Source organism: Taudactylus pleione, unplaced genomic scaffold (genome assembly GCF_031769625.1).
Source record: "Taudactylus pleione unplaced genomic scaffold, aTauple2 ptg000004l, whole genome shotgun sequence".
Classification (NCBI taxonomy): domain Eukaryota; kingdom Metazoa; phylum Chordata; class Amphibia; order Anura; family Myobatrachidae; genus Taudactylus; species Taudactylus pleione.
In genome coordinates this window covers 2,666,768-2,810,946 of record NW_028284407.1, presented here as the reverse complement: position 1 = coordinate 2,810,946, position 144,179 = coordinate 2,666,768, and the positions used below count along the sequence as shown (strand labels likewise).

The following is a 144,179-nucleotide window of genomic DNA, read 5'->3' as shown; positions in this document are numbered from 1 at the left end:
CGCTCCTTATAACACATCAGGATGTTAACCCAGTTTTGCAGGACTCATTCAACAGTTGACGGGCAGGAGGGGAATTCTGAGATTAAGGTTTAGGCTTCCAGTGACCAATTTGATCTAGCTAGTGTGATGTTACGTGCATTGTACACCTTGTCAACACAAGCAACAAATGAATTCCTGCTGGGATGCCAGTGCTAGCAGAAGTAATATAATAACTTGTGTCTCTCTGAAGCGCCTTTCAATTCCAAAGTACATTATATTTCTGCTTTAGAGGAATTCACTCGGCTATCTCTGAGCTGCAACACTGCAAGAACTCCTTGTAGAAATTGGAGAACTCAATCTCCGGGTAACTACACTGCCACTCACAGACGCTCATCAGATGGGAAATGTAGAGTTTGGGTAAAATTGAACCATAATTGCCAACTGTCCCTAATTTCTGGAGCCAGTTGCAGATTTTAAAGGTTTTATTCATGGAAATTACAATATTCTTCAATATTACTAAATATTTATATTGTGTGCAATTCTCATGCATGATATCCTAGGCCAAAAATGAACATTGATTAAAATAAGAGCACACCTTTATATTAATATAATTATCTAAATTGTTCACTTAAATACTTGCTTCTAGTAGGTGCCCTTGTCTCTGCAGCTTGACTATATATATATATATATATATATATATATATATATATATATATATATATATATATATACAGCCAATAAGATAAATCTGAGCTATATACTATCGTAAACATGTGAGAGACAGCCACTAAGATGCCCTTTTTCAGATACGGATTGTTGCGATCTGTGTATGCATCGCAGTGCCCATGCGTGAATTAGACTACGCAGACCCATCGCAGAGTCATTGACAGGAAGTGCGAGGCTGCGATGGTACTCGATGTTACCGATGGTTTCACAGTCTTGCTAAGTGTTACGGATATGTGTAAGGTAAGGTGGGCGTCTCTATGTAGTGCTGCGATTGTATAGCGATCGCAATGGATTAGCATATAGCAGTCACACTGTGCATAATTCCAGCCGCGATCCGTAATGAATCAGGCCCTTAGTACTAGGGAAGCAAATACTGGGATCCTGATCCAGAAAGTCTGGTATTTTAAAACCCAGGATTGAAGCAGCAATCTCTGGATTAAATGGCAACTGCCAGCACCGGACCCTCTGCCTCCGCAGCCATACCGGACTGCTGGCTATGGCAGAGCTGGGCTCTTCCAGTGACCTGGGCCGTGACCTAAGCAGCAGCGTAATGTTATACCGTAGGTCATACAGCTGCACTGCCCCCTGTAGTACTCTTCATTTTATACTCCATAGTAGTGCCTTCCTAGTTAATTATATGACCCATAGTAGTGCCCTAGTTAATGTTGTGCCCCATCGAAGTGACCTAGTTAATGTGCCCTATTTAATGTTATATCCTAGTTAATGTTGTGTTCCATAGTAGTGTCCAAGTTCATTTAATACCTCATAGTAGTGCCGCTCTAAGTTAATTTTTTTCCCCCTTTTTAGTGCCGCCCTAGTTATTTTTATGCTGCATACTAGTGCCCTAGTTCATTTTATGTTTATATCATGCAACAAAACCGTGCCCCCAGTCCAGATTATGGCACATGACGGTGCCCCCAGCACATTATAACATTCACTACACACCACTCCCTAATAATGGAAAGTCACCCCATTAGGCAGCCTTATCATACATATTTGTCAATGGTGGCACGTCAAGTGCTCTATCCCTAGTGGCAGCTTCTGAATCTTAAGGTGGCCATACACGGTGAGATTCAAAACTTGGTCAGATCAGTTGTACGATTTCCCTTGAACATTCTTCCCTTTAGATACAGGACGATTGGAATGTAAAATGCAACTATTTCACATAAGACCATACAATATGATCAATCACATCACATAATGTGTGTCAGTTCCTACACGATAAGTTGAGATCTCTCTGCAAAACCATCTGATCTGCGATCCAACTAGACGACGGTGGGGACGCACATCGTGGTCGCAGAAGACTCAAAATACAACTATTTTCAAATGATTGCTCTGCCCAAATTGTGTGAAAAATCGTCCCGTGTATGGCTAGCATTACATGGTAGCCCCACAACTGAAGGATCTTCAGTAAAGCTGGCCATACACTATACAATTATCTGTCAGATATCTGTCCAATCTGGCTGGTTGGAATGAAAACCTGGTAATGTATGGGAGCCAATGACAGTCGATCATATGGTTTTAAACACTGAAAAAAGGACAAAAAAAATTGTTCAAATTGGTTAAATTTATGTGTTTTAACCACTTTGTCTGAACGACTATTTTTGGCTATTTTCCAATGTTTGTGAGCAAATGGACGATTGTCATTGGCTCCCATACATTACCAGGTTTTCATTCCAACCAGCCAGATTGGACAGATATCTGACAGAAAATTGTATAGTGGATGCCCAGCTTTAGTATAAAGACAGGGAAGGAGGAGACGTGGAGCAGCCAGCTCCTAGCTGAGGGGGAGATCTTTTTAAATTCAGCATACTGTTCCTTTCTAAAGGTGCGTACACACGGTACGTTATCTATAAATTATATGAATGTTAACGATATATAGTTAATTTTTATGCAGTAAGCGACCAACGATGCACCTGCATGAACGACAACGATATCTATGATCGTCCGTACATGCAGGCCAACTTCCGCGATATTGTCAACTTTGCCTGGTCAGAGATGTAACAGGATGACTTCACTGTAAGAGATCTTTCAAGTCGTTGGTGGTACAGATCGTACTGTGTGTATGCAGCTTCAGACAGTCCTAATCTTGGAGCTCAACCCCAGCCCACCAGCTCACTCAGGGCCGTAGCATGGAGAGAGCACCTGCAGCAGAGGATATAACCTACCTAATTGTGTGACACGGTGATCACCCTGCAGCTGTCAGGTCGCGGTCCTGTGGGCATCTTCTAATGATGTTGTATGTCACAATAAGCTGAGGGGGCGGAGTTGTTAGGGGAGGGGCAGCCGCTCTGGACTACATCATTGAAGCAGTACCTGCCAGTCCAGTGACCGCTTTCCTGCCAACAAGAACAACACACAGGAATGGACACTGGCTCACCGAGGTCTTGGGAGGGAGCGATACAGAGCAATACAAAATGAGGGTGGAGAGCGGGTACAGTGCAATACAAAATGAGGGTGGAGAGCGGGTACAGTGCAATACAAAATGAGGGTGGAGAGCGGGTACAGTGCAATACAAAATGAGGGTGGGGGGACAATACCACATAATACAAAATAGGGGATGGATAGAGAGTTCCACACAATACAAAATGGGGGTGGAGGAGCAGATACCACATTATACAAAATAATGCATGTTTTGGGGAAGAGAATACTACATTATTACAAAATGGAGGAGAGTAGAGCATAATACATAATAAGGTGGAGAGAATACTACATTATTACAAAATGGTTGAGCGTAGAACATAATACGGTGGAGCGAATGCTACACAATACAAAACAAGGGAGAGTGGCAGAAAGAATGATATATAATACAAAAGTGCTGGAGAAAACGCTACATAATACAAAACAAGGGGAAGGGGCAATGGGGCAGTGAGAGTATCACAGAATACGAAAGGGGGGGGCACTGCATAATATAAAAAGGGCGGGAGAGAGAATAGTAGTGGGAGAGATGACATAAAATGGGCATTTGGAAGAGTCAAGAGGCATAAAAGGTTCATGTGGAGAAGTGATGGCATACTAGTGGCATGTGGAGGGATCTTGTGGCATAAAAAGGGCACGTGTAGGAGTTTGGTGGCATAAAATGGTTATTAAAAAAAATCTTTGTTATTGCTGCATCTGTAATAATTATACTGATTAGAGCAAGCTTTGGAAAGTGGTTCACAAGTCAGGGTCATAACTAGGGGTGTGTGACCGATGCTGGCCGGAGCGTCCTCTGGGTGCTCTGAGCAGTCTATGCACCGGCCGCATGTAAGTGCAGTCGCTTAGAACATCTGGGCAGTGCCGGTCCCGTCCCCTTGGCGAGATGACATGACGTCATTCAATCAGGAGGCAGGGGCAGCACAGGGTACTCAGAAGCCTTGTTATGGCACCGTCAAAAGTTGTGGTGGAACTACAAAACCCAGCATACACTGCCAGGCTTTTAGTTCCAGAGCAGCTCGATTACAAAAAAAATAAAAAATGCACAAGCGGACCCAAGTAAACAAGCAAATTACCATAAAATTCCCTGGTAATTGGGTGTTTACTATGGTACTTTTCTGTAAGGGCCCTCACAGGTTGCTTCAGAAATAACATGTATTATACTCTCATACAAATACAACAAAAGAGGACATGCTCACACAAATCGGACACAACAACATCCAATTGGAAGTTTTGTTGCCACTGAGCTTAGTAAAGGGTTAATTTGATTCTCCGCTGGATAGCAATTATATGCAAATTACAGGGTCAGAGGAGACATGAAACAGGCCTGTCTCTTCCAAGTGACTGACTTCTAGAACTGCTAACATAGAAAAAAAAGAATAAAACGGAGGGAATGGTGATGAAAACACACAGGGCAAATGTCAAATGGAACAGCAGTGTGTTTGGATTGGAAATAGAGGGGATAGTTATGATGAGGTAACCTGTTGGAAAGCCTGGAGCTAGGCCTCTTCAAACCTATTCAGCAAGGCAAACCACCTGAAGGCTCCGCTCTGATTGCAGGGGGAGGGCACCGCGTGAGGTGCTTCTAATGGAATCTTACAGTATTGTTTTTACTTTATTTTTTTCCTCCCCTCACAGGATATTATCGGCTAATATATTGGTGGCCAGAAGATTCCACAGCGCAGCAGGCTTGTTATTTATGGACTTATGTTTCGATTTAACAATCGTCACCTCTTATGATACCGGGTGAAGGTCATCATTTTAATGTCTTAAAACATTTATTTCCTCTTAGCTAATTGGCTGAGATGAAAGATGTTAAAAAAAAAAAAAGTATATAAAGGGCTGGAAGCTGGAAGTAAATCGGAATGGGGCTCAAAAGAAGCGAGCGCTGTAAAAATGCGCACTCTCGCCCGTAGGCAGCATTGTACACATCTGTGGTTGGTTTGCTGCTATCACCATCAGTGTATAATGGTATCTTCCCTATGCCGGCCGCCTCCTAACAGGCATCTGTATACGGTTACATACAATTCCCTAATATCTGGTCATCGCCCAGTTGCACCTCTTCAGACATAAACGTAGATGAGAACAATGTGCGGACTCATCTGCATGACCCCTATTTCCGTGCACCCATATCTCAGCACGTGCAGTGCAAATTCAAGCAAGAAATGCTCTGCAGGCAGACGTACATTCAGCTCCGCATGCGCATGATTTGTAGGGTCTCAGTCCTGTAACTCACAATCTACCAAGTTCTGAAAACTAGAGATAAAAAATATATATATATATTATTTCTGCTTAATGAGATTATGCTACACACAGGAGGGCAGAGCCAGACTTGGACACAGGGACCTATTTATCAATAAACTGATTTTGTTGAAGAAAAATGTATTACATTTACAGGCTTCACTGATCATCAGGGGCGTATCTAGAATAGGTGTAAGGTGTGCCAGGCCCCAGAGGGGCCCACACCGCACTTCCTGCACCCTTACTTACCTCTCCGAAGTCCCACATTGGCTGGAGAGGCGCTACACAGAACACCTGGATAGTGGCCGCGCCAGTATCCCGGTGTACTGCGCAGGCGCAGGAGACTCCGGGCACAAACTTGTGCCTTGAGTCTACTGAATGTGTCAGTTCGCCACGGACACCAGAGAGAGAGAGAGAGGAGGGGGCCCCGGATGGTGAGTGAACACGGGCCCCCTCCTCTCTAAATATGCCCCTGCTGATCATGCACTGTCCCCCGCACAAGCCAAGAAGCTCTGGGCCTGACAATTAAATGTTACTCCTCAGCGCTGGAACGACCAAGATGCTCCCGAAAAATGGCCCAGAAAAGTGGGCAAGTCTCATGGCCGGTCACCCGCACACCCCCTCCCCCCGCAGTGTGGGGGGGTCCAATGATTGATTTACACTGACTCGCGTCATCGTCACTCCGCTTCTTCACAATGCTAGTAATTTCGACATGCCTCCGCTCCGCTACACCCCATATTCCGTGTGCCGCCCCTCCCCCCCTGCTGTGCCTACCTGGGGGGCAGCCATAATGTTAACAAGTATACTCCTCAGGTTCAGATGACCCATAGCCTGCCTCTTTGCAGACACCCAGGCCTTTGCTGACCACATCAAGCAACTATCTTTAATCGGTTTATAGTGTAAATTACTGGTTGCCATGGTTCACTGCAAATGTTGCCCCTAATGCAATGTTAATAAGTAAGCCCTGCCATATTTTATGCATTTAGTGCAGTGTTTCCTGACATCAGTCCTCAGAGGACCCTTATGGTGCAGGTTTACCAGGTCTCCTCACAGAATCACACGTGAAATGATCAGCACCACATGTGGGTGTTTTAAAATGTGTCAGCCAGTAATGAACATGCCCAATTTGGGGACTCCCCACCTGGTATCGCTGTCTCTCCAGGTAGGAAGCTGCTGCTCTCTCTGGAAGATGGAGGGGTTGTTACTCCACTCTCAATTCACACTTTTCTCCTGACAGCCTAAATGGGCGCTGATGTTTGGTGGTACCTGTGAGGCCACAGCGTTCTTACGTTACCAACAGATACACTTTTTTGTGCTCCACAGAATATATTATACACCACCAGTTTATTTAATATGGGGCTTAGGGCAGTTTCTACATGTAGATGATGTGGGTTGCTCGAGGCCTCTGTCTGGCATCTCTGGGAGTGTCAGGAGGTGCTGGACTCGGGTCTGGGATTGTGTTCATACCACTGTACCTGCCCTGCCGCCTTTGACCCTATAATTTGCCTTTATTAGTTTTTCATTAGAAGAATCATTTAATGTTATAATATATAACTATGGGGTCTATGTACTAAGCCTTGGAGAGAGATAAAGTACCAACCAATCAGCTCCTAACTGCCATGTTACAGGCTGTGTTTGAAAAATGACAGGAACTGAGTAGTTGGTATTTTATCTCTCTCCAAGGCTTAGTAAATAGACCCCTTATGTTTTCAAATTGATGATTCTAGCCAAGGTTATTGTAGCCAGAAATTGGCTCAGGGAGGACCCCCTGGATCTTCATGAATGTATAGCTTTAGTTAATGACCTTGTAAACCATAAAATATATCTCTATAAAAGCAGAAAAGTGTTCTCCAAGTATCGCAAGCTCTGGTCTAGGTGGTACAAATCGAGATTTGGTTGTGGTGTTGAGGGTACACCACGGATAGATGCTCCACATTAATAGGGCTGCCGACACATGTTGATTTTATTTTATTGCACTTACAATATAATATGTTAAATATATTTTTGGATTGTGTCCAGTTTTATAGGACAATCCGTTGCTTGGTCTTTGGTAATATTATATTCAATTTATCGCATTTCATGTACTTTGTACTTTTTGAACCGATTACTTATTTTTGTGTAAGATTTTTCTTTGTTTTATTTATTTATTGTCGCATCTTTTTCTTGGTAGTGTTATGAAAATGAGAAGATCAATAAAATACATTTGATGTAACTGAAAAGGGAAAATGCTATTTAAATATGCAAATGATTGATTCTGCTCAGGGGTGGTGTGAATCTCTCACATTTACAGAATTAAGCAGTTAATAAGTGTAAGTGTAAAAGTGATATAACTGGATAATTAACACTGATAATGCTATTAGTGCATTCCTGGCAAAAAAAAAGAAAAGTTTTTGGTATTCAACGTTAAGTAATTGTTGCTGACCACAGAAGAAATTCCCAGTTTAGGGCCCAAAACGCGTTAGGTTTCATCATACGTTCTAGTTTGATCTTACTTATGAATGCACTCCGAGCCATGGCTAACGAAAGGGAACCAGTATCTGGTTCAGATTTGGGAATAGTGTGAGAAAGAGAAAGTAACTGTGCACCTGGGCAGACCATGTTGCAATGCAGGGGAGCAGATGTGTAGAATCTCTCACATTTATAAAATTAAGTAGGTAATAAGTGTAAATCTAAAAGTGATATAACTGGATAATTAACACTGATAATGCTATTAGTGCATTCCTGGCAAAAAAAAAAAAAAAGTTTTTGGTATCCAACGTTAAGTAATTGTTGCTGATCACAGAAGAAATTCCCAGTTAAAGGACCGAAACGCGTTAGCTTTCATCATACGTTCTAGTTTGATCTTACTTCTGAATGCACTCCGAGCCACTCCGAGAAAGAGAAAGTAACTGGGCATCTGGGCAAATCATACTGTAATGCAGGGGAGCAGATGTGTAGAGATAACTATAATGGCCCAAATATGCCTGCGCTCACTCTATAAATCAAGCTGCTCCTGGTGCCCGTTAACAAAGTAGCAACAATCCCGAAATGAACAGCACAACATCAGATGAAGCCAGAAACGACCATACTATTAATACATAATATTACAGTACTGTAATAATAGCATGCAATCCTATTTCTTGGTGGTGGGGGTCCATAGGCTGCAGCCTATTGAGACTACCTTTAAGTCCAGCCCTGACTGAATGGCCATTGCTGCACTCTATCATGCATCCTTAGAGCCAATTGTCTATTAGTTCACAGCTTACGCTACAAGAAGGACACTCTATTGCCATCTCCGTCCTACTTTCTGTTGCCAGGATAAGTTAGTGAGTTTAGTTCTATTGCTGGACTGCATTTGTGTTAATAAGCTCAGGCCTCACATCAGAAATAATCAAGTTAAGGCCCCCATACACCAGGCGACAGATTGCCAGGTCCTACGATTGGATCGGAAACACTGTTCCGCCGGTGGGAAATGCCGATCAGCAGCAATTGATGTTCCGCGATCTGTCGGAGGATGGATGAAATTATACGTTACATTTTACCGATTTGAAAATCATGATCATATTTTCATTGTGATCGGCAAATCAGTGAAATCCAACATGTTGGCTTTCACTGTTCGTCCATCCCGGCATCGCAGGAACGCAGCATCCGTCGCTAGTGGATGGGAGCCATTAAGGAGCCTAACAGCTCAGCACCAGATCAGCTACTGTGAAGAGGACGTTGAAAGGACATCGGTCCATCACATGTGCAAGTAGTTTCTACTGAGTGTCTGTTCCTTATGCTTTCCAATCTGTGACATTGTTACACGTTAATTATATTTATATTGCGGTGCAATAAATGTTACTAGGATCAGTGGGGTCACGCAGTCTGCCTACTCATCCTGACACCCCCCATCTCTGTACTCCTTTGCAAACGTTTAAGTTGCACACACCCGCTGAAGGGGGCATGTCTTCATGTCCGAGAAGCCACGCCCCAGTTCAGGGCCAGATTAACAATGGGGCGGATGGAGCTACAGCTCCAGGCCTCCACATAAAAATAGGTTCATCAACATGACAGCATGATTACCAGGTGCCTAACTGGCCATACATTTTAAGTATTTAAATAGTTTTTCTAGTCCCCCACCCCCAAAAAAACATTATGCAATTTTTCTATTTCTATGTAATTAGGGAGACATTGTGCTCATAGTGTAGGGGATGTACACACCAATGTGACTCTGACCACACCCACACAGCACCGATACCCCTTCTCAGTATAGGCCCTTGAAAATTTTCAGCTCCAGGCCCATGTGGGCATTAATCCGGCCCTGTCCCAGTTGTATGACGCCCTCAATCTTGTCACACTGGGGGCTTGTCCAGCACTCCAAGACCTGGTGGGCAGCCCCTAACCTCTCCAGATACAGTGTAGATGATCCGCACATGCTTGGTGACACCAGCTGAGGGTGTGACACCAAAATTGCAGAGCAGCTCTGCTATTTTGTTGTCAGCTGGTGCAGGGCCGAAACTAGGATTTTTGTCACCCGGGGCAAGGCCATAATTTGGCACCCCCCTCTGTACCTCTCAAGGCCGGGGTGCGGCTCCAAACCCACAAGAGCAGCGACCACATTTTGTTTTTGAGAACCTGCATTTCTTATTAACTAGCTGAAGACTGAGGTACACCTGCAGTTTTCATTTTTTTTTTAAATGGTACTCGCCTATATCCAGTATAACTATGCAAATCAGGAGTACATGAGGGGGTGATTCAGCTGTGGACGGATATGATATCACAGCTGCTTCCATGGTAGCAGCTGCGATACTGTAATATGGTAATGCAGCAGGAGGCGACACGCCTCCTGCATGCATTACTGATCTGAGCTGCATCCAAAGATGCAGAGTCCCGCTGGGAGTCCCAGGTGCTACTGGTAGGCTCCGGGGCTGCTGGGAGGGGCAAGGGCTGCCGGGAGATGTAGTTCTCCCAGTACCCATTCTGGGGGGGGCACACTGAGCTTGGGGGGGATACACACACACACACACTACATACTCTCTGCTGCTGCGGGAGACTGGATCCCGACACTGGATGCAGAAGACAGCAGTTTGGAAGGTGAGTATTACTCACTAATGGATTGTGGATTGAGTATTACTGACTAATGACTATTACTGTTTGTGGATTGATTATGCTGACTATCACAGTCTGAATGTATTGAATGGAATGTATTGAGTGCTGAGCTGCTCAAGAGCCTGCCAGAGTGTGAAAGTGTGTATGAAGCCAGCCCCTCAGTCCCAGAAACTGTAATGTAAGAGTATCCCAGTTTTATGGGATTGTGTGACAGTGTTTGGCCCTACCGAAGTTCAAACCTAGGCAAAAACCTATACCACCATGCCAAATTTGGTGGAGCTAGGCACAAAACTCTGTCCATGCATAAAGGACAAACAGAAAGACAGACACAAACACACTTTCTCGCTTATTATATATATTGTTGGACATTTTCAGATTGATAGGTGATTTTTAATGAATCTGTGTATGGTACAGATAATAGCTATCCTAGATTTGTGCAATATAAATTGTTGAATGTTAAGTAATACAATAAATGATATTTCAATATTTACAGAATTAGTGACCAGCATGAATATAATATAATTGTACAGGGTATGGCCATGATCAAGCAGCAATTATCTCTTAGGCCGACATGAGAAATCTTTAAGCATGCCGGAAAGATGCGATAAATGCTGTATGGATCTGACATCGGATTTACTTGCCATCCGACACACAGACCAACTATCTGACTACTGTCTATGGCAAAGTCAGATAACTGGTCTGTCTGCCTGGTGGTGGGTTTTATCTCAAGGTATATGGTCAGTGTATACAAGGTGCATAAAACCAAACATACAGGCATGTAATCACCATAGTCACGCATTAGCAGTAGACTGGGTGGTACTGAAGAGCTCAGTGGCTGTCAGCATGGCTCTGTCATAGGATGGCACCCTTCAAAATGTCAGTTAGTAAAAGTTTATCGTTGTTTAACCTAGACCCCTTAATTTCAATGAAGGCAAGAAGTCATAGTGCTACAGCATTCAGTAACATTGCAGAGAATTATGTGAGGTCCTTTTAAAAAAAAAAAATTAAAAAAGAACAGCCAAGTTCAGGGGCAAATGCTGGATTAGAGTGTGTGTGGGCTTCTGTAGCTAATGTCACGCGTCTCCTAGCAACATGAACACAATATACAACCCAAATGGTATGTACCAGAAAGCATAGTATAACCACACACTCATGACACACTCTGCCGGTGGTCATTGTATGGTTAAACATCAGAAAAATAACCTATATGTCGAACATACAGCAAATTATACATGAATACATATATTGGGTGTGTGCAAATCCTCAAACTTATAACAACTCAAACCAATGGTGCTTTAAAATAAAAACATGAATGATAAAAGTAAAAAAATACATAAATTAAAAAATAACTGGGTTAAAAAAAAATAATATGACAATATTATAATAATAAGCCAGTGTTCATAACAATATAGCATTAGATACATGGAAATTCCAAAAGATGAAAAAACTCAGCAAGTAACCCATACCCCCAGTACAATATAACTAATGATGGTGCACACAGAGGGAGCCTGCAATACCAAAACCACCGCAGTTATGGCAGCTTATGAAGTATACCTCTCTCACAAGGTTAACATCCTATAGCTGCATAAAAGTCCAAAAAGGGAAAAAATCCCAACCCAACACAAAGATGTTACACATGATGTATAGATGGCAAACTCCATATTTCACAACTAAATAGGTCAAAGACAAGATGTATTATGATAGAACAATAAAAATTAGGATGACAAAAACAAAAGTATTTGGGTCTGATTCAGAGATGTGCTCTGTGCCGATGTTTTTGCAGTTGAACGATTATCGGCCGTCTGCGCATACGTCTGAGTCACACTGCGCATACGTCAAAGTACATTACGGTAGATGTTTGCAGCGATTATATACCTGCAGTTTGATTGACAGTGGAGATAACAGGAAGTGGTGGCAAGAAACGCAGGCGTGTCGCAAGTCGTGCGCATTTTGGGGGCGTGTCTCACCCTGCGACTGGAATCCCGTCACACAAGAAATATGGCTCTGGCGTCCATTCTGCGGGACCATAGGCTCACTGGGGACTGCAACAACTGAATGCGGCAACATTTTAAGCAGGTGCATACGAGGATAATACAGAGAGTATAGGCTGTATAAAAAAATATATAAATATACAGTATATATATATTATTTTAAGCATATAGTACATTTGTCCACAGAATTGCGTCCTTCATTTAAGCATTTATCATACCTGTCCACATGCTTTAGAATCCCCTGTTCTACTCGGCTGCCTCCACTCCAATGAACCAGTTGTTGATTGCAAGAGTCAACCCACCATCACTCCAAACAGTTTACATCCATGAATTCTGAGCTTAGTGAAAAGGTGAAAATCGATTGGAACAAGGTCCAGACTATAACGCAGGGTGGTGATCGAAAAGCTCCCACCCAAATCCGTGACAACTGATGGACGTCCGGTCAGTCTTTGTCATGTGGGTTTGTTCATCCATTATTGAACATTTTACATCACTTCACATCTGATTTAATTGCAATAAACTTCGTCAGGTCTCACTTTCTGCACATTTAAAGAATCGAATAACACTCCACACTTTAAGGTCAGAGGGATTTTTTATCGTAGGGTTAATTTTAACACCACACAACATCGCCAAAATAACCATAACGGCGCGCCACTCACAGAGCATTTAGAAAACAGGCCAGGGAGACCGTCCTACCATGAATTGGGGAGAGTGAAGGACCTGCGCGGTGCAAATACACAAGCGCTCCTTACCTTCTGGATTACCCTCGTTATTATTTAGTGCCTATGTGCTGCTACTGCTGCTGCATTCTTGTACTGTAACATACAATATTTTTTTTGTACCAGTTTTATTTAATAATTCAGCAACCTAATTTGTCTGTGGTATCCAGTGCAATAAAGTCAAGTGCCTGTTACATTATTATGGGTTACAGCATAACAATAATAGTAATAACTACTAGGCACTCGTGCTAAAATATGGCATTTTCCAATTATGACAACTGCCAAGCTACAATCACAAGTATGAAGAAAGAAATAGAACTCAGCAAAGCCCCAGCATTACATGATGTGCTGAATACAGAGCTATTATTGAGAACTATGTTAGGAAAGATTTAAATAAATCATCACTTTTGTTGTTGACTCAGAAATCAGCTGTATTAGCACAAATGGTGGCCTAGGCTTTCATTCACGCTAATAATTCTGTGTAATTGCCAATTCACTGAGTGAGAATTCCTAGCAGCAAGAGGTATTGTAAAGCGCTTTAATTATTTTGAAGTTTGTTAATCTTGTTGTGTTTACAGGAGCGTTTATGCTGATTAAAGGGCACATGTTGTCTACATACACTGTAAGAGACCTAGGGGCTGAAGCAGATTGGTATTTACACCTGCGTAATGTCATTTGCACAGTACGGCCTACAGAGGACGTTGCACGTATATATAGAGCACTTGCTTCTCCTTAGACCTGAGAGGCAATTGGGGGAGGGAAGGGGCATGTACATGCAGTTTGAGTACAGTAAGGGTAAGGACGAAAGCAATTTTACAAAACTGATACATTGGTCATATGAGGGTTTATTCTAGGAATGGCCATCGGAGGGGTGTCCATCAAGGGTTACCATCTATGGTCAACCATCAATGGTTTGCAACACTCGATGGCCACCGCTGCGGTGGCAAACCAATCAAAAAAAGGAGGGGGGCTTAGGCTGGGGCTAAATATATTGTCTCCCACTCATCCATCAATGGCAGAGAACCATTCAACATCGGTCATAAGACATGGATGATTTTGAATCATTGATAGTCGATGGCCAACCCTAGTTTATTCTCTCTGAGTAGCTCCACCCTGACTGGTTGTGTATGTAAATGGCCTGGATTCCATTGAGGAGTGTGCGACCCTGTCGCTGATAATGCCGGAGGCCAGAATCCCGGCAGCGGAATCCCGACTGTGGAAATCCTGATGCATGCAGGTAAGTACTCTAACCCTTCCCCTAACTCTAACCCACCCCTCCCGCAGCCAAATCCTAACCGTCCCGTCCCCCCAAGCAGCCTTACCTTAACCCCATCCCTAACCCTCTAATCCTAATACTCACCGCTGTGATCGCAGCCTTCAGGATTCTGGGCCTGATTCAGACCCGCTCACGAGCGCTATGCGCTCGCAAGCGGGTCAATGGTGGCCCAGTGCGCATGCTCATGACGGAGCCGGCTCCGTCGTGCGCAAGACCCGGATAGCGACGGGCAAACCATCGCTCCGGGTCTCGTACCAAAGGGGGCATGCTGTCGATGTTGATTGACAGCACGCCCCCTTTGGTGGGCGGGCCGGGTGCATGGCTGCCCAGACGGAGGCAGCCATGCATGGGAACGCCTACCGTCTGGGGCCGGCCCCACTGACATCACAGGTGATGTCAGTGGGAGTGCTTTCGGCTCTGTTTGAGCCGAAAGCACTCTTGGGCTTGCGGCAATGAGACCCTACCACAAGGGTCTCGTCGCAAGCGCGATCGTCTTGACCATCGCGACCATCTTCCTGGCCGTTCGCTATAGCTGTGGGTGGTCACCCACAGCTATGCGAGCGGCCAGGAGACCGTTCTGCAAAACCAGAGGGCCGGCCCTGATTCAGAGCGAGCTCTCTGTCAGAGCGTCCGGCTCTGAATCAGGCCCTCTGACCGCTGGCATTGGATACCAACTACATCCCAGGAGTGCAACAGACATCTTCTGTGATTGCACCCCATAGAAGTGACAGACCTGCTTAAAGAGTGTGTGTGTGTGTGTTAGGGCACTTACCTTCCGCAACAGCGGCATTGCCAGTTGTTGACATTTCATCAGTGACTATGGAGACATTCTAACCTTCAACAAAAGATACAAAACCCGGTGCCATGGGGTAAGAAACGTTTGGCAGATGTAGCAGATGTCTTGCAACCTATCCAGCTAAACCTGTGAACTCTGTATGTTAATGCACAGTACATCCTCTTAGTAACAGTGGGGGTTGGGAACGTCAGTGGACAGGTATGACGGCCCTCGCTGCATTATCTCTATGCATAGGCATTTTTTGTGTGAGACCCGCAGGAAATCATCAGAAGAAAAAAGCCAGAACCCAGGGCCCATGGGTAGAGATGGAGTCACTATCTCCTGGTCCAAATTAATTAACTTGTTGCTGAAGGGAACAATAAGGGGGTAATCCCACCAAACGTGTAACACAGAGCCTCTCTCCTTATTGCATCTCCAGAAGACAGGGGGCACAGAGTACATGTATTTATGTACAATATCAGGACACTATCTCGCCAGAACCTTATACTGCATCTCTCATACATCTAGACTAGAGGAACAAGGGTAGAATTTGGGTTAGTTTTAAAAATGTCAGGACTAAGTTACCTGCTCACAATAGGATTGATTCAGAGTTGGAGAGCAGAGCCATGCTACACTGCAGGTGCCCAAACTGAAATGTAAACTGCAGTGTAAGAATAAAGCTGTCCAGCATTTGTGGGCTACATGTAAAAGCAGCCAGTATTTACCCTGCATGCAAATAAAACAATGTTTGCAGCCGATGCAGTGCTACATGGTTTGTCCAGGTGCAAAGTTAATTTTTTTTTTTTATGCCAAACTCTAAACCAAACCCCATTCTGATATTTGTGGTCTTCCAGTTGGAGGTATTATGTATAACATGATACTGTATGCAGGTAACATGTTGCTGTTTTTGTCTGATGCCCATGAATCTTTATGGTGTCCGTGTGACAGTTTTAAAACCTTTTGGAATTTACTCTGAACCTCAGTATGACCTGGAATGAACCCAGTAAGTGTCAGTTGGGCGGCTTCACACCGGTCTCTGTCTCCTTTCCCCGTCCCCCGCAGTTGCTGCGTACACTCCTTTTTAAACACTTGGGGATCTGTGACTCTATTGAATTTAGACTTAACCTTGACCCAGTTAAGGGTTTGGTAAATTATGGTGACCATATCAAGTCATATTGTTGACGTGGTGATGTCGACGAGTTCATTATTCTAAGGATCAGCATGTTGTCAATACATTTCTCAGGTGAGCCTAATGCACTGTGGACATTTTAACCATATTGACATTAGGAATGTCAACTGACTGCATCCCTCCCAGTTACTGACTCGTTTAAACAAAAATTGTATGTGTGGTCGAAACTTATGGTGCATACACACGGTCAGATTTTTCTTCAGATCTGAACGATAACGATTTAAAAAATCGTTCATATCTGAAGGAAAATCTGACATATCTGTCAGATGAACGATTTGAACGATGCGCGTTCCCGATGGTCAGATAACGATATCTGAAATCTGATGTTTGCAGTCAGACTTGGACGATTCCATTCATTTTAATGTAGTCAAAAATCGTTCAAATCTTTGGTAAAATTGTTCAAGTCATTGATCTGACAAATCTGACTGTGTGTATGCTCCATTATACTTATGGGCAAGGTAAACCTCACCGAAATGGTTATACAACCCAATATCCCCGGTGTGCTGTACATTCCTAACTGTAACAGTGTTTCAGGTAATTTCTAGACTGGTCTCCTCTTTCATCTGGGCTGAGAAAATGGGCAAAATTAAACAGAATATTCTTACCAGATCTACGGTACGGGTGCCTTGTCCTTCCTAACCTTAGAATATACCACTTAGCTGTGCCATTGGTTAATTTTGTTTCTTGGGTGAGGGTCTCTCCATCAGAGGCTTGAGCAGGCATCCTTGGTGAGCAGGCAGTGACCTCATTGACTACTTTGCAGCTTCTTCTGGTAAATCCTCCAAGGCTCTTAGCCCATTATACAATAACATGTAGAGAATGGGGCTGGTCACATCAGCTTATGGATGGAGCTAAAAACCTGAAATCCAGTTTGGACTTGCTGAAGTGTGAGCTGTTTTGGGTGCATTATGGAATCTATGCTCTGTGCCATGATCCATTTCGATTGGATCACAATATCCTGAATTAAGCTTTTTACAGCTTTCTTCACTTGAGACTCGTTCTTGGTGCCCAGCTTCAACAGTCTTCTACAGTGGTGTGCACACACCTCCCCAGTCAAAAACCTAAATTTGGCATATGTAGTATATGTCTAGCTTGTACAACACTCTTAACCCTTTATCATCCACCCCCCCTAAAGAATTGTCTAAAAATTGGAGGAGGATTTGGGAACTCTCCTTGACAAGATATGGGTCCTTTATCTGGGTGAAATCCAGGACCCAACAACCTGTGTTATGAATCAGCAGATTCATATCTTTCTTGCACAAAAAACATATTACACTCTGGAAGGTATGTACAAGATGGCTATATGAAGTGCCCCAAATGTGGTATTGCGGGTAGCCTTTTGGTATCAGGTATGGAATTATATTAGAGACACTCTCCCAATGTTGCTCCCAAAGTATTTTTAGTTAGTATTTTCTCAAGGAACATTAAGCTACCATTGTGTATACTATGTTTTTATATTGATAACGTTAGCTAATTGCAACTTTTAGAATATGGATGGGTGTAGGCCCATGAAGCTGGTAAAGCAGAAGGTGCTTGTAAATGATAGAATGAATCATGAGCGTTTTATATACAGTAGACCAGAGCTTCCCAAACTAAGTCCATGATTGTCATAGTACTCACAGTTTTCACTCTATACTCCTATTTTGTGGTTTATGTGATTTTCTTATTGTATATTCCTTTGGGAAAGGGGGGGTGGATATTATGTGTATATATATATATATATATATATATATATATATATATATATATATATATATAAAGTCCAGTATTAGTCCACACTCACGTCTGAAAATCCAATTGCTGGGGTAGCCACCCAAAAGGGATCACCTGTATCCCTGCATACAAAAAATGAACAAAGGGGGTGCACTCACCAGTCTTCTAAAATGAGTTTTTATTTCATCTTTTTAAAAAAATTTTTACAGCATCATAGTAAAGCTCCGACGTTTCGGTCCTAGCCATGGACCTTTGTCAAGGTCCCACAAAAATGCTCATCCAGTAGCTCATACAAGATCTTTGTTTCTTGAGTCTTTAGACTAGTTCTCTTACTCCCGACTCTCTCACTTCAGGTTGTTCGCCTGTGTCTCCGGATGCATCGCCCGCTGCCCAGCACCCACAGACAGGATCACAGCTGCAGCCCTGGTGCAAGATTAATGTCACTCTCCTATAGGCAATGCAGAGTCCAGCTATAGGGGAGTAAGAGAACTAGTCTAAAGACTCAAGAAACAAAGATCTTGTATGAGCTACTGGATGAGCATTTTTGTGGTACGCATACTAAATACGTATGGTGTGTGCACTTTGTGGTTAATATAATACGCTATGAGGCGCTTGTCTTTCACCTTTTGTTTTTCATAAATCTTTGGGACCCATACAACGAGGATCCACTTGGGAAGACTAAAGCTGCCACTGGGACACCAGAATCATAGCAGAACTATTTTCTGAACTACCTTTAGCTTAACAGAAACGTCTTATTGGTTGAGCGCTGGGATTAGTATAATTTTATCATATATATGTATATATATATATATATATATATATATATATATATATATATAATGACACACACATGATTTTAGAGACCTTATCACCATAAAGGCATTTTTGCTCTGTGGAAACATAGTTCTTGCTTAGTTACCCCACTATGTATAAAAAGATTAAATTATTCACAGTTTATCTGCAAAGGTTTACTAAAAGTTTCCCCTTTATATCTATAAATATGAACATGTTTTACTCTGGGGGAATTGGATGCCTGGGCTCTTAGCACCATTACACTTGGGGGAGGGGGGGGGGATGTTGCAGTACCAGTCATGACCACCAATGGTGCTGTAGAGTCCTTCCATCCTGAGTATAGAATTCTAAAATATAGTTTATAAACTTTACCAGGAAAGGATTTATGTACAATAGAAATCACACAATGTGATTCGGAATTTTACAAAAACGTAGGCATAGCATTCATTGTGATCATCTTTTTGCTCTTATGGTTAAATATGGAGCTACCCACTATAATAACAATAAAAAATAAATCGGTTCCTTTTAAATGAAAAAATGACATTTGCAATTCTAAGAATAAAATATGATCACCAGCTCAGTATAACATCCGTTATAACCCAGCAAGCCCTGGTCTCCTTTCTATGAAGAGAATTATAACACACAATACGTTTCACATCGGATGCTGGTTAGTGCTCTCTGTAGTGGTCAAGGGGTCTGCATTAAGTGTTTTTAAAGCTCTCGATTAATAGACTGACAGACATTCTAGCACTCAACAGGATCTCTGGGAAAATTGTAGGAACAATTTCCACAATCTAATTTTTTCCAGCAATTTTCACTTGATACACTTCAGTCAATCTTAGAGGGTGTTTCTCACGTTTTCCCCTAATCACTACCGATATGCTGGAGGAGATGGACAGAGTGGATGTGCTGGAAATAAAACCAGCAAATCTCTTCATAAACCATTCATTAGGGCAGAAGACGTTTCATCTTCCTTCCACGATATGGCAGCGGGAATAAAGAGAGAAAAAGAATACGCAGAAAGTTATACAGCTATATTAAATGCTGCGAGTGAAGTTTCATCAATTCCCGCTGAATACTATAGAACAGTTGACAGGAGTTTGCGGCAGCTGAATACTTTAACACTCGCGTAACAATGGATCCTGACACTGCATCTAACACGAAGACAACATAAACAAGCTGGAGGTGTGACCGTAACAGAGACCAAGATGTGGCTTCTCAGGAAGAGCGCAATTTGTTTTTTTTGATGTTTTGTAAAACAGATCTCCGTTTTATTGCTATGTATCCAACAGATGCTTCTATAAAGCTGATAACACACGTACAACAAGAACACAAAGGTGGGCAGGAGGAAAGGCAGCCAAGTGTCTGAAACAGGAACCGTGTATTTTACCGTCATGATCTAAATATGAAAATATCCAAATCTGGATTTAAACGTGCAGCAGAGGTTCCCAAACGCGGTCCTCAAGGCTCCCCAACAGTTCAGGTTTTAGAGATATCCATGGTTGAGCACAGGTGGTTAAATCAAATTGACTGAGGTACTAATTAAGTCACCTGTTCTCAAACATGGATCTCTATAAAACCTGAACTGTTGGGGAGCCTTGAGGACCGCGTTTGGGAGCCTCTGACTTGCAGGGTTCCATATACAGAGAGACCAACAGTTTGTAAATGTAGCTCCCATAGCAGAACAAATTTACTGGATGACAATTTGTACTGGTAACCTATGAACGCCGCTATACATAAATTATACAATGTCAAACGGATTGTTTCAAATAAAGATGGCTTGCTGGATTCGCACACTATAGGTACAGTATGTAAGTGCAGCACACCGGCTGCATTATAGTCTCATGATCATTCTTTCCGCACATAAACACACTGCGCAAGGCAGCCTTAGGTGACTAGAATCCTATTCCCATACAGGGCTCTATCAATGTGAAGTTTGTATGTACTCATGTTTGCATGGGTTAGCCCCATGAGCTCTGGTTTCCTGCCACTCTCCAAAAGGAACACACTGGTCTGGTAACAGCTGCACAACTATTGGTGCTATATAAACACTGGTCTGGTAACAGCTGCACAACTATTGGTGCTATATAAACTCTGGTCTGGTAACAGCTGCACAACTATTGGTGCTATATAAACACTGGTCTGGTAACAGCTGCACAACTATTGGTGCTATATAAACTCTGGTCTGGTAACAGCTGCACAACTATTGGTGCTATATAAACCCTGGTCTGGTAACAGCTGCACAACTATTGGTGCTATATAAACCCTGGTCTGGTAACAGCTGCACAACTACTGGTGCTATATAAACACTGGTCTGGTAACAGCTGCACAACTATTGGTGCTATATAAACCCTGGTCTGGTAACAGCTGCACAACTATTGGTGCTATATAAACCCTGGTCTGGTAACAGCTGCACAACTACTGGTGCTATATAAACCCTGGTCTGGTAACAGCTGCACAACTATTGGTGCTATATAAACCCTGGTCTGGTAACAGCTGCACAACTATTGGTGCTATATAAACCCTGGTCTGGTAACAGCTGCACAACTATTGGTGCTATATAAACACTGGTCTGGTAACAGCTGCACAACTATTGGTGCTATATAAACACTGGTCTGGTAACAGCTGCACAACTACTGGTGCTATATAAACCCTGGTCTGGTAACAGCCGCACAACTATTGGTGCTATATAAACCCTGGTCTGGTAACAGCCGCACAACTATTGGTGCTATATAAACCCTGGTCTGGTAACAGCCGCACAACTATTGGTGCTATATAAACCCTGGTCTGGTAACAGCTGCACAACTATTGGTGCTATATAAACCCTGGTCTGGTAACAGCTGCACAACTATTGGTGCTATATAAACCCTGGTCTGGTAACAGCTGCACAACTACTGGTGCTATATAAACACTTGTCTGGTAACAGCTGCACAACTATTGGTGCTATATAAACACTGGTCTGGTAACAGCTGCACAACTATTGGTGCTATATAAACACTGGTCTGGTAACAGCCGCACAACTATTGGTGCTATATAAACCCTTGTCTGGTAACAGCCGCACAACTATTGGTGCTATATAAACCCTGGTCTGGTAACAGCCGCACAACTATTGGTGCTATATAAACCCTGGTCTGGTAACAGCCGCACAACTATTGGTGCTATATAAACACTTGTCTGGTAACAGCCGCACAACTATTGGTGCTATATAAACCCTGGTCTGGTAACAGCCGCACAACTATTGGTGCTATATAAACCCTGGTCTGGTAACAGCCGCACAACTATTGGTGCTATATAAACCCTGGTCTGGTAACAGCCGCACAACTATTGGTGCTATATAAACACTGGTCTGGTAACAGCCGCACAACTATTGGTGCTATATAAACCCTGGTCTGGTAACAGCCGCACAACTATTGGTGCTATATAAACACTGGTCTGGTAACAGCCGCACAACTATTAGTGCTATATAAACCCTGGTCTGGTAACAGCCGCACAACTATTAGTGCTATATAAACCCTGGTCTGGTAACAGCCACACAACTATTAGTGCTATATAAACCCTGGTCTGATAACAGCCGCACAACTATTGGTGCTATATAAATAAATTATATGATTACTTTCCTGAAATGTAAGTCACTACTTAACCTAAAATATAAATCTATGTAATCAATAAATACACTAAAAAGGATATTAAAGACAAATATATAAAGTATTTTCTTGATGTGCTCGTCAGAAAGCTCATTGGTAGAAATTGCACAATCCCAAACTTTTAACATATATTTAGGATTATTACAAGATATAATATCATACCATTAATCATAGTAACAGAGTTTGACAAAAGGAAAGAATAAAAGTTCTACATCATCTGCCCTTCGTTGTATATGGTCTAAGTCTTATCAATAATAACGTTTGTCCCATGCATTATTGTATTACTATTCCGAGTCCACACCAGAACTGCTATGGTGGGGTCTCATAGTAAATCCCACCCTATATTTTATTGCAGCTGCTGATTTCAAATCTGTCATCAGGATCTACATTTCCTTATTTACTGCACAGCACCTTGTAAACCTGGAAGAGTGGTCTCTGATCCCTGGTCCGCCCCAGCAGGTCATACAGTATATGCTCCATGCTCTAGAGTCCTGCTTCCTTGTGTGCGTCATGCTCTCTGCTGGGCCTGCATCCATCCATGCAGAACCTCACACGTAGAACCTGGTCACTGAAATTTGGTCGTGGTAGATCTGGGATCATCATTTAAGCTATTTTCTTCAGTAGACCTTTATTTTTTTTTTTACACAATTGTAATATTACATTTATTATTATTATTATATAAAACGTATAGCTAATGTATACATTTTGCGTTTCTACAAATATCAGGCTACCAAGCAGTTTTTTGACAATCCCAATTAAACGTTTTAGAATTCAGAAGACAACTGTCCTCTAATAAGTCTCCTTTGCCAAAAAATGTGTCATTAAAAACCCTGAAAAAAGCAAAGGTAATACATTTACATAACGTCTTTATGTTAAACTTTTGTTTCAACCATTAATAAGATTCAGCAAATAGTTTGCCACAAGTAAAACTAATGGACCAACCGCAGCGGCCTAACAGTGAGGGTTTCACTGTACTTGTGTTTAGGACTTTACTCATTGGTCCTCAGTTTTGTCTGTGTCTAACGGGACGGCAGACTGCCCTTTGGTGGGTGGATTTTCTGTATTTATTTTGTTAAAAACTTGGATTATTGTAAATGGATATACTGTATATCATGTATTTTCACAATCACCCTAAAAAGGGCTTGATATAATAGTCTATCCACCACTGACTACTTACCACTGGTCCTAGCTTATTTTCTTACACAAATAGTAATTTTATAAATATGAACTTTAGTTTTGAGTTGCATTCACCAAGCGATATTAATATATAGAGCTTTATATATCTGGAGTAAGGCATTCCCTGGATGTAAGGCTGGGTACACACCTGAACAACAGTGTGACCCAGCAATGCGAGGAGCGTTGTAACGCGTGCCGTATACGCAGCACGATCTGGCGTACGACAGCGATGTTTCTGTATATATTCTGCATGTAACTAAGCCACGTTGTTCATTGCTTCGTACCTTCTGCCCTGCAGATCAGCAAATGGGACGATGCGATGAACGATGGACCGGGCTTATACACATTACGATGCGCACAATATATCGCCCCGATCTGCGACGGAACAATATATCGTACGATGGAATGAATACTGTGTGTCCAGCTTTGAGTCAGCATAGGTGGAAAGTTCAAAGACAAAGGTCCCCAACACCAGCGCGTCCTCTCTGACACAGGCACAGAGCAATGGGACCGTATGACACTTGGCAGAATCTGGGGAACTCTGTACCCTAGATAAGTACATCTCTGTATTTTAATTTGACAGCACAAACTGACCCCAAATCTAATTTATTAGCTTAACATTAGAGAACATCTTTACGATTAGCTTAGGTTAAAGTTTAATTCTATTTTACAATGCATTCTACAGAACTTTAACCCTGAAATATAGCAATAAGCATACCAGTAGGTATTATAGCAGTGAAAGGATTGCCATCTTATCATATAAAATCCAGAACACACAGACCAGGGTAAACAATCGGCCCACATTATATTATGTTATATTAACACTGAAAGTGATTTAAACAAATAAACAGCCCCAATCACAATTGTGTTACAGAAATCTATTTGTCTTTACTAGAGGCACATGACACCACACAAGTCAATCATTGGAAATATTAAGTTAGAAACATTTTTCTTTTAATAAAACGTCAGACTAGGTAATTGTATTAACATAGACGCGCCCACTGCTTGCAGCGGCCCGGTCCGTGCGGCGTTGGGGCCATCTTTCCTCTCACACAGCCCTAATAGTGCTATCCTGAGGCGTTAGGGTTTCAGTTTAAAAGAAATTGTGTTTTAGGAAGTTATATGGTTTTTAAAAAGAGGAAAGAAGCTGAACAGCTTTCCCTACAGCAAAGGGTATGCCAGAAGTCACAGCTGTACTATTGTTACATATAGCGGAGCCTGTACGTAGTGATACAAGTAATAACATACACTGCATTTGGTTGCGATGGAAGTTTATAAAACTTTGTAGTCCACAGATCCTATCCACATATTTCTTCTTAAATGATCTTTTCGACAGATACATGCTAGAGCTCCTCAGGGTATGTTAGGTCAGTGCTGGTCTCCTCTGGGGTTAGAAGCTGGGCAGCATTTAGCCGGGGATGCGATTTGCAGCTTCCTCCTCTGCGTCTGCCCGGTTGGCATTGATCTCTGCTAGCGTCCTGGCAAATCGGGTCCATTCGTCATTGCGGGGCACTGAAATTTGCTGCGAAGTACAGATCGGGGTTAGTCAACATTACATAACGCACAGCTTTCCGAAGGCAAAGTATTCAGCACCAAGGCTAATCCCAAATACACACACACGCACGCCAGCCCACAGCTGTACGGCTATATACTGCTTCCAACTTTACACCACTCTGTAACCTGCGCTTTCCGGCAGCCATTTCTCAGGATTAACGCGCTTCCAAATAATTGTATTCCCTCAAACAAAGATTTCTATTAATAAATGAAATAGTTACCATTATATTAGGGTTATTTCATTATATGGGGAGCAATTCCATTGCCCGCGATGTAGGGGCGATGCCCTGTTGGAATGGTGACCGAATGCCAGCAACAGCACCCTACATCAAGGATTTTACCCGATACCCCATAGGGGCACACAGGAAACTGCAATGTTAGGCTACCATATGTACGTGTTATGTTCGTATTGCTCTCTAGTACCTTAAGCTGGAAAATGTGATATAAGATCATGGAAATTAAACTGACCCCTTAGTGTGTTTTAGAAGAGTCAATTCAATAACCCTTTGCCAACGCAAAGGGGTGTATGAGAAATGAATAGAGCAATACATAAACATAAGTAAAACGACCACCCATAAAAGGGCGCAGCATAGATCACTAAGGAGTCTATTTACTAAGCCTTGGTTGGCGATAAAGTGAACGGTGATAAAGGTACCAGCCAACCAGCTCATAACGGTCATATCACAGGCTGTGTTTGAAAAATGACAGTTAGGAGCCGATTGGCTGGTACTTTATCTCCGTCCACTTTATCTCCATCCAAGACTTAGTAAATAGACCCCTAGGAAACAAGAGATGCTATAGGAATGCGATGTGTACGACCAGACATACCTCTCCCACATCATATATAAAGATCTGTCCTTCCGAATCTCCCACTGCGATCTCTCTCCCAGAGTGAGTCCATCTGACACGGTTGAGCGCTGGGTTTCCATCCACTGCAATGCTGGCTGTAGGCACCTGTACACAACAAGTTACACATAAATATAAGAAAATGTCTGATAGCTTAGCGCTCACTCATCACCATTAGCACTGATACATGCGGTCGGTACATGGGGAGTGCATAAAATCTGCATAACACATCAATACGCTAAGGCACAGCAACTGGGAACAAGAATAAACTAACTTTCATCATCTGAAAATGACTTTGCACACAGAAAAGCCATATCTGTACATGTATGATTATACATATGAATGGAACCTGCCATGTTGTTTTGTTAGTCACAAGCTTGTCCAGACCCCACAGCTTTGTAGCAGAGCCTAATGCACTGGAACTGCTGTTACTGAGAAACGGGAACCAAAGGCAGTGGTGGAATCAGAGGTTACACCTCCCAGGGGCTGCCTGCTGGCGCACGTTACATGGCTGCAAACTTGGTTTGGCACATATGATAGAACTACGTATATTAGTGGCTGCACAATGGTTAATGCCGAGGTCTCTGGCCATGGACGGATCAGAGTGCTGGAATATATATTAGTAAGTGCTCTGCTCACCTCGGTATCGTTGTTAAGGTTCCACAAATCCAGTCGCCCTACACCATCCACACAAGCAAACAGGGCTGGGTGCGTGGGAGACCACATAACGTCATACACATAGTCTGCATTGTCTTCAAACGAGTACAATGGTTTGTTATTCTGGAAGGAAAGAAAACAAAACCTTAAATCAAGATAATAATACAATAAGTGGAACGATGGTCTTTAAATAACTAATTCATCAGCAGAATGAATACAGGGCAAGGTATGAAATCACAATAACAAAACACATAGTTGTAACGTTATGAGCAGAAACCAATGTGCTTGTGTGCAAAAAATAGTCAGGGTTTACAATGATATGATTTATAGACATAGCTGTGATGGCACCAAACATGCCAGGACTCTCCCTATGCTAGCTTACTGTATCTGTGGAGTTTCCCTAACATAGAGAAGAGACGACATTTGGTGGGTTAAATTAATAGCCTATCAATTCACTTAGGACCAGCACGTCATGAATGCATCACCAGGCTGGTTCCTAGTAAATTGATAAACTGAAAACTTTCTGAACACTAAATGGATGCCCCCAGTGTTTTAGGTCCACAATAACACTGGGGTGGGCCAAGCTTTGATTGGCATGAAGCTGCAGCATTTATGGAAAGTGACTAGGTACTGTATGAGAAGACTTCTGGGAAGGTCTAATTAACATGCAGAGGTGGTTTGGGAGACATATATAAGGGGCATGTGGGGGGGATTTGACTGACATATAAAAAGGTATGCGAGGAGGTCTGAGGGCATGTGGAGGGATCTGATGGCTATATAAGGAGCATTTGCGGAGGGCTTTTGGGATGTTTGAATGTCTGAGGGGCATTTAATGGACATATGGAAAAATTGGAAGGCATGTGGAGGGAGCGAATGGACATGTAGTTTGGTCAGATGGGAAGCAGGAAGGTCTAAGGGGCATTTGGGGAGATCTGAGGGGTATATGGTAGTTCAAATGAACACGTAAAGCTGCATACACATGTAAAGATTATCTGTCCAACCATCCAACTAGTTGATTGGTTGGAATGAAAATCTGGTAAGGTATGGGAGTAAATGACAATCAGTAATTTGCTCCCAAACGCCGGAAAATGGACAAAAACTGAATAAATTGTTTAGATCAAACATTTAACAAACTTGTCTAATGACCATTTTCATCTGTTTTCTGGCATTTAGGAGCAAATTGATCATCATTTACTCCCATACGTTACCAGATTTTCATTCCAACCAATCAACTAGTTGGATGGTTGGACAGATAATCTTCACGTGTGTATGCAGCTTAAGGGACATGCAGGTTGTCTGTTGGCATGTGGAATGGTCTGAAGGGCATGTAGGGAGAATATGGTGAGGTCTGATGGCATGTGGAGTAGTCTGAGGCTATGTTAAGGGGCATGTGGCGAGGTCAGATAAGCATTTAAGGAGCATGTTGAGGTTTAGGGGCATTTAAGAAACATGTGGTGGTGGTCTGATGGAACGTGGGGAGGTTTGAGAATCGTATAGGGTGGCCTGATGGCATGAGATGAGGTCTGAGGTGTATTTAATGGAGAGGAGGGAAAGTCTGAGGGGACTTAATGAGTATATGGGAGTGTCTGATTGCATATGAGGAGGTCTGAGGGGTGGTCTCATGGCATGGAAAGGTCTGAGGGACTTTAGGCGACATGAAGGGTGGTCTGATGGCATGTGGGGAGGTCTGATGGGCTTCGCCCTTTTCAGTACCTATAGATATTTTTTACTCTTGGACTTCGACTGCTTTGCTACCTTCGCAATAATACATAAATAGTAAAATGTCTAAGCAGATTTGATCACAATACAGTTAAGATCATCCATTACCACACATGGCAGCTGTGAATCAATGGAACACTGCAGGACCTAAAGCTAGCTATTAGGTATGAAATAAGTTTAGCAGGGTGCAGTTTAGCAACCCAAGAATAGCTACCCCATCACAGGAAAGTAGTGGGTGAATCTTACTAACCCAAAAACAGAACATAGAATTTTATTTTGAGTTGAGAATTCATTTACTTGTAAATAGAATGTGAAATATGTATGTGGAAACTTTAGATATTTTAGAGGAAGTACTTATGTTACCAGATAGCGCAAAACAAAATAAATTGAATACGACGTGTTCTGGACTAGATAAAAGCCATTAAACAGCTGCAGGCCACGGCATATAAGTTTATGCGAGAAGACTACCACAGGCCACAGAAGATGTTCTGCTATAACTGGCATACACAATACAAAACTGAGCAAGTAAATGGTGTTGATTACTGGTACACGAAACAGGTATATATAGGAGGGGTGAATTCAATTATCCGCAAGATATACCCTGCACCTAATTGATTGCGCAGCACGAGGAAGAGCTATTCAATTAAATTAGCCATTTCGTCACGTGGTAAACACGAGCTAACCCATTCATTCCCCGTGTGTATTAAAATGCAGAACCCACATTTCAATGCAGAATTTTTCATCACAGCTACTGAGGCTAAGGAAAAAAAATCTGCCTCTGGTAATTAGTGCGCAAGATTTCCGAAGATAAGTGAATCGGGCAGCACGACCATTTAGCCGCGGATGTAAGGGAATTCCCCACAAAGTGTTTCTAGAGATAATCTTACACTCTAACATGCAGGAAGTGTGTATGTACACGAGACGGGGACATAGGAGAGCCACATCCTACAGCAAGAAAAATAAAACACTTAATATAAAAGATACATCTCTTTTAGAGATGCCTTAAAACACAAAGATAACTACCATAAAGGTGTTTTGTTTGGGGTTTATAGTAAAATCGCATCTTGTCTGCACAGATATACATATATCCAGTTACAATATTTTGTAGGAAGATGATTACCGGTTTCTCAGCAGTGGAGTGCGGGAACGGTGGTTAGAACGCAGTGTGCCTGCAGGTTTATTTTACTATCTAAAGCAGCTCTAATACTTACATTTGAAGATTGCTACCTTCCACATTTTTCTGCCTAATTACCTCCCTTACAAAGTACTGATATTGCTACACTTAAAAACAATTTATTGACAGAATTGCTGCCGTGAATGACGGGTGAACATCGAGGAAGCTGCCTGAAGTATTATTTTGTCTAAAATGCACTTTTTTCCTTTTTCATTATGATTATAGATAAATATCTTTTATGCACACACTAAACATTTTTGAATGTCATCTTTCGCTAAAAATCATTTTCTCAAACACTTGGCAGGAAAGCGAGAAGTAAAATATTGTGGGCTTTCAATCATGACCCAGCGAGCAGTCAGAAGGGGGGAAGGGGGCTCAAAGCTGAGAAATAAACAAATTTCACTTACCAGCAACACTTTCAAATGACAGCAGTTTGCCCTACATACTCGTCTAGGTGTACATGCATTTTAATTATCCATTCTGCTCAGAAACCTAAAGCCTGTGTTCAAGGAAGAAATCTCTTGTATCAGGAGGGTCGTTACCCAGGACGCTAGATAAAAGTATAGTGAAAACCTTGTCCGCTTTCCCCGGAGCACTGAGTAACCCGCCTCAAACCATCCCTGTCGCATACACAGCACTATGTACTTAATGACTCTACCAACTGCAGACGACAGCGAAACCAACAAAAAGCGATCACTTGTCACAAACAGTAACAGGTCAATTCCCATACATTATAATTTCAACTGATCGAGTCAAGAGGCATTTAAATAAAGCTTTTAAAAAATATATAGTAAAGGCTTGAATGCGGTGTGTATGAGGTCTTACACCAAATGTCATCACTTCAGTTATAACCACACCTAGGGGGAGATTCAATTAACTCTGGGTTGCACCACGCGGCCTCTGCTTGTGGTTAAAGCGCCAGGGGCTACTCAGTAAGAGGCCAGCACTCAGCCTGCAACTAGCCCTGAGGATCGCACTTTATGCGTATTATATTTCGCACCTTTGGAGAATACAACCCGCCGCTAATTGAATATTACTCTACAGTTATCAATTCAATTGCTGACAAACCATGGTACTGCAAAATGAAATATCTTACGAATACTAGAATCTAATCGCAGAAATTAGATGCAAAGAACGGTAAAACCATCATCTGCTCTCTATAAAGGTTGCCTTAATGCAGTGGATGCAGATGTTTTTATGGCTGGACTAATTTCCGTTACAGTGAATCTGGATAATGCACTAGGAACCAGTGACACCAGAGATGCACTTCTGCTCAATAGTCATGAGTGATGGTTCCTAGCGAAATGCTTTCTCATGAAAGTATGGGTGACAGCGGTTCTGTAAAGCGTTTATTTCGGCAAGGTCTTGGAGTGATCCTGGACTCCTCCTTCTCCTTCAAGTCACACATACAGCTCCTCTCGCAGTCCTGCCGTTTCCATCTCAAAAATATTTCCAGGATCAGACCCTTTCTCACCCAGGATGCTACCAAAACCCTTATCCACTCACGGGTCATCTCCAGATTGGACTACTGTAACCTTCTCCTATCTGACCTCCCAGTCTCTCACCTCTCTCCACTACAATCGGTTCTCAATGCTGCTGCTCAACTCATCTTCCTCTCCAGACGTTCTACATCTGCCTCCCCTCTCCTACAAACCCTACACTTGCTCCCCTTACCCTTCAGAACCCAATTCAATGTCCTTGCACTCACTTACAAAGCCCTCACCCAATCCTCTTCCATTTACATCTCTGACCTCATCTCCCTTCACATTCCCGCCCGCCTTCTTTGCTCAACAAATGCATGCCGTCTCGCTTGCCAACTGAGTACTTCCTCCCACTCCTGCAACCAAGATTTTGCCCATGCTACTCTTTCCTCTGGAACTCTCTCCCTCTCAGACACTTCAAACGGGCTCTCAAGACCCACTACTTCATCATCGGCTTCTAGCTCTCTTCCTAACCTGCTACTACATGCTCCTTCCTCCCGGTCTACCGTCTGCCCCCGGGGATGGGGGTTTAGGTTTAGGGACCACCGGGGTGACTTAGGTTTAGGCATCCCCCTGGGGAATGTTAGGGTTAGGCGGCACCCCCCCATGGGAGGGTTAGGTTTAGGGTGCGGGGGGGATTAGGTTTAGGCACTAAAAGAGGGAGGTTATGGTTAGGCAACCCTAAGGGAGGGTTAGGGATAGTATACTTACCTGCGCAGTCGGGATTTTCACCCATTGGGCTGCTGGCGTGGGGATCATTCATACTGATTCCTGTGTGTATAAATCATGTACTTGTCCTGTATTGTACTGTAAGTCACTGGTTTCTAGTTCACTTGTTTATGTACTCTGTTAGGCACTGCGGAACACTTGTGGCGCCATATAAATGAATGATAATAACTGTAAAAGAGATGCAGCGACTCTACTGGCTGAACTAAAAATCATGAGACTGAAGCCTAGTAATCCGCAAATAACTAGTACCTCGGTTACATCACTGGCTCATAGTGTACTTTTTGAAGCTGCATGCCTTGGTGGTAAGTTACTTCACGTTTCAGCTAACAGATGTTTGTAAGCAATGCCATGTGCACTATTTATGTCCATCGCTGCTCCCTCCGCCCTGGAGAAAGTATTCCAACGTTTCTGCGTCCCTGTGCTAAACACAAACGCTGAGTGTTGGCTGCAGAGACTTGCCCAGGTACATGCAACTAACATTTGTCACTAGCATATAGCTTTGCAGGGATACTTCATGCTGCATCCTTGGTAGAGAGAGCAATGTTGTTTTTATGACTTACATAGAGCACGGTGCACTACGCAAAATGTCCTTTAACAGAAATAGGACAGGTCACCCTCAACCAGCAGGGTGGAAAATACCCGGGGGACCTGCATGTGTATTTCAAAGATAAAACAATGGAGCTGAGTAGCGATATATACAGAGTTTTTTTTTTTTTTTGCAAAGAATGGTACATGGGGAAATGACAAGCAAAACACACTGCATGTGACAGTAATGAAAAGAATGAAGGAATTAGGAAACATTGCGATATAATGCTATGTTCTACAAAAGGACAAGAGAAGATAAGCAGATTGTCACAGCAGACACTATGAAACCCCAGTGTACCGTACAGAGAACCTATTCATTGGAGTCCAGAAACATTAGCACTTACATTCCATACGCACAACAGAAGTGGCCCCTGACGGCTAATTGTCTGTCTCCAGCTACAGTGCTCAGTGTTTTGCCATAAGCAAATCTGTACTAACCTTTGTGGTCCACAGTTTCACTGTCCAATCAAAGGAGGAAGTGATAAACAAGTGGGAAACGTCCACGGGGCCCACAGCAGAGTGGCAATGGATTCCTGTAATTGGTCCTTGATGGCCTTCAAAAATTTCACTTATACCAGCTTTACTGTAAGGACGATACAACACACACAATGTCACACTGATGCTAAAAACAAATAGATGTAGATTGTCTTACATAATAAATGAACATCCACTTGTGGGCAGCCATTTAGCTCCAATCTCACGAAATCACTGCACTATAAAGACCTAAAGATATTTTTAAATTATACTCCATGTTGATTTGGATTAATTTGTTAGATACAATCTCTGGCATAGTATCTATTTACTAACAATGCAGACAGATGCCAATCACACCACAGCGAACAATCATAAGCTTCGTCTCCCGTCAAGTGCAAGTTAGGCAATTAAAGCAAACGTCTGATTGGTTGCAATGGTTTTGCCTCTTTCTGTGATTTTTGTATGCAACCCACAATATCTGGTTATCTTCTAGGGGAAGTAAGCTACTACCAATTCCAGTGAGATGCAAAGTGGTGGCGATTTTAGCTCACTACAGTGACTATAATACACAAGGTGTGATCCATGAAAATGCTGTGTCAGTTGCCCATAGTAAAATATATACACACACACACACACATATATATATATATATATATATATATATATATATATATGTATATATATATATATATAGTCAAATAATTGTGTATGATCGCTGTACAATTATCATCTTACAATTTAGTCGTCTATGGTCTGATGACGAATTGCTTGGAAGCTACTCTGCGTCAGCGCACATATGTATATATACTTATATTACTGCAAGGTTGAGTCTGAGTGTGGAAAACAGGTTTTAACGTGTATGTCTGAGTGTTTTGAGAAGCTCCGCATACAGATACAAAGGGCCAAATGTAATAAGGTGAGAGTTTAGAAAATGTTAGAGTTTAGCAGTAAACTCTCACATTGGTTGAGTTTTATCTTCAAAATGGAAAAACATCGGAATGAGATTTTAAATCTTGAGTGTTTTTTAAGTCTAAAAAAACATGCAAGTTCACTCTGTTAATTTGTTTTTGGACTCTATTACATTGGCAAAGTTTAAAAAGTGTCAGAAACTCTCACTTTTCTAAACTCTCACCCTATTACATTTGGCCCAAAATGTCTGCAACAAATAATTAAAATGTAACAGATAATGGTATGATCAGAAGAAGTGTTCTAAATGCAAAATTAAAAAAATCATTGTCAGGAACCTGTTTAACGTTAACAATTGTATACCTTTTGTTCGATACTACTGCTGTTCAGAGGAACTGGCATTTAGACTTTGAATAGGCAGAGGAAAACCTTCTGCTTAGAAATAAACCTTTATTTACATCTTAGAATTTGGTTCAGACAATGTCTAAATATTAAAATATATCAGAAATGGATAAAATATATATATATATATATATATATATATATAAATTCATCACAAATACACTGAATTACATAACGCACACACTAGACTTACACATACGAGCGTTTATGTGTAAGCATGTAACTACATGCATACACATACGCACGCACCTTTGAGTGCGCACGCACCCACACATACGCACGACCCATACTAGCGAATTTACACAATTATCTTACACTCATATATGCACGTACTTAGAAAAAGGTTCCTTCACATTAAACTTAATATTAGAGGTTTTAGTAGCATATAATTATGTTGTGAAATGTATGTATATGGTATTTAAAGTATAGAACATAGTAGACAAGTCATGTTTGGTACCATTCTAAATCCCTGTTTATTAGCAGATCTCCGGTTCTATCGGCAAGGAAATCGCATCTTGCATCCGCAAATTATGGAATATAGGGAATTAGTGGTCAGAATGTATACATCTGTATGTAGTGTCCGATAGCCAGGTTAGCATTTCTTCGGCGGGAAAACCACACAAAACAACTGTTGGAGAACCAGGACATACCCCTAATGGCATCATATGAACTGACCTATGACCTACATTGTATCAGAATGACAAGGAGCAAGAACCAATGGAATCATGCCAGCTCGTTTCTATTGTTGTATATGTGATCTGTGTGGTATATAGGCTAGGGCTCTGTGAACTGTATGGGAGTAAATTTTCCCTTACTAGATGACTGCAGGCTTCAGGATTGATGGCTGAGTACTGGATTCCAGAGCGCTAGCGTATGTATTCGGTTGTACCTTTGTATTATACTTGCTTTTTGCGCTAATTGTCTAGATCAAAGCGTGTTATGCTTTTTGATTTATAATATAACTTTTTGAGGTGTTGGAACCACAATCTGTTTGGAAAGCAATTATTTCACTTTAGCAATTAGGAGGTATTAATAGATTTCTTAAGCGGCTTGCAGCGCTGATAGAGACTAGCGACAGTTAGGATTCGATAATATATATATCTAGATCACATCTGATTGGAAAATATGTGACCATCCAGTTCATCGTACACACTACCGCTCCAAACATTTGAGAAGGGAAAAAAACAAAAACACAGGGGAAAAAAAAGTGGGCAAAAAAAATTAGACTCTTATGCTAGTAGTTGATGTGAATCATTTTTGTACAACCTAAATGAGGTGTTTTCCATTATGAATAAAACCAGAAAGTTCTTACTGAGTGCAATTAGAGAGGCTTCACCCAGTCATCTCCCTAAATTACACACATAGATAAGGACGGCTTTACTCTACCTTCCGTGGCGGCATGCTGTGTACACAGAGCCTTCCTCACTGCCCACCACAAAGTTGTTGACATCTCCCACAGGGAAGGACATACAGGTGACGGCTACGGCCTTCGATTGCTTGTGTACGAGCTCCATGCTGTCCTGAGAAGAAGTAGGGGGCACAAATGAATTCAGAAGTCACCTGTGTCCTATTTATACCATATGCTGATCGAAGGCTAATGTTTAAGGTTTGATATACTGATTACAGAAGATAATACATATAATTTGTTTTGTGATGCTGGGCCTACATTATAAAATCGACCAGATAACTGTACAGTGCATTGCTGCCAACGGGCTCAAATTATCGGTCTGTTGGACATGCCAAATAGTCCAGCATGACCAAACGATCTGATAATTTGTGAGCTGCTAATCACCACATTGGGCAGTGTATGTGCAGCCCCAGGCGAGCGACAGATTTCCCTGTTCCCGCACAGGAGAGTTACGGGGAAATGTCTCCTCCCCAGGGGAGGAACACCGATATCGTGGCTATATGCACTGTGACATCCATACTGTCGATGACAGACCTCAAGGACTCCCATATTAAGTGTGTCCACTCAAAGGTGGATGTTCAAGAATTTCAGATGTAGAATGGGCTAATAAAAAGCACCCCTCCTGCTCGTCCAGGACTGAAACATCATCACAGGTGTTCCCGGGACACTTAGACACACGTCTTTTTTATGACTGTCCTCTGGAAGTCAGAATCCCAGACTTCTCTCCATCCCATAGGGACAAAAGGAGCGGGGATCTAGGGTCCTTTTGTATCTGGGAGAACATGGAGAAAATAACTCTTTCCCACCTATGGCCAGGGGAGTCATCTCATCCAGTTTAGGACCACACAAGTTCTCTCTAAAGGGCAGGTACTCTTCCTTCCACCTCCCAAGCAAGAGGGCACAGTGTGCCAATATGGCTAAGGAGGAAATCTTAGACCCAATGAACCTTGCATCGATGGCAGTATCCCCCAGATATTTGGAAACCTTGTTCCACCAGAGTTAGCGAATTTGATCTGGGTCAGAGAAGATTTCAAACCCTCCGCCATTTGCTTTTACCACAGCTCCACTGCATTACAGACCAAAGCAAAGCTATGACCACTAAGGGAAGCCTGCAACATTGTGTGCTGAGTTTGGAAGCAGAATGGGAGTGGTCTTAGAAGACTTGAAACAATTACAAATCAGACTTGATCCACACTTTGCTTAAATGGTCCCTCAACTGAGGGGAGAGAAAGCCTGTGACTTCAGCCATCTCGTCTTCTCCCCGGGAGGATAACTCAGTGTCTGATCTTTCCCAAGACTGCTTCCACAGGCTAGATGGTGGCAGATTCCATAGTCTCATCCTAAAAAGAGGAGACCTGAAACAGACCCTTCACCAACCTCACCTGGTTCCTCACTGTATGTAGAGTTGCTTCCCATTCCAGGGACAGAGGAAGGAGGTCCCTATTCGACTCCCTGGAACATGCAGCTCTGCAATAGCCTGCACCAACAATGTGGCCCAGGCTGCCTCTGGCATTCCACTCAGTTTTTGTATGTGCGCCAAAACAAAGAAATCAATTTCTATCTATCTAGATAGGATAGATAGATCGTATTAAAGGGACTAAGGCCTGTATCCAATTAGCCCAGATATATTTTCGGGGACAAAAAAAAAACAGGGATTTTTCGCAGATAATCCCCATTTTTCGCCAATTTTTTCATCACCCTATCCTATTTGTTTGTGCGAACAAATAGGATAATTCGGCCAAAAACACATAGGTTCATGAACTTATCACAGATCCTATGTGTTTTCACCACTGCACCGGCGTAAACAGGGCACTTTTTGGGGAATATATTTCGGGACACATCAGGTCCCTTAAAAAAGTCCCCAATAAAGTGCCGGAATTCAGGGCTAATTGGATAGTTCCCGGTGGGTACATGACCAGCTGTGATTTACCTCTGCCAATTGGATACCGGCCTGAAAGTTTTTTCTATTTAAATATAACTCATTTTATTTTGTTATTCTTCACATTAAGAACACAAAGATGTATTTTCAAAAGTATTTTTTTGTTTGTGTAAGTAATCTAAGCATTATTTTTTATTGAACTTGACATCCATAACACACATTTCATATAACAATAACCAAGAGAAGCTCTGTTAAACAAAAATCCCTCGCAAGCATTTTATACAATTACATTATTACTCCTAAAAATCTGTACACCATATTTTCCTGCGCCTATTGTTCCTTTGGGTAGTTTTATAGAATAACTCCCGGTGAGTTTGAGTTCTTGTCACATATAAAAGCACTTATGCCGAGGAAACACTGCATGCGTTCTACTGAGCAAAAGTTTCTGCCTGACAGGAAAAACTACCGTATAGGAAATGTTAGCAAAATCACTTATCTGAAATCAACCTAGTCACAGACAGCACAGGTTTTCCAGCTTGTCACATACCTGCGGCTGAGACAGCATGTCAAGGCTCCAGGAACAGATCTTGCCGTCGGTCGATATGCTGATTAAATTATGGGCATTCTGTGTACCGACCACATTAACACAGTACACTGGGTGCTAGAACAGGGGGAAAAAGAAACAGTGTACAGTACGATACAGGAGGATTAGGACCAGGTTATAAACAATGTTAAGAAATCTTTACATTTTATATCCAGGATTTATAATAAAGAAAAACAAAAGTCCATCTTAATACAATATGGCAATGAACACATCACTGTACTATCAAAACAAAGTAATAATTGTAAAGAGCATATACATATCTTGCCTATATATATATATATATACATACATATATACATATATACACACACACATATACACACACACAAGGGTGAGTCAAAAAATATCCACACTCTGGCTGTAGAATGTATTTTTATCAGCTTTCAGAGAGGACAAATACATTATTTCTCCTTCATCCACTAGGGGACACTGGAGTTCAAGACAGTGGGGTATAGACGGTGGTAGAGCAGAGCTTGGCACTTTAAATAATTTAAAAGTGTGACTGGCTCCTCCCCCTCTATGCCCCATCAGCCCCAGTTTTTAGAATGTGCCCGAGAGAGCCGGTCGCACATCTGGCTGTCTCCAGCCTTTTTCATATTTTTTATTTTTCAAGCATTGAGGACAGGCAGACTGCTTGCTGTGACAGTCTGCCTGCTACGGGGGAGCCGCCGGGAGGGCACCACACGGCTACTGCAGCCTGTGTCCGGTGACCCTGAGGAGGGGGCACCAGCAGATGGAGTCATCGGACCCTGCGAGGACCCGCCACTGCTGACACCGGCATGTGTCCGGGTTCCTCGCCGCCCCCTCAGCCCAGCATCCCGGCCGCAACAGCCCGTAAGTATATCCCACCACTCCTGACTAGCTGGAGTGGTGGGCGAAAATGCTGGGCTCAGGACAGCGCGCGCTGCGCGGCTGTTACACAGCCTCCTTCCCCTGCCAGTAAACAGGCAGTGTCGGAGCTGCTGATGAGACCCGCTGCTGCACTCGGCAGTCAGCGTCCGGGTCTCTGGCTTATCCTAGCCACTGTTCCCCCTCTCCTATTTAAATGAGGGGATGGATAAAGCAAGACTGCTGCGTCCCACTGCTACCATAACGGGAGTCTGCAGCCCCGCTATTATAGCCCTGCATAACGAGGCTGGGGCGGGGCTTAAGGAGCCGCTCAACGCGGCTCTAAGTTGCCGCGCTGGTGCTTGTATGAAAGCACCGGCGCTGGCTTATGCTCATTAGCCGCTGTAGAGCGCGGTACAGCGCTCTTAGCGGTTGGTTGCTGTGCCGGTGCTTATTTGAAGAAGCACCGACGCTGGCTCTCACAGCGCTATGCCTGCCTAGAGAGAGAGGCTGGAAAATAACAGCGCTTGTAGTGCAGAGTCCCCGTTAGCGGGACGGGGTTGATTTACCGCCATTAATGTGGCGTTGGGGGCGGGGCTTAGCGGCGACCCGGCCAAGGCCAAAACGCTGGGCTCAAGGACAGCGCGTGCCACGCTGCGGTTAGAGCTAATGAGCACAGCTGCGCCTTTGTACAGGATCCCCCCTCATGTAGTCTGCACTGCAGCAGCATCCCTGAGGTTAGTAAGCGGCTCACTGTAATAATGGCGCTTCCCTGTTCAACGCTCTGGAACATCCTGCCTGAGCAATGCCAGCAGTCAGTTCCAACACAGATGGGCAAGCGCTGACTCAGGGTTAGCACATTATTGCGTCCCATCCCCAGGCTTATGCCTCATAACCCTGAACACGCTCTATCTCGTCTGTTTTTGGAAGCTAAGCAGGGTCAGGCCTGGTTAGTACTTCGATGGGAGACCACCTGGGAATACCAGGTGCTGTAGGCTTATATAGGTGCCAGCACATATACTACATTATAGGCTGGTTTTAAAACCTTCCAGTTCTGTATAGTGCTAGCTACTGTGCATAGCTAGTTGTTAGCAGAATGGGAACTAGCGTAAACCCCTGTTTGCACTATAACACCGCGTTATGCGGTTCTGAGAGGGGCCAGTTACTCAGCCGGTGCACATTCCCGGCTAGAGGCGCTGGGCTGACGGGACACAGTGCCGCCATTGCAGCGCAGGGTATTACCCACTGTCAGGCTTCCCCTTGGCTTTATAACAAAGGGTGCCTAGCTTAATCTAATGGCCTGATATCATAGCCTGTGAAGGTTACTCCATGGTGTACTAGCTACTCTGCCTAAACTGAGATCGTCTTTTTGATTCCCTCTTCAAAAAACGGGTTATTCTGGAGCTAAAATAGCTCACCTGAAGCACGCACGCTCATAATAAATAAGGCGAGTACACCAGTAACAGAAGTCCCAGGAACGACACCAGTCTGGGACAGCACGCTGCTAACACATCTTGCCTCTACGCCATAACAGAATGACGGCCACATGAGCAGCCTCCCGGCGTGGAGGTAAGCCACGGTATGTATGGAGAGAGAGAGAGAGAGAGAGAGAGAGGGAGAGGGAGAGAGGGAGAGAGAGAGAGAGAGAGAGAGAGAGAGAGAGAGAGGAGAGGGAGAGGGAGAGGGAGAGGGAGAGGGAGAGGGAGAGGGAGAGGGAGAGGGAGAGGGAGAGGGAGAGGGAGAGGGAGAGGGAGAGGGAGAGAGAGAGAGAGAGAGAGAATTTTATACCAGCCCTGCTTTAGAATATATACATGCTGGAGTGAATTTGTCCATCCATGGCGCTAATTATGCTCAGGTTCTACTTTAAATTTTATCGTCGCCTACTAAACTTGTATGTAGGAACACGTATGCATATGTGGATATCGCGCCTTATCCTTACCATAACATACTAGCATAATTAAAGATGCTACGATTGGAGGCTGGACGCTCCTGATGCGGTAGTTGGTACAATGACTCCGCTTTACACTATCTCTCCCTAGAAATTGGGTTGTGTGTGTGTGTGTGTGAATATATAATGTTTATACTTCCACATTCATTAGGTTTACCTATTATTCCACGGATGCGTAGCCGTCTGGGTTTACCATAAGCTGTAGGCTATATCCATTCCTATTATATGGTGGTTCTATAAACTAGAATCATGTTCTGCAGCTTACATAGTGATAGTCACAATTCCCTGGGCATTGCTTCCAGTATGGTCCCTATACATGTCCTGGGGCGCGCCCCATTCGGGGGATCTATTCTCATTACAACTACAGTGGTGCACTTGTATTAATATTTCCGAACAGGTACCCTTCTCAGTATCTATTCCGGTACTCCATATTTTTGTCGCATATCTCAATAAAATGAGTCTCAAAAGGGCCTTAGGTACAATTCATACCATGAGGCCTTGGGCCGCCCACAGAACAGGCTCAATTTAGAGTCCTGTTATACGACCACCTTGTCTCCACTAACATTTTATTAGTTTCCACAGTAATTTCTACTGCACTTCTCCAGACTAAGGTCCGTGCTGTGGAGCATTGGTCTTCGCCCACTGAAGCTACTCTTTATACCTAACATGGCGGGTTGCTGTGTGATAAAAGGTCAGTGACATTCTACATAGCGTCCAGAGTGCTTCTGGTCGCTCACAGGTAAGAGCTTACCTCACTAATGCCTAGGAAGATGCTCCTATTTCATGCAACCTGACATACATAACGTTAATCTCCCATACGGAGCCTAGCGGCTGTCCTAGCAGCCCTCTGCTCTTTTAATCAGTTGGCTCTACACTTTAGAGTTTCCCTGGTGTGTGGGTGCATAGTTTGTACATTGAGATTAGCGACACTATTCTACTAGAATCTGTTGGGGTTATGGACCAAAGCGCATCTCTGGGCTAGTGCACATCTTTACATAAGTGTGACAGTCACTATGTTCCACGCAGGGGGCCTGGTTGGGTTTTCCTGTTCAGTATATGTTTATATTTTATCACACTAATAGGTACCTGACGGGTACTTGCATGGTTGTCCTGCTGCCCTGGCCTTGCTGTGTGGGATGCTTCCCTATATTGGTAGCTCTCCCTGGGTGGGGTTACATTCGTGCTCCTTTACTGCTAAGTTCCTGGTTGTTTTCACACTATGTTCGGGCCGGCAGTTGGTACTGACTACGCACTTCCATCAGGTTGGAAGTTTTCTTTTTATCCCTGTTTTCAGTATGGGTTATACTGCTGTCTGACCCTCTGAAAGGAATTGTAGTCTCCATCCTCTCGTATTCGCCTCTGCCTCATGTCCCGTGGGATCTCCACACGTTGGAGACTTCTATGGTGTAACCTTTCCGCTGGTTCACAACTTTGTTGTAGTGGGACCTCAATTATCGTTCCAAGCGATTGTTCGGTCTTGTCTTTGACCTCCCAGTATACTCTTTATTGGGAGTCTGTGGACAGGATCAACTTTGTATCTGTTGATTGGTATTGTCATACTTCTATCTATATGATTATGACCAGCGGTGCTGGGATTCTGCTGTCTGCAGCTGTTGCAGTTTCCTGTGCAGACTCTAGTACGATTCACGAGTTTTTCTCGTTTTCTGCCCTTCTCCTATGGATTCTTGTTGGGGCTCTCTGCTACCAGCTGTCTGGTTTGGTCTATTTTCAGCCGCTTCTCAACTGTGATTGTTTTCTCGCCAGCCGTTCTGTTCATTTTGGCTTCCGCTGTGCGTACGCTGTGGAAGTTCTTCTGTGACTGTCTCCTGAGGAGTAGTGTTTGTCTACTGTGCTCTACGACACTTGATCCTCTGCCTCTGCTGGGCCTATTGTTCTTGGCAGTCCCTATTTCGGTTTGGCCGAGGGGTCAGCAAGTTCTCCGCGCTTCCCACCCAGGAGGTTGGCTTTGGGACGTCCCCACTGTCTTGAACTCCAGTGTCCCCTAGTGGATGAAGGAGAAAACAGGATTTTGGTACTTACCGATAAATCCCTTTCTCCGATTCCACAGGGGACACTGGACGCCCGCCCAGCGCTGCGTACCTGACGTTTTGTTGGGTTCATTATATGGTTGTGTGACTGCATGGTTCCCTGTTATGGGTTCCACTGTTCTCATTCAGTCGGTCTTGTTCCGTTCTGTGGTCTTCTCCTTCTCCTCGTTTTCTTTTCTCTTGTCCTCCGTCTCCTCTCGGGCTCAGTTCTTAAACTGGGGCTGATGGGGCATAGAGGGGGAGGAGCCAGTCACACTTTTAAATTATTTAAAGTGCCAAGCTCTGCTCTACCACCGTCTATACCCCACTGTCTTGAACTCCAGTGTCCCCTGTGGAATCGGAGAAAGGGATTTATCGGTAAGTACCAAAATCCTGTTTTTTAGACAATCTCCCTACTTCTCAATGCACTTTGTCCATGTGTCAGCAAGCTTTGGTATTCCTTCATTAAAAATGTTTTACGCTAAGCTGCGAGCCACAAATGCACCGCTGTCTTCTGTCATGGATTATTGCATAGGCAGACCCATGGCTGATTTGCAAATGATTTGCAATATAATTAACTGTCACTGTTCTACCCAACAAAATCCGTTCCCGTGCAAGCTCAATGTTCTCATCAGTCGTGGACGGGCATCCGGCTCCTTCTTCATGGCTTGAACTTATGCGACCTTCTCTGAACTTCTCTATCTATTCATACACACTTCTTCATACACACTTTTTTGGGACAAAATAGCATAAAACAACTTTTTGTACACCTGCTCCAGTACAGAAGGACCTCTCATGTGGTAGGTGCAGGTTTTTCAAAACGATGACATGAGGGTCATCTTTTTGAAAAACCTGCACCTACCACATGAGAGGTCCACCTAAGAGCTCACACCCCTAAGGGTGTAGGTGGCAGACAACATATATCCCTCTAAACTGGGGCAGGTTTACAAAAAGTTGTTTTATGCTATTTATGTATTGATTTGTACTGTATATTGTTTTATATAGTTTTACCTCTGTTGATATACCAAGAATAAAATATTCAGGTATAAGAACCATGGGCTACGATAGGGCTTTTATTTTATGAATATCCCAAACATAAACAAAGGGTGATTTGAAGACTAACTAGAAGGTCGTGTTTGACCAACAGCTAATATTGCAATAAATCCCCCTAAGTGGTGGAAATTTCTCCTATTCAATTACTATACAAAGTTGTAGCGCACCAAAGGTACCCCCCCTCTTTCCATTTCTGTTTATAGGCTCTCTACTAGCGGAGGTCCGCCTAATTGGTGCAGCTGAACCGATGTAAGCACGATATAGGGGTTCATTTTTTATATATCTATCTATATACTGGTCTCCCTGGGGATCGCCTCTTACCGTGTGGGCAGCTGCTGAAAGTGGCGTTCTCTGGACGGGTGTCCTCTTGTTACTTCGATTATCCCATAGGACAATTTGGCCTGAGTATGTTCCGCCAACAACGAGGTTGGGATGAAACTTTGCAAAAGCTGCCGACATAACAGCAGACTAAAAACACACAAACAAAGAATATTAAAACAACAGCAGCACAATCTCAGCTATTCATATGCATCACAAAAACATTAACATGTTCACATTAATGAAACACTAAAGCGAGCCTGACATGGATTGGTTCTCCCATTCCGCCGTATGGCACACATGTGTTTGGCAATATCGGTCTCAATGGTAAATAAAACATAAGTGACTATCGACCGGAACATGGATTATAACATATTATAACAACATTAGTGAACGCTCAGTGTAATGTAAAATGCAAAAAGTATAACAGAAGAAAGTAATTCTCCGTATGGCCAGCACCCTCCAATACACACACAGATGTTGGATGAAGCATGTTCTCTTTCTGGTTCTTTCAATGTGTACTGAGGTCATATTCTAAAATTGTTCCTAGGAGAACCAGCATTTTAGCTGCATTTGCCAGGAGTTAAAGCCCATGAAATACACAGGAAATAAAACACGATATAATAGTAATGTAGGAACTCTTACAAAGGTGTGGATTAATATACATTGGCAGCCACGTGAACAAGGATGGGGCCACTAGTCTGCCAATATCAGCCCTTTGCTCTGGACATAGGAGGTCATTCAGACCCGCTCGCTAGCAAGCGGCCGCTCGTTGCAGACGATGTTCGCTAATGTGCACATGCGTGTAGTTCGCAGTGCATGTGCGCAAACTGTTACGAGCGATCGAAATGTGATCGCTCGCCCTGCAAAGACAGCCCAGTGGAATGAGTGACAGGAGAGGCCGTTTGTGGGTGGTAACAGGGGCAGGGCAGTAGTAATGGGGGAGTGGAGTTGCGGATGCAGGCGTGCCAGAGTGTTTTCACGCCATTTCTGGCGCGTGCATAATTAACAGGCAGTGTCATAGTACACGTCACCTGGTTGATTAATACACTGAAGTGCTTGCGGTAGGGTACAGTCAACCGCAAGCACTGCGGACAGATTTGATGAAACCCGATGTACCGATGGTTGTATATACTTCCTGGAGATGACGTACGCTAGTGGGCGTCTGGAAACACAAAGTGATCGCTCGCAAAGACATAGTGCACGTGCTTATGCCTTGCCGTGCGAGCGGCTGCCTTGACGTCACTTAGCTGAATTTCCATATGCTGGGAGCGAGCTGCCGCATCTTGCGAGCTGGTCTGAATGAGCTCCATAGATTGAAGGGACTGCCCCATGGTAACTCTACCCTTAGTAAAATGTTGTCATCCTGATACAATGTACTAATGTCTCAAAATTCTGCTCCAAGACAAACGTTCATCTAAATGTCATTTCTTAAAAAAAGACACATGACTGCTTAAAATATCTGCCCTTGCATAAAAACAATAAAATGATCACATTCATGAATAATACAAAGGCGTATAGCCATGCAAACATGTTCTACGTAGGCCAACACGAAAAGCAGCTAAAAACAACATAAAATAGAGTTTAAACACAGAAATATTTAAGGGTTTTTCTCGTATCGGTTTCAGCAAAATTAACATTTGTCAGTCATCTCGGCTGTGCCCTGACAGTAATCTGACAGCTCTGGATTACACGCTACATTTAATCCATCACAATAAACTCAGCAAATTTTGACATCTAGAAAATAGAAGTTGCTCACTTGTTGGCAAACACAGTTAAAGCGATTCTCTTGACTTAAAATTTATATCACATTCTGAGCATGTGTTTCCACTTAAACAAGTCTGCTTCCATCTCCTCGGGCCACGTACTTCTGCTTTAATGGCTCAAAACATATTATCTGGCATGTGAAAGTAGCTAGCATCTCTTTCATTGGGCCCGGGGAAAGGGGGCTTGCATTAATAGGAATCAGAGGGGTGAAGCATATAGGATTCTGGAGTGCTTAAACCATATGGATGATGTCAGCGGGTCCAAAAGTAGAAGATATTATTATTTTTTTTTTTGCAAACTGATGAAGGGCTCAATCAGCCTATGTTTGCAAACGCATGTGGTTTAAATAGGAGCAATGAAATCATTATGCTCCCTAGTATTCAGGGCACAGAGAGGCATGTATCCAAATGATTAGCATAAAATGTCTGGCTTCATACCTGGCAGTGAAACACGTACTCTGGGGTTGTCTTCTTGTATTTCATGTTCCACACAAGAGCCACGCCATCTGGTTCGTGTGGTGCGTCCTCGTTGTTGTTGTACGAAGCAACCAGCAATTCTGGGTACTGTCAGGGGAAACGCAACATTCAGCGCTGGAGAAAAAGATTCCATTTCATGCAAATGACAAATATTCAAGTTTAACAGATGTTTCATAAGTAATGCTAACGAATAATGACCTTCAGTCCTGGGGGCTTATTGTAATACTGTCATTTATATAGCCATTTAATGCGTACCTGTCACCATCACGTAGCACAGCCATTTTGTGGGTGGGAGCAGCAACCAGCCTAAATAGCAACTAATGAAATCATGTAAGAAACCAGGCACAAAATGGCAGTTCCCAGTGAATGAGTGACCTCGTTATCCTTCCAGTGTCGGCAGAAGTACTAAAGCAAACAACCATTATTTCTCAATACAGCTGAAGTAATGTGGATGAAATTACCAATGTGAAGATTCTCATTTACCCGTCTCCCTTACATTTGGGTTGGTCTTGTGTTTGCTACCTCATAAAATCAGAGGTGAAGCATTACTCTTGCGCCCCAATACTATGCGGGTTGTCTAGGTAGGAAGACGGTATTTGATTTTACTCGCATGCTATAGAGGAATGAGCAAAAAAAATATCAAGATTTCACTACCATACATTGTGCAATGAACCGTGTGCCTAATTGAATCTGCCACAATATGGCTTATTGTACCAGGATTTTAGCCTCTAAATCTGGTACATGGCCGGCTGTAAGTTCTCTAATGCTTCCCTATCTGGTAGTAATGAAACATCATAGGCGACACCCCATCCCAGAAATATATGCAGCTGTCAGTATTTTGTATATTATCATTTTACATATACGTTTCATTATACACATGGACACGTCTACAGTGGACGGTTTAATCTTCTGACAAATGTAGAAGCCAAGAGGGTTGCTGGTGCTTTTCATTTTTCACGGGTTCCTCGCGCTTAGTAAACGCAGTACTGAGCAACGGGTTTAAACAAGCAAGTTACAATGCTATGCGGCTACTGCCCTGGTGTGTAACCAATGAAAACGCTATGGACTGTGACGTGTGAACGTTTACCAATCAGTGTGAACCCAAACAACAGTACAGCAATGGATTTCCTCGGGAAAAAAAGAAAAACCTCGACCTTAACATTGACCCTGAAAATAGCTCTATAAGTTTCACATTGGCATGAAATTACCTGACCGTCAGCTGGAGCTGGAGGTGACCAGAGTCAGCCAAAGACCCCCCCCCCATTATTCCATAGCTGAAGTACTATGCATAACATGTCATACATTCCACATCTAACTACAAATGTATATACATTCACACACACATATATATATATCTAATATAAAAACAAGAGATATGGTAAGAACTTACCTTTGTTATCTCTGTTTCTACGAAGTCCATAGGGTCCACAGGGTTGACCTTGGGGTATAGGTTGGGAACCAAATCCGGGCACCACGCAGTTAAAGCTTTTAGCTCCCAGGATGCACTTGGGTCCACTCTCCCTATAACCCCACACCCAGCCAGAGGCACCTCAGTTTGTAAGTAGCCAAAGGCCGGAGGAGGAGAAAAAAAAAGAGAAAACTGGAACACTCGATAACCATACTCACAGAAATGGGAGACGGAAAACCGGTGACCAGTCACACAGCCCATTTGAAGCCAGGTGCGTCAGGGCGGGCGCCCTGTGGACCCTATGGACTTCGTAGAAACAGAGATAACAAAGGTAAGTTCTTACCATATCTCTTGTTTTCTACTTCAGGGTCCATAGGGGATCCACAGGGTTGACCTTGGGGATGTCCCAAAGCAGTTCAACCAAGGGAGGGGACGCTCCTGTGCTGAGAGGAGAATCCGCCGCCAAAAAGGAAGCATCCGGAGAGGCAAAGGAAAACAATGCCTAGAACCTTAAAAAGGTGTGGACAGAAGACCACGTGGCCACCTAGCAAGGCAAAACAGCCAAGGCGCCACAGCGAGCCACCCACGAGGGTTACATGGCCCGAGAAAAAACAAGCAGCAACAACAGAAAGGCCTACCCATGGGTAGGCCCCTGAAGAAGACATACGAGGCCGTCCAGCCAACATATGGCCATAGGCCGGCCATCCTTTCCTGTTAAAACCAGAAATCTCAGACCACTAATAAGGAGTCCGATTTCCGTCAGGAACTTGAATGGATCACATAAATCCACAGAGGCCGGACCACAGTCAATGAGGCCACACCAGCCGAGAGGACTGGGGACTGAATGGCCGCACCATAAATTCCAGAATAATATGGAACCTGAAAATCACTAAGAAGAAACACAGGGTGAGAGCAACTCACACCCTGACAAGATGCCCTCCAGAAGAGGGAGCCACATGAGAACGCTCCCAATTCCGACACTCACCTGGTTGATATAAACTGCCTGATAGAAAGAGAGAAAGCCAAAGCAAAAGACCATGTAATGGCTATCACAACCAGCGGTTCCATTAACTTTCCCCGGAGTTAACGAAGAACCACTACTAACTCCCAAGGAGTCCCTAGGGAGGACAAATGGAGGCATAATCCAGAAAACACTCCAAAGGATGAACTGGATATCAGAGCGGAGCAATTCCATAACCTAATCATACTGACAGTGTAGAGATCTGCACTGTCAGGAAGGCCAGGCCGAGGGTGAAACCCAAGCCAGCCGGAAGGCATGCCAGAATATCTGGAAATCCTGGAAAACCAGAGGATCGTATCAATAGGTATAATACCATAAGAATTATGGCTGCCACAGTTTGTGGTAGGTCCCAGCAAAAGCTGATCCATGTGCTCCAATCATTCCAACGATGACAAAGCCATGGAAGCCATAAGACCACTGTAGGGACGTAGTCAAAGACAAACGACCCAGGTCCAAGGCAAACCCCAGGACCCTGAGACAACAGGTCTGGGTAGTGAAGCATCAGGAATGGAGTATCGATGGAGAGACTCCGAAAAACCAAGTACCCCTGACATCTGGGGCAATCAGGAGCCACCAGCAGGAAAGCATCTCTGTCTCGATTGAAACACTTCCCTCGAGGAAGAATGGAGACTGGAGAACACAGGTACGCAAATTGGAAGAACCCCTTCACCGACAAAGAGTCACTGAAGGTTGCTTCAGAATCCCCAGAGTTGGACTGTAACACCATAGTGTGATAGAGTCAGAAGGCCATGAGTGTCACCTCAGGAGGGCCCCCCCCCCCTGCTCACCAGGAGATGAAACCTCTCTTGGGGAAGAGACTAGTCCCCGGGATGCACGTCGTAACGGCTGAGGACTCCCGCTTCCCAATGGAGAGCACCTGAAATGAACACTGTCGAGATGGTCGGGAGGAGACCCTTAGACAATGTCCGAATGTATGACATACCTGACATTGCCACCCAACGAACAGTATTGCTAAAAAGGAAGCTACTGTTCTGACCCTGTCGGACTGAACTTTTTCAGGTTCACCGGGAAACAAGGGCTATGCCAGAGTGAAGGCCCAAGACAGGCTAAAGTTCCAACAAGTTAATTGACAGGGTGGAATCGACAGACATCCAATTGCACTGAAATGGATGCGAACCAGACACTGTCCTTAGCAAAGAATACCCTGGACGAGATGGTCATAGTCACCCGAAAAGGGACAGACTTGCCTCCGGGGAGAGCAGCATCATTTGAACAGTGATCAGACAGAAAAAAAATTGTTCCATCTGGAGATAAGCCAATTATGGAAAGGCCTGGAATGGAACTAAGCCCATTCCACCCTTCCAAAGGCAGACACTGAATAGTGGACCATGCATCCCAGAGTGCAAAGACATATGTCGACTGCGCAGACATCCATGTACTCCTAATGGAAGAGTGGAGATGCCGTCTTACGCCAGAAGAATTCTCAGATTCTGAGAATCCAGCAGGGCTCCTAGGTGAAGAATACCCAGAGAGGGATGCAGGGAGGACTTTTTCCCCATTGATTAAACTTCTGCACCCTGAAGAAGCCACAGTCAACCTGACCCGGCTGTAAAGTACCCCGGTGATCCTGCTAAGAGCAGGAGGCCATCCAGGTACAGGAGCATTGGGATATACTGAACAGAAGAACTGTCAGAAAATCCAAAACGCTGGTAAACCCCTGTGGGGCTGAGAACAGTCCCAACAGGCAGAGCCCGAAAACCGTAAGTGCTGTGATACAGCAAACCTCAGTCCATGCTGAGGCAAGGTCTCTGTAAGTGCCCGTAGGCACGCGTCCTGTATATCCAGTGATACCATAAAGTCCCCAGGTTCCAAACATAGTATGATGGAGCATAGGGATTGCCTCCTGAGCCCAGGTAGCTTTAGGAACTGGTTCAGGGAATTGAGACAGAGAATAGGCCAAAGAGGACCATTCAGCCACCGCACCAGAAAGAAAGCAGAGCAACCAGTCCCTCGCTGAGAAAGTGGGGATGGCCCAATTAGCTCCGCTTACCCCAACAACTGTATAGCTTTCTGGATTCGTAAGGCCCTGTTCGGGTCCGAATAAGGGCCTGCGTACCATCACATGGAAATAGGCCGCCTGAGCAAAGAGAGGGCGTACCCTCCTACCCACGTAGCCGCGGCAACTAGACACTAGTACCGGGCGAACTGAGAAAATCGCCATCTCCCAGTGGTAGGCCTGTCTCGTCATGCTGACGATATATCCGTAGGTTCAGAAGCAGGATCGGCTGGCAGTCCAGGCCTGCTCGATTGAAGAAACAGACCTTTAGGCTGACCCAGAGGACAAAAAGACTTAATAGACTTAGTCTGAGGCCCTGTAGTGGGCATAGCTGAAGGCGGGAAATTTGTACTGCCACTGTCAAGGTCAGGACCCAACAAGATCTACCCTATAGATGGTATCTGCACCTCTGCATTCCCAGAGCGCAGCCATAGGGTATTACAGAGGATACCGTCGCAGCCGGAACTCTGAAAGTTAGGAGACTGGTATCCAATATAGGCATGTCCACCTATGACAACTGCATATATTACATGAGCGACCAAATACATTTGAACCCCAGACGTGTTGGTGGGGAAAAAACATTACAAATGCATCAGCTCAGTATGCAATAGTATTAACCAACCATGCTATAGCCATGGTAGGATGGGTAACAACCCCTGAAAGCGAGTATACTGATTTCAGGCAGAGTTACCACCTACGGATCAGAAGAATCCATCCACGCAGGAATGGGATGCATAGTAACGTCTGTAATCTGACGAGTAACACGCCCATCCACCCCATGAGGGGCTCGTGATGACCCTCAGGGAATTTGGGACAGGAGGCCAAACACTGTTGTAATACCTCATAACTGACAACAGCCAGAGTCCCGCCATGCGATCCCCCCGCTAGTCAGCAACAGGGAACCAGAAGGCACGCAATACTGAGGGTGTATGATACAGGTGCAGGTCAACATTCACTCTAACCAGAATGGACCTGCCACCAGCCCAAAGCAGGGATAATAATACTTGAAATAGGCTTCCCCCCGTGTAAGAGGGAAAGAGCCCAAAACAGTATCCAGTTCACGCAGAGCCAACTGGGAAGTAACCACAGGGCGTCAACCACGCCAATTTGCGTTTCGTAGAAAACGACATCCACCCAGGGTGGCCGTGGGAATCCCTGCAAGGGGAATGACAGACTATGGTGGCACCAGGGGGATTTCATATACTGCGAAAAACCCCTGCAGGGAGCAGTAGTCTGTGTCACAGGGGAAGAGTGCAAGAAACTGCGAGATACCCTGAGATGAAAAGGGCAGTATGGTGAAGTAACCCCCAGGTGAGGTACAACAATGGGCCCACCCGGCGATCCGCAATTGAGAGGATCCCGAGAAAACAAACCTCCCAAGGGGGTCGTGAAAGGGGCCGGCACCAGATGACACCACACACAGAACCCTTTATGAAACAAATTCTCCGCACTAACACCTGCAGCACATGACTTGCAGGATAGCAAAAATGGGTGCAGTATAACGCTCTATCTCCTGGTCAAACATATCTGACCAATCTTGGCGGAAATATCAAGCAGTGCTATACTGGTCCTGACCGATGCTAAAATTAGCCGCAGGGACCCATTTTCAGCGTATGCAACACACAGTTCCAACGAAAATGTGGCAACGTGCAGCACGCAACAGTATGTGACAAACCTCACAAATATCAACGAGTATATAAATGTGAGGTCTCAGAACCACCCTAAGTACAGCTGTATTAGGGCAGATAAGGAAAAGGGATAGATATACACTGACAGGTGAGAGAATTAAATACAGACAGTCAGCACTAGCATAAGTCACATACCATGCAGATATATACATATATACATAAACATGTCACATAATATACTGCACTATTACACTGCATTCAACTTACCCAGATTCAGTGTCTGGGAAGGCTACAGCGCTGTGTACACTGACCTGATGGTGAGGTACGCAGGGGGACTGGACTCACTGCCATCTCCGGAGCTCTGCTGCTGCACCACAAGAAAATGGCCGCTGGAGACCTCAGAAGAAGCGTGGCCCGCGGAGGAAGCAGCTCAGCGACGCCAGACTATAGATACTGAAAGGCGCGCTGAGCTGAGGGGAGGAGCCGCTATAACAGGGAAAGCTTCCTCCCCTGGCCGGCTATTAACCTCCCGGGACGCCGGCTCCCAGCGCCGATCAGTAAGTCCCTGGTGGTCTAGTGGACACACGGGGTATGGGGGGCCCGCCGCCACTGCCGGCGCCTCCGGTCTGTCCCCGGAGACCGGAGGCACAGGACTGCATATTAAGCAGCGGTGATCCGCGACCTTACCTGCTCCCCGTAGATCCGGCAGCAGTCCTGGGCGCCCGCAGAGTCCGGCTAGTACAGACTCTGGGGTTCCGCTGAGATCCCCAGATCTGTACTGGCGTCTCAGCGCCGGCGGGGTGACGGAGCGGCAGCTTAGACGTCCTATGGACAGTCCGACGCTGCCGCTCTGAAAGTCCAAAGTAAAAATTAAAAAAAAAAAACTCTGTACTTAGAAAAAATAAAGCTATGGGGCTGCTAATCAGCTCCCCACTGCACTAAACGGTGACCCGACTCCGGCCGGGCACAACTTAAACTGAGGTGCCTCTGGCTGGGGGTGGGGTTATAGGGAGAGTGGACCCAAGTGCATCCTGGGAGCTAAAAGCTTTAACTGCGTGGTGCCCGGATTTGGTTCCCAACCTATACCCCAAGGTCAACCCTGTGGACCCCCTATGGACCCTGAAGTAGAAATTGGTCTCTAATAAAAATTATTAGGATGACATAAAATTAATATAGTGGTACCCAGGGGGGTGGGCGAACAAGAGACGGCTGAGCAGTTTACGGTCATTCTAATCACACTAGAGCAGGGATGGGCAATAAGCACCCCCAAGCTGTTGAACTGCAGATCCCAGCATGCCCTGCCAGAATTTTGGTAAAGGGCCATGTTAAAACTATTTCAGGGCATTCTGGGATGTATAGTTCAACAGTAGCTGGGGAACCGCTTATTAGCCACCCCTGCACTAGAGGCTGCTTCAGTTCCAATATGAGAGGAAAACAGTGTTCTCTATTCACTGTTCAGTATCTCTGGGGCAGCATTTTACAATACCAGAACATGGTTTTGCTAGGCGAGTGCTCACAAATACCAGAGTGCCACGTCTTTACCCACAGGTTTGCAAACCACGATACACGTCATGGGCAACATTACACAGTGTTTAGTTTGTCATAATCAGACACCTAATGGCTCCTCCTCCATACCTGCGAGGACCAATCCAGGCAGCTGACAACACGATGCTTTGACCAACGCTCATCAAAAAACTGTCTGTTTAGAGACAATTTCGCACCTGCTTGTATTTCCCTGTAAAAAAATAAAAACAAAATGTAAAAACATAAATGAAAACAAACAACAACAACGTGCCTGGATTTAAAGTAAAACATAAAAAATGAATGAATGGAAGTGTAAATGAGAAGTAGTAAAGGTCTCAGTTATTCCACAATTACCCCTCTTTTTCTTCCAGATCTCTGCCGCTATAGTCAAAGAAAATGTTGATCTGCTCAGACAGGGCGCGCTCCACGATCCTGGTGCTGTGGTCAAAGAAGCTGACAAACTCCTCTGAGTGGATGATCTGCTGCTTCTCCTCTTCTGTCAGTTCATGCGGGGGAGCTGGAGATGGACACACAAGTCAGGTGACTCCAAGCCTGAATGCCAAGCAGCACAGCAATCTACTACTGCGGGCACTGAGCTGCCACCTGCCTCCCCAGCATATTATCTGACACCACGCGCCTCTGTGTGTACGCTCCGTGGGACGCAAGCTCCCTATGCGTTTTTAGGGTTTTGCGCACAACGCATAGTAGCCAAAGATTGCTCCACTCAGTGGACATAGACATGGCGTGTGGCTCCGTGCCAGGCTCAGTGAGAGAGATACCGCTGTCTGCATGGAGTTAGCGTCTGACAAATCTGGGCCCGGTGTGTGTTTGGCTGGGAAATCAGAATGTAAGCTCCCAGGGCAGGGACCGATTGGCTGATTAGAACACTGATTGTACATCTCCGCAGAATACATTCCTGCTCTGCAAATTAAGAATGACGATAATCATTTGTGTGTTTTTTTTTTTTTTTATTGAAAATTGTGCCCGATCACCCTCCATAAAATTCAGTGTCACCACCATAATACCAGTCACTACCTTCGCCACTCTCTTCCGTCTTCGCAGGTTTGTCCTCCTCGGGTACAGCTGCTGGCTTTGCAGTCACAGTTTCCTCTTCATCTTCATCACCTGGTACGTAAATAAAAATATATTTTTTTTAACTTCTTCCACTTTAAGCTGGCGCTGAGGACCCCCCTCTTCTTACAGACTTGCCACTCATACCCTTCCTGTATATCCCCTGGGATATATAACACCAGCCTCTTACACAGCCCACATCTTAGGGGATATTCAAGAGCATCGGACAAATCTCAATGTTCTTAAAAAATATGTCTTTGGAGGAATAACTATACAACGTGACCCCATATAATTGTATAAAATACAGATTCAGACAGAAAAAGAAATGCAGAATAAGGAGTACAATATGTAGTCCATAAAGGTAATGATTGTGGGGTAAAATAACCAATGTTTTAGGGGACTTAATTAGTACCTCAGTCAGTATGATTATACTGTGTGCGCAAAAGCATGGCTATGTTAGGGTGCCAGGAGGAGGAGAGTGGGAAACCCTGCCTTAAAGTCTTTCTTGATGCATCCCCATTACATGCAGGGTCTCATGAATAGGGCCAGGTTCACCCTTTGGCTTGGTTGCTTCTTTGTACATCGCCTAATACTGTATAGCAGTTGACACTTTACAAATTAGATTATAATAATGAACTTGAAACAAGTAAAATTACAGCTAGATATTAATAAAAGTAATAAAACTATAATTAACTCGGCAAGACGCTACACCATAGCTAACTAAATCTGTTCAATATGCTACCTTTGGGACACGTTACACCATACCTATGGTCACCCTACTTGAGGTACACTGTACACCCGGCTACACCATACCTGCGGTCACCCTACTTGTGGTACGCTGTACACCCGGCTACACCATACCTGCGGTCACCCTACTTGAGGTACACTGTACACCCGGCTACACCATACCTGCGGTCACCCTACTTGTGGTATGCTGTACACCCGGCTACACCATACCTGCGGTCACCCTACTTGAGGTACACTGTACACCCGGCTACACCATACCTGCGGTCACCCTACTTGAGGTACACTGTACACCCGGCTACACCATACCTGCGGTCACCCTACTTGTGGTACGCTGTACACCCGGCTACACCATACCTGCGGTCACCCTACTTGAGGTACACTGTACACCCGGCTACACCATACCTGCGGTCACCCTACTTGTGGTATGCTGTACACCCGGCTACACCATACCTGCGGTCACCCTACTTGAGGTACGCTGTACACCCGGCTACACCATACCTGCGGTCACCCTACTTGAGGTACACTGTACACCCGGCTACACCATACCTGCGGTCACCCTACTTGTGGTATGCTGTACACCCGGCTACACCATACCTGCGGTCACCCTACTTGTGGTACGCTGTACACCCGGCTACACCATACCTGCGGTCACCCTACTTGAGGTACACTGTACACCCGGCTACACCATACCTGCGGTCACCCTACTTGTGGTACGCTGTACACCCGGCTACACCATACCTGCGGTCACCCTACTTGAGGTACACTGTACACCCGGCTACACCATACCTGCGGTCACCCTACTTGTGGTATGCTGTACACCCGGCTACACCATACCTGCGGTCACCCTACTTGAGGTACGCTGTACACCCAGCTACACCATACCTGCGGTCACCCTACTTGAGGTACACTGTACACCCGGCTACACCATACCTGCGGTCACCCTACTTGTGGTATGCTGTACACCCGGCTACACCATACCTGCGGTCACCCTACTTGTGGTATGCTGTACACCCGGCTACACCATACCTGCGGTCACCCTACTTGAGGTACACTGTACACCCGGCTACACCATACCTGCGGTCACCCTACTTGAGGTACGCTGTACACCCGGCTACACCATACCTGCGGTCACCCTACTTGTGGTATGCTGTACACCCGGCTACACCATACCTGCGGTCACCCTACTTGAGGTACGCTGTACACCCGGCTACACCATACCTGCGGTCACCCTACTTGAGGTACGCTGTACACCCGGCTACACCATACCTGCGGTCACCCTACTTGTGGTATGCTGTACACCCGGCTACACCATACCTGCGGTCACCCTACTTGAGGTACGCTGTACACCCGGCTACACCATACCTGCGGTCACCCTACTTGTGGTACACAGTACACACGGCTACACCATACCTGCGGTCACCCTACTTGTGGTACACAGTACACACGGCTACACCATACCTGCGGTCACCCTACTTGTGGTACACAGTACACACGGCTACACCATACCTGCGGTCACCCTACTTGTGGTACACAGTACACACTGCTACACCATACCTGCGGTCACCCTACTTGTGGTACACTGTACACCCGGCTACACCATACCTGTGATCACCCTACTTGTGGTACACTGTACACCCGGCTACACCATACCTGTGGTCACCCTACCTGTGGTAACTGTACACCCGGCTACACCATACGTGTGGTCACCCTACTTGTGGTAACTGTACACCCAGCTACACCATACCTGTGGTCACCCTACTTGTGGTACACTGTACACCCGGCTACACCATACCTGTGGTCACCCTACTTGTGGTACACTGTACACCCGGCTACACCATACCTGTGGTTACCCTACTTGTGGGATACCATACACCCGCTACACACATACCTGCGGTCACCCTATACTTGTGGGATATTGCACACCTGCTACTTACATACCTGTGCTTTTGGAATACTGTACACCCGCTACACCCTACCTGTGGGATACTGTATACCTGCTACACCATACCAGTGGTCATCCTATTTTTGGCATACCGTACACCCACTACACCCTACCTGTGAGATATCATACACTCACTACACCATACCTGTGGGATTCCATGCACCCATAGGCGTCGAACCATTAAGTTAAAAGATAGCATATTACACCTCCTTCTCCTCCGTGCAGTGCAGGAGCAGCGCAGGCTATTGCTATAAAGCACAGCCCCTGATAGTCTGCGGCCGCCGCTCCAGTCTCTGCCCCCTGCTGCTCCGCCTCCAGCGCCTACGCACCCAGTAACAGGTAAGTTGGAGGGAGGGAATCGGTGGCTGAGGGAGGGAGGTGCCAAAATTAAATTATATGTTGCCCTCCCCATAAAATTGTTCGGACGCCCCTGCATACACCATACTTGTTGGACACCCTACCTTTTGGACACACTACACACCTGTGGTCACCCTACTTGTGGGAATACCTACACCCTACCTGTGGGATTCCATACACCATACTTGTGGGACCACCCTACCTTTAGGACACATTACACCACACCTGTGGCCACCCTACTTGTGGGATTACCTACACGCTACCTTTGGACACCTATGGACGATTTTGGGTGTAGATGAACCCTGGCAGTCCCCCCTGTGTGCACACTATAGGCTCCCACGTACTTGCAAAAGGGACGTGGTTAAGTTTCACGGGTGCGTGACGTAAGTCAAGAGGGCATGGCCTCGCGGCATCCCCACCCCCCCTTTCCCGTCTCTTAGTATCCGGCCGAGCACAGCACCGGGAGGTGGTGCTGCTCGGCAAGGATTTAAGACTGGACCGGCCCATCATGTGGCCGTGTGCTGCACTGCCACCATCCCTTCCCTCCCCCCAGCTCATATCATGAACTCCAGCTGGGGGTGGAGGGCAGGGACACCTCTGGAGTCTGACAGGTGATTTCCACCCTGTGCAGCGGCAGCTACTCTCCACGAGCCGGTCCTGAGGCCATCGGCCCTTCTGGCATTTGCCAGAAGTGTCGTAAAAAAGGCGAGAAAATAAGAAATAGAAGGGGGGACAGTAAGTAGGGAAGGAAACAGAAATGAAATAGTACACCGCACTAGGGTAAAAATGAGAATCTAAATACTCCTCAGGATAGTGAAAGAACAATAACAATGAAAATACAATAATAAATCAGGAGAGACCTTTATAAAAAATTGTGTGATATACATTGACTATGTGTCAAAGTAAGGGTGCACCCTTGGAGCAAAATGAAGGTTATCAACAAGGGAAAAGAGGAAACAGTACTCCTATTAGATGGGGCACACCTTACCTAAATTAAAACGTAACTTTTATTATTTGATATAGGTCTCTATGACGAGCAGTTACTAAATGTACAAAAGACAAACATACATGTGAAGATATAAACAAATATATCTGTGCTCAGTGCATATAACACAAACAGTGTAAATATTCACCTTAAGTGAATAGTGGCGATAATAACAAAATGAAACATACACAACAAATCATAAGTGTAATGACATAAAATTAAAATGGACCACAAATTGTTCCATAAATAGGAATCAAAATAATTAATGAGGCGTCCCTCAATAAACTGGGACTCCTCGTCATAGAGACCTATATCAAATAATAAAAGTTACGTTTTAATTTAGGTAAGGTGTGCCCCATCTAATAGGAGTACTGTTTCCTATTTTCCCTTGTTGATTTGCCAGAAGTGCCAGATGGCCAGTCCGGCCCTGGGAACCAGTACTATATACCTAGCTGTTCCAGCACCAAAAAGTTGTCCTAGAAAGCTTTAAAGGGAGATAGTGTGCAATTATTTTCTTTGAGGCCTAGGACTTTGGAAACCAAAACAAAGGGGACTTTATTCTTCAACAAACTATAGATTCATCGTCAAATTAGCAGAAGCTATACATTTTACATCCATGCTCATATGAGAGCCATCCACATTTTGGTTCCTGGTCCTTTAGCGCTGGTCAGCACCCCTGGTAAGACTAAGGTTAGCAAATGGGATACTTAGAAATGCAAATAGGTCTTCATGGATTCAACTACAGTACTTCTCAGGTTTCATGGATTCAACAGCAGTACTTCTCAGGTTCTTTTTGACTTTACAAATAATGGCTGCAATAATATTGCACATACCACCTATGAACAAATCATGTTTTAACAAAATAAAAAGGTGTTGCTATAAAAATGGTCACTGAAACCATCTTTTAGGGGGAAGGCAAAATGACAAATGGGTGGAAATGATCCCGTACAAGTCAACCCTAGCGTAGTCCCCATTTTTGCCAGTTGGTTAAAACGTTATATCGCTATATAGCTGCATCTTAAACACTGGTCTTAAAAAGGTGAGAGACGTACTTGCGCAACCAAGCCAATGTGGTATATGCCAGCACATAATATCACTGCCGAGCTTCCTAGCAAGTACAATGTAAATATATTCAGCAGACTGAACTGTTACATGGGAAAAATAAAGATGTTTTCCTGCCAGTTCTAATCAGTGAAAACAGCTGCACAAACGTTGCGGCAATCAAAAGACAATGGAGCTACTCAAGAAGTTTTAAATAAGAATGAAGGGCTCGGCGAGGAAGCGAGCAGTTATAGGAGGGCCTTCTAATAAGTGTAGCGAATACTTGATCAAAGAAATGATCTCTGCGTTTCAGCACATATGGCATGAATATGAAACATACAGGGTATGATGATCGGTAAACATGCTGAAATATTCATGACCAACAAACAGGGCAGGAGCATCTCATACATATCAACAAATAAAAGCTCAATTGTGGCTTTGGCTCCCAATCATTTGCACATTTTCCGTGTCTGACTTTTTGATTTTTGCGTTTCAATAGGCAGAGATTTGCATCATATTTAAAAACTGAGAAATACAAGCACAATAACACGGCTAATTACCATTTATTTTTCCAGTTTATTTATATGGGTCACCCTATTAAGCATCCGTGTATAAAGAATGTGTTTTGGACTTTCCAGATATGCAGATTCAACCCCAGCCTCCGGCAGACCCATCAGCCGCTTTGTGGCCAGAACCAGCATCCAACCAATCAATCCACTAGCAACAAGTACAATTATAAAGGAATAGTCCTGAACACAAAATGGCTTCCCCAAGCTTAGCAGTTGACTGGTACACTTAAAGGGGCAGAACCAATTAACCGCACAGGTCTGTCCGGAGCTATTCAGTTACTGCCGCTGCTCCGCGCGGTAAGCCCCAGAGGGTGCACTTAACACTGCAATCTGCATTAAGTACACCCTCTGGGGGTTACCTCGTGGGGTAATTCCATAGCTCCAGGCACTTAACCCAGGAGCTATGACTTAGTGCATGAGGTCGCAGGCTTAACGCGCATGGAAATTTCAAAGTAAATTTAATAGCACCGGGCATTAAACCTGGGAGCTGCAGCTAATTTAACTTGCCCCTTAGGCAACAACAATATTCTTGCTTATTTAATTTTTCTATAATTGTTCAATGAACAATACAGGAATACACTTTTACACCCACTCATATCTGTATCAGAAAATGCATATTAGCTAAGTGATATCCTTTTCACCCACGAGGTCTTCTGTATATCTACCCACATGGTGGGTGCCTGACCTATTGAAGGCTCATACATGTGGCATTATAAATATAGCTGAAAGAAAAGGGCGCCCAGTGTCTCCCCTACTCCCACAGGAGCCATGGCCAAGAGTGTTTTTTATTTACTCCTATTTTTGTCGTCTTACCATATGAATTGGTCACTGCTAGTTTGCAATTTATGCATGATCTGGCCGGTAACCTCAACAGGTGGAGTCTGAAAGAAGTATAAATCTGGGAAGAACAATCATTTTCACTACATTTATGCTACCAATCCACGGTAGGAAATGTTTAGACCAGTACGTAGAGTTGTGGTCAGTTTTTGTAATCAAAGGTGGTTGAGTAGCCTTACAGAGTTGGTCATATGTCCGGATAATGTTAATGCCCAGATATTTTATGTAGCCAGTTTCCATTGGTAAATGAGAATTTGTTTGGAAAGATGGTGGCTGGCTCCTTGCTGAATTAAGCTTAAAGTAAATATCAGACAACTACAACGGGATTATGTTTTCAATGATGGCAGTAGACAATTAACTATATTTGAACAGTAAACTTTTAAACAAAGCATCACTCAGGAAAGGGGATAATGTTGTTTATTGAGCAGGTAAAGAAATATATTTTTATTTAACATATAAAAATATTGATTGAATTCCTTAATTCTCTTTGAAGTGCTGCTCTGCCTACATGCCTACACAGAGTGGAAGCAGCCATTTTGTGCACTGAGCCAATCTTCAGGCTGAATATAAACATACTAAGAATTAGTGACATCACCGAGGCCGGATTTGTCTCTAATTATTTTTGAAGAGACCTTGTTCTAGGGCACACAAGAAGTGCAATTGTAACTATTTGTTATTTTCTGTAAGTGTGCTTCAGGTTCTAGTCCACCTCATACAATAACATTTTAGATCTATTGAAAATAGTTTTTGGTCTGCTTTACGCGAACATTGGTGCTTTTTGGTTTCCTCGAAGAGCGTGGGTGAAGTGAAACCAGAGGGAAAACCGCAAGCACAGAATTCCAGAGCTTTCATCTCCGCAGAGAGGCCCAGGGAAGATTCCCTTCCATTATAATAATTATCTTACAAATTCTAATCAGTCCCATTTAGCTGAATGACAATCAGCAGCTTATTAAGTTCCAGGTTTTGTCAAATATCTATTTACAATAAATTACTGTTCTCTACTGTTTTTGGAGAGAGTCCTTTAAAAGGAGGAGGAATGATAATTGGTAGAATAATCAGCTCTTTGTTTTGTGTTAGTTTTTTTTTTGTACCCCCTCCAGTTGTGTATAATCTACTAAATGTGCTTCGTTTTCATATCCCAGACATGTACAACATAGAATGGACCTATAGATATTTAAAGGAGGATGTTAGTTATCCTGGTCTTTTGGCGTGACAATTATCTACCCCTCCCCCACCCATCAACTACTAAAACATAAGGGTCCTCTTACCTGTGCCCCCACAAAAATGTTATTACATGGACAAGTCTGCTTAATAATACATGAATCTTTAACTGGATTTATTAATACTTCTAAGTTGCCTCTATAATTTATGGCTAAATAGTGATAGTAAGCGTATAAACACCAGTCTCTGAATTAGTTCATGGATACATAAGAGGACAATGATGTTTTAGTAGTCGGTGGAAAGCCATTTGCCTAAAAGCACCAAGATGACGGAGGTTCTTCTTTAAACATTTATAGGTCCCATGCTGAGACAGAGAAATTTGTGTTATACATGGCTGGGATATAAAAATGAAGCACAATATGGTGGGAGATCATCCCTGCAGCTGTAATTAGCAGAATGATGATTGGATGGCCTGAGGTTTCAAAATGGCCATCTGAATCAAGGTGCAAGCATGAGGTGAAACTCTTAAACACTGTAGACGTGCTTTAATATGATAATGGGACACATATTTACAGATCTTTCCCTATTCATAATAGCGCATATGGGCTCCTTGTGCGCCCATGTCTTTTAATACCAGAACTTGGAATGGACATGCTCTTTTGCCAGTACATAGCATTCAGCCATGTTCTGGTCAATTTCTACAAGTAGAATACCTTCTATCTGGTGTACCTGGTATAGACTCTTCTCTTCAGATTAATATACACAGAACATGTGTACCAGAGGTATTCCAAGTGTGATACATTATAGTACATTTGTGTACACCAAGAGACTGCAATAAAGATTAAAGAGGACCGGTGGCCAACATTACTTTCTCTCAGTGCTGGGTCCGGGTCAGACAAGGGTATGTATATAGTTTGGATGTACTTCGTGTCTTCACGTGGGATTCCTTTGGGCCCACCACAGTTCAAGAATTTTTGTCTATGACAGGGAATTTCAACAGCAAGGTGCTAAGATGTAGCTAAATTATTTTTAACTTATCACTAGCCGATATTGTGACCTATGTGGCAGGGACTCTTAAGTTGCATTTTAAAGCCCAAAGCAAGGATCACAAAGCCATTTACAGTAACACTTCATGCAAGATTGTTTTCGTCTATCAAGCAACAAACTATTTATCATACACACATTATATACAGATATTATATATATATATTTAGATAGATATTCGATAAAGGCATTAAAACGTGATCAATTGACAGAAATCCATAAAATACTTTCAAAGGAAAAATACAGATCTCAATTAGAAAATGCTAAGAACCACTTATTTATAAGCCTAGGCCGCATTAGACACGCTAACATCCTCCGGAGACTGGAAATTGCTTTATCGCTGGTAACAGAGTGACTTAAGCAAGAGATATCAGCAAGTGACATTAGATCAAGGCCCTTGTAGACACACAATGATAAATCAATAAACAACAGAAACAAAGCCGTAATCTCCTATTTCAGTAGCACTGATAGAAGGATACTTTGCAATGTAGTTACTTTCGAACTATCTTCGGTCAGCCCTGACAGTCTATAGTTTGTGGGACCTGGGTACTGACTGGAGTGCCCCATGTCTGCTTACCAATTAGTCCATAGTAGTGACTGGCATGGTTTGTTGTTCCATACACAAGAATATCATTACCACCAGATTGGGATTTGTAACCCTCTATTACTATAACATCATGTATACAGAAGGCAATTTGAAGATGCGTCCTTGCTTATCTAGCCTTAATGCGCCACGCAGAGCGATGTGCCTGGCGCGAGTGAGCCGCCAGCTCCCGGGAAACTCTGCTAGCCTCGGGCATCTTTTTAGCCAAAAACACGTCTAAGTCGCAATGCGATGTAAGTAGGAGAGACTGCTGATTAATTTGATATGTGACACTTGTATATCTGTGCGCGACGGAGTTTGTATACAGAACTTGGCGTTTAAGAAAGCTGCGGCCGTTGCATCGTAGCACTTCGCATGTTGATTGGGAGACTCAGGGGTCTATTTACTGAGCCTTGGAGAGAGCTAAAGGACTGAGATAAAGTACCAACCAATCAGGCTGTATTTGAAAGATGACAGGAGCTGATTAGTTGGTACTTTATCTCTATCCAAGGCTTAGTAAACAGACCTCTTGGTCGCATACAGATATACAAGTGTCACATATCAAATGAATCAGTACATTGTCCTGTTGCGTCATAGTCGTATCAGAGTTTTGTCAAGACAGACGAGTGAGGACACATCTGTATACCAAAACATTTGTTTACATGCCTCTTTACGGTACAGTATAAATGCTGTTTGTGTCAGGTTTCTTGTAAAGCGTATGCAAAACAAAAACGTCAAACCAACATTTTTTAAAGGCTACTCTACTAAACCTGAGGTAAAATTTTAAAAAAAAAAAGTAAAATATAAATTAAATGAAGAAACACCACAAAATAAATGCTGTTCTTTCCACTAACTAAAGCGTGCACCCCGTTCAGGATAAGCCGTGTTACAAAGCCGCAGTGACATTTATTGGGCCGCTGAATGTTACTCACTAGAAAATACATGTATTTCTCATGTAAAGTCAAACAAAACAATAGTTGCTGCATGGTTGTGTGCAACACAATGACATTATTATTGGTGAATAAAGAGAATCATCCCAAAGTGGGGCTTGTGATCATCGGCTTTAATGGGCCCTGGGCCTGGCGTAAAGATGTCTTTCATTAGCTCTCAGATTGCTGCTGGAGACAGATTCTTACAAAACATAATAGTCTCAACTGCAATTGATTCTCCTGTCATCCTGGATGCAAGTCCCATTTGCTACACAGTATCATGTTTGACAATGAGAATTTCAAACCAAAATGTATTTTCCTAATTTCCATGAATAATGTAGAAGCCTAGTACGGCATGCAGAGAGGCACTGCCTGGCAGAATCGAGTGTGACACCTGCTTTGCATAATCACTATATATCCTACTACTGCAAACAGGGACCAGGGAAGAACCTTAACGACTTGGTTAAAAGCAGACATCTCCTATCAGCCTTCATTCTGATTCCCACTCTGCCTTCCACGGTAAAGGCTACTGGCCAAACAACGGTGTCATCCGTCTATGAGGAAACGGCAGCAGGGGACTGGACCCTGCATTATCTCCAGTAATGAACAGGAGCTCAACTTGTTTGTATCTGTGATTTCTCTGACCCATGTTCAAAGTTATCCAAAGCGCTACATAAAAAAGAAAAAAAAAAAAAAAAAAATGGTCAAGGCACATTTAACAGCTGCAAAGCCCAAGTCTCGGCTAGCTGAGCCAGCTGACAAGATAGCAGCAACCAGATGGTACTGCTGGGGATTGTCTCTTTCTGCTACAGAGGTGGCGATGGGATGGCCTAGCATTTTTATGCTTGGTTGCTTCCAATCATGGCTTTCCCCAAAGGCAAGAATGTACAATTACCAGCACCGCAGGCGGTCCCCCACAGGGGAGAATGTACGCATGCAATGCAAAAAAATAATACAACTTGCAGGGTTCTATAACCAGCTGCCAAACCACACACATAGACAGGAGCCTGGCCAGATCAAGGGTCATTCACTTTACACTGCCTGTTTAGAAACATATGTATTCATTGAGATGTGGATGTACCAATGAAGCGCGGATTTGCTGAGACCGGGGGATCGATTGTGCCGTCCTTGCATAGATGGATTTTGAATTCCCTCTATTTAATACATTAAGACGTGGAGAAGATTGAAGCCTCCTTATAAAGAACACACATTGCATCTAAAATAGAATACAAAAACTACAGTCTTCTAAATGCGCAGATTATTCTATAAACACATATTAAAATCGATCTCCCTAGATAAATAGCAATATATAGAAGAATAAAAAGCTACTGAAGACGGGTATAAAGAACCTGCAAGCTAGCAGTGTAAGAGATGAGTGTTACAATGGGAGGGCATGGAATTCATGCGCACCTGCCAAAAGGACATCAGTCAAGACTTACGGCTTAAATTCATGCTTTTGGTTTAAAGAGTAGTCAGGGTTTGTTTTTATTATTATTTATTTTTTCTTACAAAAAATAAGAGAGGATGGGTGCTTTAAGCCAGATGGTAATGACACATGCAGTCCAACATTACTTGAAATTGAGTGATCTGCACGTTCTGACAAGTTTACAGAACTCGGATAAATGGCATGAATGATTTCAATATATGCTCATACTTTTGAACCAAATGGTGAAGGTTAAAATCTTTCCTTTCAAGGGCCTCAATCAGCCACAAAGGAAAACAGTAATCACTGTCTTTTCAGCCGGGCCCAACCGCATTTGTCAGCCCTTCCTCCGTCAATGCAGCCCGAGCAATCAACCTGCCAAGCATTCAGAATGGAAAAACAATCTGAAAATACAGGGTATAATGCACCTGCCAAGGAAAGTGGCCATTTCAAGAAAAGCTAGTGATCTCAGTGACCCCGCTGGGGAGGCGGTAGTGCAAAGGGGAACGAAATCTCACTGATCTGCACTCACTAACACACTGACACTTCTTTACAAAGCACGCCAGTTAGGGCTCTCTCTGCTTCTTGGGAAAAAAAAAAAGAGAAAGCTTTTTGGGGGCAAGATAATTATGGAATGGGGGGGGGGGGGGGGTGAAGGCTGCCAGGAGGACATGGCTGAAATACACGCAGGAGGTGCGCGCTTAGGACGCCGTCTGCAGTAACCTTGTGCGGATACACACACTGGATAAATAGATATTTATCTCTGCCTAATATAATAATGCTTTGTACACACAAATAGGGGCGAGCTTAGGGAAGTTTTCCGCATTTCGTCACAGTCATCCATATTGTATCCGTCAAACAGGCAATTAAATCCTTTATATGGAAAGGACAGTGTACACTTCTGGTCAACACTACTTTGATATAAGGGGGAAAAAAATAAATCAATGTTACAGGAAGTGGAGTTGATAAAACATAGTTCTTCCACTGAGACAATGGGGTGAATACTGTTGAACGATTGTTTAGCTCCAGGAACGAGCGCCCGGAGCTCCTCGATTGGCCGCTCTATAAACCTGTGACTACAGGATTGCTGGTTGCACATCAGGAGGTGCGGATATAATGAGTGTCACCATGCTAGTTGTGGGCTTAGCAGGTGCGCTGACAGAGTCGTGCCTGGTCCTCAAGTCGGAAAAATGTAGTTTACCGCGACTAAGCCCAGGGAATTAGTCGTGGTAAACAGCATCCCCCAAAACTGAAGTGTCTGACGCGCTGCAGATAATTGAATAGCTCGGACTCAACGTCGGTTGAGGATAATTTGATTATCGGTGTTCTGAGTAACCCTATGACCGCACAGAATGGGCACGGATACGGAAACGCTGGGGCCACTGTTCTGGTGTATGGGATCTCAGATTCCTGCCTGCTTTGCCGCCACTCCCCATTACCTTCTCCCAAACACTCCGACTGTCAATCACACAGCGAGTAAATAGTCATCTGGGATCCACAACGCTAATGTACCGTAACGCATGCACAGTTTACCGATAATCAATTCCGTAAATATCGGCATAGCGTCCATTTCCGAATCAGGCCATAGTTTGATATGGAAATGATTCAACGCAAAAATTGCACGATTTCTGGGCTATTCTGTAGGTCTGACGAAGCCAAAGACTCAAAGCGGAAGCTTATACGAGTGACGGAACGCGCTCGCTTTTATTTTCAAATTGCGTAAAGAGATTTCACTGACCATTTCCACCTACGTTTTAAAATGTTATATAACCACTGTAGTTATTTTAATCTGTTTACAGCTGTTAAAGTGAAGAGCGTGATAGAAAACATAGAACAAAGGAGGGGGGGACCTTAGGTCACCGGGTGTTATGTCAAAGTATAAATGAATATTCATTTCGGTCTTCGTGGTTAACACACGGTACCGTTTAAAATGGCAGAAAAGTAGCAGTTGCCTTAAGCAATGACAAACCTCTTGTCAATAGATGCTAAAGGCTGGTGTAATGAACCAGGGAATTTTTACTTTGAGATAACATCAAAATTGTGATGTATTTGGGCGAGATGGAAGAAAAACAGCTCTGTAAATTAGGCTGCAGCCAGCAATAACACTATAGAGTAAAATTCCAGTTGTCTGAATAATCTTTTGCTGCAGAGCAGGTTAATCAAAGTTAAATCATCTGTGAAATGGGCGCCTTTTGTTAAGCTCAAGGTGTCTTCGTATCAAAGATTTCTAGCAGGATTTCATTTGAAATTTTGGGCATGCCCCACGGAGGAGGGGAGCGGGAGAGACAGTCGTAGGCACAAACAAGGGTATTAAAATATGTATATTTACCATGTCTGTGTGTCAAAAAAATAAATAAATATATATTATTGATGAATGCCGGAGATCCCGGTGATAACCTATTCTTTATGCGTTTAAAGCACAGACGCTTTGCCTCTACAGAGTTTGAATTTAGATTAATTCTCTGTAGATAGAAAAAGCTTAATGGGAAAGTGAGTTCAATTACCAAATGCTTCTATTAAGACAAAGAATAAATGGCAGGAAATGGTGGAATACAAAGATCCTGTAATTCAGGGGCGCTATTGGGTGATCAGGAATATGCCTGTAGTGCAGAAAGTTGTGTCATCATCTCAGTAAGTAAGTGATATTAGGATTATACTTTATGGTGTGTATAATGTGGGGTACACACCTGAACGATGGATGGACCGAGCCATCCAACGATTTGATGTGTATTGGGGTACACACCTGTACTATGGATCGGTCGACGACAGACAGTCCGACCCATCCAATGACTTGATGTGTATTGGGGTACACACCTGTACTATGGATCGGCCGACGACAGACAGTCCGACCCATCCAACGACTTGATGTGTATTGGGGTACACACCTGTACTATGGATCGGCCGGCGACAGACAGTCTGACCCATCCAACGACTTGATGTGTATTTTGCGACCGATTACACAAATCAGTTGCCTGAAATGTCTGGCTGCAGTCACTGTGGCTATTTCCTGTGGACAGCAGATGGGTTGGTCGGTTCCCTGCACACACAGGCAGATGTGCACAATATATCTTTCAGATATATCACATCTGCTGAGCGATATAGCATTCATTGGCTGTACAAACGATACATAGTTTTTTTGGTTAACACCGCAGCTTCAACTTGAAACAAAACTTTATATTTTCTGGAGAAAAAAATAATAATTTTATACACACATTGCGGAATATGTGTGCGCTATATAAATAACTGGTAATAAATAAAATAATAATAAAATATATATATATATATATATATATATATATATATATATAATGGGATGTAGTCAGGATGCCGGTGGTCGAAATGCCGACCGCCAGAATCCCGACACTGAAAGCCCGGCATGGGAATAAAGATAGGCGTCTATCATTCGCCCCAGAGATACACATATACAAGTGTTGCATATCAAACTAATCAGTTGTTTTTTTTTCTTTAACAGATACTTGGATATATAAAACAATGGGCTAGATGTGCAGGAATTATGCTGCGAGAGATCTGAGTTGATTAGAAAAACAAATCTGCAATTTTCAAAGCAAAGGAAAAGATTTGTTGTTTCGGCCAAACTCCTTGTGTCTCTATAACACAGTCGCTCAAAGGACACAATTAAATCATATTGTTGCGTCAGGTTGTCCTTGTAGCCCTGACGATGATAAAACCAAAACGTCAGTTGGAAAATAAACACTACAGATCTATTGATGATATGTACGGTATTTATTCACATAGTTTATTGATAAAATCAATGAAAAGCTGACAGGGGTTTAGTGCTGTGAGATGCCCTACACTTGTGGCAATACTTATGCTAGCAACACATTGGGGGTTCTAGGAGTTACTAACGTGACGCCTCTTCATGGAGGCCGGTAAACTGTTCATTCTCCTGGCAGGAAAAGATCCGCTATGCAGCGCTCACTCATATACAAGTAGTGCGTGACTGCCCCAATAGCAGCTGTACACAAGAACTGTATGTAGAACGAGCCAGGAGATTCCGCGGTTTTGTGGTGGCTTTGCTATCTGCAGATTTACTAAGGCCAAAATGGCTGCAAAACCCCCGACAAAACACATTTTAGAATAGGATAGAACAGGGCTAGGGCTAAAATTACTAAGCAGCGTTTTTGGTGTAATTTAGAAATCACCACCAAACCGCCAGATTTTAGAAGCCGCCGCTTAGTAAATTTTGCCCGAATTTCCAAAGTAGAGACCCCTGCTTTATCAGCAGGCTCACATCAACATCGCCGGAGCCATTTGTTGTTGGAATCCCAGGGACATGGCATGATGTGAATGACAGAGCCTTACATTCCAGCTTAGAATTACTTTATACGGATGTTGAATTAATCATCGTTCTGTATATTTTAGCCATCAACATGTAAACAGGATCGAGGAAATGAGACATGCTCTGGAATCCCATGAACTCTACAGACAGAGTGGCAAAACTTTTTACTTCCTCCAGATGTCATTCCAAATAGTCTCAAGCCAAGTGCAGGGGGGATGATCTGTGCATGGCATATGAGACTTTGGAACAACATCCACGCTTGCCTCTGAGTGGCCCCTCTGGTTTCTACTTCACTGGCATTAGACGATCTCAGGTGATTACATGGTTCTATCACTGTTCCTTAGAGCAGAAGCGGCAGCTGACAGAGCTTTCTCAAACTCTGGAGGAGTCAGTTCCTCTCAAGAGGAAAGCAAGGTGGGGGGCTTTGATTCTGAGGTTTCCTCTGATCACTGTCAGGATTCCAACTGATCAAAGAGTTTAGGTATCCCGCAAGTTGCAGTGACAAGATTACAGTGAAATGGGAAACCCATCTAAGTTGCATGCTCCCATATCTTGCCTCTCTAAAACCACCACCACTCCGATTCGGAACACGACTTCTTTACGGGATAGCACAGACTGGAAAATTGAGACCTCCCTTAAAATGGTTTACACCTTAGATACAGCTGATCTTCAGTTGGGCCAATTAGGCTGCGAAGGAAAGTGTTGTCTGAACTATTGGCTAAGGACCTTGTCCCTTGCTGACCAGATTCATTGCATTTAGTTGAACATATTTGTGCACCTGGGGGACACTGCCCTTGATATGGGACTTCTAGGACAGGGTTTCAGCCTCAGCAGTATAAGCTTGCCAGACACTATCATTTTTGTGAAGTGGCTGCCAAGTCTAAGGTGACTCTGGAGTTCCTTTCATACATACTACTGTGCTACTTATCAGTCCTGAACTGAAACATTTATTCCTGAGGCCATAGGAGAATAGCATTTTCTCCATAGACCCAAGGGACCTCTGTTTAATGCTTACTTCCCTAGGGGAAGGCAAGAGTCTTACTTCCATCGGTCAGCCCTCCGTTCCCCATGATGGGCTAACGAAAGGTAGCAGGCTTGGGCAGCTAGAATACCAGCTCCCAAGCTTTCTTACAAGCATTCTGGATAAAAGGCAGGCGGACAACGCAGTAACTCCTATAAAAGGGTCCCATCTGCTTCTCTTTCGGGATCAGTGATTTGATTCCACCTAAGATGCTTTGATGAGAGGCATTGTCATTCAGAAATACGATACAGAAATCCAGAAGCTTTTCACCACAGGTCTTCCCAAAGAGAACACAAAAGGTATGTCCCTAAGGAAAGCAATTCAGTTACTTCTCTTCGCAGCAGTAGTTCCTCCAGTTGTGGAACAGCAAGGTGGCCCTTTCTCCATTCTGGAGGTCTTTCAACAGATGGTGGACTGATGTGGGCAACCAGATGTGGACATAATGGCAACATGGTGAAACACTTAAGTCCTCCATGAACTATGAGTAAAGGATTTATGGTAAAAACAAAATTCCCATTTTCAGAAGTTAGTAGAGCAAACAAGATGAGGCATAATATTCTACAATCTGGGTATAACGGAGTCCTAAAAAGCAACTAACATTCCATAATAAAGATTTGAAAAGCGTATTGAAAACATTAGAAACCCAACCCTGAAACCCATTTACAAGGCACATTAGTTTTTATTTCTTTGGCCTTGTGCGTCACAGATGCAGCTAATAATATGTTAATTAAGCCTTTGATTGACCATTTGCTCTGGGGCTAGTGGTGCCTTTGTCTTTTTAGAGTACTGAATCAGATTGTGCTTAAATCCAATAATATTACAACAATGGTGCTGCGCTAATAAGACCCGTAAATAAAAAATATGTATATTCTTGGCATGGCAGAAATAATATTCAAGACGCCGCTTTTGTAATGAAACAAGATTTATAGAATTTGAAATTAATTTGTCACAACAAATTCACATATATTCTCTCTACAAAATAGCAAATAATGCACAAGTATATTATCCCCATTAGTTACCACTTCATTGTAATACATATATAAAAAATTGCCAATATAGATATAGCAATAAATTCATGCCACTGTGCCTTAACAGAGTCTTTGCGTTTATTGAGGGAGATATATAGATGGTTATATTCTCTACTTAGTAAAAGGAGTCGATGCTTTAATTACCAGTGGGATTCCGGCTTTAATGACGTAGCTCTTGTGTTGCAAATAACTAGGTAATAATCCAGTTTTTAGCTCACCAAAAAGATAGTTAGTGGTAAGAAGGGTTAAGTTCCCTCCACAGAGCAGTCACCGAATTCATAGCACCACTGAACGGACTAGGCTGCAGCTCTCTTCTGCTACGGCTGCGTGTACAAATAGCAACATTTACATATCAGTGTCCCCGCTCAGCTCCAGCTGCGGTAAACCATTTGGCAAGTGGCAATGAAAATAGTTGCATCAAGGTAATTGCAGGTATCTACTGACGCGTTTCGCTTAAATTATGGAAACTTTATCAAAAAGCCTCTATGATAAAACTTCCATAATTGAAGCAAAACCCATCAGAGGATACCTGCAATTACCTTGATACTTACCACTATACATATATACATTTTTACTGGAGCAAATAAACAACTTTCCTGCTTCCAAAACACCTGCATCTGCTTGTATGTTGCGAATACCAGAACAGCATAAAACACTATTCCATTCTCCTGCTGTCCAGCAGTAGTGGCCAGTTTTGGGAAAGGTCAAGCCCTCTGCCCACTAGCAAGTGCAGAACTACACCAAAGTAAATGACTAGTGGGAATTAGCTGACACCAACCAGGAGGTGCAGCAGTAGCTTGACCACACATACCCAGAAGTAAGCAATTCCAGATGCCAAGTGTGAGAGTCTGGTGGAACAAGAAGTTACATGTAACAGTGTAGAAGCCTGGCTGTGGCAGCTAGCTACCTGCCCACCGTGCAGTGGGAGGAGTAATAAGTGACAGTCAGTTACTGACAGTGAGAGGAATTCCCTAGACCCCTGGATTGGCACAGTAAGCTCACACAGGTTGCTCAGGAATAGAGTAACTTCCCTGCAATCTGTACAGGCTAGCGGACTAAGGGCCGTATGCAATTAGTGGTGAAAACGGCAATATTTCCGCAAAAAAAACCAGGCGAAAACGCAATTGGCGAAAAAAACTGGAGATAAGTTTTCTCCATTCCAGACCAAGCGGGAAAAAAAATGCAAAATCCCTATTTTTGGCTAAAAATGTGGGTATTTCTTTCAGAACCCTTTGGACACCCTCTCCTAATGATAAATTACCCCCCAAAAAATTTTTAAGTTGCTTTGTTGAAAAACGACCGCGCAATTTTGGGTGAAAAAAAATAAAAACCGTTGAAAATGATAGGAAGCTATTTTTTTTCCCAGGAAATAACTGTTCCACGGAAATTGGGGGTACGTTAAAATGGGTGCAGGTATATTTTCGTGTCGTACAAACGCAATTTTAAAAAGCCGTAAAAAAATGCGTGCAGCGACCGCGTGTGATGTTTAAAATACTTCACACATCCATACCATCCCCCCAAAATCAGACCCAATACATTAAAACCATTTTCAATGGGTTTTTTTTTAAATTCCATAATTTGCGCAGTCATTTTTTGCCAAAGTGCGCAACTTACGATTTTTTGGGGGGGGAGTGTCCAAAGGGTTCTGAAAGAAATCCCCACATTTTAGGGATTTTGCACTTCTTTTCGCCTGGTCTGGAATGGAGAAAACGCTTCTACAGTTTTTTTTCACCAATTGCGTTTTTGCCTGTTTTTTTTGTCGAAAATATCGCCTTTTTTTAGTGAAAAACTGCTATTTTTGCCACTGATCGAACAGGGCCGAAGGCTATCTGGTCACAGCAGGTTTCCTCAGTAGTACAAGGAGCACGGGGTATAGATCATCCATCAGTGGAAGAGTTTATATGATAAGACGTGTATGCTACTGCTAAGAACTTGGTGAAATATTATATATGTGTGCCCCAACCTAAAGAGATCTAAAGTTCTGAGTGTTCCGCAGGGGAGTTTGGAGTTTTAGGGGTATATTTACTAAAGTGAGTTTTTAGTAGCAGAGATGTTGCCTTTAGCAACCATTCAGACTCTACTTAACCTTTATCTAGCACCTTCTAGAAGATAATAGCTAGAATCTGATTGGTTGTTATGGGCAATATTTCCACTCCTAAAAACCCAAACTTTAGTAAATCTACCCCTTAGAACACGATATAAATACCTGTACAGTACATAAATTCCTACAGACAATTAAAAAAAGAAAAATCAAATAGCTTCTATCATTAGTTTTTATATTGATATATGATATCAGTCAGACACAGATCAATAGACTTGACACTGTTCCACTACACAATAGAAGTGTAAATAGCCTTCACTTTGATGAGAACATATGCATGATGTTATGCAGCACTAGAAAGTCCTCCAGAGGAGAAAGGGGTAAATATGGTGTATACCCCAGGAGATCCAGCAATGGATCAGTTATTACGGCCAGTAAGAAAAAAGGTGGGCTCACCATTCCAAGGGATTGTAAAGAGTTCAGGGCGCATTCGGCTAATGCTCCATGGTCCGATGCCATATGACATTGGAGGGGTCTGATGCCAATTAAAAAACCTTTTTTATGGTTTGCACAGCCTCCGATATGAATGTTATCCTGATAAGGGGACAAGGTACTTCCAACCAAGACTGAACCCAACTGAGTTGTTTTATTATAGATTACCCAAACACTTTTCTTAGTACTTGGGAGTTTGTCCCTCATTATATAGCACTGGTCTTGTGTTTTCTACTGAACAAATTAATTTGCTGGCTGTGTGTAACAGAATTGTCAAAGTCCCAAGAAAGAGACGGCATGTAGGCTGCGGCTAAGTGTTGCATAATACAGCGTTAACACAGTATCCCAACTACAAAGAATGACCCTAAAAATTTCTGTGCTTAATACATATTTGTACCAATATTAAGTGAACGCAAAGCTCATCTCGGCTAGACGAAGTCTCCTATGGAATCCCAATAAGTGACCCAACGCGTTTCATCCTACCATGAGCGCCCTTGATAGTGCGACTCAATTTCATACCCTTTGCTGAACATAACATGCTCTAACTGTTCCTGGATCGTAAAGGAATCTCCAGAGAAGTGTATTCCATTATACTTCCTCGCACGTCTTCTTGTATTTTCTATAAACAAGCAGTACACAATGGCCCTGCTTCTTGTTTCTGTTTCCATCGGAGACTTAAAATCTCATTACTACTACTGGTGTGCAGGCAATTCCCTCTAGTCTGAGGGTATATTGCGGTCAGCATAAGAATTGGAGATATTGCATGAATTATTTAAAATGTATGAATGTGAGTTTCAGTACGCACATAGTACTATATGATCACACGATCTATAAGTTACAGTATGAGCTCTCTCTTACCACACATATATGTTCTCAACGAAGCACACTACGGTCCTGACTGCATGCAGTGTCCATGCCGCACGCTAGCGGCTGATGTTTTCAGCATTCGCATTCATCAGACCTGCACTGCACATGCGCCCGACGGTTACAGCCGAAATCGCAGAGAGAGTTTAGACACAGAGAGAAGAAATTTAGGTATGCGTGCCTGTGTGGTGACAGGGGGTGGCTAGCCAGATACAGGCGAGTCGCGGCCAGCACCTGCGTCTTTTGCCGCAGTTGCACTGATTCTGGCGGTCATGTTCAGAGCCGGAGATTCTGCGCCTCCGTAGGGCTGTTGCAATCTCAGAATGTACAACCCATGTGTGGCCATTGGTGCATCTTAACGCACACAACAGAGAATTAGCATCGCAGCTGGTGGGCGCCTGTACGAAACACATCGGCTGTGGCATTAGCATAAAGGGAGATTCAAGAAGACCCCACACTATGCGATATATACACTTTGATTGAAACTTGGAGAGATTATACACTATCACTCTTCCATTAACTCACTGCAGGTCTGCACTTAAGAGTACCTTGTACACAGCATGTACAAATTTGTGCACAGTATACAAAATATATACCTTGAACAATGTTGTGACCTTACAGCCATTTGCCATCATACGGAACAATGCCAACATGGTGACATAGAACATTTCTCCTTTTGTTGCCAGACCGTTACATAGACATTATTTTGATAGTAAACATGTTTCGAAACAATTTTGAACTCTAAGAACAGGAAAAACAATGGAGATGACACCTGTCAGAATCTCAGACTCTCCCCACTCAGACACATAGTGAAGGGGGAGCATCTCGCTAACTGCAGGGTACCCAGAGAAATGACCATAGGCAGTGCTTTACTGGCTTTACTTGCAACTTCTAAATAAAATCCATTTTCCTTTTTTCTCTATAGGGGCCAATTCAATTCCAAGCAAAGTGTGGCCGCGATGTACGTAATGTAACATCACCCTTTTCACTGCACACCCCTATGTAGGTGTAAGGCAAAATGAGCAACGTTACAGTTATGATGTGCCGCCCTTACCAGCATTCCGAAGGCACATCCAGCAGAATTGAATTGGCCCATGTGAAGGATTAACAGATGAGGGTATATTTACTAAAGTGCAGGGTTTTTAGAAGTGGAGATGTTGCCCATAGCAACCAATCAGATTCTAGCTATTATCTTCTAGAAGGTGCTAGATAAATAAGTAGAATGTGATTGGTTGCTATGGGCAACAGCTTTACTTCTAAAAACCCTGCCTTTTAGTAAATATACCCCATAAAGTCTTTTACAAAGGGATTGTTTCACGCACTGGATACAATTCTGCTGCACAACTCCTAATCATCCATTGCAGACCTTGATATGCTAAGCTGAAGTTTCAGCTATTCACCATGAACGTAACATTTCCTCCAATTGGCACTTGGTGTCCTTTTATCTCCTTTATATTCTATTTATTCCTTGTACAGTTCATTTTTTTTACCTGCAACTGTGAATCATTTTAGACTCCCATAGAGATGAGCATTTTATAAATAAGCATTATTATGATGATGCTCAGAAAGAAGGGATTTTGTAACTATCTATCTACAGTAACTCGCAGCTGTGGTCTAACCTAGCCACCTATAGTATGAGCTATACACATTTATACCGCGCCCGGACTAATCTCCGCACCCCACCCAATTACTTTGGTGATGATTTCAGGTGTCTGTCATACAGTTATTTAAAGATGCATCTAAGAATAAAATGGAGAAATATATGATCATTTATTTCACTTAGACCCTGCTCATTCAGCACCATTCCCTAAGAGCTGTCTCTAAGCCCTAACGCGAGATCCTTTTATCTCTTCAAAACTTAACAGCTTTTAAAAGCAAATGAATACATACATACATAATGTGCGACTCTTGTCACATGTGACATTACATTTTATCTCACAGCCTGTTTTTCCTCATCCTGCACAGTGGTACGTAGCGTTGTGTCGCCTACTGGTACAGTCATTAGGCCAAGGCCCAGTAACTTTTCCTTGTTAACATCCAAAAACATGAGCTAAGTATGTTGTTAGCATAAGTATCTCAACAGACGGCTGTCAGAATTCGGAGGCTTCCGTTACCCAAGATGGACGCATTATACTGAACCGTTGACGTACCTGTGTCTGCGTGTGCTTTATCAGAATAATCATCATAATACTTGAGAAAGTATGTGGACCCTTGGCCATTTCAGACATTTTACTGAATACTAATCTCTAGATTTTTATTTCAAAGCACTGAGCTATTCCTTTAGTTTGTTATAACCTAAAACGATGTCATATTGGAAAAAATTTAAATCTATTTTTGAGTCTTTAGAGCCATGAAAAAAATAAAATAAAAATCACAGAACAGGTTCAGGTAGAATTTGTTATTCAGTAAAATTAGAGATTTGAGCAACGTCTATCTGTACTGTATTATACATATTAATAGTTAATATTTGGCTTGATCCTAGTAATTGGTAGACTACTTGCAAACCTTATTTAATCATTACAAAATATCCAGGATATAGTATTGCACAGTTTTCATTTAGCATAAACATGTACAATATTACCAAAAGATGGTCGTCCTTTAATGCATTCCTAGCCGGAGTATATAATGGAACACAAGCAGCATCCTGGCACTAGAATTGCCCCTTGTGTCACAGGACAACAACATTTCCAAATGAAAACTAGGGGTATAGTTACTTAAGCACGGGTCTTTAGAAGTGGAGATGTTGCCCATAGCAACCAATCAGATTCTAGCCATTATGTTCTATGTATCTTCTAAATGTTAAGTAGTATCTCTGATTGGTTGTTATGGGCAACATCTCCCCTTCTAAAAACCCTCACTATAGTAAATATACCCCTAGGTCTTACTAAAATAGCAAAAAAACTTAGGGCCGAATTCTATTAGAGACGAAAAGCTGCGTTCGGTGCGCTTTTCGCCTGTTTTCAAAGTATCTCCGTATTCAATTCCGGGGAGTTTCCGCCTCAGCGAAACCTCCATAGGCTAAAACAGGTGAATAAGTTTCTCCAGTGAAAGGCAGGAGAAAAGAAGTGCAAAATACATTGTTTTGGGGTACAATTGTGGGGATTTGGTTCAGAACACTTTGGAAATCCCCCCGCCCCTAATGACTAATTAGGCAATAAAATTATCTTAATTCACCAGAAAACAGACATGTCATTTTTGGGGCGAAAATGTAAAAAGTGTTGGTAATTGGGTAAAAAGTGTTGGGTCTGGTATTTTGGGGGGCTATAAGGCTGAGACAGGTGTATTTAGGACTGCAGGAGGCTGCAGCAGGTGTATTTTTTAAATCTCCACTTTAGAGACACTAAAATATACCAATTCCCATTTACATGTAGCCCAAAATTTAACTACGATGCAATGGTTTTTAAAAAAAAATAAAAATAAGTTTTATATAATTTTTCAACAATTATGCAACTATGCATATAACAGCCCTTTGACGCAATATAAGATCCCTAATTACTTTTATTAGGGCTATTAATACTCTTCTATATTAATACCCAGGTATATTAATACCCAGGGTCAGTTAGGGTTTTTATGGGGTACAGACTGATTTCCCCCAAATTATGCTGTCCTTTTCGCTGGTTTTGCTTTTCACTACATTCGCCTATCCGCTTTTTCGCCTGTTTTGAAATTGAATAGGGAGAAAAGCGGTGACGCGCATGGCGAAAACATCGCGTCCAAACAGTCGCCTCTAATTGAACTCGCCCCCTAGCGATTTTGCAGCAAGAGTTATAAATCCGCCATATATAAAATCACATAAGAAACCAAGAAATGTAAAAATATTCAAGTTATAGATTATATACAGTGAAATCAAAGACCAATAAACACATTTCATCACTTGCCTTCATTTTCCTGAGCCAAGATTGGGGTTTGTGTCTCTTTCGTGTATGTGACAGTCTCTCGAGGAGGGAAATCCACTTGAGTAATTTTGGCCATTCCCAATTTCATGGGACCCCGTCTAGACAGGATAAAAAGAAAACAAAAACCCACACACATTACAACATACTATATTTCTCAGATAAACACGATTTGCAATATTACATCTCAATCTTGAAAGGAAAATCGGTCAATGATTTGGGTTTAATCTATTTGCTACTCTCTAGAACGGTTTTGGAATAACGGGGGTTTTAATAAGAGCAGGAGCGTAAGTCCTCCCAAGATGCTCAGCCGGAACATAACAGATATAAATCATCATTATTTGAATGTTCAGGCATTAGCAGATTGACATTATAAAGACTGATAATCAAAAATAAGATACTACAAGGCTGGAACATGTGTAGAAAACTAGATAAGGTATTTTAGGCCTTATCAGCTTAACTGAAATGGGAAAAACATAGAAGGATCATGACGCTTAATACAATTTATTATTATTTCAGAGTGTAATGAGTAATAAATTGTTGAAATACCCCAGTTCGGAGTCAGAATGGAGCTGAAGAACTGACGGATCAGTGTCCCAATGCAGTGTCCTGATTGGTTGCCAGGCAGCGTTAGCGGAAAAGGTCAGACGTTAGTTAAGCAAACACACACACACAAGTTGTTAAAACTATTGCACAGAGAGAGATATACAGTAGTACCCATATACTGTGCAGCAATTAGTACAAGGACAATAAGGATATTTATCCATGCAGTTAGTTAAACATCTTGAAGTCTACAGAACACTGGTATGTCATTATATGGTTAAAAAAAAATATTTCACTGTACTATAAAACAAATATATATTTGAAAAAAAAATGAGCATCCACTGCAAGAAGTGACCACCAGCCATCTCAATGTTTCTGTAAGGATCTAGGTGCACAGGTGTAATATTTCACATTACGGTGGGAATTCAATTAACCGCTTTTTCGTGAAAAACGGCTTACCGTGCAAATTTAGACCTATTAGCTGCGGTTCTTGTGGGTGCAAGTTCTGACATACATTTTGCGAAAATTAGCTTTCACCTGCTGAGCAGGTGAAAATAGTGAAAAATCCCTATTTTGAGGTAAAAATGTTGGGACTTAGGGCCTGGTACAGACCCGCTCGCTAGATGCGTTCGCACGCAGCCAAAGTATGCAAATCCCGCGATCACACGGCAAGGCATTAGCACGCTCACTATGTCTTGGCGTGCGATCGCGGTGTGTATTTAGACGCCCACCAGCCTGTCTTAAGACGCCCACTTTCCCTTAGTGATACACGTCATCTCCAGGAAGTGTATCCAACAATCTGTAACATCGGATCCATACACAGCACTTGTGGCTGACCATACCCTACCGCAAGCACTGCGAGTGCTTCAGTGTGTAATTCAGCCATGTGACGTGTTATGATGCTGCGTCTTAATTATGCACGCCTCTGGAACGGCGTTAAAGACTCCCTGACACGCCTGCGTTCGCACCATCATTCCCCCTCTTCCATCGACCAACCCGTCACCACCCACAAACGGCTCGTCCTGTCACTCATTCTAGCAAGGTGTCTGTACAGGGTGCGAACGCTTCTCGATTGCATGGAATAGTTTGAGCACACAGTCTTATATGCCTGCGCACATTGTAAACATCGGCAGGCTACGTGTGAATGCAGCCTAGCGAGCAGGTTTGAATCAGGCCCTTGATTAGAAACCACTAGGACACCCGCAATGACTAATTAGACAAAAATAATTTGTAATTAGCTTAATTTGGCCAATAATTATGTAATTTTTGGGTTGAAAAAGTGCAAAGTGCAGGAAAATGGGTTCATTGATGTGGGACAGGTATATGGGGGTGCTATATGAATGGGACATGTCTTTTTAAGATTGCAGGTGGGTGTTGGGCATTTTTATTTAAGAATCCCAAATATTTTTAATGGGCCACTAATACAATTCTACATTTTTATCCTATATCATTTTGCCTTTTTTTGGGGTTCAGGTAGATTTCCCCATTGTCACCTATATTTATCGCAGATAAAACCAGGAAGAATTTTTGTGCAAATGCCGCATCGCCACTTTTGGAATTGAATTGCATGAAAACACGGAAGCGCACAGGTGCAATAAGTACGAAAACATAGTGCGTGAAAACTTTTGGCATTATCACGGATAATTAAATCCCCCCCCCCTAATGACATAAGTGCCACTATCCTAAATTACACTAGCTGAGAGATAGAACTGTATACTTCAATGAATTCTGTTAGGTGGAATATGAGCCAATAACTTGAGAAATCTGAACTTCTAGGCTGACAACAAATATGTATTCTGTCATTATCGGTGCTTTTACTAAACCCCGAAAGTTATACTGTACACAATTTATTCATGTCACAATTAGTTAAAAAAAATATATATGTATTTATTTTGTGACGGTGACAATAATTCTCAGGTACTGTAACAGTCCGTCATGCACCTCGTGAGCTCGGACACCGGATGTCCGTCAGCCTGGCTCTAGGCTTTCTAGGAATACAAAGCTTTCTTTTACAGACATGTACCTGGATTACTATTATTTTGGACAGAGAAGACATTGTACAAGACTGCTATTTAAGGTCTTATGACACATGCGTATGTGATCTCTTGAAGGATACAATGCGGAACACTGGTGTCAGCATCACAAGTTACAAAACCTCTCGTTCCTAACTGTTAAACCCCCTGGCGTGCCCGGGCTGGGGCCTGGCTGTGTTCTATCGGCCGCAGCTGTCTAGCATGAGTTTCAGCATAATTTGGAAAACAGAAATATGGGAGATTTAGTTTTTTTGATGGTACTAAGGGAAGTATTTGATAACTGATCACCTTTTCTGATGTGTTCACAGCAGCAGTTCATGCTAAAGTGGATCGGAGTGAAGCATATGGTGATGAAATCATCGTATTTACAAGCCCCTGGATAAGCATCACATGCCGAGGTTTCCTAGGGTGAAGAGTTTATGCTGGCCTTGTCTTTCTTCCTACATTGGCAGGTACATACTTTAAGGATAGGGAACATGCAATATTTTGCAGAACTTGTTCATATTTCGTGCACTGATGTATGCTTCCAACATTACGGACTATATGCCCGATCACTAAGCATCGCTATCGCAGCTGCGATTATGCACGGAGGCCTGCTGCGAAAATATGCTAATGACTACAATCATAATGCTGTCACACAGCCAACATAGAGACGCCCACTACGGCTATCTCACATCAGTAATACCTCGCAGTCTTGTGTATACATCAGGAACATCGAGTAACATCGGCCCAGAAATACAACAGGTCTGACCTTACTCAGAAACTGCTAACCTCGCCGCACACAGTGAGTACTCAAACTGCGTATGTCGTCGCAGTGGCTAATTTATGTACGCCTATATAACGGCGTTCAGACTGCCAGGCACGCCTGCATTATTCCAACCACTCAACCGTCACCACCCCCAAAGGCAGACCTGACGTCACTCGCTCTGTGATGGCTTTCCTTCTGAGTGATCGCAGAACGATCGCAATGCTAACTCGCGCACTGCTATGCAGTACGCACTATTGCTCCGTCTGCGTACGCTGTTGCAGTTGCGATCCGTGATGGATCGGGCTCTATGGCATAAAGCCAGCTACCGTCCGGTGGAGTTTCAGCACTTCTATCTGCCGCAGCATTAAGCAAAACTTGTTAATCTGTTTCTCATCCAATTTGAGATGTGATCCTGAGCAGAACTCGTACACGATCAGTATCCCGTAACATCGCCCACAGCAGAAAACATGTGCAGGAAATGGTACAGGAAAAAGGCTAACACATCGGGCTCTTTGGTAAGGAAACAATCTCCATTTCCACTGGGATGTGGAACTGATAGTGTTTCCAAGATGTGACACTGCTGTAATTATAGGTTAAGCACAGCCTTAGGCTCATATGTGTCAATGCGTTTGAAACCCACCATACGTCTACTATAAATTCAGCAGCCCAGCAGAATTGGGCAAGCCTGCTTAACCCCCACACTCTGAAATGGCCACGGTGGTTGCTCCTGCCTTTTTAAGTTTTGCATGTGGGTGAGGGGTGACATTAAACACTAGCCCCTTACAATGGGGTGTCAGGGAATCCGTATTTCAATCCCGATCACTCTGCTGTATCCAGTAATTAGGGCTTGCAGCAATCCATATCCAACAATTCGTTTACGCTGGTCGCTTTATACGATTATGTCCCGGTCGTAACGCATTCTCGTTAAATGGATGTTACTGCAGCTGACAAATTAGTCGGCTGTAGTGGTGGGAACATGAGCTGCACATTGGGCTAGCATTACTTGTGGGCACAGAAGAAAAGTAGATGGTCACAGCCAGCACACAGGACGTCATTCACAAGGAAAATACAAGAACCGCTTAAAACACAGAGTTAGTTCTACTGTTATAATGCAAGAAAATCCTAACAAACCACCTCTAATGGATCTTAGATATACAAGTAACACTATATACTGAAAGAGTATTAGTTCACTTAACTGTTTGGCACTAAACTTTATTGTATTGTAAGAACGTGGTAAATGGTCTCTCACCATGTAATGGTACAGATGTGCCCTCTAGCCTTAATACGCCACACAGCGCGACTTGCCTGGCTTGAGTGAGCCTCCAGGTCCCGTGCAATTCTACTAGTGTCAGGTGTCCTTTGTATTGCCAACAATGCATCTAAGCCGCAATGCTGCTAGGACGCACAGGCAGTGCCGATTAATGTGATATGGGACATATATATTTGTATGCACCTGAGTCTGTATATGAAGCACAACGGAACTTGGAATGAAAAAAGCTGCGGTCGCTACATTGTAGCATTTCATACAGGATGCTGATTCAGGGACTCTGGCACACATAGATATACAAGTGTTGCATATGAAATTATCAGCACAGTCTGCTGGTAAGTCCTAGTCGCATCACATTGCAACTGAGGGGGGTATTCATTTACTGGCGATATCGGCCGTTTTCGCAGTCGTTGGCGAAATCGGCTATCCGATCGGCCGTGAAGGACTGAATTCGCCAACGTCGGCGAAAAACGGCCGTTTTTCACCTAAAAACTGGAGGAAAGTTGCAAACTCCCTATTTTTGGGTAAAAATGTGGGGATTTCTTACAGAAACCTTTGGGCAGCCACCCTAATGATACTTTAGCGACGTTTAGAACACTTGACGAATATATGGTCCTCCGAAATACCAAAAAATATTTTGACTGAAATTTCAGCGGTCGTTTTTCGCCAAAGTACGCAACTTGCATCCATTACGAGGGGGGGGGGGGGGGGGTTAGTCCAAAGGGTTCTGTAAGAAATCCACCCTTTTTTAACCAAAAATAGGGATTTTTTCTTTTTTTTTCGCCTGATCTGGGATGGAGAGAACTTTTCTCCAGTTTTTTTATCGCCAATTGCGTTTTCGCCTGTTTTTTGGCGAAAATATTGCCATTTTTTATCGCAAAACGTCCGTTTTCGCTGCCAATTGAATACGGCCCTTAAATGCATTTTCGGCAAAAAAGGACGCAAAAAAGACGGCCAATGCTAGCAGTCTCTCGCAGGACCTGGCTCGCCAAGAGGGTTTTGTTTTTGGTTTTTGTGCAACTGCAGCAGAGATGTGTAAGGACACATCTGCACTTTACACAACCCTCTTATTATAGATGAATAGATATAATAAACCAGAGTTCACTGTAGTTATATAGTTCAATACCACGTACAGATATACTGAACTATACTTGATTGTCACTAAAAATGCTTTACATTGTACATCAATCCCAACCCTACATGGAGATGAGCGGCGGCAGGCTCTACCTGTATGTAACGTTATTTTACTACAATCATCGTGAAAATAAATTGAGAAAAAAAAAGGTATATGCTTTACTTCTTGGTAACTGTAGGTCTGGAACTGCAAAACAAGCACATGCAGGTGGTTAATATGTTTGACAAGTCAAACCCTTGTTAAAATATAATAAGCATTACACTCAACAAATACCTTCCACTGACTCCACACCTAAAAGCTAAGTACAAAATGCAGTAAGCAATCTGATTTTTGTTTTCTTTTACTTACTACAACTAGTACATCTTGCACAGTGGAAGGTACCTTCAAAAAAGTTAGTTCAAGCAAACTGCAGTGGCCGCCAATATACTGTTAGAAAGTATACATTTCAGTGTCAAAGCCCGGTATTCTCATTTTAATCAATATTCTGTGTATCTTCTGAACATCTGCCACATTACAATATTCTCAGGAAGTGAAGGGCCCAGACATAAATTGCTTCTCCAAATACATAACTATATAAAGAAATATTTTAGGACCACATACATTTTAGGTTTATAAATATTTTTCTGAATATTATTACTATATACAGTGAAACCCATGTTTTGCCATTGTAGAGGTTTTCTGAATTATCTTCCATTACAAAAAAGTTCCTGAAATTATAGACATTTTGGCCCGCACAGCTTGGTGTAACAGTTAGCATTACTGCCTCAACGCACTGAGGTCTTGAGTTCAATTCCCAACACAGCCCTAACTGTGCAGAGTTTGTATATTCTCCCCATGCTTGAGTGGGTTCCTCTGGGTACTCCAGTTTCCTCCCACACTTCAAAAATACTGTACGGTTAATTGGCTCCCGACAAAAATGAACTGTAGTGTGTATACATATGGTAGGGAACATAGGTCCCGATTCAGACCCGTTCGATAGGCTGCGATCGCTCGCAGCCGGGCGATTGTTGCAAACTGCGCATGCATATTAGTCGCAGTGCGCATGCGCGAACCTGTCACTGCAATCGGGAGACGATCGCTCTCTGCATATTGCCAGAGCGCTAGTTTGAGTGACAGAACGGGGCGTCTGTGGGTGGTGACTGGTGCAGGTCTGTGTAAACGGGGTGTGCTTGCACTAGCACTGGCGTGGCTGGGCGTTTTTACACCAACTTAAAGGTGTGAATAATTAACACGTAGCGTCAACATACGCGTCATGCGAGAGAAATAAAGGCAGCGGTGATGGCAGTTCTTGCGGTAGCCTAGAGTCTAGATTAAGCACTGCGTGGTGGTTCGATGTCGCCCAATGGTACCAATGTTTTCATACACTTTCTGGAGATGACGTCTGAAAGTGGGCATCTTTACTCCAGGCTGCTGGGCGTCTAATTTCACCAGGCGATCGCTCATTCAGACATAGGAGGCGACCTCATACCTTAGTGTGCGATCGCATCATTTGCATATTTTTGTTCCTTATGGCGGTAAATGAGTGCAGCCTAGCGAACGGGTCTGAATGAGCTCCATAGATGGTAAGCTCCGCTGGGACTTGTGTGAATGGCCAAATAGCGCAGCGGGGAGTGTGTGCGTTTCATAAATAACTGTTAAAACAAATATTTGCGAATATTCTTTTAGAAAAACGCCCCGACTTACCTGGCTCCACTTGTCCCATCTCCAGAGTCCTGACTTCCAGCCTCGCTTGGTGTGCTCACAGACTTAGAGGAGGGAGACGTTGGCGGAGGGACTAAATAGTGAAACAGACACGTATCCTCTGTTACTATTCGCAGGGGTTGGGCTGCTTAGGATGTTTCCAAAGTAAGTTAATGTGAAGGGTTGATAAAGAAACACAAAAAGGGTAACAAAAACAGAAGGATGGCAAACCAAAAACATACATGGATGGAGATGAACAATGGGAAAAAGAAGAAGGGAAGAGAGCGTTACCAATCACATGCTGGATTATACATGCATTTACATATAACACATCGGTGACAAGGAAGGGAGAAAGCATGAAAAGTGATGAGAAAGATTTGGACATTTCACCTTCAACCATATCTCCTATTCCTCTGTGTGTACGAGCCTACACCATAATGTACCGACAGGACTGACCTGTTACTGGAGCAATATTAGATTTGGGCTGCACAGTTAATAGTAACATTTACAACGCTGAGATTTGGCTGACAGTTCAATTGTGTTTCCAGCAGTAGCATAGGGCCTGATTCCCTACAGAACGCAACTGCGATTGCAATAGCGATTACGCACGCAGTTCAACCGCAATAGTATGCTAATCCATTGCGATCGCTATCCCATCGCAGCACTACACAAGGACGCCCACTTTACTTAGCGCACATCCGTAATGTTTAGCAAGACTGTGAAACCATCGTTACCATCGCAGCCTCACGCTCACTTGCACAAGCCCTGACCTTACTCAGACATTACTAACTTCATCTCACACTATGAGGCCTCGGGCTGCGTACGGCATCGGAGTGGATAATTGATGCATGCCCCTGCAACGGCGTCCAAAGGCACTAGCACGCCTGCGTTTTGCCGACCACCCCTCCCCCCGTCACCACCCACAAATGGCACTTCCTGTCAATCACTCTGCGATCGCAGTCCCCATTGCAGTGGTCGGTTTGCGCAGGCGCACTGCGGTGCATGCCCAGTACGCAACAAGCGGCCGATTGCGTGCATATTAGCAACTGCGTTCCTTGCTGAATCAAGCCTACAGTCTTATCCACTAAACTGTAAAAGCTCTCACGAGCAGGGCCCTCCACCGTCTTGATTCTCAGCTATCATTGCCTCCAGTGCACTCCCACTCACGGTCAGCGACTAATCCTTTCTGGCCACCCTTTCCAGGACACTGCTACTGTTATTAAGTATCACTCACTTACTGTATAATTATCTCACTGATTATTATGGCCCAACACCCTCTTGGGCTCACACAGTAAACTTCAAAGCGAGAATCTCAAACTAGTATAAAAACAAACACAGCGACTGTAACAGAAAGTTGTTTTGCATTATTCCTACCCAATAACTAACGTTAACGGTTCTACTATGTGTCTTATTGTTGGGCGAGAGTGGAGGAAAAGTTCAACAACCACAGATATAGAGGGAAGTGGTAAGGTGACCGAATCTGGGACAAAAATTGCCTAATAGTTTATCATTTATGCTTTTAGAAATGTTGGGTTGTTGTAGTTTAAAAATATATATATATATCTCTTTTCTAGGTTTAATTTTTGCCCAGTGGTCTTCAATACCATCTGTATGCTAATGGTGCTGCCTATTACACTTGCTCAGTTGTCTCGCACACTGGAGTAACTCCAGAGGTAATCTATGCTATGCATTACTCTCCCCTGTAACTTACTTTAAAGGGAAAGGGCCATGAGAATAAATTATGTTTAATTACTGTGTCACGTCTCAGCCGGCATTAAGTTACACGAGCAGGGTCAGAAGCATAAGACGTGGACAACGACTATAAATGGTTTTTGCTCTCATATTTGTTTTATAAAGATGCCAAAGACCTCTATGTAAGAGCTGGGGAACAAATAAAAGCCAAACATTTGTGTATTATAAATGGGACGTTACATCTCCAGCCTTGGATAATATTAGGCTTTTCATACAACAGGACATGGTGCCATAAGTCTAGTCTTTCATGATCTAGGCATATTATCTGCATAAACAGGTTAAGGAGGTAATCCAAAGCACTGTTATTTTAGACATCTGGGCAGGTACTGCCACCTAGTGGTAAACTGCTCCTATTACTGGACAAGTCATTTATTGCAGGTACTGTATTTAAACGGAATGGGTATGATAAGCCGGCGCTGGATAAAACTAAATGTCCGTGTACTAAATACTATTTTTGGAAACGCACAAAACTCATCCAATCTGCCTTTATAAAATGACCATAATGATAAATATAAAACATTGCACTGAGGTTTTTGTTGTACTGAAAATGAAGGGCTTCTACACAGACGTTTTCTGTGAAATTGTGCGTTTCAGAAGGCAAATATGTGCAGGCACAGAATCATGCTGACTTGCGGGAGTGTCAGACATGCATCTAAAGCTCCGTATGCTTCTGAGTCATGCATACAGGGTAGGGAAGCCTGGTTCTGACAAATCTCTAGCACCTATCATAGGAGTGGTGCAAGGGCAAAGACTAATGCAGGGGCTGGGGTAAAATGCACAATATCTTTGACTGAATTAGTTTAGCGCATTGCACTATGTTTCTGTGAATAAGTTTTGCAATGACCTGTCAGGACACACGTTCCACTAACACAATGCACTGGAACCTGAACTCATCTGGACTTAATAGATTACAATCAAAGCTACCTGTATGCCTGTGTGTAGGCTGTCCTTATAATGAATGAGCCCCTTTCCAGTGACTTCCCAATATGTACAGTCAACTCTGCTAAAGTGAGGATTACCTGGGGCAGCTACCTGTCACAGTCCCTTACACACAGACACTATATACCACTAATATAATCAGACAGGAAAAATGTCTGTATGATATAATACACTGATTGTTATCTTCTAAACACTAAATGCAATCAGACCATTTTCTAGCTAAATTAGATAGTCAGTCATTGGTCTTGCCCTAATAAATACAATTGTGTACCCCATTAGTACTATAATAAACCTTCCCACACCTGACTAGAAGCCATCCACATATGAGCAATGGCACACACCAATGCAGCCCAGGAAGTTATCTAAATGTTGTCATGATGAGAGAGCCAGCAGCAGTCTATAGTGCATGAGTCCCATGAGAGGGCCAGCAGCAGTCTATAGTGCACGAGTCCCATGAGAGGGCCAGCAGCAGTCTATAGTGCACGGGTCCCATGAGAGGGCCAGCAGCAGCAGTCTATAGTGCACGAGTCCCATGAGAGGGCCAGCAGCAGCAGTCTATAGTGCACGAGTCCCATGAGAGGGCCAGCAGCAGCAGTCTATCGTGCATGAGTCCCATGAGAGGGCCAGCAGCAGCAGTCTATAGTGCATGGGTCCCATGAGAGGGGCCAGCAACAGTCTATACTGCACGAGTCCCATGAGAGAGCCAGCAGCAGTCTATACTGCGCGAGTCCCATGAGAGGGCCAGCAGCAGTCTATAGTGCATGGGTCCCATGAGAGGGTCAGCAGTCTATAGTGCACGGGTCCCATGAGAGGGCCAGCAGCAGTCTATAGTGCATGAGTCCCATGAGAAGGCAGTCTATAGTGCACGGGTCCCATGAGAGGGCCAGCAGCAGCAGTCTATAGTGCAAGGGTCCCATGAGAGGGCCAGCAGCAGCAGTCTATAGTGCCCGAGTCCCATGAGAGGGCCAGCAGCAGTCTATAGTGCACGAGTCCCATGAGAGGGCCAGCAGCAGTCTATAGTGCACAAGTCCCATGAGAGGGCCAGCAGCAGTCTATAGTGCACGAGTCCCATGAGAGGGGCCAGCAGCAGAAACAGTCTATATTGTACAAGTCCCATTTGTCCTGGTCAGCAAGGTATTAAAGTGCTTCTGTCACATAGAAAAGGCCTGATTCTGAATGGGATAAAGCTCTACGGAGAGCAAATGGTGAGTGTTCGCATACACTGAATGGGATAAAGCTCTGCGGAGAGCAAATGGTGAGTGTTCGCATACACTGAATGGGATAAAGCTCTGCGGAGAGCAAATGGTGAGTGTTCGCATACACTGAATGAGATAAAGCTCTGCGGAGAGCAAATGGTGAGTGTTCGCATACACTGAATGGGATAAAGCTCTGCGGAGAGCAAATGGTGAGTGTTCGCATACACTGAATGGGATAAAGCTCTGCGGAGAGCAAATGGTGAGTGTTCGCATACACTGAATGGGATAAAGCTCTGCAGAGAGCAAATGGTGAGTGTTCGCATACACTGAATGGGATAAAGCTCTGCGGAGAGCAAATGGTGAGTGTTCGCATACACTGATGGGATAAAGCTCTGCGGAGAGCAAATGGTGAGTGTTCGCATACACTGAATGGGATGAAGCTCTCTGCGGAGAGCAAATGGTGAGTGTTCGCATACAGTTAAAAAGCAGAAGCAAATTTACGCATCTTTGCGCACGTCCATCGTATTCTGAGTCAGACGGAACTTGGCCGGATCTGTCTTTCCATGAAATTGGTCTGCAACAATGCGAGGGCATGGGACCGCCCTAACTTGTGGTAGTGTCGTGGGCGTCGTGGGTGTGGGGTACTTGCATGGGGCTGGTACCATTGCAGATAATGATAACTGTTGCGTCGGCCAACGTAAAACAAATAAATAAAATTTGTACTTGCGGATTTGCGAATCCCTACATTAGCGCTACGGAATCTGGCATCAGCATAAGGAGGTAAAGTAGACCTTCCCGGCTGCCGGCAACTACAGCCAATATGAATACAAATCAGCCCCACAAATGCAAGAGAGGTCACTATCGCCTAGCGAATCCGTAGGCCTAATAGGGTTCAGCTCACAAAATAGCTGCACCCACTGTGTAGGTGATGGGTGCACTTTAAAAAAATTAAATAAAGTTTGGGTTATATCTTTATTTATACTTCCTCCACAATTACGGTGTAATCAGCCAACTGCATGGACGTGACTGTTCCACATAAACAAACAAGGATTAAATACGAACAAAACGAGTTTTGTTCTCCGTTACTGAAGTCTGGCCTGATAGTACAAAAGTCAGCCAGCGTGTGTAGAGCGCTGAAATAATGGGACACACAGATGCAAAATCTCCAGGAATCACATTTATATTCCTGGTTACAACTTTGAAAAGGGAGGCTCGGCTTGTATCAATAAGACTTTATATGTCCTTTTAGAAGTGCTGACAGGTTACATAGGACTTACAGAATTATTTACATTTAAATCCTTTTCCCTCCTCTCTTCTTAAGCATGTAATTTGAAGAAGAGAAAACGCCTAGTGCAAGCATAATGAGGCATGAGAAGATTAGGTCCCCGCAGCAGGGTTAGATAATAATACAGGCAAGTGTTTCTTAAGGATGGACAATGTGCTCAGCTCCAACCCTTGTCTCTTAGGGATTTGTGGCAAGAAGTTTGGACTGTCAGAGAGGCAATTATATAAGATGTGCAAAAAAATCCCCCAAAATTTAAATATATGAAAAAATAAATATGAGTAATAGATTAGTGCACAGGTTCTCAAACTCGGTCCTCAGGACCCCAAACGGTGCATGTTTTGCAGGTCTCCTAACAATCACTAGTGAAATAATTAGCTGCACCTGTGGCTCTTTTAAAATGTGTCAGTGAGTAATGACTGCACCTGTGTACCTGCTGGGTGACCTAGAAACCGTGACCTGTGTGGGGTCCTGAGGACCGAGTTTGAGAACCACTGGATTAGTATATAGGTTGCGTGGCAGGTCCTGCCTCTTTAACTGTGTCAAGAGTCAGAGGACAGGAAGATTGCTCTGTACCCCTCAAAACACACATAGAGCTCTAGTAAGCATAAAACAAAGTATCCGCTACAGTTACCTGACAGAGCACATCGGTTAGCCAGGGGTAGCACTGTCTTTTTTGGACAAGGCTGCTATCTGCCTATATGTTGTTTCCATGTTTCCCTGATGGTCCAAAGACACAGAGAGGGGCTATTTAATCAAATGCAATGTATGAACGATGTGCCTTTGGGACAGTGTGTGAATGCTGGCAATGGCACCTTACATTGCCTGCCCCCCCCCCCCCCAGTAAAAGTGTGCAGGAAAATGCACAATGTTGGGCTATGGTACATTTGGGTTAAGCGCGCGCAGCACACTGCCCGTAGCGTGAACCAGAACCTGCAATCTTACATCACTTTTAATTGAATGACTCTGGAGAGCGAGAGTGAGCAGACTGTAAGCTCCACTGTCCTGATGTGCCTGGATACCTCTATACAGCGCTGCAGAACAAATTGGCGCAATTAAACTAAAAGGGTGCTTATAGAGTAGCGACGTTCGGTACTAAACTCACTGACACAGATGCCACCTCTGACGGCACAACTTGCCCCGGCTTCCAGCTAAATTACAGTGAAAGTGAAATATTTATATTATCATTATATTTTACTAGCCACGGAAGGCATAAATGATGCCAAAATATTTCTCAGAGAAACTTACAGTGATTTCTGGCTGCATTTTGTCGAAAAAATAAATAAATGATGAAATGTGCAAATATAATGCAAACGCTGTGAGCAAAACCTATGTATTACTGCACCTCCCAACTGTTCCATTGTTGAAAGGGCAGCCGACCACATTGACTCTGTATTTAGGTCATCGGAAGAGGGGACAGATAAGCAGTGTGGGGAATGGGAGCGCTGCTGGTTCACAAGAGCCAGCCCATTCCCACTGACTTGCCTTCTAATCCCCAGCTTGGGGCTGAGGAGGGGGATGAGTGGGCCACCTGCAGAGCTGCCTTCAGCCTCTCTGCCCATTCACTAGTAGGACACTTCTTGGAAACTGGCTAACAAACCAATTAACGGTGGTTAGGATGCAGACACCTGGCCAAACGTGGCTCTCTCTAAACCAACAGCTCACAAAAGGACATAATGAGGTCTCGCACAGCTTTGCCCAGGTTAACGCAGTGTGTGTTTTATAATAAAAAGATTGGCACCAGAAGCAAGTCTGCCATTGTGCAGGCTGTTCGGTACACAGGACTTGTAATACAGGAGTGAACTGTAAAACATAACACATTTATCTATGGGAGAATAACACCTAAATAATATATCAATATTATGTTCTTACACTAGAAACACTACATGTAGCGAGATAACCTTTATACCAGGGGCCAGTAACCCCGCTCTCACACTGGAAGAGCTATTATATTATGTATATAGAGCCAATCACATTACACAGCGCTATACAGGAAAATATACTATAGTGTAAGTTATATAAATAAAAACCCTGCCTTGGAGATAATATTGAGCGCCAAGGCTTTTCATGTGTAAAAGGCCAGGGTTTATCAATTTGATTGGGATTTTGACCGCTTTTACTAAATGAGTAACCAATAAAGCTTCTGAGAATATACTACACTGTGTTCCTGTTTACTATTTGTCTTTTCTGATATCTAAGTAGAAAAAGAGAACAAGAAGGACTCCAGGATATCAGACTTGTAGGTTTATCGTTTGGTACTTTTTATACGTAATCACCTATTGGGTTTGTTGTAAAAAAAAAAAATGTATACGCTATCGGCTGTTCTTTTTATGTATATTGTTTGACAATGTATAGAATTACAAAAGGTAAAGATGGAGCGAATGAAAGCACAGGCTGATGAGCTGATATAACGCAGACACCTTTGCATAGTTATCACTAATAGGAGCATTGGGTCCAATAGTATTAGGATATTGTTATTTTCTGTTAAAGTTTTTTTTTTTTACATTTTTGCGTTTGTGGTTGCAAGAAATTTGTGAAACCCCAACAGTGGGCAGATAAGCTCCCTTATATATGTGCATCTATTTGGCACACAGCTATGCACATATTATATTCTTCTGCTCTCCTTGTATTCTTAGCCATAACACCTGACAACAGGCACTAACAAGGTCACAAGACTTTTTGCTATACAATTAGAATATTGTGTTAATGCAGGTTTCAGAAGCAGAAATTGTGGCTTTTCGCTCGCGTCACAGAGTAGGTGATAAATTTGTTATAGTCCTTACTGTAATGAAGAAATGTCAGAATATAGGGGCCTGTGTATCAAGCCATTTTTTTTTTTTTTTTACATAAAACTATGCAGAAACTGCAGCTTCTGCATAATTTTATATATTGTTCCTATGTACTAATAGCACAATGCAGATGTCGTCACAGAAATCTCGGGCAAAGTGCTAATTAGCGTTGCAGATCGCAATCCACATTATTAACAATGGGGACTACGATCTGACCCCTATGTACTAAAAACTCCAAAAAAACAAAGCTTTTTGGAGTTTAGCCCCGGTAGTTTACGTCATCTTCAGATAGTGCCAGGGACTTAACTCGCAGGGACAGCGGTTATTAGAAATGAATATATCCCCTGCGAGTTGGAACGTTAATAATCTCAGCAGCCCCATAGTGCAGTACCCCTGGTGCGCCCCTCTTGATGAGTAATAATACCGTTAAAGGTCTTACATACGTCTTTACTGATTTTTCATGTAAGTTTCTCTAAAAAGCGGAGAGAGAGGAACATGTATGTTGGGTGTTTAACTGATGGAAAATTAATATTTGGAACTTGAAGATGAGAGTCACAATATTTTACCTACTTGTATGCACACACTGATACTGCACATCACAATAGTTATAGTTACTGTCATTGTGCTGACATACACATGCTGGCTATCAATATTATAATACAAGTTGTAAAAATTCAACCCTGCGAGACTTAAGAGCAGCCTCCTATACTCTGCCTATGGCCACAGGCAGCCTCGTACACTATCCTTACAGGTCACCTGCTTATTTGACCATTTCTGAGGGTTCAGGATGTTCCCCACTCAGGCACATGGACGTCACATAGCTTCTACACAGCAGAATGAATGCGCGACACTGCGGCAATATTTTACTGCGATATCTGCACCTCCGCCTCCCTTATCCTCATGTCTGGGAGAACGGTGTGAGAGCGGCAGAACTACGGGAAGTGAAGTTACACACGATATGTGCGGCTTATTAAATGTAGGACTTCACCGTATGGAACCTGCCCCAACGTGTTCTTGGGACTAGACGGACAGATAGGCAGAGCCAGTGTTGGCTTCTCACTCATGGTGACTACTTGGTGTTGTCTTTGCCGTTAAGATTCAGGATACAGTCTTCGTACACAGCAATTGGAAACAGTTATCATCTACAACTCTTACTTAGATTTTGCAGAATAATATTTAAAAGGCATGTCCAACATAGTGAGGAGGGAGGAGGCAAACTATAGCATCCTGGCAGGCAGCATTACCAGACAGATCAGGCAAGCATGCAGTCACGTGTAGGCTCCAACATGCTGCCAGTCTTCTCACCTAGCGGGGGCTCCGGGGTAATCCCCATGCTCTGCAGCAAGGCTTCGGCCTCTCTTCTCTTCTTCTCCAAGTCTGACTCTTCCTGTGGAGGGGCCACATCCTTCTTCTGATCAGTCTATAAGCAATAAAAAAAGTTGAGTGAACTGAAATTAACAGGAACCAAAAAAAAAAGAGGAAAAAGCAGAATCATACAGTAAATGTGAACACGTGTATATCTGTCTATCTGGAAAAGATTATTAATCCAAATTGATGAGGCAGGTAGTGGAAAATCAAGGTCCACAATCAGAGACAAGGACCCAGGATGGCCCATTGCCCTATGACTATGTCCTCACAGTGCTGGGGCCATTGTATTCTAACCCTATCTAGAATGCAGTGTTCTTCTACCCCGTATTTGCGTGGGTTTCCTCTGAGTGGTCTTTTCTACAGTGTAAAACATACTGGTAGGTTAGTGTCCGTGTGTGTGTGTGTGTGTAATGTCGGGAAGTCTCCCTCGCTGGGTGCACTTTATAGCTGTACAGTGTACGAGGATCAGATGCTAGAAACTGAAAAGGGAATATGAAATGCTGGCATGCCATTGGTGATGATGTCAGCAGCCAATCTGAACCAACCAGTAAAAGAATAAAACACTGAGGCAGGTCCGTTAGTTGGCTACATTCACTGTTTTGTTGCACAAGGTCAGCACTGGTCCCCAACGGTACTTGCCAGACAGGTTACGGACGTGATTTATTGACCAGGATCTCTAACCTTAAATCAGATTAGTGCAAAAGACAGTTAAAATGAGGAAAAACCATCTATAGCTAAATAAGCTGTACAAATGACATAAGAGAAGCGATCAGATGCATGTGTGATCAGGAGGTAGCTGCCTTTCCATTGTGAGGTGCTAGCCTTTAGCTTACGCTTGTTGCAATGTGAACGCTTTGTAGTCAGCAGTAAAGTAAAAATAGTTGCTAAAGGAAAAAGGTGAATCTCCTACAAGCAACCAAGCTAACAGAACAAGGGATAGAATTTGATGGATTGCTACAGGCAACGGCACCTTTCTTTTATTAGCACCGTTTTCATAAGATGTTCCAGAAAGTACATTTTATTAAGTCAAGTGGTTTCTGGTAACCATTCAGTAACCATCTATACCGTACTGCAGCTTTAATGACTTGCGAGTCATCAGTTCTTTGTGCTGGCTTCAGAAACTTATGGTCTTGGCACCCCCTGCTGGAACCACTGGTTATTACAGGAGTGAAGCTACTAAATAACTAGTGGTTAATAGCACAATTTGTGAATTGAGGGGAGACTAAAACAAAATAGTTTATATTAAATAAATATAAAACATTGAGGATATAATTATCCATTTTGTGCAGGTACACTGAAACACAAAAATGAGGGGAGTAATGGAGCCCAACCATGCATTATAGGTGTCCCCTGTGCATGTGTTATCATTTACAGACTACAGAACGAGGGATGCCAGATACATTGTATGTAGGTAAGTTTGGTGACATTTTATCACTCAGGTTTACAATACAGCCATTTAGAAATTTAACAGGGCAGTTTTTTTATTATATGTCATTTTTGTATCTACACTAATCACAATGTTGTGTCCATCTGTCTGTTCCAAGTTGGCGCGAAAACTACTGAACCGATTTTCATGAAAACTGAGTAATTTTTTTAGTGGAAATTCCTAGAAATAACCTGCAATTTGTTTCATCTCGATCCGTCAAGTTAAAGCTGAGCAATAGCAAAAAAACTAAATTTATAGACATTATCAATGCAAGAGATAGGTGTGACACCATGTGTGTGGCCGTTAAGGGGTGGGGGGAGAGGTGCTTTGGGCCTGCGGTCACTTGAATAGGATAGGCTACACAGCAGTCTGTGCACAGGGTACACAGTGACATTGGTGGGAGTGGTGGGTGAATAGGATAGGCTACACAGCAGTCTGTGCACAGGGCACACAGTGACATTGCTGTGGGTGAATAGGAGGCTACACAACAGTCTGTGCACAGGGCACACAGTGACATTGGTGTGAGAGGTGAGTGAATAGGATAGGCTACATAGCAGTCTGTGCACAGGGCACACAGTGACATTGATGTGAGTGGTGGGTGAATAGGAGAGGTTACATAGCAGTCTGTGCACAGGGCACACAGTGACATTTGTGTGAGTGGTGGGTGAATAGGATAGGCTACACAGCAGTCTGTGTACAGGGCACACAGTGACATTGGTGTGAGTGGTGGGTGAATAGGATAGGCTACACAGCAGTCTGTGCACAGGGCACACAGTGACATTGGTGTGAGTGGTGGGTGAATAGGAGAGGTTACATAGCAGTCTGTGCACAGGGCACACAGTGACATTTGTGTGAGTGGTGGGTGAATAGGATAGGCTACACAGCAGTCTGTGTACAGGGCACACAGTGACATTGCTGTGGGTGAATAGGAGGCTACACAACAGTCTGTGCACAGGGCACACAGTGACATTGGTGTGAGAGGTGAGTGAATAGGATAGGCTACATAGCAGTCTGTGCACAGGGCACACAGTGACATTGATGTGAGTGGTGGGTGAATAGGATAGGCTACATAGCAGTCTGTGCACAGGGTACACAGTGACATTGGTGTGAGTGGTGGGTGAATTGGTGCTCCTCGATTTCTGACAGAGGCGTGAAAATAATTGTCAGAAGAGTTGTCCAAGAGCCAAGGACCACTTGTGGAGAGCTTCAGAAAGACCTGGAATTAGCAGGTACAATTGTTTCAAAGAAAACAATAAGTAATGCACTCAACCACCATGGCCGGTATGCATGCTCACCATGCAAGACTCCTTGGCTTAAGACAAAGCAAGTTGAAGCTGGTTTAAAGTTTGCTGCACAACATTTGGACAAGCCTGTGAATTACTAGGAGAATATAGTCTGGTCAGATGAGACCAAAATGTAACTCTTTGGATGCCATAATACACACCATGTTTGGAGGAGAAATGACACTGCACATCACCCCAAAAACACCATACTAACAATGAAGTTTGCAGGTGGAAACATCATAGTGTGGGGCTGTTTTTCAGCATACGGTACTGGCATACTTCATACAATTGAAGGAAGGATGAATGGAAAAATGTACTGAGACATTCTTGATAAAAATCTGCTGCCATCTATCAGGATGCTGAAGATGAAACGAGGGTGGACATTTCAGCAAGACAATGACCCCAGACACACAGCCAAGGACACTCTCAATTGGTTTCAGAGAAAGAAAATAAAGCTGCTAGAATGGCCCAGCCAATCACCTGACTTGAATCCAATTGAAAATCTAAAGAGGCCACGGAACCTTCAAGATATGAAGACGGTTTGTGTGGAAGAATGGGCCAAAATCACACCTCAGCAATGCATGCGACTAGTTTCTCCATACAGGAAGCGTCTTGAAGCTGTCATTAGCAACAAAGGCTTTTGTACGAAGTATTAAATACATTTCAGTAAGCGTGTTCAATACTTTTACCCTGTGTCACTTCACATTATTACACATAACTTAATTTATGGACATCTAGGGTTTGATTTCTTTGCATGTGTGGATTGCATGGGTTGTTGCTGACATTTGTTGAAAATGTCATTGTAATAGCCCCATTACAAATATATTTACTGAGAAAAATGTGGATGTGTTCAATACTTATTTTACCTGCTGTATATATATTTTTATGTATTACACCAAATATGATGATAGAGCTGCATCATGCAGCTGGTCCTTTCATATACACCAAAGGATCCTCACTTCTCTCTTCTAAATTTACAATGGGCTTTCCCAAACATTGTGGGTATGGCGCTGGTTGATCACATTAAAGTTAATAGAACAAAACAAAATACAAATAAAAGAGCACAAGCTATAAATGGGTGATAATGTGCCTTTAAAACTGCAGAGTTAAGCTCGGAGAATTACTGAAACTTTGCTCTGGATGGTGGATTTTGTAAGGTCCTAAATAAAACAAAGAAGAGCCGACGTCATGCAGATACACTTACTTCCTTCTTTTTCTTCTCCTCCTCTTTTCTCTTCTTCTCCTCCCTTATTTGAGCCAAGCGCTGTTTCTTGCGCTCCAATTCGGCCTTAAGCTCACTTTTGTCAGACATGGTGGGAGACCTGAATGAATAAGGGGAACATCAGAACATATTGCTTCATTAATGCCAGATATATACTGTATATTGCCATTATATTGGACGGGTGTGGTCCAAAACTTCACCTGAATTATGAAAAGTGCAAAGTATTAGCTTCTATTTCAGGTTTTCTTTGAACATCTGTTAGATCAACCTTCTATATGCATAAAGTAAAAATATATATATGAACAGCGCTAGATTGTCTAATTAAGTATTTGTGTGTATAAAGTATAAACATAAATAATGTGTAAAAGGAGAAATTCCTATAATTGAAATTGCAATGATCTAAAAGATATATATGATGGAAACAATGTGAACTCTATATGGCTTGGTTGAAAAAGAAGATCAACATAATCTTAAGATAAAAATATTGGTGATATATATGTAACAATTTTTATATGTAGAACATAATAAGCATCCAAACATCAGGAAAAGGTGCAATAAAAAGTATCTTTAAGGAAAGCGACAATCTCAGACTAAATGACAAATGTCAATATAGTTGTGGCCTATGCATATATATCCGGAGTAATGTCCAGATAGTGATTTAATTACCAGACTCAGTTGGAGTGTCAACAACCTGAAGTGTATGCAGAGATTCCTGCACTGGCGTGCTGACGATAAAAGGTAGAGGCTGGAGGGCAGATGACATGAGGCTGGTCCGGAAATGAATCCACAAAGGTTCCAAGTGCTGTATAGGGTGTAGTAGGGGAGCTAAACACGTTTCGCTGTGGTAGGACCCACAGCTTCCTCAGTAGCATATACCCCCATATCCAGTAAAGGGCTTTTTATACCCTTGTATAGATGAAGAACATGAACAGCTGTTGTTCATTTAAAAGAAACCAATCAATCAAGCCATATAGAGAGCCACACTCCAACTGAGTCTGTTAATTAAATCACTAGCTGGACATTACTCCGGATATATACGCATAGGCCAGTGACTGTTGCAACTATAGAGACTTTTTATTGCACCTTTTCCTGATGTTTGGATGCTTATTATGTTATATATGTAACAATTTTTATATGTATATCGCCAATATTTATAACTTAAGATTAAATTGATCTTTTTCAACCAAGCCATATAGAGTTTACATTGTTTCCATCATATATATCTCTTAGATCATTGCAATATCAATTATAGGAAATTATCCTTTTACACGTTATTTATGTTGTTTATATTTTATTCACACAAATACTTAGACAATCTAGTGCTGTTCATATATATATTTTTCCTCTATTGCCTGTATCAGGAGTTGACACCTCCATTTGAATTAGCTGCTTAGTTGACAGCGCCTACTGAGTTTCCCTTCCCCCATGTTCCCAACCTTTCAGTGTTCTATATGAATAAAGTTTTACAGTAACAAAAATCAGACAAGTTTATGACAGGTAAATAGTTTGATTAAATTGCTCTCTCTTTCCTATACTAGTACATCAGCAGGGGCTCCCCAACTGGGTCCCCCCACTGTCTGGCCTATTCAGAATGGTCCCGGTATATCACATCGGCCAGCTGAAGTAATCATCTATGCAGGGCCGGCACCATGCGGTAAGCGGGGGTTAGCATTGCAGTAGGGCGCTGGGCTGGAGGGGCAATGTCCAGGCCAGAAACCGTCCGAGCCTCGGTCACTATTTTAATAAGTGCCGGGCAAGCGGGTGCGATGTCAGTTTAAATTTGCCACCATCTGCGAGCCAATCGTACTTGTGTACTGCAGGGCTAATAGGCAGCAGGTACTATTTGAACTTGGCGCCGGGCTCGAGCCAATCACAGCTCGTGGACCGGCAGCCAATTAGAAGCAATCATGGCTCACAGCATCATAGCTCAGCCTTGCTCGCGGCATCTGACGTTAGAGCCTTCAGTATGGTAGCGGCGGTCAATAGAATAGGATGTCACTTGAAGAGCTCCGGCAGTCGACGAAGAGGCCAGAAGATGGTGCTACTGGCCAGCGGCCGAAGAAAGAAGATGAAGACTGGAGAGTGCTGCAGGTGGTGAGAAGCAAAGGTATAAGGGGCATAATAGACAGACAGACTGCCCGTGCCACAAGTAAAGACCATTAAACTAATTTAGGCTGAGTCCACTCTTTAGTAACAGATAGGTAAGGGGGGGGGGGGGGCTATTGTGTGGCATAACGTGAATAAGGGGCTTTACTGGGTAGTATAATGTAAGGGGTACCACTGTGTGGCATAAAAAGGGGGCACTAGTGTAGTGTTCCTGTTAGGCTGTTTTAGCGGGGAGCCGCTCCCTGCACGATTTCAAAAGGGGCAAAATGCGCCCTTCCTTTTTAGCGGCGCTCGGCTAAAACAGACTGTCTTCTGCCTTCCCCACCCATGGGCCGCAGTGTCTTGCAGGTGGAAAAAGTTAAGGGGACCGTTCTCCGCCGGGTGGAGAGATGCCACACATAATCTTAACACCGTAAGGGGAGAGCTTGTGGGAAGCCCAGCAATAGTGATGAATTGGGGGCATGTCACAAGGACATAATGTGAAAAAGGGGCACTACTGTGTGGCATAATGTGAATAAGGGGCACTACTGTGTGGCATAATGTGAATAAAGGGTTCTCCTGTGTGCTTCTAAGGAATGTATGATTCCTATATAATTGCAAGGATCAGAAAATATATATCCATACAGAAATTGGTGCAGCACGCTTACATTAGAAAAAAACATACAATGTATATTCAAAACTACAATCATATACTTTTTTAATTAAAAAAAAACCAATATCAACTGTTCAGTCAAGTACCAGGATGATGATGAATAAAGTGAAAAGTGGGTTGTATGGAAGAGTAATAACACAAAGTAGTAGCCATAATAATATATAATTACATAAGAAAAGAAAAAAAGTGAAGCAAAAGAATCCTAAAACTCAAAATGAATTCTCCAGGACCACAATAATGGTAAGAATCACTGTTACACAGTTCATGGCTCACAAAATAGGACTATAAAATCCACATCCCTAGTGTATGCGAGCATGTGATAGGGAATATAGGGTGTAAGCTCCACTGGGGCAGGGACTGATGTGCATGGCCAAATATTCTCTGTAAAGCGCTGCGGAATATGTGTGCGCTATATAAATAACTGGTAATAAACAAATAAAATGGTGATATAAAGGCGCCTATCAAACACTGCACTGCTGGGATATTACATCTATCTGTCCCATAGCGGAATTGAACATTTCTCTCATCTCTACTGTCTGACTCCTCTTTATATTGCGCCTCTTGTATCCACATCACAAGCTTTGTATTCATACAAGAATAAAAGTGGTTTGCTAAAAAAGAAAAAAAAAACCTTCGCTAGCACATAAATATAGCCTTTCCCCCATCCACAAGACAAGAGGAAAAGGCCATCGTAGCCCAGTGCTGTTCTGTCCTTGTGTATTCTGCCCAGATAAGTAGCTGCCAAGTTATCCAGCTAATTGAGAGCAGAGCAGCACACAAGCCTATTAAACTATACAGCATTTTACTCCCAGGCTATTACGTGTCAGGACACATCAGCTTTTCTTTGTAGAGAAGTTGGTGTAAGACCACAGAACACTGCAGAAACCCATTCGGTAAGGAACTGCCGCCACACTGCCATACAGTCAATACATTCTTATAATGTTACAAATGGGACTTACATATTGTATAATAGGCTATATATTTGATATATAAAGGAACAATCAAAATAAAATACTTATTGCCCAGGTTCTCCGCATCTTACATTCAGCAGTGGATAAAAAACAATGAGTAATGAAATACAGGTCTCTGATCTGCAGTTCTACCTGACAGTGTTCTCCCCAGGGCCTTTTTCACGGGTGCATGTCTCCCAAACTACTCAGCTGTCAATCTGTTCCATTGTCCGTGATTGACAGCTGGGGAGTCACGGCATCAGGCACCAAGGGTCGGTCCAATCTATACAAGAGTATGCTGGTACACAGAGCGCCAGCCAGCAGAGGCGCCGTGAGCAACATAAATGCTCACTGCACGGAGCTGCCCCTGCCATAACAAGGATTCCAGGGGGTCATCCAGTCCCCACTTTGCCTCCACCCCGGCCCACCCCGAACTGCAGACACACAGCCTCTCCCTCTCCTACCTGGAGGCTGCCAATCAGTAAGTGAGATGCAATAGGGGGAGGAGCTCAATGTGCTGCTGCTTACCTCCTCTGATAGGGTCAGTCTGTACATGCAGGTACAAGTTCTCACCCCCTCTTCCCAGCCAATTCCACCTGGCTGGAAACACTTTCTGGGGAGAGCACTGAGCAGAGTTTCATAGATATAAGGAAACAAACTTCTTTCTCAAGTCACTACTATATAAATACAATAAGAAAGGCACAATCACAATAAAAACTAGCTGCCCAGGTACACCACCACAGAGCTCCACATGTGCGGAAACCAAGATCAAAACGAATAGCTACAAAGGCACAAGGTAACAAAAAATAAAACATCAGCAACAATTAGAAGATATAAGGGAGTTAGTTAGAAGTGTTCATTCTAGTACCCTGCACCTGTCACAACTCGTGCAGTTCCTCTTTCCTGCCTGGGGTGTCGCTCTCTGCTCTGACACTTCTAACACACTCAGCTCATGCAACAAACTGCTGAGATACAGACCAGAGTCTGCTAGAAGCACCAGAGCAGAGAACGACACCCCAGGCAGGAAAGAGGAACTGCACGGGTTGTGACAGGTACAGAGTGCTAGAATGAACACTATAGAAGAAAATCCATAATGGTTTATGTAAGACTATGGTCAACAGAGAAAGATCTGTGGCTATATACCAGCCGTGCACAACCTGCAGTCCTCTAGTGGGAGCCCTAGACAGGGCCATCACCCTGGTGGTGGCTATATTTCTATCTCTTTCTTCACATGTTTTCTGTACCAGACACTGGGGAGAGGGGTGGCAATACCTCATTGGGGCTGGATTTGACAGAGACATGCCCATGACAGGCAGCCCAGCGGTCAATCAAATGCAATACATTGGTCTTAGCAGAGAAGCAGCCGAGAGAGCTCTCAGTCTCCATAAAGGTAATCACTATACTGAGAGATTGCCGCTAACCGCAGTCACTCACTGCTCTAGATCTACTCCAACAGACAGGCTGAGCCACAGCTTCTAGCCAAGGTAAATGTGTTTATTAATGCTTCATCATTATTAAAGTTATGATACTTTGTATTATGGAATGGCCAGAATGTTAACAGGGCACAAACTTCACCCCGAAACTTCAAAGTCCAAGCAGATTTTGAATGACAGAACAGCTGTGAGTGATGGATTGGGGAATGTCGGGTACGCCACACAGCGGGAACACAACCTGCAGCGCCGCACGTGCTATAAAGGTACAATGACCTCATACACAATCAATGCTAAACCTCTTGTCGCTCACTACAAAGAATCTGATGAGAAAGAACCAATCACATGTCTGAACGATTGTCTGTTCTGTACAGGTTATGGTATAAGAAAAGTGATTGGAAGGAAGAAAAGATAACCAGTTTATAGATGATGAATTTAGTTTGTGCTTTCAATTCTCCGATGCTGATCACTGTTCATACAAGCGCCATATACTGGTTACATAAAGCCAACAGTGAGGGCCTAACAAAGCCGCCTTATTACGCTACTGCAGATTAAATATGTAGTATCCGGATAACACATGATGAGATCTCGGAAAGAAAGAAAGAAAGAAAACCCCCACAAAACAAGATAGTTGTTACAGAAAAGACTATTGGACTGCATATCTAAAAAAGCCATTTAGTCCTTACACTGAGAGAGAGCACCACACCCCATATTGTAAGCACCCAGCAGATCTCATGGATCTTGTTGAGTCACCCAAAATAATCAATGCCAAACTTATTTGGTGGGATCACTTCTCTAGTTTACATAAGAAACTTTGGGGTTATATGGTATACACAATGTAAACTAAAACAGACCTGCAATGACAATACTATATGGTGTTAATACTCTTATTTAGTGGGGTTTCATTATTATTAACTGTTATATATAAAGGTGTCAAAAAGTATCCACAGCGCCGTATAGGGCAAACATAGAAATATTCCAATAAAACACAATGTAGTCACCAGAGCGCACAAAAAACAAGGACATAGAGTTAGAATAGTAAATGCTGCCACTATATACTCATATACAATGTGACAAAAACTTCAACAAAAAGTGTGTAATAAGAGTCTCTGTGGACTATCTCCGTAGTCACAATAGGAGGGTTGCTTCGTTGTGTTCAGAAAACTTTTTTCATGAAGGTCTCCTTAATCCCATGTCACTCACGTGCACATAAAAGAAAGGAAAAAGAAAGGGACCTTCCTGGTGTATTACCATTTATTAACGTAAAACATATAAATGCAAGACATATAAAATCCACCGTATTTTGATAAAAATCAAGGCGTACCGGAAAGTGGGGGTGTAGACAAAGTACACCAAAAGCGCTATAGGGGTCCTTCCTGAGAAACAATTCTGTATTGGCAAAGGGGTTAAAATTTGCCCCAAATAATCAACTTGATAAATTTGGTACCTATCTTGACCTACAAAAATTTGTCAGAAAATTGTCCATTAAAAAATACTTCCTCAGTACGAATACCGAAGGGAAGAGTGAAAGAGAGTTATTCAAACCTAGATCCACTTTTAATCCCACCTTTAACCGTGGGTGTTTTGTTGACAGCTTTACGAGGGCAGTCAGTATGGATTTAGAGGGTATAAAAATGAAAAAGAAGCCTTATGAAAGGGACAATCTTACATATAAGGAAAGAAAGGCCCTCAAAGATCTAGGAAATAACCCAGAGATTGTCATAAAGCCAGCTGACAAAGGTGGGAGTATAGTGATTATGGACACCAGTAATTACAATACAGAGGTGATGAGACAGCTGAATGACACAGACACTTACAAGCTACTTAAAAACAATCCTAGTGATAGAATTGAGAAACTCTTATTAAATCTACTAGCAAGGTATAAGGATTCAGGTACTATCACAGACCATGAAATGCAATATATGGTCATCTTTTTCCTTTCTTTTATGTGCACGTGAGTGACATGGGATTAAGGAGACCTTCATGAAAAAAGTTTTCTGAACACAACGAAGCAACCCTCCTATTGTGACTACGGAGATAGTCCACAGAGACTCTTATTACACACTTTTTGTTGAAGTTTTTGTCACATTGTATATGAGTATATAGTGGCAGCATTTACTATTCTAACTCTATGTCCTTGTTTTTTGTGCGCTCTGGTGACTACATTGTGTTTTATATATCTCTTTTGGGGTAATATTAGGGATTACCTTTTGCCATCAGTAGCTGCCTACTGTGAAGCGCAGATCCATATATTTTTATTGTTTATAGAAATATTCCAAATGATCAGAGTATCAGGGCATATGTGGTGTTCATTCTAGCACTCTGCACCTGTCACAACCCATGCAGTCCCTCTTTCCTGCCAGGGGTGTCGCTCTCTGCCCTGGTGCTTCTAGCACACTCTGGTCTGTATCTCAGCAGTATATTGCATCAGCTGAGTGTGCTAGAAGCACCAGAGCAATACACAGCATTAGACCATAGCATAAGTACTAAAACAACAACATAACACCACAGAACTTGGTAGGATGGATAACGGGCATGGGTAGGGCATTATACAAAGGCTAGCAAGAGTCTCAGGGGAAAATCAATTCATTACTCAATGGTCCAAACAAGTAGGTTTTAAGGGCACATTTCCAGCTGGGGAGACGGACAGAATATTTAAGGGTGACTGAGTGGGTTCCAGAGGATGGGGCACATCGAGCAAGTCTTGGAAGAGAGCTTGAGAGAAGCTCACCAGGGTGAAGGAGAGGTGTAGGGAAGTGGAGAGGGCTGAACAGAGTGTGGGGAGAGAGGAGGTCAGAGATGCAGGGAGGGAGCAGTGGCTTCATTCTCTAAGTGGGGATGAGAGGTAGAATAATCAGATTACAAATGGTATTGAAGACCATGGTAGACCTGTCTACAGCCGGGAACACACTATGTGATATGTCGTTCATACAGCCGGCAAATGAAATACCGCTGAGTGCAAATGTACGGGTGTACAGATGATATGTCTGTGAATGACGGCATTCACAAACATATCAGGTCGGCCCTGCAGCACGATTGATACCGATATATCAATACATCTGCCTGTGTGTATGGGCGACCCACCGACCACCCGTACACTAGCCACAGGAACCGCCGACACACACATCACAACTGGGCGGGCAAATATAAATGCCCGTCTAGTATTGATGTCAGCCCAGACATATCAAGTGGCCGGTTGGTAATGTGTATAGCTTACCCAAATCGGCCACTCGGTCAGCCAAGTGTGTACACAGCATGAGAGTTGCTTCCAAACATTTATGACTAGATAGTAACCCAAAAGAGATAAACAGAAATAAAGGAATACAAATACTAAAATAACATTCATTGTACCACATGATTCTGATTATAAGACTACAAGTCAAAATAATAAAAAAAAATTAAACTTCATTTTGGGGCTAGTCGGTTAATCTTAAAATGAAAAATAAAATAAATAAATTACCAAGATTAACAAAGTAACAAGTTATGAATTATTTCTTAGAATGGTTATAATATGTAATAGGACTGTAACAATGTATTACAATTAGAAACATTATGTAACAGACTGTACAGTGTCATAAGCAACCATATGGCGTAAAACTTTACCGCTCCAGTCTCTAAAAATGTTACATATTAATTCATTACAATTTAAAATAATTACTACATTGAAACAAAAACCTTATTAATATGGAGAGACAAGCGATCATTATTTCACGTGATGCTATAAAAGCTCATAATACCATAATTATTGCATTAATCTATACATTACCTAAATATAATAAATATATATTGTCTGCTATACAACGTCAGTCTATTAAGTCAATATTTTTATTTATTGTGGCAGAATATATTTTAGGTAAAGGTTGCATAGTGCTGTGTATTATAATGGGTTTAGCCCCACCTGTTACCAACACACTTAAATTAGACACTTGCATAGTGTATGGAGAAATCCCATTACATTTGTAGGACAATGCAATTAGGTATAGGCAATTGCAACGAGATGTGTATGACAACAATATCATAGCCGGATGTCTCCTATCTCCAGTCTGGTGAAGCTATACTCCCCATATTTTACTATAAATTGATTGCCAGCTTGATACATTATAAATTGTACTTATTTATCTTTGGTTTAATATTTAACTACCAGCCCGCAGTTTTTAATAGTTTACAAACTCTTCCAAATGTATTTGTGGTTTTTGTAATTGAAAGCAATTTGTAAAATTGTAATTCTACTTCATGTGCATGTTTTCTGCAGCTTTTCCATTAAGTTACTAAATACATTTTCTATTTTCGACTACATCATATAAATCATATGGGAAATGTAAAATATGTGGTTACAGTGATGTTAAGCTGCACGATACAAAACTGTTAAACGAACATATAGCTGGAGGAATCGGAAGAATTTCATTCCAGATCAAAAGAAAACATTACTGGAAAACCATTACCACTTGACAGTGGCTTCCGATGTATCTGTGAAAGGAGAAGTACATTAAAAGGGGCTGGCAGACAGGATGGAAGGTGAATCTTCAAAAGGAAGCTATTTTTTTTTATTATAGCTAGACAATAATTATAGCTTAAAGGGTCAGACAATGAGGAAAGAGAAAAGCATTCAGAATATGTGGCAGACACTACATTTAAGTGGGAACGGACAAGTAGCTTCCCACCAGTGACTCAGTCCTCCTTGTGTGAGGACATACAGTTTTAATCACACCACATCACACTAGGCACCAAGTGTGTAAGCCACGGATGCCCGTATGTCTGGCACAGGCAAGAGAAAACTACTGTCGGAGGGAGGGTGGGGTGGAGAAGACTCGGGAACACACTTTAGTAACTGTGTACAAACTTAAGGTGCCTACACACATGGCGATTTTATACACGATTTGCCCGATTTCAACGAATCGTGATGACAAGTCATGTAAAATATGCCCAAATCGTGAGTTTCTACTCACGATCACGATGCCGAGGCGCGTCCCCGCTCTTCGTACATCGCATCTTCAGATCTGCCGTGCTGTAGGGCAGATTTGCCAATCTGGGATACAATGCACAGGATGCATGATAGATCTTACGTCAGATTGGAAATTTTTTACTCGTGACCACGACTGCCGGGGAGCTGCCTGGGGAGAGTTCTGGGGAAATCGTGCCTCAAGTCGGATCGTGAGCACATCGCTGTGTGTAGGCACCTTTAAGGACATCCTACTGAAGAAATTTTTTTTTGCCAAGTCTGGACAAATTTGTCCCCCAAAAAGAGAGTGAGCCACAACGTCTTCCTATAGCCTAAATACTAGGTTTCTATTTATGCATTGATATTATTATTAAAAACGTTATTTATAGAGCGCCACAAGTGGTCCACAGCGCCACACAGAGGGCAAAACAATAAGACCGTAAACTTCAATACAGCAGACAAGTAACTAATAGCACTACAACTGATCAGCCACTGATGCAAGAGGTGCAATGAAAATAGTCAGTGTAAGCTAAAACCTGTTCCTATTAGCGTGGATGCAGATAACGGGTCTAGGTCGTCAGAAGAAACTAATGCTGCATACACACGTAAAGATTTTCTGTCCAACCATCCAACTAGTTGATTGGTTGGAATGAAAATCTGGTAACGTATGGGAGTAACTGATGATCAGCAATTTGCTCCTAAATGCCAGAAAACAGATGAAAATGGTCGTCAGACAAGTTTGTTAAATGTTTGATCTAAACAATTTGTTCAAACAACAGATTTTGTCCATTTTCCGGCGTTTGGGAGGAAATTGCTGATGGTCATTTGCTTTCATACCTTACCAGATTTTCATTCCAACCAACCAACTAGTTGGATGGTTGGACAGAAAATCTTTACGTGTGTACCCAGCATCAGACAACGAAAGAGTGCAGTCTGGGGGCCGAGAGCCCAAGCAGGTGGTGCTGAGTGCAGCTGGTATGTAGAAGTAGGGAATGACAGCAGGAGGGAGGAAGGCCCTGCTCGTGGAGCCTACAGTCTAAAGGGAATGGGGAGAGAACTAGAAGACATAAGAAGTGGGTCTGCTAATCGAGCCAACATATCGTCCACATCGGCAAATGTGTAACCACTATGGACGAACCTGCGCGCGCCTGCTGGTCATTCATCGCATCGACAAACTGAGCTGCATGCATGCTCAATCTGTCAATTTGATGAACAACCCCATGCTACTAGATGTGGCTTGTGAATAACCGCACTATGTGTCATCAATTGCACCGTGGGTTGGCCGGGTACACACATCGTGTAATGTGTACCCGGCTTAAGGGGAGTTAAGCGTAGGAAGTAGGAGTGAGAGAATTAGAGAAGGTGAGGTAGACCGCATGGTGATAAGTAGTGGACAGATATGCTTTTATGAACAGGTAGGTTGTCAGTACCCGCTTGAAACATTACAGGCTGGGGGATAGTCTGATGGAACGAGGGAGTGTGTTCCAATGGTGGGGGGCATCATGGGATAAATCTTGGATTCTGGAGTAAGATGTGGTAATGTGCGACTCCACTTATAATGAAGTTGCCACTAATCATATATATTTATATACTGGCTGGACCTAGTACTCAGTATTTATCGCTACAAGTGAAGTCTGTTTTTTATGTTGTTTTTTTTTTATATGAAATGTAATTATTTTGTCAGTGAAAAGTTTGAAGTAGGCGATTCTCATTGTACTTATTTTTTTGTGTGTCTAACATGATACCTACTAAGAACTGATATTTTAAAACTACATGCACAGTGTATATAGTGACCCTGTTAAGAGGTGTCTACTAAATGTTTGCCATTCTGTTGATTTCTATCCATAGGGCTGCGTACAAAAACCACTAGTGCGGCATGCTGGCTTCGTCTGCAGTTATATCATTCCCATAGAGCAGGAGTATTCAACATGTGGCCCTCCAGCTGCTGTGGAACTATACATCCCGGCATGTCCAGCCACCCTTTTAGCAAACACCAACAGCAAAACTGTTGCAGGGAATGCTGGGATGTGTAGTTCCACAGCTGGAGGGCCGCATGTAGTATACTCCTTCCATAGAGTACATTAGTTATGTTGCAGACAAAAAATGATGCTAGCACAGCAGTTAATATACTTAAAATAGTATTTTGCTATATTGTATAGCAGGATGGAATGTACTATTTTAGATGACCTTCAACAACAGAAAAACAGGTTATTAAAAATAAATGTAGAAGTTGCTCACTACACGCTGCAGTATTTTGCACAAAAGCAGGTCCAATCTCCCCAACTATAACACTGCGCTGTTTACAATATATGCCAACAGGGCGTTTTTTGGGGTCTAAAAGCGGGCTTTTTGACCAAATGCTTTGAAAGAGGCATATATTATTAGGGCTATGTATAATTTTGATTTGTTTTAACACAGTATTAATACACATCACCCCGGGGGCAAATCCATCATCAGTGTGATCAAAGTAAAGGCGGACTACATTATGTAGAAGGTTTGTCCGTTTATCACTTTGAATATTAACAGCCTGCCTGGGATCTGTAGCTAAGATTAGAAGATAAATGCACACACAGGCTGATAGCAGAATTCAGAGACAGCATTTAGCAATTGGATAGTAAATACTAATTAGATTATTAGCATATTGGTCATTTTCAGTCATCCTATTGCACATCAGACACTTTCCAGTTATTGTTTGTGACACTTCATGGTGTAGAGCCAGCATTAGAATCACCTTTACATTTCTTAGAGTTTTGTTAATAACATTTTGCACAAAAGACGGTCACTCTTGATTTTAGCTTTGCACTGTTAAACAATATTATTAATATTTAACGAACAGGGTGACAAACTGGTTAGCATTGCTGTCTGGAAGTAAAAGCTGTATAGCTTGTGAAGGGTATTCTCCCCATGGGTGTCCTTTCTACTCACAGGCCACACACAAAAATAAAAGTCTAATATTTGTGTATGTTTGCATAGTGGATAATTTAAACAGAAGTGAATGATTAAATACTGTTTGCAAAAAGCAATGTATATTTTGGTGTTATGTAAAATGATGATTAATATATTTGTGTCTATAGTCGCGCTGAGCTAGTCGCACTTAATATATACCCCTTTCACATCGCCAAAATAACCCAGGTTATTCCCGGGTTGTTGCCTGGTCGACCCGGGTCTACGTGATTTTTAAATGCACCAAAATGAATAACCTGGGTCGGCTGACCCGGTATTTCAACCCCGGTTAAAAGGAGGGTTAAACAGGGTCAGACCCGGGTTACTTGGCTCTTAAATGGTACAGACCCGGGATATTCGACCCGGGTCTGAGAAAATAGTGCTGATTGGCTTTTTCCAGTCAGCTGACCAGCCTGCACACAGAGCACATGTCTCTGTAGTTACATTACTGTCCTGCACTGCACACTTTGGGGAAAAGGCAGCTAATAATATAAGATATGGTCAGAACTTACCTTTGTTATCTCTATTTCTACGAAGTCCATAGGGTTCCAAGGATACCTTGGGGTATAGGTGATGACGTCAGGCATCGGGCATCATAGAATTAAAGTTTTTAGCCTCCCAGGATGCACTAGGGACCCCCTCCTATACCCCGCCCCCGAGCCAAGACATCTCAGTTACGTACCAAGCCATAGGCCGGAGGAGGAGAAGGAAGAGAGAGAAAATAGATCTGGACACACACAAGAATCACATTCTCGCCAGAGGGAGACGGAAAAACCGGTGACCAGAGTAAAGCCCATCTGCAGCACAGGTGCGACAGGGTGGGAGTCCTGTGGAACCCTATGGACTTCGTAGAAATAGAGATAACAAAGGTAAGTTCTTACCATATCTCATATTTTCTACATCAGGGTCCATAGGGTATCCACAGGATACCTTGGGGATGTCCCAAAGCAGTATCCTTTAAGGGTGGGGACGCTCCTGTGCTGAAAGGAGAATCCGCTGCCCGAAGGAAGCATCCTGAGGGGCAAAGTTGTCAAACGCATACTACCTCATAAAGGTATGGACAGAGGACCACGTGGCAGCCTTGCAGATCTGGACTGCAGAGGCACCACGTCGAGCTGCCCACGAATGAGCCCTCACAGAGGAAGGAACCGGAAGGCCTTCATGAAGATATGCTTCTGAAATAGCCATACGAATCCAGCCTGCCAAAGTCTGCTTTGAAGCAGGCCAACCCTTTTTACGGAAGCCATAGAGGACAAACAAGGCGTCCGACTTGCTAAACGAAGTGCGGTCAACATAAATCCTTAAGGCCCGCACAACATCCAAAGTGGCCTCACCCACGGAAAGGTCAGGTGAGTTAAAAGCCGGCACAACGATTTCCTCGTTGATGTGGAAACTCGAAACAACTGTGGGAAGGAAACCAAGACGAGTGCGCAGCACCGCCCTGTTCCTTTGACAAATCAGAAAAGGGGGTCTACAAGAGAGAGCCCCTATGTCAGAAACACGTCTGGCTGAAGCAATAGCCAGAAGGAAAATTGTTTTAGCTGTCAGCCATTTAAGGTCAACTGAGCCCAGTGGTTCAAACGGCGGTCCCTGGAGAGCTCTCAGGACCACACCTAAATCCCAAGGCGCCACCGGTGGAACAAAAGGTGGCTGAATTCGGAGAACAATTTGCATAAAGGTGCGCACATCAGGGATTGCAGCAATCCTACGATGGAACCAGACAGACAGGGCAGACACCTGTACCTTCAGAGAAGCAAGGCGAAGCCCATGGTCTAGTCCCGCCTGTAGAAAAGCCAACACTCTAGACAGACGGAACTCCCGAGGTGCATAACCTCTCGGCCGACACCACTGGAAGAACGTATGCCACACACGATGGTATATTCTTACAGAAGAAGGCTTCCGAGCTCTTAGCATAGTCCGTACTACAGAGCTGGAAAACCCCCTGGACCTTAACATGGCCGTCTCAACAGCCACGCCGTCAAAGACAGCCGAGTCAGGTCCGGGTGAAGACAAGGACCCTGTGACAGAAGGTCCGGTCGTAGCGGCAACCGCAGAGAACTGTCCACGGACAGACCCTGAAGGTCTGAGAACCAGTGCCGCCTGGGCCACGCGGGAGCTATTAACAGGAGCGTCCCTCCTTCCTGTTTGAATTTCCGGATTACCCGTGGAAGAAGGTAAAACGGAGGAAAGAGATAAGCAAACCGGACGGAGCATCCACCAGAGACGCCTTTTCGTCTCTTGTGCGAGACCCGTACACCGGCAACTTGTTGTTGTGCCGTGACGCCATGAGGTCGATCTCTGGAAGACCAGACCTGTCCACCAGAAGTTGAAAGACGTCCTGGTGCACAGACCATTCCCCCGGATGAACGTCCTGGCGACTGAGAAAGTCCGTCTCCCAGTTGAGAACTCCCGGGATGAATACTGCTGATATGGCCGGGAGATTGCGCTCCGCCCAGACAAGGATGCGGGACACCTCTATGAGTGCCGCCCGACTTCGGGTTCCTCCTTGCCGATTTATGTAGGCCACGGTGGTGGCGTTGTTCGTCTGGACCTGCACGGGGTGACCTTGGAGAACCCGCTGTGCCTGCTGGAGAGCACTGAAAACAGCGCAGAGTTCCAAGATGTTTATCGGAAGCTCCTTTTCCGCCTGAGTCCATCTGCCCTGGAAAAAGTGTGGACCCGTGACAGCTCCCCAGCCCAGAAGGCTGGCGTCCGTTGTCAACAGGACCCAATTCGTCACCCAGAATGGACGACCCTTGTTGAGATGGGACGTCTGCAACCACCAGGCTAGGGACAGGCGAACCTCCGGAGTGACTTAGACTCTGAGGCAGTCCATTCCATTTGGACAGGATCAATTGCTGCAGAGGTCTGGAGTAAAACTGGGCATATTCGACCATGTCGAATACTGACACCATGGAGCCCAGTAACCTCATCGCCGAATGCAGAGACACCTGGCGACTCTGCAGACAACTGCGCACCCTCAACTGTAAGGCAGAGATCTTTTCCCCCCGTCACAAAGATCCTTTGCTGTCCGGAGTCCAATAAGGCTCCGAGGTGCAGAATCCTCTGAGACGGGATCAGGGTGGACTTCTGCCAGTTTATTAACCAGCCGTGCCGACGCAGTACCGCAATCGTCAGGTCCAAGTGGTGTAGGAGCAGCTCTGGAGATCCTGCTACCAACAGAAGGTCGTCCAGGTACGGCAACATGCGGACTCCCTGCAGCCGCAGGGAAGCCGCCATGACCGCCATAACCTTGGTGAACACACCTGGTGCTGTCGCAAGCCCAAAAGGTAACGCCCGGAACTGGAAGTGATCGTTGCGGATTGCAAACCTGAGGAACTGTTGATGGCGTAAAAGAATAGGGACGTGCAGGTAAGCATTCTGTATGTCCAACGACACCATGTAATCCCCAGGTTCCAGTGCCAGAATGATGAACCGTAGGGTCTCCATCCGAAACCTCGGCACCTGCAAGGACTTATTGAGTGCTTTGAGGTTGAGGATCGGACGGTACGACCCATTGGTTTTCTGCACCAAAAACAGATTGGAATAGAAACCCTGGCCTCTCTGGGAGAATGGAACAGGCACTATAACTCCAGCCTGGAGCATAGTGTGCAAAACCTTCCGCAGTTCCATGGCTTTGATCCGGTCTGATGGAAGACCCGTGGTGAAGAATCGGGACGAGGGCCTGTGCCGGAAGGAGAGGGCATACCCGTGAGAAACCACCTCGTGAACCCAAGTGTCTGTCGTGGTAACTGACCAACACTGGGCGAACTGAAGCAGGCGGCCTCCCACTTTGGGATCCCCCAAAGGGAGGCCCGGATCGTCAGGCCGCAGGCTTGTCATCTGGCTTAGGGGCCGGACGTCTGGTACTCCAGGCCTGTTTCCGGGGCTTGGCCGATTTTTTGGGGCCAGCCTGTTGGGGAAAAGACTGTGCCTTAGGCTTACCCTGGGCCCTGTAAGGCCGAAAGGACGACGTACCTGAACTGGAAGGAACGGCAGCAGACGGGAGACATGCCGATTTGGCAGCCGCCAGCGTGGCTACAATTTTGTCCAGATCCGGACCAAATAGGACTTCTCCATTAAAAGGCAAAGCTTCCAAGCCCTTCTTGGAATCAGCATCCGCCTTCCAAGATCGCAACCATAAGGTGCGACGAGCAGCCACAGCTGCAGAAGAAAAGTAAGGGTACTGATATCCAAGGCCGCTTCATTGATACAAGTGGCCGAATCTCGGAGATTGCCTATCAACTCCAAAGACGCCTCCAAACTGTCAGCCCAGCGCTCCATAGCTCTGGCTACCCAACAAATGGCCATAGCCGGCCTGGCTGCTCCCCCCGCTAGGGAATAAACGGACTTTAGGCAGATCTCCACCTTACGGTCTGTAGCATCCTTTCAGGAGGACATGGAGGGCATGGGCAATGTGGCACTTCGGACTAGGCGTGTCACATGAGAATCCACCTGTGGAGGGGATTCCCACTTAGAAAAATAATTGTCCGCAAATGGATAAGCCACCGCCAAGCGTCTCTGAGGCTGATACTGTTTGCCAGGGTGTTTCCACGCCTCCTCTAAATGGTCTACTAACTGACCCGAAAGAGGAAACACTGTGGCGTCACCCTTAATATCCTTAAAAAAGGCATATTTTCACTTGGACACTGGAGGATCTTCATCCTCAATCACTAAAGCCGTGCGGACTGCCCGAGTAAGTCCAGGAATATAAACCTTGGACTTAGCGTCCGACTCTTTAGAACGGAGAGGTTCTTGGTCAGAAAGATCAGGAATCTCCCCATCATCGGACGTCACGTCGTCATCCTCATAAGGAGTGGACAGAGACGCCACCGGCCGCTTATGTGGCCACAACACAGACTCCCCTTGTAACACGTCTGACAAATGCTGTACAGAACTTGTCAGTGAATTAACCCACGCAGGCTCCTGAGAGACCTGAGGAGAGGAAATAGGGAGACTGTGGGGTACCATCAATTGTCTCGGGAAACCCTGCATGGGTGACAACACCACTGACTGCTGGGACAATCCCATCTGTGGGAACGCAGGCTGTGGAGCTAACTGGCCCACGCGGGTTGTAAGCCCTTTGGCGAAACAAGCCCAGGGTGGCTCCTGTACTGGAGCCGTGACAGTAATTGGCCGCGCCAATAAATAACACTGTCGACATAGCCCCTCCGCGTTACCCTCCCCCTCTGCTATTGGCACCTTGCATGTAGTACAAATAAGCTGGAGAGGAAAGTCACTCTCAGACATGATGGTAAGTATGTGACCCCTCTCACTGATACTTGTTAGCATAGTGGGAGAACCACCCTGCAATCACAGCACCGCAAGGGCTTTAGCAGAAGAAGACAGCAGAAAGTGAAAGTACAAGCAGCAGACGCTAGCAGAAGTCACATGCAATGCAAATAAATCAATTCCTGCACTAACAGCGCTGATCCTCAACTACGCAGACACAGAGCCTGGTAGGACACAGCGCTGCATACACAGACCTGTAACCAACGGAGGAGAGGTATGCCGGGGAACCCAGACCGCGATGCCACCGATCATCAGCGTCCAGCAGCGCTCACCATGCTTCCAGCAAAAGATGACCACCGAGGAGCAGAGAGGAGGCCGGCTTGGGGGAGGAGCGCTGCCACAGGGCCAGTCAGCAGATGCAGAGAGGGCTGTGTGCAGCGGGGGAGGCGCCGGCTGTGTACAGGGAAGGCGCGCTCCCCTGGCATGCAATTAACCCCTGGGACGCCGCAGCGCTACCGCTCAGCCGCGGTCCGCTGTCCCAGGGGGGTAGTGGAAGCGCAGGTTAGTTACCTGGCTACACGCTGCAGCCAGTCCCCAGGGAGCCCCCTGCCTGGGGACTCTGGACCATGTACTCAGCAGGGACCCACAACGGGACCCCGCTGCTTACCTGCTGCCCCCTTGAATCCGGCCATGGTCCCAAACATCTGGGGTCTCCGCTAGCTGTACCGGCGGGGGTGTAGGGAAGACAGCATGGACGTCAGCATTGACTGTCCATGCTGTACTTCCAGATGAGCAGCCACAGCTGCTTGCGAAAAAACTTCAGGGGCTAACCTTAGCCCCCTCTAAACAGGTGCATCCGACTCTGAGCCGGGCACCAACGAAACTGAGATGCCCTGGCTCGGGGGCGGGGAATAGGAGGGGGACCCTAGTGCATCCTGGGAGGCTGAAAACTTTAACTCTATGGTGCCCGATGCCTGACGTCATCACCTATACCCCCAAAGTATCCTGTGGATACCATATGGACCCTGATGTAGAAAATAAGCTATATACAGACAGCACGGTGTACTATACTGTACTTTCACTAGAGGAATCATGGCAAACTGGAGTGATGAAGAAGTAATGGAGTTGCTGCGGATCAGGGTGAGGAAGACATATGTAAACAGATAACTGGCACTGTCAGCAAAATGTGGGCTGCATCTGTGACATGTGCTCTGCCGGCATGATTGCTGCACTGCAAGCATTCCCCAGCCCCTCCTTTTCTTTATTGAAAACGTCGTCATAATTGTGAGCCAATAAAATCCTTTAAAAATGACATCACACTGTTTTAACATGGGCAACCCGGGTTGAGTTAAAAGGCACCAAATCTGCAATAACCCGGGAATAACCTGGGTTATTAAGGCGATGTGAAAGGTCCTGACCCAGGTCTGAACTGGGTCGGACCCGGGTTCAAGACCCGGGTCCGACCAGTGTTTGCGATGTGAAAGGGGTATAACAGAGCAGGCAATACCACCAAGTGATAATGTGCTGCAGCATACGAACTATGCAATACACCAGTGTTGGCTAACCTTGACACTCCAGCTGTTATGGAACTACATAACCCAGCATGCACTGCTACAGTTTTGCACATGCACTGCTACATGCTAAAAATGTGGCAGGGCATGCTGGGATATATAGTTCCACAACAGCTGGAGTGTCAAGGTTAGCCAACACTGCAATACACCATGGCCCTGATTCAGAGCCGGACGCTCTGACAGAACGCTTGCTCTGAATCAGGGCTGTCCTTCTGAATTTTTAGAGCAGCCTCCTGGCCGCTCGTATAGCTGTGGGTGACCACTCACAGCTATAGCGAGCGGCCAGGAAGATGGTCGCGATGGTCAAGACCATCGCGACCATCGGGCTTGCGACGAGAACCTTGTGGTAGGGTCTCGTTGCCGCAAGCCCTGGAGTGCTTTTGGCTCTATCAGAGCCGGGAGCAGTCCCACTGACATCACTTGTGATGTCAGTGGGGCTGCCCCCAGACGGTAGGCGTTCTCATTGGAACGCCTTCGTCTGGCCAGCCATGCCCCCGGCACGCCCACCAAAGGGGGCGTGCTGTCACTCACCATCGACAGCACGCCCCCTTTGTAGCGAGGCCTATAGCAACGGCTTGGCCGTCGTTATGCGGGTCTCGCGCATGCACACAATGGTGCCAAGTCCGTCGTGCGCATGTGCACTGGGCAAACGTCGACCCGCTTGCGAGCGGGTCTGAATTAGGCCCTGTATTCCCATCCATACAGGCCAGCTTACTGAGACACACCATTAAATTGCTCACATCAATTTGCTTTACTGGATACATTAAACTGCTTTTTCAGGAGCAATGTAGGCTTGTTTGCCTCATTTCCATATGACATTAGACAGTGCTACAGGAAATGTGCAATCCCTACATTAGAGACGGAAAATCCGCTAATCAAATCAGCGGGGGACATTATATAAAAAGCTTCATGGACAATCTTGCAGGGAATACACTCAAAATTAACCACTGAGGTATCTAATATCAAATAAATCCTTAGTTTCTGTTTAACTTAGGAATGTCCCCAAGTTTTATGTAACGTTTACACTCGTTGTCAGGAGGAATTAACAAGCTGCAAATGCTCACAGTCTTGCAAGTATTACTTTTACAAAAGCAAAGTAATTTACAATTATTATATTGGATTCAAGGCACATTGGATACATCCAATGTACATAGCAGAAGACTGTGGGCCTGATTAAGCTTGGATCGCTATTCTGCTTATACAAACGCAACGCAGTTGCTAATATCAGCAGTGATATGCAAATGTCTGGATTCGCATTGCGATCGCAGCCTTATATGGGGACGGCCACTTCCCCGTACTCACATCCGTATACTTTGTCAACATAGCGAATAATCGGTAACATCGGACCCATACGCCCGACCCCCCCTCCCCTCCCGTCACCACCCACAAACGGCACTACCTGTCAATAACTCGGCAATGGGTCTGCGTGGTCACTGCGATCGAAGCATCTGCTTTGCGCACTGCATACGCAGTGCAAAATAATCGGCAGATTGCGTGCGTATAAGCAACTGCGATCCTTGCTGAATCAGGCCCTGTGTCCAGTGCATGTCTGTACCTTGACAAATTAGCTGGAAGATATAGACCAGTGTTTCCCAAACTTGGTTCTCAAGGCCCAGTAATGTCGAAGCTGGTTTAGTGGCTGAGACAGAATCAGTGTAAAATTAGCTTGGAGCGACGCCATCTTGCGAATGGAAACCAGACTCCATCTTAAAAATAAGAATCTGCACAACGCCATTTTAAGTTACAACTCACGAGCTAAGTACAGATGGCAATATTTTTGGTAATACCTTTAGAAATAGTGACAGGCCCATTCTGGGGACAACCTTGCATAGAAATATACCAAAACAAACACAGTATCAGTTAGCAACTAGAAAAACAGCTTCCTGAGAAAAGGAATTAGAAAAAAACAATACACCAGGAACTGTGGGTGTTTTTGCATATAAAGGGAGAGACCCCCCATGTGGACAGGTGTAGCTGTGGAAATTGTAATATGGCCCAGACACTTGAATTTGACTGAATGAACAATGGTAAGCAATCTGCTCTTTTAAACTCACTGTCAGACAGTCTGGCACCACACGGTTGGTGGTCTCCACCCTGTTTGAGAGTGAAGCTCACTGCCCATAACACATTTGCATTGCAGTTTAAAAAAATGTTAGTAAGAAATTTATATGAAGTCCCCAAGTGGATGAAACGCGTTGGGTTTGCTGCCATTGCCTGAAATGAACTATTACAGATAAGCTTTGCTTTTTCACTCAAGTTTGGAACTTTTTTAATGAGTTTCTTATACTTGTTTTTATTTATTGATTCATCTGTGATACTGAATTTTGAAATATATGAATTCTACTTGCTTTTTAAATCGCTTTTAAACGGTTGAATTGTGTTTAGCATTTTTAGAATATTTATAAGCACTTTTTGCACACTGTGGGTAATTAATTTATCAGAACACTTCGTGCTTATCTAAGCAGTATCTATATACATTTATGTTTTGTGTATTTATTTTATTATTAAATTGTGATTATATATTTTTTCATCTATATACACTTTGTGTATTATGTTTCGTTGGTTGAACTACACACTTTATTAATTATTGCACTAATATACGTCAGTCGCTCATCACCAAATACACTTATAACATTTCACTACTAAGGGCTACCCCATAAGTCCTTTCACATTGGGCTTAGCTGACAACCTATTATAGTAAGGGAGTACGTATATTTTTATATATCCTGAGCAATCCTCTGAACTAACTCCAAGTTGGCGCCGACACTTCTTTGTGTACTTTATATTATATATATATATATATATATATATATATATATATATATATATATATATATTTTAAATCCATCATAAATAAAATCACATGCATAAACACCGCACATTACGCACAGTTGCGCTGTTAATATGATGCACATTAGCGAATGCACAATATCCTGCATGCGAACGCTGTTTATTAGCTGCATGCGTGCACATCTGCCCCAAATCAGATAAACCTAACTAGCATCTTTTCCCAAACCCCTAATACTTACATAATGCACACTCACTTAAAAGGTTCCATAGCTTTAAAGTATAAGATCTAAGATTTATTCATTTATTACAAATGCTGTGAAATAAAGGCTATATTGGTATCTAAGGTTTAATACGTGATAAGTAAGCCATGTTTGGTATTATACTGATCTGCACTTTCTCAACAGCTTTCCGGTATCATCGGTGTGAAGATCGCAACATGCATTCTCAACTTATGGACCGTAGAGATATAAAGCACCAAAATGTATTTTGTGAAACCAACAGCCTAGATTTGCATGCAGGGGGAATAGAGGAGGCAACAAGCTGTTAGAGGCTGTTCTGTGTCTATTTGAATCAACCTGTTAAATATCCTGTAAAACACACCGTGATGGGGAACCAATGGGATCAGCAACAAACACCTCTATTGTGTTGTCTGTTTCTGTAAGGGTATAAATGTGTGTGTTGTGACCCCAGTCTGGAGTCTTCTTGCTGATGCCGGTATCTGGTCCAGAGCGCGTGCGTATGTATAACTGTATCTTGGGTCTGTATAATTCTTTGCACTAAATTGTACTTAGATCACAGCGTGTAACTGACTGTACTTTACTTGAATAATACTTTGTGCTTTGGAAACATGTTCAATGTCTAAAGTCTTTATTTTACGGTATGACTGCGTACGCAAATAGCGTAAATTTTAGAGATTTATAGGCAGGTTTTAGAAGGTATAGGTAGGAGCGTATAGAGGTTCAAATTCAGTATCCTTAGTAACAGTACAGGTTTTAAGTAGATCCATGCTGGAGCACAGATGGTTAAATCAAAATAACTGGGGTACTAAATAAGTCACCTGTGCTCAAGTATGGTAACCCTTGAAACCTGAGGGTCAATTCAATTAGGCACGACTTAAATCCACGAGTCCAGGGCGGGACTGTCGCAAGGAGGGGCGAGCTGCAGGGCTGTTGGCGACGTTACCACGCCTCTCGCGCCTAACTGAATTGACACTTTGGACTGTTAGTGTGCCTTGAGGAACAAGGTTGGGAAACACTGTACTTGGCAGACCATAGAGTAGTGAAAAACGAATACCGCTTTTATACCTAAATTCTGGGTCTGACCCGGTGGTTGGAACAGGGTTCCAAACCAGATTAGACCCAGAATTTAGCCAGCGCTGACGCCAGGATATTCCCCGAGCCGGCGCCGTTCACACTGGAGCTGGGTCTGCTCATCTCCAAGTGCCACTGAAGCCGGCCAATCGGCTGGCATGCGGCGTGCTCCGGGTCATCGTGATAAACCCTGCAAGTTACCTGGGTTGGATTGCTGGGTCACTCGACCCGGGATTTCAACCCTGTCCCCTTTTACACCAAGGAGCTGCCCGGGTTAACACTGCAATAACCCGGGTTGTAGCTCTGGTGTAAAAGGGGTATAAGTGTGACCAAGCCTCGGAGGTGAAACGCACATCACTTCACTCCTGAGGTCCTGATGACACACGGGGCTCTTTCCAGATACCGTTGACTGATGTAACATCTATTTAAATTGCCCTATGACCACATACAGTAGGTACCGCCAACACACACCATCTATTCTCTAAAGTAGGATGCAGGAATCTCGGGTGCATTTTGTACCTGCAATGCCTTGGGGCATCAGAGACAATCTAACTCCCCTTAGAGACTACCAGTTACCGATGTATCCATCTTCCAAGGGAGCACTGTCCCTCTGCTCTCTCATTAATAATCCTATCCCTTGGAAGACTACTAAACAGCAGAGGCAAGGGAACACCTGATGAGATAGAGATTATATATATATATATATATATATATATACATATATACACACACACACACACATACACCAACAATACATATATACACACACACACATACACCAACATGCTACAGCAATCTTAGGCTCTGCCAAATTAATGCGGTACATACGTCTACAGACAAAAAGATTTTCTGGTTACATGATTCAGTAAACTGAATTATGATGAATCCTCATGCTGGGGTACAATGTGTGTTGGCAACTGTGTACAAGTTAAATTCACCTATGACTGATAAATCAAACACCTATACAGGGGTATTCAATATGGGTGCGATAACATAGTTTTTGTGTTAATATCGCAATTGTGACGTCATTATCGCAGGTTTTACTTTTACACCGTATTCAATTTCAGACTTATCGCAGTTTTGACAAGTCTTTGATAAAAAACGGTGATAACTTTTCACCATTGAATAGGTGTCGAAAAAAAGTGCAGAATTGGGGTTTAGGGGTGCAGGCTTAAAAAAAATAGCCTGCACCCCTGAGAATGACATTTAAAAAAGAACTGTCAAAAAAAGTTTAAAAATAAATAGGGACACCCCAAAAAATTAATTTAAAAATTGGGGTAAAAAAAAAAAAAAAATGGGAAAAAATTGTTTAGCAATAGGGAAATAAGTTCAGGGCTATTCTGCAAGTATGCGGCAGATGTTTTCTAGAATAGAATTATAGCAGCAGGTGCACAAATGCAGAATTTTAAAAAAATTACTTTAGGGACACCAAAATATGCTAGTACCCATTTTCATGTACCCCAAATTTGATGGGACCACTTAAAAAAACGAAAAAAATAACCTAAGTGCTCTTCTGCATCACTTCTTCAATGTCGGGAAAAAAACACCTGCTGCGGCTATTTAAATCCTCGACTTTCAATTAAAGGCTAAAACGGGGGTACCCATAGTGTTCCCCCATGGTTTTACAACTTTAGGGGGGTCTTACAATTATTTTAAGGAAAAATTTGTAACTTTACGCAAATCCAACTTCGGAGTTTCCCGTTTTCATTAATTTTATATTGAATACGGGGATAAGCGGGAGCGCGCACCAGACTTTAACGCAGGAAAAAACTCCGATATGAAACGTTAACTTCGACAGTGAAGTTAACGTTTCATATTGAATACCTCTCATAGAGTTTTATATGTGTGTCTTGATGCTTGGGTTGCTATTCCTGATATTTCTTTATTTGCATACTGTATGTGGTCCTGCCTTTGTGTCAATTACCATTTAAATAATCTATTTTAAAAGTTATATGTTTTGATGTTTAAGTGATCAGCTCACCTTTTTTTCCTTTGGCATTAACAGGACACTGTGGCCCTCATTCAGAGCCGCTCGCTATTTGCGGTCGTTCGTTTTCTAAAAAGGGGTGGCTATTCAAATGAACCGTTCGCACTTTGCGGTCTGTTCACGCCTCTAAGTCTGAACGAGCAAGCAAAACATGCGAACGTAAATTTGAAAAATACGCCCCCTGGCTGCTCGCACCATACGTCATGTCCGCTATTTATTAGATTAATCGAGTACACATCGACCAGCGTATGAACTGCTCGCTATTCTTGTGGTTGGTTTTTTCAACCACTATTTTGCGAGCAGTTCTGAGTTAAAAAAAACCAAGTGACGTGGTCAATGACGCTGCTGGATTAATTATGCACTCCCTTAAAATGCCCGTTTTGACCTTTAAGCACGCCTGCGATCGGATTTCCACTCCCCGTTTTCAAGCACCTTCCCCTGTTACCACCCACATACGCCTCATTCTGTCACTCAAATTAGCAGGCATTCGCTATTTTGCGAGCACATGAATTTCGACCGCACTGACTGGTTCGCGCATGCGTATAACGATCCGTACGCATGCGCAGTTGGGCAAACATCGCTTGGAGCGAACGAGCTGCCGCTTACGAGTGGCTCTGAATCAGGCCCTGTGTACCTAATTGTATCTGCATGTTTTTTTTCTTTTTCTTCACACAATATTGTTTGATACAAATATCTTGTTAAACATATGCGATAAACAATGTAACAAGGTATATATTTTGATATTTAATGATTAGTTTCAGGAAACTTCCTTTGCATGAACAGAATGTTATGAAACAAATTACATTAGAGTGTCCTATATTTAAACAAAAATGATTTTTGACACAAACACCTGTGATGTGGGCATACTGCAAGTAATTTCACTATGATATGAAGCGAGACAATACTAAGACAATTATTGCATTGATTTATAACGATCCAATGGAGATCTTGTGATCTGGACTTACATATATTATAATCAGTTTGTTTATCTGGAATTTATAAGGAGATATACAGATATTTTCACCTAACACATATGGAAGGGATACATGATAATTTTTTCATGTAATACACCATACTCCCTGCTATATTTAGTATTTTTCATGTATTTTATACTTTATGTGATTCACTTTGTTTGATATATGTATGTTATGTGTCTTCTGTAGTCTTATACCACGAGCCAACACTTATTTAGGCTTGTTTATATTTAAATTTATAGATCTAATAAAAGCTACATTTTAAATGTATTAATAATACAAAAAGGAGTGCCCCAAAAGAAGAGTGCTTTTTTCTTCTTGTTTTTCTGTGCTCTGAGGCACAATAAATAACAAAAAAAATCTGCTTACTAGTTAAAAACGTAACAAGTTGAACCTACCGTGCAGCCTTACAGATAGCTAATGAAGGATTTCAAGCTGAAATCTGAAACAGAAATAAGAGACAATCACAACACTTTTAATATTATTTCACCAAATTATGGGTCTCTCTGCTGCTGAGCTGTGTACATAAAAAAAATGTTTTAGCTAGACAAATACACATTTAATGAGCATAATAAAACCTCTCTCAACAATCCGCACAATACATACTTGTATACCACACAAAAGTAGCATGTCTAGCGACTTGCCTTACAGCCACAAAATATAACAGTATATAGTATAGAGCAGGGATGGCCAAAAGGTCGATCACGGTGGACGTCCGGGAACAGCCAATAAGAGTCAGGCAGATTCTTATTGGATGCTGAACCCAGGGCTGAGGCAATGTGCTTAGCCGACGCCGGGCTGGAGAGGTGCCGCCGCTGCCTACTCCATTTGCCAGGCGTCTGCTTAAATTTTGTTACCGGCGGGCACCTGGCAGCTCCTTCCCTGCAGCCAGAGGCTGGACCTCACTCCTGAGCTCTGCCTTTCGGCTCACGCAGTGGGCACTATGGGAGAGATGTCATGACATCTCTCCCGTAGTGCCGAGCTGAAAGAGCAGTAGGGCGGCGGCGGGCACAGAAGCGGGGATTTAGGCAAGTATGGTGTTGTTTGTGTGTGTGGGGACTGTATAAGAGGCACTACTGGGGGCACCGTATAAAAGGCACTGCATAATGTGTACTGTATATCAGGGGCACTACTACAAGGGACATCGCATAAGGGGCACTACTGCAGTGAATATTACATAAAGGACACTACTGTGGGCATTGTGTATAAGGGGCACTACTGTGCGTTGTACTTGCTGCAAGGTCAAGCCCCCTTTTTCAGGCTCGGTAGATCACAGAGTTCACAAGTCTGGCCACCCCTGGTATAGACGCACTCATCCGTTTAAAATGAGATTCTAGGACCCCAAAAAGAGTACATATAATTTAGAAAGTGTTGCAGATCTAAATCAGCAGAACCCCCTCCCCCCACACACACAAATTCCATGTCCCCATTTGAAAACTTGAGCATGTTCCGCACCTCTGGTCTAGTTTAGGGGTTTTCCATTACATTATTAATTTTCATATTTTTTCTACAAAATATTTGTTAAAATTCCTTTTACTGACTAATTGGGTTTGAGAAATGGAATTCAATTCTCTTTGCGGGGATATAGCTCCTTAGTTAGTATTTGGAGCTATTCAATTGCTAGCGCTGTAGACCTGCAGTTAGCGGATTTCTGCTCGCAAATTCCTGAGGTTCGAGAGGAAATCCGCGCTAACTAGTGCCTAGTGGTGTTACCACATGAGGTAACAGCATCGCATTTGGCATTTAACCCGGGAGATGTAGTGTACAGTGCCTAAACCCTGGGCAATAGTCGCAGTAAGGTGCATCTCTGGTGCTAAGTGCCCGGCGCAATGCCATCAACTGACTAGCTCTGGGCATTTAACCGGGGAGCTTCATCCCTGCAAATAGAATTGAACTTTACCATATGACTGCGAGTTTTTCCCACAGGTGCCAGACATTTGGTATTCAATTGTGTAAGATTTTTTTTTGGGGGGTGGGGGAAAAAATTGTATGGACTTGCTTCTGAAGCTCTTGGAGACCCCCCCCTCCCCCCAATGACCAATTATGCAATTGGAAGTTTCCATTTAGCTTAGGGCAGGGGCCTTCAACCTTGGCCCTCCAGTTGCTGTGGAACTATACATCCCAGCATACGCTGCCATAGTTTTAGCATGCTGTTATATCAAAAAGGTGGCAGTGCATGCTGGGATATGTAGTTCCACAGCAGCTGGAGGGCCAAGGTTGAAGACCCCTGGCTTAGGGCCTTATTCAGAAATGAACGTTCATCCGATGAAGAACGTACATCTCTGATGGTTAGGGGTCTCGCAAGTATAGGACCCGTTCTGTGCATGTTCAGAATGCATGCTCGCAGACCCCCCCTCCCCCAAGCTGCAGTATGATTGACATGCTGCTGTGTTTGGGTGGCGGAGCAGAGGTGTTTTCTGGGAGGGATGAAGCCAAGGTCTGCATCGGCAGACGCAGATTCGTGGCCTCTGAAGTGACCAGCACTCACTCGATCAAGCATCAGCCCCCGCAGCCTGACCAAAGGAACAACCATGGCGAACATCAGAAGCAATGGTTGCAATGCTGCTCGCAAATGGAGCAAGGTGGCATCTAGAACCTCTTCCTGCAGATGGACGGAACTGCTTGTGTGCGGCTCTGCCATTCATCTCTGAATCAGGCCCTTAATTAGTCCACAAGTATTTACCTTCTGAAGCCCTCTCCTCCTCCTCCGCTTTCCCAACATGCTGGTCTTCTTCTGCAGCTGTGTGCGCGAGATCGTGCGAGTGTTGTAAGTGTGTGCGAGACCCCCGGTCAGTATGTATGACCCCCTGTCAGGTGTGTGTGTGACCTCCATGTGTGTGTTGGTGTCAGCAGCAGGAACTACATCTCAGATAAGCTCTCTCTCCTCCGCACCTGGACTAACCATTCAGCTTGACACCAACAGGAGAGAGGGCTGACAGGGAAGATGAGAGACGTAGGAGTGGCCAGAACACATCGGTAAGTGGACGATGTTCCGCATCTTTTTTTCCCTCCCCCGTAGGATTTTGCCTGCAAATAATTTTGCGTCCCTTTTTTTTATTATTGAATTTTGTGGTATTTCAAAATTGGGTGCGAGGTTTGCATGATTTATTTGCAGGCAAAATCCAACACCTAAATGAACATGCCCCAATGACATGGAAAACCGATCATCGATCACAAGGAGCTCAAGGCCCGCGGATGTTTGGGGCAACACAGGTAGAATGCTGGACAAAACATGAATGCCTCGAATACTTCTTTTTCCATCAATGCCAGTGATGGGGAACAGACGGCCCTCCGTAAACAACAATTTGAACACGTAGTGATATAACAAAACATGCATATATTTAAAAAAAAAAATGGGCAAAAGAAGAGAGGAAACAAAATATCAACCTCTTTATAAAGCAAAACAGGCATCATCATAACCCAAGTGACAACAATGGGGGCAACACTAGTACACATACTGTATTCCTCACGCTAATACTACATACATCAATATTACAGATTCCTTTCAAGCTGTTTACAGAGTTATAGGCAAAATAATATAACAGTAAATAAAAATCAAGTGAACAGTCCCCAGTGCTGGATTCACTTTATATGCTGGAAGCAACTGACCTCCACATAGGGGAAAATTCTATTTGGCATGACTGAATTGCCGTGGCTGATCACATAACGGCCGATTATGGTAGCGCCCACATCGCAAGTTTTCCCCGCAACCCCATAGAAACGTGCAATGCCAGCAGGACACGATGTGCTGTTCTAGAAAGGAACATTGCGTCTACGGGGGTATTCAATTAGGCCGCGAACAGCCGGAATCGGCGATAAATCATCGCCGATAACGTCATTTTCGCATGCTTCAATTATCCCCGTATTCATTTACAAAGACTTTTTGCCGGTTCGAAAAGTCTTTGTAAAAAAACGGGGATAACTTTTCACGTTTTACATGGCGAAAAAAAAAGTGCAGAATTGGGATTTAGGGGTGCAGGCTTAAAAAAAAAAAAAAAAAGCCTGCACCCCTGGGAATAGCCCCTAAAAATGAAAAGTTTTTTTTTTTTTTTTTAAATATGTACACCCCAAAAAAATTTATTTTAATTTTGGGGTAAAAAATAATAATTGGGGAACAGTGTTTAAAAATAGGGAAATAGGTTCAGGTGCATTTTTGCAGAATTTAAAAAAAATTAGTTTAGGGACTTAAGAATATGCTAGTACCCATTTTCATGTACCCCAAATTTGATGGGACCACTTTTAAAAACGAAAAAAAAAACACCTAAGTGCTCTTCTGCATCACTTCTTCAATGTCGGGAAAAAAACACCTGCCGCGGCTATTTAAAAATGCAGAACGCATTCTGCAGGGCTAAACGGGGGTACCCACAGTTATGCCCCATGTCTAGACATCATTAGGGGGGTCCCAGGATGAATTCCTCAAAATTCCCCTATTTTTCCCCGATACCTTTCCGCAGGCTCCAAATTGAATACGGGGATAAAGCGGGCACGCACCCAATACTATATCCCCAGAAAAGCTCCGATGTGGAGAGAAAAGTCAAGTATGGACTTTTCGCTCCAATATTGAATACGGACCTAAGTCAGTAATTTAATTCTCCCTATATGAGGTAGACGGCAAATCTTAATCACAACACTTATTACTTCCATAATAATGTTATGAGTTTTAAGGAAAAAGACTATTTAGAAAGATTACATTCCTAATTGAAAATTTAGTGTCAATAAACTTGTCAAATAGTCTAAAAGGTACCTTTGTTCAGTCTTATGCTGGGCATACACTATACAATTATCTGAGATATCTGTCCAATCTGGTTGGTTGGAATTAAAACCTGGGAGCAAATGACAATCGTCCATTTCCTCACAAACACTGGAAAACAGACAAAAATGGTCGTACAAATTGGTTAAAACACACAAATTTAACCAATTTGAACAATTGTTTTGTGTCTGTTTTACAGTGTTTAAAACCATATGATCGACTGTAATTTGCTCCCATACATTACCAGGTTTTCATTCCAACCAGCCAGATATCTGAGAGAAAATTGTATAGTGGATGCCCAGCTTTATTCTCAAAATATTTGACCCAGACAAGTATACCCAACAAGGACCTGTCCAAAATGCTGAAATAATTGTGAATACTACATTACAAGAGTTTATTTGCTTAGTACACATTGAACCTATGGACAATTCAGGGTTTCATATTTAAGAATAGTATCTGTATGCCATAAATTACATAATTAACCAACGTAAGGGGCAATGGAAGCGCATGTCTGTCAAAATGAAATTCAGGCGTAAAAAGATAAACGACACCTAGCGCTATAGTGAGGAGCAAATACTGTAAGATGTTCTTGACAGAACAACATAAACAACATTGGAGATTGCGGCTGGAAGGATAACTAAGCCACCATAGAAAACATCTTATTTTACATTTTATAGCTGGTGCTAGACAGCATTAGACCAGTGAGTCACAGGAGGCCGCACCCAGGTCATTGCTGGCTAATGCATGGAAGGAAGGAAGTAACACTATCCAGAAGCATCACTCACAGCAGCACCTCAGTCAGGATAACAGGGCATCTCCTGCACTGGAACACATAAGCACATATAGATATGGACTTACACCATAACGCTGAAATTATGTATAATCATATATCCCTTTTCCACTGGCCAAAATACCCGAGTTATTGCCATGTCAACCCGGGCAGCGGCTCAGTGGCAAAGGCTCCTAGGAGAAAATCCCGGATCGATTGACCCGGCATTTCTTCCAGAGTTTCCACCACCCTGGCGTGCAGAGGAGAGCTGGAGTTTCTGGCGCTTGGTGATGACATAATCTCCAAGCGCCGGCACTGCGCCAGTGTGCACGACGCCGACCCAGGAATACCGCAGTGGGAATGGGGTACATCCCAGGTCTGACCCGGCTTGGAACAGTGTTCCAAATCCTGGGACAGACCCGGGATTTTGGTGGAAAAGGGGTATTAATTAGTACTTCACATCCTAGGCAGGAACCATCATAGGGGTCATCCTTACACTGGATACTGGGGTACATGACTGATGCAGGGATACCAGGCCCCCTGGCAGTCATATAGAAAGGTCATATTTGGTGCTCCAGCACTGTGGAACTACAAGTACCAGCATGCCACATACTGGGATTTGTAGTCCCACAGACTCTGGAAGGGCACAGATTGCCCTGTCCTGCTGCCATAAACAATTAAGACTATCTACGTTTAATGACTACAGCTGGCAGGCCACGCTGGGGATAGTAGTTCCACAGAGCAGCCGGGAAGACACACTGCCTGAGCCCATGACATTCTGCAGTGACCACAAATATGATGGACAGTCATACTGACAGACAGCAGGCCTCACACCTAATAGCGTGACTCCCAAACCCCAACACCCGGTACCCACCGGATCACCAGCCTCACTGCTCCCCGCTGTCTCAGGGCGCGTCACTGCCCCGTCTCCCTGTGCGAACCCCGCCCGACACCGGCCACAGATACTGAGAGGGGGACTGGACTGAAGCTGCTGTACGGCGAGCGATGGAGGCCAGAACACCGGAGGCACAGCTGAAATTACGTCATTGACTACATTGTGTCTCCAGAAAGACGTCCATTTTGTCGTGGTCAATTCCGTAAGTGAACACGAGGATTGGTCTCCGGGAGTACTGCTATCACAGCGTAGTTCGTGCAGACACAATTTGAAAAGTCTTTGTTTCATTGTTTAATTTTTATTTAGGTTAACAATAAATGGTCGACAGGCAATAGGTCAACAAGGTCAAATGGTCGACAGAGTCAAAATGTCAATTGTTACACGGTTGACATATACTAAGGTCGACAGTGTCAAAATATCAATACAATTCGTCGACACTTTTATTTTTTCTTTACCCTAATCTTCACCCTAACCCCACCCCTAATGCCCAACCCGAACTTTCCCCTTCCGCAGCCTGGTCCTAACCCTATGCCAAGTGCCTAACCCTAACTCTCCCCTAGTGCGTAACCCTCCCACTATTGCTTAACCCTATCCCAAACTTACCGACTTTTAGCTCCCTCGTTCTGGGAGGGAGCTGTCGGGCTTTCACTGTGGGGGGCGTGTTGCTGCAAAAGGGGGCGGGGCATGGGGGTGACAGCACTATTATGTCATCGTGGCCCCACCCTCTCTTCACAATACTGATAATGGCGACTCAGCGCAAATCGCGTCACCGTCCCCCTGCTCCCGGGTTTATAGTGTAACCGCGGGGGGCTGGACGGGTTGCCTGGGGGCCAGGAGGCTTGCCTGCCTTATTGTGGGACCGGGAGCGGCACCCGATTTTCGGGAGGCTCCAGAATCAGGAGGGTAGGCAAGTGTACCCTATTCCGCCTCTTAGTGCAGAGGTTCCCAAATGCGGTCCTCAAAGCTCTCCAACAGTTCAGGTTTTAGAGATATCCATGGTTGAGCACAGTTGACTTAAATTGTACCTCGGTCAATTTGATTTAACCACCTGTGCTCAACCATGGATATCTCTAAAACCTGAACTGTTTGGGTGCCTTGAGGACCACGTTTGGGAACCTCTGGCTTAGTGCCTAATCCTAACCATCCCCTTCTGCAAGCCTAACCCTAAACCTCCACCAAGTGCCTAACCCTCATCCTAACTCTAACCATAAACCTGAAAACCATGAAAAACCGACCTTTTCTGTGTCCACCATTTGTGTGACGGCATTTTGATCCTGTGGACCGAAGTCCACATCGAACTTTCAACTGTCGACCATTTGACCCTGTCTACATGTTGACCATGTCTACCATTTGCATGTCAACCATCTGGTGCTGACCTACTGGCTGTCTATCTAGACACTAGATATTCCATTCCTAATCCTGCTCTGCACCTACCACTGACATGGCTTTAGAAATGTTGCCAAGCATGAGGGTCTGCCAAGGCTAAACCATACATTGATAGGCCACATGTGTACCTGGTCTCAGGGCTTTCACCAGAGGTGTCACCGGGGTCTGGTGACACCTGGTGAGCACACCGCATCCCCCTCATGCGCCCAAAAAAGGGGGAGTGACCTAATAAAAGGAGGCAAAGGAGGCATGGCCTCACACGAAATCCCTCTGGGGGTGCGGACAGCACTGCTCCCCACCTCTGGAACTCTCTCCCACTCACCATCAGACTCTCCACCTCTTTGCAATCCTTCAAACGGGCTCTCAAGACCCATTATTTCATCAAAACCTTCCAGCTGTCATTCTAACTCCCTGATACATACACCTTCCTCCCCATCTGTGCCACCCCTGTTTGTCTTCCCCTCCCCTTTTAGAATGTAAGCTCTTATGAGCAGGGCCCTCTAACCTCTTGTACTTCTCCCTACTTTAGTTTCATCTACTTCTTACTCACCACTAGGGCACCTAACACTTGGCTGCTTTTGCTCTGTTGCTTATCTGGGTGTTATGGTCACTAATGTAGCAATATATATTATCCTTGTCCTGGTCCTGTATTGTATTGTCCTGTAAGTCGCTTGTCTACAACTTGTTTATGTGCTTTGTAAGGCGCTGCGGAACATTTGTGGCGCCATATAAATAAATGATAATAATAATAATCCCCGGTGTTGCTAGGCTGCCCCCGGAGACTAGTGCCTGCCCTCGTCGGCTCCTAGTCTGTGATAGGAGCCAAGTGCTGCAGGAAAATATCACTGAAGGGGAGCCAGCATTTTGGTGGGTCTATTGTGTGCCGCCACAGGGGGCGGGACTAGAGATGAGGTAGGCATGACCAATGCTGTGGGGGTGTGGCCTGTGCTCTGGGGTGTGGGTAGCAGTCTTGAGAAAGTCCCGATGGTTTACGGGACGAAACGCGTTGACGTCATCCAGGCAGACGAGGTTTCCACAACAACAGCACATTTGTGCACCGCTATCTTTTTGGCGAGTCCTTTGACCAACTGACCGCCCACCATCTTAAGCTCAACGCTTCCCGTCACACGGCAGCCGGCACATCTCCAGCCGCGGCTTTACACAGCCAAGGACAGGCTGAACCAGGACGGACATCAGCGTGGACACGCTACTAAAGGACGTTTCAATATATTACTGCCTTTAACATTTTAATCATTAACTACCAAGTGCAGACACTATTCTCACACTGGGACGCCAGTAGTGAAGAATCACATTCATCTGTCCGTGGGATTCTGCCATTTGCTAAATAGCATCAGTGTTGCATATCAGTGACAATTCATCAGTTACAAAGTGTTGTGGAACCTCTGTCTAATATTGATACGTGAGTAACCATTTTATACTCAAGGTTTTTTAGCTAGCGTATTACACATGATACAGCCATTTTGTGATATCATCCATATCTATTAATTTCCACATGATACATGTTTTAATTTTAGCTTTTTGTTTGTTATTTATGTTCAGTATAAAATTGATGTGTCTTATCTATTAAACACCATATTTTTATTTATATTTATGTCTTTAAGCCTCCTGTTTATAAACGGACAGCAAACTGTTTATATAGATCATTACAGTGTCACTCCCAGTGCTTAGCGCAGTATATCCTGTTTTATTTGAGCACATAAATGGAATGAGGCAGTGCAGGAGGCAGACGCTTTACTAGTGTGCGTATGGACACACTACTGGACAAGGTCATAAGGAGGCCTGGGCCAACTTCTCTGACTTTAGGCTGATCAGCTACTCTGGGCCTGATTCTGACCCGCTCGCGAGCGCTCGCAAGCGGGTCGATGGTGCCCTAGTGCGCATGCGCACGATGGAGGGAGCTCCGTTGTGCGCATGCGCAAGACCCGAATAGCGACGTCCAAGCCAGGCCAAGACGTCGCTATGGGTCTCGCACCAAAGGGGGCGTGCTGTCGATGGTGAGTGACAGCACGCCCCCGTTGGTGGGAGTGCCAGGGGCGTGGCTGCCCAGACGGAGGCGTTCCCATGGGAACGCCTACCGTCTGGGGCCGGCCCCACTGACATCACTAGTGATAGAGCCAAAAGCACTCCTGGGCTTGCGGCAGTGAGACCCTACCGCAGGTTCTCGTCGCAAGCCCGATGGTCGCGATGGTCTTGACCATCGCAACCATCTTTTTGGCCGTTCGCATAAGCTGTGGGTGGTCACCGCTCCAATAACAGGTAGGAGGGTCCTGATTCAGAGCGAGCGCTCTAGTCAGAGCGTCCGGCTCTGAATCAGGCCCTCTGTCCCTTTAGGTGCTGAGTGGGTGATGAGACCTTATGTTGCATCTGAAGAAATTGTGAAGTCTTCCACTACCCTGCAGCAACATTTGTATTATGTCCTGGTCCAGGGACGTAGCTAGAACTTTGTGAACCCCACAACAAAATTTTAAAGGACCCCTTCCCCCCTTGGCTTTTAGAGAGACACATTTCTCTGCAGTGGTGTGGGGGTGTGCTTTCTGATGCCTATAATTTTTAATGCAAGCATAAAGCCAGACTTCTTTGAAACAGAAAAAACCCATGTACTGGAGCACCAAATATGTCCTATCTGTATGTAGCTGACTGCCAGGGGACCTGGGCCTGGCATCCCTGCATCAGTTATGTACCCCAGTACGTACCCCTTCCGGGAGGGAGATGATTGCCGGCGAACAACGGGGGGCATGTCCTGACAGCTATGACACGCTGGGGGTGGAGCCGGGGGTGGGGTTACACAATTGAGTCATCATGGCCCCGCCCCCTTTCACAATGCCGTTATTTTCGGCACTGTAAAGCACCCCCCCCCCGCTGTGGGGATTACTAGTGTATTCTGGGGGGAGGTCGGGAGGGTTGGGGAATGTCGAGAGCCTTGTCTGCCTTTCCGGGGGGCCAGGAGCAGCACCCGAAAACCGGGAGGGCTCCCAGCCAAATCGGGAGGGTAGGCAAGCCTAGGGAGGGCTGAACAGTGACTGTGTGGGGGGGCACAATATTTACATTTGGATCGGGTGAGGGGGGGGCTGCATATATAGAGATTTCCTGGTACCTTATGCAATTTGCTGGAGTTGCTTCCATAGGCTTGAGAATATCTTCAACATTATATTATGTCACTGCTGGGTTCAAACCACAGCCAATGTGCCACTAAGTCTGGTTTTCATCAAAGACGGAGCTTGTCTGAGGTTGGAGGGTAAGAGGATGGACGGGTCAAAGCATCCCTGCCAGTGCTGCTACAGTCAGAACCACACTCAGGATGGCATGAAAATCAGCGACCAGCGAAGTCTGAAATAACTGTAATTACACTTTGCGTAAATGGTAGGGCCGGCGCTGCGTACAGGCCAAATGTGCTGCCCACTCGGCACTGCTGGAGACATTTTTGCTACCTAATGTGTGCTTCAGTGTAGGGGCCTATCTGTAATTGGTGCAGGGTGTGTGGTGCACACACATTCTATGTACTTACAGTGAGCAGCTACTAGCATGATAGAGGACACAAGGGGGGAGGAGCCCACTTGGACACCACACACGGGCCCCCTCTTCTCATAAGAAGTCCCTGGTCTTGAGTTGATATGAGCCAGTTATGTGATTTGTAATATGTGAAATCCTTTCCCTTTAATGAAAACCAGCCTAAATAATTTCCATTTAATAGTTCTTTGATCTTCCCAATTTTTCTTATTATAATTTTGTACAGCACAGAATACACCCATTAGACAAAGTTTTATGTTATATCTCTGTGCAGGCCAGGGCAGTAACTAAGGGTGAGCAGATGGTGGGTGCTGCAGTGCAGAGCCTAGGGGTCAGCACCGTCACTCCCCTTTAGCATTTGGCTTGCAGATTGCGTAGAACAGCAACCTGGAACCTAGAGAAGACCAGAGTGTCCTTGCTTCTTCTTGGTCCTAAGTAGAAAAAGGAGGGGGATTTAACCCCCTATTGTACCTCAGCACACTGAATAATACCTGCAACAATATATGAAGACTACATGGTCATAGAAATTCAGAGATATTAGTTGCATGCATTTGCAAATACATGGGAGGCTGCTGGGCCACGTCACGGCTTCTCTGTTACCAGCAGTCTCTAACACTAAGGGGTTCACGTCCGGGGCACAGTGCACCCCAAAAAACGTCCAGCCCAGGACCCCCCCAGGGCATCACACGAAAATGTAAAAAGAGTGACAGTGCAGTGTAAAGTATAGCTGTGTGTGAGTAATCATTAAGTGTGGAATGAGAGGTTAAAATATATGTGAAAAAATACATGAATAATAAACAAACATAAAAGGTGATGTGAAAAGCAACTATGTGTATTAAATGGTGATGCCCTGAGGAGGCCCAGCCAGACCAGTCCCGGGGGCCCTACGCCCAAACGCTCACCCCAAATGTAAAATATACCAATTATAAAGCCTCATGATAAAGGCACATATATAATTTTGTCAAATGTAAGGCCTCATGATAAAGGCACATACATAAATGCATCCAAATTGAGAGCCAGCTTACCTGGGAGTCACCCCTGGGAACTCCAACTAGCACTACTAGAACCAGCATGCCCTACTAATGCTGGCTCCTTCATGCAACTCATAACAAACAAACAAAAATGGCAGCTGCTCAATCAATCTAGCAGTACTAATCAGGTGCATGAAAGGGAGGGGTCATACTAAGTAGAAAAAGGAGGGGGATTTAACCCCCTATTGTACCTCAGCACACTGAATAATACCTGCACAATATATGAAGACTATATGGTCATAGAAATTCAGAGATATTAGTTGCATGCATTTGCAAATACATGGGAGGCTTCTGGACCACGTCACGGCTTCTCTGTTACCAGCAGTCCCTAACACTAAGGGGTTCACGTCCGGGGCGCAGTGCACCCCAAAAAACGTCCAGCCCAGGACCCCCCAGGGCATCACACGAAAATGGAAAAAGAGTGACAGTGCAGTTCTTCTTGGTCCTGGCAGGCAGGAGCTCGCACAAGTTCTGAGGAGGGGCCAGCACAAATTTGGGGGTGGGGGAGGCACATGGCAGAATTTTGTCTGATGCGGCTGTAAGGAAATGTAAGGTGTTGTGTCTGTTAGTCCTCTGTCATATTTTATGCATCTTTTCTAGACCTAGCCACATACCTCATTGACATCATATTCTACCTCTATATACCACACATTGGGTGAGATGCACTGAACGGAAAATGCTGTAAAAACCCTGTTTCCGGGCTTCTACAGCATTTTCCATATGCATCAATGTGTTGCTGCCGGAGTTCTGATGTGGTGGGTAACGCCAGCTTCTGCTGGCGTTACCTTATAGAAGCCTAAGAGCTTCTATTGCATCGCGCTGGTATGAGGGATCCGATCAGATCCTCCCAGCATGCCCCGCGGCTGCCGCGTCACTTTGCACATGCGCAGATGGACTCCTGGGTTATAAACCCGAAGTCCACGAGGCGGCAGGGATCGCAAAGGACAGCTATTATCGGAAGAGCTGTCCTATGCTGTACTGATCGCATATGTTAGTGCATATGCGATCAGTACAATTGTGATGTATGGCGGTAAGTGGCGCACTATGTTAGTGCATCCCGCCCATTGACATTAGACCACTCCCATAGGCTTCTTTATAGTGAGATTATAAACATTCAGTTATACTGACGGCACGTTCGTTGCACCAAAACAAGGGAAAAGGTTAATTATAGTGACCCCTCACTGTTTATACCACTTCTACACACCTTTGGTACTGCAATTTGTTTCCTAATATCGGAAAATTACGTATAAGCTAGAAGAGTGCCTTTACTCCTGCAAAGGCCGTAGCTTTCACATTCGCCTGCTTACACCTAGATACTAGTGCGGACTACATCGCTGAACCATCAGTAGCCAGAGCTCTCACACTGGCCTGCTTCCATCCAGAAACTAGTGCGGACTATTCCACCAGACCATCAGTAACCAGATCTCTCACACTGGCCTGCTCCCATCTGGATATTAGTTTGGACTATGCCACCGGACCATCAGTAGCCAGAGCTCTCACACTGGCCTGCTCCCACTTGGATACGAGTACGGACTACGCCACTGGACCATCCTCACTGAGCTGTCCATCTGCCAGAATATCAACCCAGCGTCTCTCACCATACAATTGTGTGGTTATGCGCCATGGATGGTGCCGACTGTCTACACCTGGTACAGAGCTGGCTCGAAGCTCGTTCCTGCGGAGTGGCCACAAATGGGCACCACCCCATAGTGGGTTGAGTCACTGACACAGCGGCAGGGCAGGCTGCGGTGCTGAGGGCGCAGTGCTGACTTCGACTGGCTTTGGTGAGGTGAAGACTCGGTCTGCGGTGCTGAGCGGCTGAGCAGGTGATGGATGACTCTTCCAATTTGTAAATTAATGTTAAATGCTTTTAACTCCAAATAATGAATGCAGACGACTGCAGGTGGAAAATTAGTGTGAAAAGCAGGAGCAGCATGTTCTCCTATTGTGAAGAGGAGCCTGGTTAGGGGGGGAGCAGCTATATTGTAAAGTGTAGTTCTCGAGATAAGCAACATTTTCAGAACTGTTATGTTAAGTACAGGGCCGGTTCTAGACAAAGTGGAGCCTTGGGCATAAATTTCCTTTGGTGCTCCCTACCAAAATGTACATATGTCAGTCTCAATGGCGGAACTTGTGAGTGGTGGGCCCAGGTGCAAAAATTTGCTTTGGGCCCCCCTCCTCTACCCTACTCCAAGATCAGAGTGCAGTGAGTGAAAGGGGAGGCAAGAAGGTGACAAGGAGAAGCAGTGGGTGACAAGGAGAGGGTGACAGGGAGAAGCAGTGGGTGACAGGGAGAGATAACAGACAGTGGGTGACAGGGAGCGGGAAGAGGCAGTGGGTGACAGGGAGAGGGTGATAGGGAGAGGTGACAGGCAGTGGGTGATAGGGAGAAGCAGTGAGTGACAGGGAGAGGTGACAGGCAGTGGGTGACAAGGAGAGGGAGGAGGCAGTGAAGAGGATGAGAGGTGACATGGAGAAGCACTGGGTGACAGAGAGGGGGAGAGGGTGACAGGGATAGTTGACAGGCAATGAGTGAAAGGGAGAGGGGATAGGTAGTGGGTGACAAGGAGTGAGTGATAAGGAGAGGTGACAGAGAAAAGTAGTGGGCGAGAGGTGACAAGCAGTGAGTGACAGGGAGAGGGAGGGGCAGTCAGTGACAGCAAGAAGTTGATAGGGAGAGGTGACAGGCAGTGGGTGACAGGGAGAGGGGATAGGTAGTGGGTGACAAGGAGTGAGTGATAAGGAGAGGTGACAGAGAAAAGTAGTGGGCGAGAGGTGACAAGCAGTGAGTGACAGGGAGAGGCAGTGGGTGACAGGGAGAGGGTGCTAGGGAGTGGTGACAGGCAGTGGGTGACAGGGAGAGGGGAGAGGCAGTGGGTGACAGGGAGAGGGTGATAGGAAGAGGTGACAGGCAGTGGGTAGCATGGAGATGCAGTGGGTGCCCGACACATTATACCACACTGTAGTGCCCCCCACATTGTCACACTGTAGTGTCCCACACATTATGCTACACTATAGTGCCCACACATTATGCAACCTCTATTGCCCACACATTATGCTACACTGTAGTCCCCACACATTATGCCACCTGTAGTGGCCACACATTATGCTACCTGAAGTGCCCACACATTATGCCATCTGTTGTGCACACACATTATGCCTCCTCTAATGCCCACACATTATGCCACACTATAGTGCTCACACATTATGCCACACTGTAGTGCCCACACATTATGCTACCTGTAGTGCCCACACATTATGCCATCTGTTGTGCCCACACGTTAAGCCACCATAATTGCCCACATTATGCCACCTCTAGTGCCCACACATTATGCTACACTGTAGTCTCCACACATTATGCCACCTGTAGTACCCACACATTATGCCTCCTCTAATGCCCACACATTATGCCACACTATAGTGCCCACACATTATGCCACCTGTAGTGCCCACACATTATGCTACACTGTAGTGCCCACACATTATGCTACCTGTAGTGCCCAAACATTATGCCATCTGTTGTGCCCACACATTAAGCCACCATAATTGCCCACACATTATGCCACCCCTAGTGCCCACACATTATGCTACACTGTAGTCCCCACACATTATGCCACCTATAGTGCCCACACATTATGTCACCTCTAGTGCCCACACATTATGCCACCTCTAATGCCCACAGATTATGCTACACTGTAGTCCCCACATATTATGCTATCTCTAGTGCCCACACATTATGCTACACTGTAGTGCCCACACATTATGACACACTGTAGTGCCCACACAGTATGCCACCTGTAGTGCCC

At 44.0% G+C, this 144,179-nt stretch overlaps 1 protein-coding gene across 4 annotated transcripts; it reads right to left on the bottom strand.

Annotated features, from left to right (window-relative positions):
- Positions 1–24,345: 24,345 nt before the first annotated feature.
- Positions 24,346–134,601, bottom strand: DYNC1I2 (dynein cytoplasmic 1 intermediate chain 2). Of its 4 annotated transcripts, XM_088470510.1 has the most exons (19): positions 134,408–134,601; positions 128,413–128,456; positions 101,113–101,230; positions 97,137–97,251; positions 87,877–87,967; positions 86,356–86,379; positions 81,017–81,076; positions 80,453–80,568; positions 55,175–55,264; positions 54,494–54,656; positions 54,251–54,350; positions 46,503–46,628; positions 44,302–44,448; positions 38,068–38,181; positions 35,620–35,753; positions 32,890–33,034; positions 26,746–26,886; positions 26,089–26,214; positions 24,346–25,228 (listed from the first exon to the last, which is right to left on the bottom strand). In XM_088470510.1, exons 3-19 carry the CDS (start codon positions 101,218–101,220, stop codon positions 25,115–25,117), a joined length of 1,914 nt encoding a protein of 637 aa, XP_088326636.1. In that variant the 5' UTR covers positions 101,221–101,230; positions 128,413–128,456; positions 134,408–134,601; the 3' UTR covers positions 24,346–25,114. The 4 variants fall into 4 exon arrangements, with proteins under 4 accessions (XP_088326636.1, XP_088326649.1, XP_088326645.1 ...); XM_088470523.1 differs by lacking the exon at positions 86,356–86,379; XM_088470519.1 differs by lacking the exon at positions 128,413–128,456.
- Positions 134,602–144,179: the final 9,578 nt, after the last annotated feature.

Bases quoted from the DNA above. Each gene is read 5' to 3' on its own strand.
- DYNC1I2 (XM_088470510.1), bottom strand. From the start codon at position 101,220: ATGTCTGACAAAAGTGAGCTTAAGGCCGAATTGGAGCGCAAGAAACAG. The intron at 86,380-87,876 runs GTAAGTCGGGGC...CTTGTTTTGCAG, and splicing joins GATGGGACAAGTGGAGCCAG to TTCCAGACCTACAGTTACCA. The intron at 25,229-26,088 runs GTATGTCTGGTC...TGTACTTCGCAG, and splicing joins TTATATATGATGTGGGAGAG to CAAATTTCAGTGCCCCGCAA.